Below are 144,179 nucleotides of genomic sequence, written 5' to 3' on the forward strand. Positions count from 1 at the left end.
CATTTCAGGCTCAAGGAACTATCTGCTGCTCTTGAGAAAAGGTGTGTTATACTTGAGAAGATTACAGTAACCAGAGACATTATGCAGCCAGTGAGTTAACTTACAAAAGAATGGAATGGAGGACAGATTCAAATTTATTTCACACACTTAAGAAAAATCAGTATTTAAAATGAATTTAAAAAACAAGCCCCAGAGGAATATTTTATGTCATTCAAGTAAGAGTAAGAGCAGAATTAATTTACTCCACTCTAGATTTCCAATTCTGTACATATATTACTCATGCCATGTTTCACTAGACATTTCTTTATAATAAAGCCTTAAAAAAATTTCCCCATATTCAACACTGCCACAAGTTAACTAATTAATAACTATCATAATACTCATGTAGAATTGCTATACAACTCAAGAAACTTCAGAATTAAAAAAAAATTTTTTATTTTTAATTGAAGTATAGTTGATTTACAATATTGTGTTAGTTTCAGGTGTACAGATTCATAAATTTTTAAAGAGACTTTAGACTTCTATCAGAATTCTAAATCTGCCAATTGCTTCAGAAGACACTGAATCAGGGAATCTTAACAAGAGTTAAGAGAAAACCTCAGGATCATAAGTTTAATTGTATCCTAAGATAAAACAGCAAGAGTCTACACCTTATATGCTTGACCAAATGAAATGGTTCATCTAGCTGCCACTAATAATTAACCATATTAATAATAATGCTTGTGCCTTAAACTGAACCAGTATGTCGTGTCTTTTAAACACTTTCATATATATAGCTCATGTGAGGCAGGAAGGGCAGCTCCTGTAATCCGTTTTATAGATGAGAAAACTGAACCTAATATAACGAAATTGACTAATTAAACCAGGATCACACAATAAGATGTGGAAGAAAATGGTCTTCTAAGTAAGCATTTGGTGTTTTTTTAATTACCTCATTAATCTTTTTCATATATTGAAAATTATTCCTCATATTTAGAATAATTAGGACTTTTAATAGTCAAGTACCATTATACCAACCTGTGGACTGGATTTTGAATTCAAAGTAGCTTTTGTTTTGATGTAAAGGTGCACTGGCTAAACAACCTCCTGTTCCACATATTCTTCTTCCATTTTTTACAATGACAACATCCGTTCCTAAACAAAAGAATATAGACACTGTGTAAAGTTTTATATTCTCTTAACCAACAATCAAGGTTAATTTGTTTCACTTTTAACTCTTGGTCTCCAAAAAATAGGGAGACTATATATACTTTGAAATATAAAAATACTGATAAATTATTTAAAATATTTAATTTACTTTTTTCCTGGGAGAACATTAATATTAATTTGTGGCTAGAAATCTTGTTTAATTAGGCAGTTTCAAATAAACAGTAATTCTGAATTATACTGAATATGTGAAACACTTTTAAGGTAGAAGTAGACTTTTTTTTTTTTTGGCTGCGCCACGTGGCTTGCGGGATCTCAGTTCCCCAAACCCCGGACCACGGCAGTGAAAGCCCAGAATCCTAACCACTAGGCCACCAGGGAACTCCCAGAAGCAGACTTTCTTAAATTTTAGCCAATGAATCAATTTGATGATTTCATAAATATCTTGATTTAAATAAAAACATAAACACTTAAAAGAAACTGGCAAATCAGTACCATTTTCAGTTCAATCTAAACAAATCAATCTGCTAAAAACTGACTGAATGTCTACTAGGTACAAGGTCCTATGCTAGTGCTTTGGTCAAGTAAGAATTGAAGATGAATGGAACACGGAAAGGAACATACATCTATGTTCTTGAAATAGCTGACACGGGGCTTCCCTGGTGGCGCAGTGGTTGAGAATCTGCCTGGCAATGCAGGGGACACGGGTTCGAGCCCTGGTCTGGGAAGATCCCACATGCTGAGGAGCGGCTAAGCCCATGAGCCACAACTACTGAGCCTGCGCTCTAGAATCCGCGAGCCACAGCTACTGAGCCTGCGTGCCTAGAGCCCGTGCTCCACAACAAGAGAAGCCACTGCAATGAGAAGCCCGCGCACCACAACGAAGAGTAGCCCCCGTTCACCACAACTAAAGAAAGCCCGGGCCCAGCAATGAAGACCCAACGCAGCCAAAAATAAATTAAAAAAAAAAAAAGAAATTGCTGTCATGGAAAAATGCTAATTTTAGGATTTTAAAAATGTTTGTAAGATAGCTGCTGTCAATCATATTGCAAATATGTAAACAAGATTTTAACATCATTAAATGCATTGTATTTTCATGGAAAATTTTAGTTCAAGTAACATTTGATAGATGAGAGTGAGAAAAAGTCTCTTGATAATGTGATTCCAATACCAATTCTTTTCCAAATATTGATTTAGGAAAGCTTATCAGAGAACATGAAGAAAGTTAACAAAATTCTAATACGTAAGAAATATCCCGTAACATCGAGGCATGTGATTCCCAAGATCCGTAACCAGTATGACTTTTCTGGTAGTAAGTGTACAAGCCAAGCAGATCTGGCTGTGAGAACTGTAGGGAACTCCTCCAGAGGGGGTTAAATAAAACTAGAACATAGTAACAAAAGGTATTAACAGGGAGGCAGGTCTCTCATTAACTCACTGTTGAATTCATACTTAAAAAATTATTTGGGACAAATACATAAGAGAAATACCAAATTTTCAGATTTTATCACAATTCTAAACTGGTTGATTTAAGAAAGACACTCTCTTATTTAAAGTAAAACTAAGATCCTATGATTATTAAAAACTTATTAGCATCCTTTTTTTTTTCTAATTACAAATGTTAAACCGCAAATTCTGGGAAAGTGTCTTTATACATAGTTTACATCTGGCTGCCCCATATACCTCAGCAGTTTCAACTGGAGAACATCCAGGGCCCAGCTCCTCCTTGATGGCAAAGACCATGGAGCGCTTGGCATCCAGCAGACGCTCGACAAATAACTGATACAGAATTGAATGAATATGCTCTGCTAAGTACTGTGAAGTGGATGGACATGTAGTATCTGTTTTCCCTTTCCCAACAGACTTTGCTCTGGAGATCAAAACAGTTCCAAGGAAGCTGACTCAATCTCTGGTTTCAGGGGTACAGCTTTGACCTAGGTTAAGTTAATCAGTGCATTCCACATTTCCTGGCCACACTGACTGAGTGAAAAACGGTTATATGACCTAAGCCACTACCATCAGAGATAGTCTCAGGACTTTTGCAGAGAGAATGAAGGGATAAAGATTCTCTCATTCTTGCTGGATCTGAATGAGGAAGCCTACAGCCCAGGGAGAGGCTGCAAGTTATCATGGATGCCAGCCTTCAGGAATAAGCAGCAGAAGACAGAGGAAAGAGATGAAAAGAAGCTCAGTCCTTAGCAGCACTGAGTCTTCCTGAAGATAGTGCTGCTTTTGTACTTTTTAAATTTACATGAACCAATAAATTTCCTTCATTGTTTCAACTGTTTTGAGTTGCAGGTTTTACAGCTTGTAACTGAAAGCATACTAAGTGAAAAACATTTCAAAGAACTATGCAAATAAATGTTTTTTTTTTTCATACCCAGCAATACTTTTTGGTTCTCATACATATCTCTGAGTTGGAACCACAGAACCAACTCTGAATATGCTATTATTCTCTTACTTCAATCTCATTTCTTATCTCCAAGGCATTCTGCTAGGTACTGAGATGTTTTATACAGAAAGATGGATATATTCACAGAACATTTTAGAGTGTTTGTGAATCACTGGGGAATTATCTTAAGCTTATTCCATTTCTCTTTTTTAAGTACAAAGATATCCTACATTTGGATCTATGTGATTTGTACAGTTTCATTAATTATCAAGATTGCTTAGAAAGCCAAGGCAAATTTGAGTATAGCCAGAACACATATAAACATAGCCAAAGTGTATTTTTTAAAAAACATTAGACATGTCCAAATTAATGGCATCCCTTTCAAAGTAGCTACCTTGGAAGACATTCATTTCTAAAAAGTCAATTCACAATTAAATATGGAGGTTGTGGCAAAAATGAAGATATTTATAAAAACTACTCCACAGAAAATCCCAAGAGGAATTCCAAATCGTTTTAAGTGATGCAGCATCACCAAAATAAGTGACAACTTTGAAAGAGACAACATTCATTTGCATATGACATGTATAGACTATTTTCTTAACAAAAAAAACGGCAATCACATTCTTTAGGTGACCTAATACAGCCTTTCACATATCCAAATACATGCAAACTCACTCAGTGTGCTTCTCATATTTCAACTTAAGATCAACTGATGCTTGAAACCTGTTCCTAACTTGATGAGCCTCTCCTCTTATATTATTTGCTTTCTAAAATCATGCTTCTTCTGTGATTGAAGAATTTGAATTTACTGGAAGACAGGTTAAGAAAAGTTTCCACGCAGATGGTAATGGGGGATGACATTACTCTACTGAAAGATGCTGGGCAGCTCTGGAAAAAGGAGAACATAGTGGAATGAGTCCAAGTGACCGGTTCTTCGTGGAAGAAGAGACTAGAGAAAAGGAATACTTTAAAGAGCAGATTGTAGTAATTCAGGAGTTTGGCAGTAGAGATAGAAAGAGCTAAAGCTGACCATCTGCTCCAGGATCTATGCGTGGTTTTCCTTTACTGTGTTCCTAGCATCTAAAACAATGCCTACCGTATAACATCAGCCAATAAATATCAGTTGGGTGAACGAATAAATGAAATGGAAACATTTTCTGAGGGAAATTATAGAATTTGAACATCTGTCTATAAATGATGATGAATAAGAAATAAAGAGATATACATACATATATATTTATGTATCAGGGGTCTATATTATACTTGGGATATCTAAGAATTAAAATACCCACATACAAAGTGGTAAACAATGATCACATCTGTGATTTTGTACATGCTACAGACATATAATGAGCAGAGTATTTCCAGAATTATAAAGAATCTGGGCGGGAGAGGGTTTTGCTATAAATATTAAGAATTCCCTTTGTTATTTCAATGCACTGTCCTTTAGCCAAAGAGAGATGTGGGGAAAACTGAAAGTGCAGATGTATACTTTGAAGAGAATAATTCGCAAAAAAAACAGTACTCTGAAGTAATTATAGTGGGAAATCTCTCCTTCCAGAACCATATTCCAGAAGCATGGAACTACATGGGACAAGTCTAAGAACAGAAATAATAAGGTGGTAAAAGAGGCTACAGAGGGGAGGAGAAGAACGTTAGGAGAGAAGCTGTAAGCTCATTTGACAGTAGAAGGAAAAAACATAGATGCGAAGAAGCAAAGCGCTGTTTTATTTCTGCAGTAGCCTGACCTGCTGGGAAGACGCCGGTCAGAAGAAATTACAACACCTCTAAGCGTGACGAACAGGGGTCGGACAGTGGGAGGTTTTCGTTGAAATGACAGGTTCTGACCTGAGCGGTGGCTTCAGGCTTCTGCAACTTGCCTTGTTTTGACTTTAGGAGGTGAGAGGAAAATCATTTCCAATAAAACAACCGATAAATGATGGGCTAAGAGAAAGCTGTCAGGTCAGAGGAAGGAGCCGAGGACAGCTGAAGCTTTCCGAAAATGTGTGGGACTGGACTGGAGCCAGGCAGTGGAGCACTGTAGGAGGAGAACAGAGTCCTCCCCACTCCCCTCGAAGGTGACGTCTTACACGAGTCCCAGGAGGCGGCAGCCGGGAGGACACTGCTGTGGAAACGGGTAGGTCCACACACCCATCTTCCCAAGACAGGAGCTCACAGGGCTGCGCAGCTCTGAACGCAGAGCCGGGCCGAGGTGGGGTCGGCCGGAGTCTGGAGGAGACCCGCGAGGCCAAACCGGGTCCAGGGCAGCGTCACAGGGTGAGGGACAGGGCGCGGAGCCCGGCGGGGCCCGGCAGCGTGCGGTCCTCGTAACTCCAGGCTGACCCCGACCAGCCGCGCCCGACTCGGGGTGGGCCGTTGGGTCTGGGGAAGGGAGAGCCCTTACCCATGTGCTGCGTGTCCAGCTGCACGGCCGGCATCTCCTTCAGAGGGATGTGGCCCGTCCCGCCATCTCTGCAGCACCGCAGGCAGCAGAACACCGAGGCGGCCATATCTCAGGGACCTCCGACGCCGCCGCCACCGCCTACCGCGCCTAGACCGCGGCGACACCCCCCCCCACCCCTCTGCTCCGCCTCCCGCCCCCTCCCGAGCGCCGGAGGGCGTCTGGGTGGAGCGCGGAGGCCGGTACCGCGACGCCGCAGGCCGGGAGGGCGTAGCGCAGGCTGAGGCGAAGCCACCTAGGGCGGAAGATACGGAGGACCGGCTGGAGGGGCGGGGCCGAGCCGGGGGGCGGGGCTAGTGGCGAGGCGAGGCGGAGCGCGTGCCGGACGGGCGGGGGACGGCGTGCGCCTGCGCGCGGGAGACTTTTCCTTTCGGGCCGCCCAGTCTGTGTGCTGATATTGACGGCCGCGCGAGCTTGTCTGGTCTCTACAGAAGCTCAGGGGTCTTCGGGTGCTGTATTTCCCCCACTTCGACGTTATCTTTAGGGATGAGTTGACAGAGGCAAATCTGGCTGGGGGAGTGGGAGCTGATTTACAAGAGCCCCACGGTTTCCCCCGCGCGCCCAGGAGTGAGAGAAATTTGCCTCCTGGGAGAGCCTCCGCCACACACCCCCATCACGCCCCCCGTACCGTGGCGGGTTTCTGAAGAGTTTTCTCAAGTCCTAAACAGACGCACAGGGCCCGGAAGTAATGGCTGTTAGTGACTGCACCGTGGATATGCACCCGGCGCTCTAAATTGTCGGTCCTGCTGCATTTTAGGTGCAGAGATGGGCGTTCCGTGACCTTTGGTGCCGCGCGGCCGCGGGAGCCCAGGAAGCCTCCCCGGGAGGGGACCTCTGGGGCGGGGCGGGGCGGGAGGGCGATTCTTGACCGGCGTCTAATAGGCTCACCCTGTTCGTGGACAGAGGATTCGGATTCTCATGAGTGTGATGGGAACTCGGAGGCAGTGGGAAGGCTGCGGGGCCTCCAAGGGAAGTACTCAGTTCCTACCGCGTGTTCTTTCTTGCGTCCACGTAGGATCCTCCCGTGGCGAGCGCCTGTCATCTCCGTGCTTACTTAGATCATCCGCCCCTGATCCATTTTTGCATCTTATGATATCATTTGGCGTCTGGAGATGGTCTGGGACAACCTCTAGAATTAACCTGACTCAAACCTCTGTTCCCAAATAAGGTTTCCATCCTGAAGTCTTCCCCAGGGTTCAAGTCTTGTGGAACTGGATGCGAAATGCCCCCTTAGTATGTAATGGGTTCCTCTACACAACTTTTTAGTGACTTGAGTACAAATATCCTTTATGGAGAATTTTTCTCCTCAGAATAGGAGAATTTTTTCTGGGTCCTGGGTCTCTGATGTTTATACAAATGGTGTTTTCATTACAATACTTATGAAAACCTCCAAGTTTTGTACTTTGAGATTTAGTTATCATAGGATTGGTAACCAAGATGATTACTGAACCCCTCACTGCCTATAAAGTACTTTCTTGGTAATCACTTTACACATGAAATTTTATTTTACTGAAAACCTTGACCAATATTCTGAGAAGTGTTAACGTTCTAGTTTTTTCCATTGAGAAGGAGTGGGGAGTTGAATAGAATGCTGCAGAAACAAAAATTTTCTGCCTGTGTGTGAGGTAGGCACTCTCACATCCATATCTAATTGAATTCTTGAAAGGTTTGAGAGTGAATATTGTCTCTACTTACAGATGAAGAAATAGGCTTGGAGGGATTAAATAATTTGTGTAGCCTCAGATGACTAGGAAATAAACAAGGTAGGATTCAAAACCCATCAGTCTGACTCCTAAGCCTGTATTTGCTCCACCAGATCATGCTGCCTCAAACTCTGAAGTTCTAACTCTTGCAATTTATGCTACAATCCTCTTAAATGTGCTCTCAGTTCAAAATGCAGATGTGCGCTTTATTTTTGTATGTTTCATTAATCTCTAAACTGGCCATAAACTTCCATAACTCATGTGTTTAGACAATAAAATAAAATCAGTTGTTATAAGGTAAAATATTCAGAAATATTATTAAAAGTAGTTAGTACATGTATTAAATATATAATAAACATTCAGGCCATTCAAGTTAGTCACATCTTCAATGAAAAGCCAGAGTCTTGGGCTTCCCTGGTGGCGCAGTGGTTGAGAGTCCGCCTGCCGATTCAGGGGACACGGGTTCGTGCCCCAGTCTGGGAGGATCCCACATGCCATGGAGCGGCTGGGCCTGTGAGCCATGGCCGCTGAGCCTGCATGTCCGGAGCCTGTGCTCCACAACGGGAGAGGCCACAACAGTGAGAGGCCCGTGTACCGCAAAAAAAAAAAAAAAAAAAAGAAAGAAATAAAAAAGCCAGAGTCTTAGATGGCTGTGAATTGGCCATTACTGTAGAGACAAAATTGCCCTAGTCTTTCCTGTCTAGAAAAGTAATTTGCTGGGGCACTGCCCAGTGAACTTTGCCCCCATTATAGCAACTCAAGTGTACTCAGCAGTATGAAGCAAGCAAAACTGGTTATAACTCCTGAGACAGACTTCCCTGTCTTGGCAGATGAATGCCATCCATGAGCTCGCAGACCTTATTCCTTCTTATATCTGAGATTCTATTATCCTTTCATTATTATTTTCAAAGAAATTAGCCTTTCTTTTTGAACAGCACGATGTTAGAGCTATTTTGACAGTCTTTCACAGCTATCACTTTAAATAACCATCACAAATACACCCTACAAAAAGTTTCCTAATAGTTAGTTAGAAGGTCGTTTATCTATGTCAAAAGCAATAACAGAGAATGACTACTTGAAAAAAAAGTCTATCTGCTTCAGCGACACTTGCCAGGAACTCAAGAACTGATAGGACAATAATGTAAAGCATGTGCTTCCGAGTTGACTTTAACATCGTGCTCAGGATTTTCTTTAATGATTTTTATGCCAGGCAGACATCTCCTGTTAGTCAACTCTACTCCCTGTACTGGGTCATACAAAATGGTTTCTTTCTTAAAAACTCATTTATCAGTGTATTAAGCCAAACTTTTTTTCTTGGAGTAATCCAAGCCACATTTGTGATCTTTTAAAAATCAGAGACATTACAAAAACTCAGACCCCTAAAAACTAACAATGTTACTAGAGCCTTGATCTATTCATTATTATAATTTTGAGTAATAGTAACTGACATTTATGTGGTGCTTACTGTTGCCAGTCACTGTTCTAAGTACTTTTTATAAACGAATTTAATCCTTGTAGCAACCCCATGAGGTCAAGCTGTCTTCCACTTTACAGATGCAGAAGCTGAGGCAAAGAAAAGATAAGAAATGTACCCAAAGTCACATAGGCAATAAGGGAAGTTGGACTCAAACCCAGGCAAGTCTGGCTCTAGAGTCTGTGTTATTAGCCACTATGAAAACTGCCTCCCTAGGGTGCTATATTTAAGAATAAATACCCAATTTTCTTTTTGTTTCCTTCTCTCCCTTACTTCAGAAGTTGATATTTGATATTTCAATTTACCAGGCAGGGACTTCCCTGGCAGTCCAGTGGTTAAGACTCCTCGCTCCCAATGTAGGGTTTGATCTCTGGTCAGGGAAGATCCTGCATCCCGCGTGGCACAGCCAATAAAATGAAATGAAATGAAATGAAATAAAATAAATTTACTTGGCATTAGTTGCACTCATTTAATCTGGGTTTGCTGAATTATAAGGTATATTACCGATATTCAACAACCAAAAATAAGGCAAATAGCATTGAGACACTTTTACTTACAACAGATTGACATTAGTCATGTTGCAGCTTTGCTGTCAGCAGCAGCGTAGAACATTTTCCAGCAGTGTCCTTCATCGGGTGTCTCTAGATGGCCCAAAGAAAAGGATATTTAGTACTTTCAATTGTTAAGACACTTAAGCCAGGTTGAGATGGAAAATACAGAGATCTAGCATTAGGAAAGAAAAAGAAGATGGGGTAAGATAAAGGAATTTGATAGAGGTACAGAAAAATAAGAATAATAGAGGATAAAGCAGAACAATTTTTTAATATTAAAAAGGAAGAAAAAGAAGCCAATAGTAAGTGCTCTATAAATAAGGGGCCAGGGAGTAAAAAATGTGATTTACCAAAAACTTTCAACCTGGAAGAAGTGTACCTTCATCTCCTTCCCTTCTGTGGATGATAAAGCAGGCTATCTTTATCATGAAGTGCCTGTTCAAGTCTTTGCCTTTTTAGAAAAACTGAACTGTTGTTCATTCATATTGATTTGTAGGAGTTTTTTTTAATGTATTCTGGATAAAAGTCTTCTGTCAAATTTTATGAACATCTTTGAAACCGACCAGGACCCTGTGGGGCCCTCCTGGGCACAAAAGTCTTTCTGTGTCCTCTGTTTTTATATTTGCAGGAAAAAGGCTTCTGTCTCCTAGACGGACCTTAGTGAATACCAAAGAGCAGATTCAAACAGTTGCTGATCAGGGAAGTAAGGGGATGCAGAAACAAAGGAGGAACAATCAAAAAACTATAGTGCAGGATCATGTTTCCTCCTCAAGGGATATACGTGTAACAATACCCTTGAGTTCTGCAGGAACTAAGGTCCCCACCCAGGTAGAGGATGATAACTTCAGGCTGAGCTGCAAGATTATTGGAGCACCGCCCTCTTACCTCACCACCAACAAATCAGAAGAAAGTCTCACACCCTGCAGCCCTCACCCCCAATTTTCCCTGTATAAGCTTTTCCCCCCAGACCAGGGGAGTTCGGGGTTTTGGAGCACGAGCCACCCATTCTCCTTGCATGGCCCTGCAATAAACCTTTCTCTGCTCCAAACTCCAATGTTTTTGTTTGTCTGGCCTCACTGTGCGTTGGGCACACCAACTTGTGAACTTGTGTTTGGTAACATTTTCTCCCAGTCTGTGGCTTGCCTTTTTGCTCTTTTAGTAGTGTCTTTGATGAAGCTCTTAATTATAATTAGATCCAATTTATCAATTTTTTTCCTTTATAGTGAGTGCCTTTTGCATCTGTTCAAGAAATCTTTCCCTACCTATGAGTTTACTCTTAATTTTTAAAAGTCAGCATTGATCACCACATTCATTGATTTATGGAATCTCTCACTAGGATTTTTGGCTAATAAGCTTTGTTGATAAACAGTGCGGGCTCAGTAGTTGTGGTTCACAGACTCTAGAGCACAGGCTCAGTAGCTGTGGTGCACGGGTTTAGTTGCTCTGTGGCATGTGGAATCTTCCTGGACCAGGGATCAAACCCCTGGTCCCCTGCATTGGCAGGTGGATTCTTAACCACTGCACCACCAGGGAAGTCCCTGGTGTTACATTTTAGGTTAGCTCCTAAATTTTGATTGCTGATCAAAGTAGCTTAGTATTTCATTTGTTGTGCACTCAATAACATTGGGAAAGAGTATACTTTTTCTATGAAATAATTTTTAAGGGTTCACTATTTGACAAACCTTATATGTCTATTGTCAATAAGTTTTAAAATAACATTTCTTTTTTTATACATAGGCAGTAAAACTTCATAGTCACATAGGTTATGTTTGTATACTTACATATTAACTATAATTCATCATACAGGTGATTTTTGACATCTTAATGATTTATTTCAAAGCTGTATCATTGCTTAATGGAATAGGAGAAATTATTTCATGTGAATTTCCTTTAATTATTGTACCAATAATTTATTTTCATATAAATTCTTCTCCAACATTATGTGGCTCTTCCCATTTTGTGATTGTGCCATTCTGTAAGGAACAAGACTTTTATCCTTTTAATTAAAAGATTGAAAAAAATTCCAATCAGAGTATGATGGTTTTCTAACATTTCCTTTAAATATCAGAAATATTATATATTTTGCCAACTTTATCAATATTTCTCTGTAAAATGTACACTTAATCTTGATGGTTTCATTGCTTCACTAGAAAGGCATATTGGCACAACGGGTACTTTATCTGTGAGCAAAGTTATGAAACACAACTTCAAATAGCTAACTGAATGTTACCATCTCTTTTTTTAATATTAGACATTTTGAAATAAGAGCCAAATAAGAATGTTCATATATGTATATATTTACCATATATATATATATATGCAGTTCTCACAACAATGAAAAAATGGAAACTATTCTGGCTAATGCAATTGGATGGGTGTTAATACTAATCACCAAGACACCAAGGTTTTCTCATTTGTTGTCTTATTAAACCTTCACAACGACACAGTCGAAATTATGATCCACATTTACAAGATGTGGAAATGGAGATTGAGAAAGATTAAGTATCTTAACCAGAGGCATAACTAATAAGTGCTAGAACCAGAAATCAGGACTACTTGCTTCTTAAACAGGTGTTCTTTCAGTGTTATCTTTCGGCATTTGAGGGTATATAGAGTAGAGCTTAGATTAGTCAGACTAAGGCCATGACTATACATTATGACTAAAATCTTAGATGGATTAGTTGTGGGGGAATTTCTTAGTTACATTAAATGGAGGTGATTATTAGACTTGGAAATTAAGTAACAAAATTTCTGCCCTTAGATTTAATTTAATAAACTCACACATGACGGAGATTAGCTTCCCAGGAGAAGTAAATCAAAAGACGATATATGACCAAAGAACACTCAGGTGAGATGTTCTTAATAAAATCCCACAGAGACCAAACTGGACTGAGTTGAGGAAGAACGGCAAAGGTGGGAATTCCCCGGTGGTCCAGTGGTTAGAACTCTCTGCTTTCACTGCCGAGGGCATGGGTTCAATCCCTGGTCAGGGAACTAAGATCCCACAAGCCGCGCAGTGTGGCCAATTAAAGTTGTTCTGTGTGTAGATCAGTAAATAAAGCTACAATTGAAAAAAAAAAAGAATAGCAAAGGTGCCTGAGAAGAGGCCAGTGAGATAGGATGAGAAGCAGGAGAGATTCTTGTGTCAAAAACCAAATGAAGAAAGGGTTTCAAGAAGGAGGGAGTGAACAATTGTGTCAAATGCCACTGAGAAGATGGATAAAATGAGGGCTGAGAATGGCTGCCTAGATTTAAGAACATGGAGGACATTGGTGGACTTGATGAGAGCTGTTACTGTAGGGTACAAAAGCCTGACTAGAGTGGGTTCAGTAGCAAATGGGAAGAGAGGAAGTGGACATAACAGGAATAAAGAACTTCTGAGTTTTTTGGGTTTTTTTTTTTTTTACTGTAAAAGAGAGCAGAGAAATGGCCTGGTAGCTGGATAGAGATGTGTGAGCCCAAAACATTGTGGGGTCTAGAAGTTTTGTTTTAAAGAAGGGAGACACTACTGTTTGTTTGAATGCTGCTGGGGAGGGATCCAATAGTGAAGGGAAGATTCCTGATTCAAGAGAAAGAATTGCAGGAACCATATCCTTGAGCAAGTGAAGGGGTGGGATCTAAAGCATAAGTGGTGGAGTTGACCTTCAGTAAGAGCACAGATCATTCATCCTTAGTAAGAAAAGGGAAGGCAGAGCATAGAGGTCTATACAGTTGAAGTAGCTTTTGATACAGCCATTTAATAACCTCCTTGTCAATCATTTGGTTTCTCAGGGATTCTGATACCAGGAAGAAGGTACCTAGCACAGCAGAAATGGGATATTTATGTTACTGGAAGGGAATATTACATGTTGTAAATTAATAAATCGACATTCTGGTTGGTTAGTGAGTGGCTTCGAGTCCTGACAAAGTACTGCAAAGCAATTTAGACAGCTGACATACTGAACACAATCTTGCAATGAATTTTCAAGGAGTTAATACTCTAATATTTAAAGAGCTCCTAAAAATTGAGAGGAAAGAGACTAACAATTCTTAGAAAAATAGGGAACAGACATGAACAGTCAGTCCATAGATACAGAAAAGCCAATGGTCTTAAACATGTGAAAAGATACTTAACCTTACTTATAACAAGAGAAATGCAAATTAAAGTTACTTGGAGGAAATACTATGTTTCATATTAATTATATTTTATACTTAAAACATTTTTCAGAATAGCTTACAAAAAAAGAAAAATAAATCAATATGCCATTTCTTAACAACTAGATTGTCAAAAGCCCAAAACTTCGATGATACACTCTGTTGGAGAAGCAGTTACTCTCATACACTGCTGATGTATTGATAAATGCAAAATGATATAATCACTATGGAAGAGAATTTGGCTAAATCTAGCAAACGTAAATATGCATCTACCCTTTAACTCAGCAATCCCACTTGTGGGAATCTAGCCCAAAGTTACACCAGCAAAAATGCAAATGATGTTTATATAAAACTCTTTGTTGTGACTTTTGGTTTTTTTTTTGGCCACTCTGCGTGGCATGCGGGATCTTAGTTCCCCAACCAGGGGAACCCATGCACCCTGCAGTGGAAGCGCTGGAGTCCTAACCACTGGGCAGCCAGGAAATTCCCTGTTGTGGCATTATTTGTAAGAGTAAAAAAGTAGAAACAACCCACATGTCCATCAATAAGGGAATTGATTGAGTAAACCATGATATGTTCACATAATGAAATGCTATGCAACTCTAAAAAGGAGTGAGAAACATTCCTATATATTGAAATGAAGTAAACTCCAGGATATATTGTTAAGAGAAAAAAATCAAGCTGAAGGATAATAAAGCATGCTGCCTTTGGTGTAAGAAATAGCAGATGAGAATAAGAATATATAAATGTATATGACTGCATTTTTTGAAGGAAATAATGAAAGGATAAACAAAAAAACAATAAAAATAATTACTTAGAGCAGGAGGGAAGAAACAGGGTGGAGGGGATGACATGGAAGAAAGTGAGGCTTCTGTGAATGTGCCTTAGTATACAGTTTTGACTTGGGGACCATGTAAATATTTTACATATTTAAAAACAAAATTAAAACAAAAGAAAAAAAGTAATCCCTAAACAAAACAAAACAAAAACTTGAAACTAATGAACCCAAGTTTATGACCAAACCATGTCCCATTCTGGGTTTGGGGCACCTCACCTGGTTGGCCCTGCTAACCCTGGCTGGTTCCAGGTACCAGAGAGAGACTTAGAAAAGTTGGAAGAAGGAACTCCAAAGTGTGAGGTTCCCTGAAACAAGGGGCCCAGAGAAGAGGCTTAAAGGGAAGGACTGATTTTAGGGCAACCAAATAGTCAATGATAGAAAGTTCTCCCTTACCGAAGAATCACAGAGGGTAAATGGAAGAAGAATGATACCATTTAAATGTTATCCTTAAAAAAAAACACAAATGGGGCTTCCCTGGTGGCGCAGTGGTTGAGAGTACGCCTGCTGATGCAGGGGACACGGGTTCGTACCCTGGTCCAGGAAGATCCCACATGCCGCGGAGCGCCTGGGCCCGTGAGCCGTGGCCGCTGAGCCTGCGCGTCCGGAGCCTATGCTCTGCATCGGGAGAGGCCACAACAGTGAGAGGCCCACATACCGCAAAAAAAACAAAACAAACAAAAAACCACAAATGAAATAAAGGATCAGGGCAATGATCATCAATATTCATTGATGATTGATGATTCGTCTAAAATTATTAGACGAAATGCTGATGGAGAATTATACCGTACTGAAAGCAACTGAATCCACTGGATAGGCTGAGCATCACTAAAACTGGAAAACCTGATGTTACGTCTCCTAATGTGGTGTAAGAAAAAGGACACATCACCAATGCAAAGTGTTTCTGCCTTAAAAGCTGAGCTTAAATCTGATGAAACGTCTAGATTTGGCTTCCAATTTATAGGCATAGAGAACAAGTTAAATGACTCCACTAGAGCACCATCAGCCAAATCCAAATATAGGACTGTCAGGATCTGTGCAAGGCCTTGGGTTGTACCCTGCTTACAAGCGGTCCTGTTTTGTGGATGCTGGCAGAAGACCCAAAATTCCTCAGTCACAGACAAAGGACTTTATTGCTCACAGCAAAAGTAGTATTCAGAGCTTTCTGTTGATTTGTGTTGGTTCTCCATGTCCCACAAGCCCCACAAAGGTGACACAAAGGGTCCATGATGGATGTCTGGGAATGCAGTGGGTTGTACTAGAGGAAAGAATCATGGAGCTGGGGAGATTCTCTGTATAGTAAGTGAAAGCCAGCCTGCTCTTTGTCTGGGAGAGACATTACCCCTTCTTCAAGGTTGCTTGCTACAAATACAACTCTAAAAAATGGCCCCAGGAAAGAAAGGTCAAAGGTTTGCATTCATGGCATACCCAGCATGAACATGCAGAGACACCCAGGGCCCATGGCAGATTCCTCTCCACCCCTCAGCCCGGAATAATGCAGTCTTGGCTGAACTTGAGTTTTTACTCAAAGTGTGCCACTCCACCAGCTACTCTGATTAATCTGACCACAGAGACTGGGAGCAAATTCATTTAATTTGTCTCATTCAACATTTAATCAAAACTACTATCAACAGGACTCCAAGCAGCAGGATGGGGCCATCTTGCAGTCTTTACCTCAGTCACACTCTTCCCCGCCAAGGGTACAGATTCAGCCAGCTATGAGTAAGTCCCATAGGGGATCAGTAGGTCTTATTTCAGATAGCCAGGATGAGGTCCAAGGTGAAGCTATAATCCATTATGATCCACACAAGGGGGTTTAGACTGACCTTCTGGTCTACAGTGTCATTGCAATAATTACAGAGTGCAATAGTTGGGCCAAAAAGCAATCCCATCCCCAACAGAGAGATTGTGGCCCACACTTTCCCACATACAAAAATATAACCTGAGCACTCCATTTTGAGATTTGTCGCTCAACGTGGTTTGTATTACCATTACTTTGGTTAAGCTACAAAACCAGTGTCACTAAGGAGTTATAGTCTTGATCACCATATATGACATAACCAAGGCCACTTGGGCATCAGGAGAAGCATATGATTTTCTTTTTTTTTTTTTTTTCGGTTTGCTGGCAGTTTAATCAATGGATTCCTCAAGTACAGTTGAGTAAAAATAGGTAACAAAGGATCATTTGATCTACATTTTTATTTGTCTTCTGATTACTTTAATGGTCTTTCATTATGAGAAAATGGAGAAACTCCCTGAAAAAACAAAAAAAGTGGAGTTATCTTGCTCCATTTTATTCATCATTCTGTTTTAGTGAAGAGAATAACTTATTCCAATTGAGTTTGGGAATGGGGTTCCTGATGCCTAATTAATGTAATTCTGGAATTCAGAAAGAAAACCTCCCTTTTCCCAGACAAGTCGGACCAAGCTATTCAAGTCATATGCAAGATTAAATGTGTTGAAAATGGGCTTCCCTGGTGGTGCAGTGGTTGAGAGTCCACCTGCCGATGCAGGGGACATGGGTTCGTGCCCCAGTCCGCGAAGATCCCACAGGCCGCGGAGTGGCTGGGCCCGTGAGCCATGACCGCTGAGCCTGCGTGTCCGGAGCCTGTGCTCCACAACGGGAGAGGCCACAACAGTGAGAGGCCCAAGTACCGGAAAAAAAAAAAAAAAAATGTGTTGAAAATGGCCTGGAGTCTGAAGGGGCGAATCACCATCACCATCATACTCAGTATTTTGAAGGACCTACTGTGTGCTAAGCACAGTGCCGAGTGCGCCACAGGCCTTCTCCCCAGTCCTCCCAACGATCCTGTAAGGGGAGGTACCAGTGTCCCCACTTACAAATAGATTTCAGAGAGATCAGTGGCTGTCCAAGGTCAGATTCTCTGGTCAGATTAATCAGAGTAGCTGGTGGAGTGGCACACTTTGAGTAAAAACTCAAGTTCGGCCAAGATTCTGGGCTGAGGGGTGGAGAGGAATCTGCCATGGGCCCTGGGTGTCTCTGCATGTTCATGCTGGGTATGCCATGAATGCAAACCTCTGACCTTTCTTTCCTGGGGCCATTTTTTAGAGTTGTATTTGTAGCAAGCAACCTTGAAGAAGGGGTAATGTCTCTCCCAGACAAAGAGCAGGCTGGCTTTCACTTACTATACAGAGAACCTCCCCAGCTCCATGATTCTTTCCTCTAGTACAACCCATTGCATTCCCAGACATCCATCATGGACCCTTTGTGTCACCTTTGTGGGGCTTGTGGGACATGGAGAGCCAACACAAATCAACAGAAAGCTCTGAATACTACTTTTGCTGTGAGCAATAAAGTCCTTTGTCTGTGACTGAGGAATTTTGGGTCTTCTGCCAGCATCCACAAAACAGGACCGCTTGTAAGCAGGGTACAGTCCAAGGCCTTGCACAGATCCTGACAGTCCTATATTTGGATTTGGCTGATGGTGCTCTAGTGGAGTCATTTAACTTGTTCTCTGGTGGGGAGGTCATATTTCCAATTTACAAAGAAGAAACTGCAAAATCTTCTATATTCCCTAGGCGCCAGAAACAATTCTTAGTACCCTTGATTCTCCTTTTTTCACAACTCTGGATCCCAAAGGACTGTCAGCCAGCATTTTTGGTCCCAGTGACAAATCCAGCTCTAATGTAGATACTGTAGGGGAATAAGATACTCCAACAGTAAGATGGGCTATCACAGCCTTATGCCACTGTAGCTTTATGCCTTGGACTCACTTGGGCTGATTCCTTGTTCACCAGGCTACCTTCTAATTCCCATGTAGGTCTGAAGAGAGAATGGAGTATTTCTTTGAGTATTTCTGGTCCTTGTGACAGTGATTTCTCAGGCAAACCAGAAAAGTAACTTTTGATTAAGAGCTGTCACATCATATGTGTAGAATTCAGGGAGAAAATGCACCAGTCATTCCTTCATCATCACCATCATCATCATTTTGGTTGCTTGTGGGCATAAATTCCTCCGTGTAAATTAACTTGGTAATATAGTGACTACAAAAGGGGGATGGGGAATATTCTGACCCACCTTGCCATCCAGAGCCTTACTTTTGAACTGTTCTGATTGATTCAATTCTCATAAAGCCTTGCTTTATCTTTTTCTCAACTTCCAGGTTCTAAGCACTACTGTTCTCCCACTGTTGACTTTACTTGCCCTCTGACCTCATGCAAGGCCCCTCTTATCAGCTGAGATCTTAGCTTCTGTTTCTCAACTTTTAGCTGTGTTATTTCAGGGTCCCTTGGGAAAGGCCCATCCTGTCCAGGCCCTTGGGCCACAAGGATGCTCCAGTGGCTGGTGCACACTGCACACCTAGAGCTGGGACCTGTCTGGGCAGCTTTTTGCACATAAAATTCCATGATTATAAAGATTTCCACCTAGTACATGTTGACAGATAAAGGATATTGGTTTTAAAGACTTTGTTTTAACCAAAGCACACAATAGAACAATGACTTATAAACCAATATCTAGTGAAAACTGAGAGTATATGGAATATTTTATTTTTATTGGTTGGTAATTATGCCTGAATGATTCACAAAATTATTACAACATTCTTGATTTTATGGTTTCCCCCAGGAAATCCTTCCCTATTTTAAATAAAGTGCATTTTATCTATTGAATGCATTTGATACCTCTATCCTGTTATACAATTACAACATTGTAAATAAATATAAAGAGCTATGTGGTTTGACTACTTCAACTATATAGAATTAGCTCCCTAGGAAGAGCAGTGTTTTTATCCTTTTCCCTTTAGAATCAAAAGGCATCCGATGACAGCTCTTTGAAAGGATGATGCTGAGACGACTGAATCTTCTCAAGCCTTCATGTCTCTATTCTGTTGTGTTAATTTGGATAACTATGAACAGACTGAAATCTATGTCTCTGCTAGGGACCCCAAAGAGCTCACTGCATAGGACCTACCCCAGCTTGGCTTTATATTTTCTGCATTTTTCTTCTGTCGCTGTTCAGAAAAGCTATGGGGTTAAAAGAAAAAAGTGTGTGTTTGTGTATGTGTGAGAAACCATTTCAGTTACCATGTGTTTTAGTATTTAGCATTATTCAAATATATTCATCTAACATTAGGACTGCTCTAACTGGCACACAATTTTTATATATACTTATATACAGCCTTATAGCATACAGTTGAAGACTACTTAGCACCTCTGATGTGAAAGGCACTGGGCAATCTTTTTTTTTTTTTTTTTTTTTGCGGTACGCGGGCCTGTGACTGCTGTGGCCTCTCCCGTTGCGGAGCACAGGCTCCGGACGCGCAGGCTCAGCGGCCATGGCTCACGGGCCCAGCTGCTCCGCAGCATGTGGGATCTTCCCGGACCGGGGTACGAACCCGTGTCCCCTGCATCGGCAGGTGGACTCTCAACCACTGCGCCACCAGGGAAGCCCGGCAATCTTAAATCTCTTGTGCAACAAAGTAGGGTATAAATCAACCAACTAACAAACTATACAGAGATACAATCTGGGCAATGCAATGAGAACTGTTCTAGTCCTAACCTTGCTAGAACATGGTAGATATTTTAGTTAAAGGCCAAACTCATACTTTAATAATTCATAAAGGATTATTATATAAGGGATTATTACTAAAATAACAACTAGAGCTCTTTTTATAACTGCATGAAGGAGAATCTATGTTTACTATAAATATCTATCATTCATCATTTCTTACATAAATAGTATTTATCATTGTTTCTATAATAGATAAAGTACTATATGTTACCCATTCTTCAGGATTAACTATTTTATGTTAAAGCTACATGAGACAATGCTATTTTAACCTCTCTACAGGATGTGTGAAATTCTAACATACCTGTGGAAATTCAACATTTTCATTTATCACCTGGCACACGACATTAGCCTAACACCTTCTCCTCTCCATCCTCATCCTCATTCCCACTGACACCTCCTGTGAATTAGGACAGAGGAGAGAGATACTGTATAAATACAACAAAACTGGGTGAATCTTCCGGTCTGCTTTTATTACCACGCACCAGCTGACCCAGGTCCAGAGAGTGACATTTGTATATTTGTTGTACACACTTTCACTCAGTTTACTTCACAAAGCTTAATGCGCTCTGTTCAAATTTGCTACAGGTACATTCTTAACATTTCAGGCATGCATAAAAATAGATGTTTTTTTTCTGTTTTTTGCCAATTAAATCAAATAGGGAGGTGGCTTTTGTTTTTGGCAATAGGTCTCACATTTGCTGAGAATTAGGTGAGGATTTTTAGGGGTGGGCAGCCTGTGCATGGGCTTCCTGTGAAGCCATTAGCTGAAAACCTTTGGTTTAAACCACAGTGTCCAGGGCTGGCCTCTAGCAGGTCAGCGTGCCGCCACTGTCTCAGGGGCACACGGCCTCCCACCTGTCCTCACCCCCAGCACCTCTCCCACCCCTATTAGTGGCTATGCACTGAGAGCGGGGAAGAGGCTTTCACTTCTACATTATGCTCTCTGCACTGTCCGCGTTTTCACGTATTTACTCTGTGTGTGTGTGTGTGTGTGTGTGTGTGTGTGACAACACTGAAGTTCTACTTTCTTTGCCTGCTTTTTTACAAAGCCATGCATTTCTTACATTGAATTACAAATGTGAGGCGCTCACCCTGGTGCAGCCCGCCACCCACACTTGCCCCTTCCTCTCCGCCTCCCACCTCCTTCTCTCTCCCTTCTCACCTTTTGCTTTTTCTCTGCTCTCATGAGCTTCCACTTTTGTCCTTCTTCTTTTGCATAGATTTTTCCGAACTGCACTCTTTGCAGGAACCGTTTTAGAGATTCTTCCAAGGCCCTTATTTGTAATTACATCCACCTTTTGTTGCCATGATGGCTGTCCTTCAGGACTAGATTCCAAGACGCTTGTCCAGAGTGACTCCTGAGTCGAGTGGCATATTTCTCTGCTTCTTATATTTTCCCCCCCTCATATATTTTGACAAGAATTTTGAAAAATGTGTTCTTCCTCTTCCTTTAAGTCCTTTTTCCTCCTGGCTTGTAGAGCAGGTTTTGTTACCGGCAGAACTTTCTCTAAAGTGAAAGGAGACAGAGAGTTAACTAAAAGACACATGAATTGCTGGGTGTGTCCAGAGTCTGATTAGGTTTGAGAAGAGGAACAGAAAGAATTTTTGTGTTTTAGAAATTGAGGAGGCCTCCTGGCCTAGCGTGAAAAACCCAAACAGATAAAATTCTATTTTAAAAAATCCAGGACTTCTCTGGTGGCGCAGTGGTTGAGAGTCCGCCTGCCGATGCAGGGGACACGGGTTCGTGCCCCGGTCCAGGAGGATCCCACGTGCCGTGGAGCGCCTGGGTCCGTGAGCCATGGCCGCTGAGCCTGCGCGTCCGGAGCCTGCGCTCTGCAACGGGAGAGGCCACAACAGTGAGAGGCCCGCATACCGCAAAAAAAAAAAAAAAAAAAAAAAATCCAACAAAGTCTAGTTGGGAAGTTAAGTTAGCATCTTGTTACTAAAAGCATCAGAGGTGTTGGTTATATATTTTTTAATGCACTTGTTACTTATTAATTTAATATCCAAATGCTTACATCTCCTCCTGGCCCTGTTCTTAACCTCTGTTCTTTCCCTGTTAAATCGTGACCTTTCCTTGCAGCCCCTCACTCTGAAGGGCGGCTTTCAGGACTACTCCCAGGTAGCCTGGGGCTTCAGGGGAGCACCGATTAGACTTGTCGCTCCCGTGCAGGCCGTAGTTTCTGCGCACAGACAAAATGCTGGGGTGAGTCATAGTTCTTTCCTAACAAAAGGGCATTGTACTGTGCTGTTTGGTTCAGGCTCTTCCGTGTCACTTGTAGTTGCAAACGTATGGGACAGGAGGCTTGTTCCAAAGACGCATCGCTCAAGTTGTATTCTAGTGCGCTGCTTTGGGCGTGCCCCGATTGACCGTGAGATCCTTTAAGGCTGCGACGCTTTGATTTATCTTCGATCCCCAGCCCTAAATGCACTTGTGCCTAGCTCAGGGAGTGCTAAGCAAGTGTGGCTTGGTGGGAACCCTGCAGGAGAAGGGGAAGGGAGAAAGTTTGCTCTGTGCCCCAGGAGCAGGAGTGGCGCCCTTAGGAAGCCAGCTCACCTGCACATAGCCGGCAGGGGGCGCAATTGCATCAGTACTAGATAGAACGTGTTTCATCGGCCCCACTTGTTAATTTAAGCCTTACCTGTTTGGTGAACCCAAAGGCCTGAGTCCCTAGAAATTTAAACTTAAACCTGTACATACGCATTAGAATATCACCTGTTGTACAGAACAAACCCGCATTATATTTAGTCCAAAAGGCACAGGAATAGTCCAGAGTTAGCTTACAGAACACGGAGTCAGGACATCTCACAGAGTCAGATGTAAAGAGGAAAAGTATCTGGTCAGACTTCCAGGAAATTTCAATAATTTTGAAGTTGGAGGCTCTTACACTCACTTGACCAACCCGTTCCTCTAATCTAGCCACCTCATTTCTCAGATGAGAAGCCAAGGTTTATGAAACAAGTTATCTAGGCTCCTCAAGAAGATGTAGCTACAGAAAAATTATACAGTACTTTTCTGGGCTTTAGGCATGTGTTGAAAACATGTGGAAAGGTGGCCATTTGGAAAAATTGCACCTACAATCCTCCTTTCTCTCTCTCTCTCATATTTACATATGTACATACATGTACATGTATAAAACATGTAACATTTATGCACAAAATATAGGTATATAATATGTATTTTATATATAATAAATATATATTAAAGATCTATCTATCTATATATTTTTTTCAGGCGCTTTAGAGAGGCAGCATAGCCTAGTGACCTCAGCATATGGCTGTGACCCACCCAGACTGTCTCAGTTTGAATTCTTGGTTCTGTCACTTAGCTCTGTGACCTTGGGCAAGTTACTTAACCTCTCTGTGACTTAATTTCCTTGTCTATAAATGAGGTTAATAACAGTATCCGTTTCATTAGGTTATTTTAAGGATTAAAAAAGTTAATCTTTGTAAATCTCTTAGAATGGTACTTGGTACATTAAAAAGTACTATAATACTTTTAAAATAGAATTTATATAATTTTGAAAAATACCATTTTAATAATGAATGTAGATAACACTGCAAGGGTACTTTTAAAAGGTTGGAAGTTGGCTTTTAATATATCTTTTTTAGGGAAAATCGATTGTGTCATAAATGATAGAGGTGTGAGAAAGAATGTGTAGCTAGTGAACCTGCCCACCAGATTGAGTCTGAAGCTTTACATTATGATTCCAGGCGAGGCTCTGGTTTCCAGGGTGCAGAAAAGTATCTGACATTTTTTTCCTCATTTTGGAAAGCTTAAAAAACAACCACCCCAAATTCAAATGCCCAAATCTTCAAAGAATTGTGTGCTTGGAGCATTTTAAATGTACCTGCCCCTTGCAGTCTACTGTTTCAGAGAAATCATGACTTTATTTTTGAAGCTGGCTCTTAATCAGCTTCCTCCCCTTTTCCTGAGTGTCTCCATCTGAGCCAGCCATTGCTGTATTCTGCTTGTCTGTTGGGGCCGCAGGGAGTGGCTGGCAAGAAAGATGAGCAAGGATAGTCTGTCCAGGCCACATGGGACATCTTGACTCCAGGGTCGGCCGTGGGAAAGGTGGGTCCCTGCCCTGCGATAGGCCACTAGGATCCAGCTGAGGACCAGGTCGGGGCAGTTGGGCCCAGCTCTAAGGGGCTGTCACTGGATAGGTCAAAGCAGCTCTAAGAGGGCAGAAGAGGCAGCTCTTGGATCGGAATTAGAGGCCCTATCTGGGGAAAAGCACAGCAGAAGAAATGCCCTAGGGTCTCACCTGAGGAGAGGAGTGGTGGGAGGTCTCCAGGAAGAGAAAAGAGTCCATAAAAGAGGTCCTTGCTGTGAGGGGGTAGGGCAGAGAAGGTGTCTGGGAAGAAGAATGGCTGGTCTTCAGTTGGGTGGGGGGCTCAGATCACCAATAATCAGGGAGATCTGGTGAGGCAGAAGAAGATGCTAGCAGGAAAGTCCCTGAAGGGCCAGAAGCAGGCCCTAAATTCCCCACAGGCAGCTCTTCACATGCTACCTGGAGGCCACCATTGGGAGGCTTTGAAAGAAGATACCGGGTTACCTATACAAGCACTCGCCAAGCCAGGTGACCCATTGAGAGAAGCTGCTAATTGTAACAGAGGCAAAATGTTATCTGTACTAAGTTTAAAAGAGTTTTCCAGGGGGAAATGAGGACAGGCCAATGCAGCCAAAAAGAGCTGGGTGTTGGTTTTGCAGAAAGCTAAGTTACACTGACAAAGAGGGTTGCCAGGTGTCCTGTATTGAACCAGACAGCATGGTATTTTAGTTTCTGGTGTATTAAAATGCAGCAAATACTTGTTTTTTAAAAAATCACTATTATTTCAGATATACTTTTTCTTACATTTTGATTGATTTTTAATCAGCAGAGGTTTGTAATTTCAGCTTTTATTTACTCCTTCTGCTAACTATTAAATGGACAAGCACTACTTAAAGGAGCCTTATGATCCTTTTGAAATGTGAGGAATTCTTTTAGGTATCTGTGTGCAAGTAAACCGTTCCAAGACTAATGTTAAGTATTCTGTTAAATAAAGTAAATGTCTGTCCCTTAGGAGGGGAGGGTACACTCTACAAAACAATTTTTTCCCTCAGTCTCTGTGGTGTGGATATTTTTGTAATCCTAGGAAATAGTTATCTTTAGGGCAATAAGAAGAGCTAACATTTATTGAGTGTTTAGCATGTGCCTGACACTGTGAGCAACGGTTGTCCTCTACCCTCTTTCTCACAAGAATCCCGAGAGAGATGCTCTAATTATCCTCATTTTACAGAAGAGGAAACAGGCTCAGAAAGATTAAGTATTGAGGCCAAAAACCTAGATGTTATTCTCTTTTTTTTTGTTTATTATTATTATTATTATTTTTTTTTTTTTGCGGTACGCGGGCCTCTCACTGTTGTGGCCTCTCCCGTTGCGAAGCACAGGCTCCGGACGCGCAGGCTCAGCAGCCATGGCTCACGGGCCCAGCCGCTCCGTGGCACGTGGGATCTTCCCGGACCGGGGCACGAACCCATGTCCCCTGCATTGGCAGGCGGACTCTCAACCACTGTGCCACCAGGGAAGCCCTGTTTATTATTTTTTAAAATTTATTTTTGGCTGCATTGGGTTTTCATTGCTGCTCGTGGGCTTTCTCTAGCAAGCGGGGGCCACTCTTTGTCATGGTGCGCGGGCTTCTCATCACAGTGGCTTCTCTTTTGGAGTACGGTCTCTAGGCACATGGGTTTCAGTAGCTGTGGCTCGCAGGCTCTAGGATGCAGGCTCAGTAGTTGTGGCTCGCGGGCTCTAGAGCGCAGGCTCAGTAGTTGTGGTGCACGGGCTTAGCTGCTCCACGGCATGTGGGATCTTCCCGGACCAGGGCTTGAACCTGTGTCCCCTGCATTGGCAGGCAGATTCCTAAGCACTGTGCCGCCAGGGAAGCCCTAGATGTTATTCTCAGTTCCTCTTTTTTTTCTCAGACGCCTCATTATTAACAAGTTCTGTCAGTTGTAACACCAAAATATATCTAAAAATCTGACCTTTCTTCACCCTAGCTGAAGTCCTCATTATCTTTCTTGATTAGATGTTGCATTAACCTCCGACTGCCCCCGAGGCCACTCTTACCCCCAGTACAATCTTCCATGCACACTACAGCCAGAGTGGTATTTTTAAACTGTAAGTCAGACCACGTACTCTCCAATGACTGTCCTTCACATATAAAATAAAGTGGGGGACTTACAAGGCCTTACATGAGCTGGTTCCTGGTTGCTGTGTGCAGTCTTCATTCATTTAACAAAAAATTATTGACGGCCTACTATGTCCCAGGCACTGTTCTAGATGTTGGGCATACTGTTCCTGTCCAGAGCTTACATTCTAGTGGGAGGAGACAATAATCAAAGAAGTATGTAGGATGATACCCATTATCTTGTAATAAGCTATAAGGGAGCATAATCTACAAAAATACTAAATCACGAGGCTTTACACCTGAAGCTAGCACAATATTGTAACTCAACTATACTTCAATTAAGAAGAAAAGAAATATGTAGGCTATCAGATGGTGGTGAGTGCTATGGACAAAAGTGAAGTGGGAAAGGAGAATAGGAAGTGTGAGTGGCAGTGAGGGGCCACTGGGTGGCTGAGCAGATGACCAGGAAGGCCTCCTGAGAAGATGACAAGGGAGCAGACACTGGAAGAAGAGGAAGGAGTGAGTCAAATGGATTCTGGGGGAACATTCCAGGCAGTGGGGATGGCAAGTGCAAAGGCCCCAAGGAAGAGGTGTGCTCGGCATGTTTGAGTAACGGCAAGGGGGCCGATGTGGCGAGAGCAGAGAGAGTAATGCAGCGGGTAAGCGGAGGGCAGAGAGGCCCTGGGCGTGGTCGGGGAAAGCACAGACCATGTAGGAACTTGTAGGTCCCTCTCCTGCTCCACTGTAGGCATGGGACTTTGAGTGGGTGGCTGGGCAGCCCCGGGAGGAATATGAGCAGTGCAGTGATGTGACTGGGTAGCAGGGCAGCAGTGGCTGCAGGGAGACTTGTTCAGAGTCAGAGGTGAGAGCGATAAGGGTGGCGTGGGCCAGGATGGTGGCAGTGGGGGAAAAGGGTTCAAATGTTGGTGATGCGCCTGTAAGTGAGAAGCGAGAATTAACCGTTGGATTTACCACGGTGAAAGATTTAGCAACGGAGGCAGTTTCAGTAGAATGGTGGCTAAAGCTGGGCTGCAGAGGGTTCAGAGGAAATGGGGGGAGAGGAAGTGAAGACAGTGAGTGAAAGTGGTTGTGCTGTAAAGAATGTCAGAAAATGGGTGGTGGCTAGAGGTGCAAGTTGGGTCAAGAGAAGCCTTTATTGAAATGGAAGAAATTACAGTGATTTCTTATGATGATGGGACTGATGGAAGAGGAGGAAAGAAACTTGCTAGAGCAGGAGAGGGGGTGAGTTTGTGTACCTTTGGAAGGCCTTCAGCCCCCATGATAGGAGGGGAGGTGGGGATATGGACACAAGCACGGGTGGGTGGGCAGGTATCGGGGTGGGAGCTTGTGGGCCTCCTTTATTGTTTGCTTCTATTTTCTCAGTGAAATAGGAAGCTCATCAGTGAAGAGTAAGGGTTGGGGAGGAAGTGTTGGAAGTTTGAGGAAAGAGAAAATGGTATGAAGCTAAAAGGAGTTGAATGTTTACGCAGGGGAGTGATTATAATAATGGACCTCATATCTAAGCTGGTTAAAGAGGGACGTGAGGACGTGAGGGAGGATGGAAGCAAGCAAAAGGTAGTGAAACAGTAGACTATAGGATCGAATGGAGTTGGGGAATTTTTGGAGTTGGGATTGGAAGACGGGAGGTGATGGTGAAAAGTGGGAGGCTTCATGTGCCACCATTCTCTCTCCTACACTCTGTGTCAGCTCACTAGCCTTCTTCGGTTCTTCCAACACTTCATGTTTGTTTCTGCCTCAGGGCCTTTGCACTTGCTCTTCCCTTCACATCTTTGCATGATTTGCTCCCTAACTATGCTCAGCTTTCTGCTCTGTCATCACGTCCTCAGGGAGGTTTTCTCTGCTCATCTAGGTAAAAGGCAGTCTCTGTCCCCTGACCCTGTTTCATTTTTCCTTGTGGCATTTCTTGCCACCTGAAGTTATGCTATATTCATTCATATGTTTACATTCTGTGTCTCCCACTAGAATGTAAGTTCCACAAGGGTAGGAACATTGTCTTGTATACCACTGTATCCCTGATACGTAAAAGGCACTCAGTAAATAAATAAATTTAAATGAATAGTGAATACATGAACTTCCCAAGGTCACTCAGCTAATAGGTGATGCAGGTAAGATTCCCACCCAGCACTCTGGCTCTAGAGCTTTTGCTCTTAAACACTCAACAGAGAGAAAGAGGAACTAGAAGGAGAGAGAAGCTGCTGTAGCCCTCTTGGAGCTTTCAATCTCTGAGATTTTAGGAGCTTCCCTATAGATGGAGTTTGAGGGGAAGAAGGAAAATACTCCTCTACTGGAAGCTTTATTGGAAAAGGCAGAAGGTAGAAAAATAATTTCCTGGATAGAAAAACAGAAGGACAAAAACAAACCAGTAACAATGTACAGGTCTGAGATTGGGGTATTGATCGAAGGCCACTTAAGACTTATTTATGATTTCTTTTTCCAAAGAAAATGCATTAAGGCAGTGCTTTTGGAATTAAAATTAAAATTATCCATTTTTTAAAAGAAAGAAAACTGCAGTCAATCTGGTGGTGAAAGCAAAGGGTGAAACTTTAAGTTCATCTTTCCTGGGAGAGCAGCTGGTTTAGAAGATAAAGCTATGCAGATGTAGGGCTTCCCTGGTGGTGTGGTGGTTGGGGGTCCGCCTGCCGATGCCGGGGACACGGGTTTGGGTCCTGGTCTGGGAGGATCCCGCGTGCCGCGGAGCAACTGAGCCCGTGCGCCACAACTACTGAGGTCCGCACTCTGGAGCCCACGAGCCACAACTGCTGGGGAGAGGCCCGCGCACTGCGGTGAGGGGTGGCCCCCGCTCGCCGTGACTGGGGAGGGCCCGTGTGCAGCGACGGGGACCCAGCGCAGCCAAAATAAATAAATAAAATTGAAAAAAAAAAGCTATGCAGATGTAAAGCAAAGATTTTGAACCATCGCTTTTCTGGGTTACACTTACATCTTTAGTTTCATGAAGGATGACTTGAAGCAGCCACACTTGTGATGCAAAACTTATTCCTCAGTGTTATTTTCCACTTGCAAATTGGTTGGATCTACTTGAGTCAAACTGTGCTTTTGTAGACTTCGTTGCTTCTTTTGGAAGTGTTCTTTCAAATTAGGTTACAGAAACAAGAGCTGAATTATATACACAGCTGCAGAAATAGACTCTACTTTCAAATGTAAGATGAAAAATATGAAAATTGAGAGAGTTCCTTTAGTGTTGAAACTGCCCAATGTTCTTGGTAAAGTTCTGTTTCTTAACGCAGTCAGAAATTGGTGGGTGGGGTGGCCACATGGCCTGAGGAGTCAGGCATGCCCCCTTTGGAGCAGAAGTTGCAGTCACTCAGCTGGATGTTTGAATCCAGCTCTGTTCCTCATAGTTGGATGACCTTGGTCAAGTCATTTAACCTGGTTACTTTCCTTACTTGCAAGAATCCATGTGCCCAGAGCTCCCTCATGGGGTGCTGTGAGAATTAATTGAAATGATGTATGCAGTGTCATGGAGTGATTTGCTTGATAACTGGAAGTCATTGTGTAAATTGCTGGCAGACTACTTCTTGCTTTTGTGCACTTGTGTTTTTGTTCTCACTCTGTTCATAGACAGCATGACGATATAATTTAACCTCCACACTGGGACTCTTTTGAGAATGAAAGGGGACACCAAACCAGAGAGAACTCTGGGCTTAAGTCAAGACTCTCCCCCAGGCAAACCAAGATGTTAGGGTCACCCTCCCGAAGACTGAGAAGCCTGTAGGAAGGAGGTGCCTGCCGGAGGGACAGAGAAGAAGGGGAGGAAGTGGGCAAAGACGGGTCTTGTCTGTATTGGCATGCTGGTTAGGAACTAGAAGTCAGTTTGAAACATGTTAAGAACAGAAGAAGCCCTCTTTCCCTTCTCTCCTGCCACCTTATAATTTGGCGACGGACCTTTCCCTATTGTGCCCAGATTGGGCTGGAGATTAAGCCAGCATGTGCCAAGATGGCATCAAATCACAGGGGTAGGCTGGGGACCCCAGCATGGTTATGAGTAGGCCGTTTCTTCTGAGCCAAACTACGGGGATTTATGCTACTGTGTTTATTTCTCTTTGTTACTTGCCAGCACAGTGATACCCAAACCTGCAAGAATTTAAGGATAACTGACATTACTTTAAAATACCCATTCCCAGGCCCCCACCAGAGAACTGAATCCAAATCTCCTGACATTCCGTGTATTTAAATGAGTGTCTGGGGCAGTCTCTGTGACCGGCAAGGTTAGGAAACATTGCCCTTGCCTTGAGAAAAGCTGTTTACCAGTGGTCCCCAACTTTTTTGGCAGCAGGGACCAGTTTTATGGAAGACAATTTTTCCACAGACCGGGTGGGGGGAGGGTGGCTCAGGCGGTAACGGGGAGCTGTGGGGAGCGGTGGGGAGCGATGGGGAGAGGCAGATGAAGCCTCGCTCGCTGGCCCGCTGCTCACCCCCTGCTGTGCAGCCTGGTTCCTAACAGGCCACAGACCGGTACTGGTCCGTGGACCCAGGGTTGGGGACCCTGGGTTAAACTTTCTGGCTTTGACTTGATTGTGCCACGGGATATTAAGAAATGTCTTTTGTCATCTCGCATGTGGGCCTCAAATATGAAAGGAAGAATCAATCCGAGGAGGCTCTGATGGAGCAAAGATGATGAGTGTCCCAAAGTACAGACAAACCTCCAGGACAGGGTGTAGGGTTCTGTGGTCTGTCTGCTTCTGGCCCTGCACTCACTGGGGCCTTTTTCAATGTCAGCTTTGGAGGAGCTGAGCCTTATATTTATTATAAAAGCAGTGATTCCATGTCCTCATACTTTATTTAGTTATTGCTCTTTCTCTTCTTTCCCCATCATGCTTCCGGAAAGAATTGTTCATACCTCCTGTCTCCATTTCCTTAATTCTCATTCACTCCTGACTATAGTGGAATGAAGCCTGGCCTGGGTGATCTGCCCTGTGTGATCCTGAGCAGGTTAATGAATCACTCCAGCCTTAGTTTCTCCACTTGACTTCTACACGAGGTAATGCATTTCACGCCCCCTACCCACCTCTGCCCCGCATAAGGAGATGAACTTTCTCTTCCTGAAAGCATTAGAGACCTAACTGTAAGATTCAATTATTCAGTTATTTTTCAGGGCTCAATTTACTTTTCTCATCAACAGCTAAGACCATACTCAGTTTTTGAAATTCTTATTTTTTTCTTACATTTATGTCATTTTTCCCAGTTTTTGCCTCCTGGTTCTTTTTCCATATACCTTATACTTAGGTGTATTAATGGAATTATGCGGCCATTAGAAAGTATCTGTATAAAGACTGTGGAAAGATGATTACTTGAGCGTCTTAAGTAGAAATAGTGCAATGCAAAATGCTACATGTTAAAAATAGGTAAGGTGCTGTTGGTCTTAAGAAGGCATTATGGCCACATGACCAAAGATAACAGAATCTTACCCTAGACTGTGGCCACACCCACACTCACACCTAAGATCCCTCAGGGATACAAAGGGAACGTAACAAATGAGAATTAAAGTATCATTTGCTATGTGTACTCTGGTAAGCTGGGCCTGAGCACTGCTTTGGGCTTCAGATCTGAAGACTTCCTCTATCTTCCAGGCGTAAATAAACTCTTACCTCGGCAGGAGCGCATCAGATATGTATGCCTGGTCCTCTGCCTGAGAGGGAACAGATCCTAGTTTCAGCAGTGAACAAAGAGGCAGCAAAAAAGATAAATTCTCGCTTGAGTGTGCTGGAGCAGGCTCACATGACTTGAGAGCTGATTCTGATAACTCTTCCCAACTCTGCAGTCAGCATTCAGTGAACTCAAGTTGACAGCTTGCAGTCAGCCATGGTGGGAGAATTTACAACATGGAAACTGGTAAACACTGCGAAGTGTGGCTCCCTATCCCCCACCCTTGCCCAAAGCTGCGTGTTAACTGTTGATTAGCACACCACTGGGAGAGGCAGAAAACATGTTGCTCCCCTACTCTGAGCTGGCTCTGGTTATGTGCACCACTCTTTCATTGCAGCAAGAGAGGGCAACGTCTAGATTCATTATCTGCAATAATAAAGATGATGATAATGACGATAAACACTTAGTGAGCACGTCTAGATGCTGTGCTTCACTGTACCAAGGGCTTCCCCTGCATAGCCTTAATTTATACTCAGATGACTTTATGAAATAGGGACTGTCATTACCTCTATTTTACATATGAGGAAATTGAAGACCAGAGTAAGTAATTTGTCAAATGTTCCACCGCTGATGAATAGAAGATTCTGGATTCCAGTCCAGGCAAGGCCTCTCTAGAGTCTCAGCTCTGATCTCCATGATAACCCCTTCCTGGGGAAAGCAGGAAGAGAGGTTGGAAAGTGTCATCCCCAACTAGCAGTTGACAGCATGTATTACTATGATAGAAACATTAGATGTTACGGAAAAACCTGAATGAACTTTCTGACCAACCCAATATTTAAAAGATGCATCCTTGTGTATTGTGATACAACTTTTATATAAGATTTTCAAACTTGCAAAATAATACAACATATTTTCATGGATATTTACATATGTGGTAAAAGTGTAAAAACATACATGGAGATAATGTGGGTACCTGGCTATTTTTTATGTTACCACTTTTTTGTATATTTAAACTATTTTGTAATAAAAATTTAATGTATTTCTATATAAGGTAATCCGATTGGTTTTAATGTGAGATTATAGGTAGTTCTACTCATTTATTTTATTTAAAAAAATTTTTTAAAGATGTTTACTTATTTATTTATTTGCCATGCTGCACAGCTTGCGGGATCTTAGTTCCCTGACCAGGGATTGAACCTGTGCCCCCTGCAATGGAAGCACGAAGTCCCAACCACTGGACCATCAGGGAATTCCCTCTAATCATTTATTTAAAATTTTTTAATATTGTTGTATTGTCCTTTCTTTTTTTTTTCCTAGGCTGCATGGCGTGGCATGTGGGCTCTTAGTTCCACCAACCAGGGATCGAACCCATGCCCCCTGCATTGGGAGTATGGAGTCTTAACTGCTAGGGACTGCCAGAGAAGTCCCAGTATTGCCCTTTCAATTACAAAAATTTTTTAAAGAGTGAGTGCATGCTAAAACTGGTAAAACCTGAATAGCCTGTAGTCTATTTAGTTGTCAATGTTAATTTCCTAGTTTTGGTACTGTACTATGGTTATATAAGATGTCATCATTGAGAGGAATGAGTAATGCAATGGATCATTATTATTTTAAATGGATTAATAAATAAAGGTTATTTTATTTATTATTCTCAAAAACTTCAAGAATCTCGGGGCTTCCCTGGTGGCACAGTGGTTGGGAGTCTGCCTGCCAATACAGGGGACACGGGTTCAAGCCCTGGTCCGGGAAGATCCCGCATGCCGCGGAGCAGCTGAGCCCATGTGCCATAACTACGGAGCCTGCGCTCTAGAGCCCGTGTGCCACAACTACTGAAGCCCGTGTGCCTAGAGCCTGTGCTCTGCAACAAGAGAAGCCACCACGGTGAGAAGCCTGTGCCCCGCAACGAAGGGTAGCCCCCGCTCGCTGCAACTAGAGAAAGCCCGCGTGCAGCAGCAAAGACCCAGTGCAGCCAAAAATTAAATAAATGAATAAATAAATAAATTTTTAAAAAAAGTTCAGGAATCTCTGTTTTAATGGAAACTTCCTCTAACCCCCAGGTACTGTTAGATGTTTTATTTTTTATGTTCCATCCCTCTATCATAGCGCTAACCATATTGTAGGTTGTTTATATATAAAGTACTCTATACGTTTAAGCGCTATTCTTTTTCTCCAGGAAACTTTGATGGGCCATAAACTTTTTTCCATATTTAAGAATTGAGATATAATTCATATACCATAAAATTCACCTTTTAAAAGTGTATAATTCAGTGGGTTTTAGTACATTCACAAGGTTGTGTGACCATTACCACTATTTAATTCCAGAATTTTTCATCACCCCAAAAAGAAACCTTGTAACCATTAGCAGTCACTTACCATTCTTCCCTCTCCCCAGTCCTGGAAATCACTAGCTAACTTTCTGTTTATATGGTTTTGCTTCTTCTGGACAATTCATCTGAATGGAGTCACACAATATGTGGCCTTTTTGTCAGTTTCCTTTCACTTAGCATGATGTATTCAAGGTTCATCCATGTTGTAGCATGAATCAGTATTTTTTCCTTTTTTATGGCTGAATAATATTCCATTGTATGTATATACCACATTCTGCTCATCCATTGATGGACATTTGAGTTGCTTCCTTTTTTTTTTTTTTTTTCTATCCTGAATAATGCTGTTATGAACATTCAGGTTAAAGTTATTGCGTGAACATATACTTTCAGTTCTCTTGGGTATACATCTAGGTGTAGATTTGCTGGATCATACAGTAACTCTATGTTTAATCTTTACAGGAACGGTCAAGCTTTTTTCCAAAGCATGGGCCAGCAACTTTAAAAGAACTTCTTTTTTATTACTATAAAAGTAACACATTATATAACCATTAGAGAAATGTTCAAAAATTCATTAAAGAATCAGGACAAAATAAAAATCATTCTCACTTTTTACTATTTATGGATAACAACTGTTAATCGTGTCATGGCTTTTTAATATGTGCATATGCATGCACACACATACACACAAATAATCAGTATCATGCTACATATAGTTTTGAAATTTGCTTTTCTTCACATAATAACAGAATTTTTCAAGTTGTTAAATAGCCTTCTAAAACATGATTTTTAAATGGCTACATATTATTATTTTGTTTGAATGTACCAGGATTCATATAACTCATGTCCTTTTGATGGATAATTAGGATATTTCTAATTTTCCCTTGAAAGTTCCATAACAATATCCTTGTTATATAAATTATGTTTTTGATTCTTTTCTTAGGATACATTTCTAGAAGTTGAATTAAGTATATATGTTTTGAGTGTTTTTGATACAGATTACCTAACTGTCCTCCAAAATGTTGTATCCATCTATGTTGGTTTCCAGCAGCAAACAGGATGGCCTGTACCACTCAATGCTGGCCTACTTGTCATTAAAAAAAGGCTGTATAAGTGTTTTGCTTGGTATTTCTTTATCAATGAGAGTGAAATTTTTTTCGCATGCTTATCAGTCATTTGTATTTCTTCTTTTTGTGTCCTGTTTTTCGTGTTCCTGGCTTGTTTTTCTACCTTTTGTTTGATTTGTTATTCATTTGGAAGAGAACATAGTCATATATATTGCATGTATTTGTTCTAACTGAGTTTGTGTTTTTTACAAATTTATCTTTTTTCTTTTTTATACAGTATAAAAGTAATAGACGCTCGATGTAAAAATACAAAAAAATTATAATAATATAAAACATAGATACTGAACATTTCCCATTTCCATCTTCTCACATTGATAACTTGGTGTATATTCCTCCAAATGTTTTTTCCTATCAATATATTATGAATTACATTTCCTTTCAAAATTGGAATCATAGTATATATACTGTTTTTAACTTGATTTTTCACTTATTATATCTTATACATATCTCATTGTTAATACGTACTGCTTTATAACTTCTTTTAATAGTTATATACTACTATCACTATATTGTATTTTTAACATGAAAGGTTTTTTTACATTTTTATTTAGTCATATCATTAAGTCTTTTTTTTTTTTATGGCGTATTGCTTAATTTTTATGCTTAAAAAGAAAGTTCCCGGGCTTCCCTGGTGGCGCAGTGGTTGAGAGTCCTCCTGCCGATGCAGGGGACACGTGTTCGTGCCCCAGTGCGGGAAGATCCCACATGCCACGGAGCGGCTGGGCCCGTGAGCCATGGCCACTCAGACTGCGCGTCCAGAGCCTGTGCTCCGCAATGGGAGAGGCCACAACAGTGAGAGGCCCGCGTACCGCAAACAAACAAACAAACAACAAAAAAAAAGGGCTTCCCTGTTGGCGCAGTGGTTGGGAGTCCGCCTGCCGATGCAGGGGACACGGGTTCGTGCCCCGGTCCGGGAAGATCCCACATGCCACGGAGCGGCTGGGCCCGTGAGCCATGGCCGCTGAGCCTGCGCGTCCGGAGCAAAATTCTCTGATGGACTATTCAAAAAATTATCCTTTTTTAAAAAAATTTTTCTTTCTTTATTTATTTTTGGCTGTGCTGCACGCTTGCAGGATCTCAGTTCCCTGACCGGGGATTGAACCCAGGCCACGGCAGTGAAAGCACTGAATTCTAACCAATAGACCACCAGGGAACTCCCAAGTTATCCTCATTTTTAAGAGACAAGCTCTACTGTAAAAGACTAAAGACTACTGACACATCTGTGTAAGCTATAGGAGGAGTATGGAAAACTTTGCTTTGCAGATAAAGAGGGAAAATATTGTTTTGATAAAATAAAATATATTAGAGTGCCTATTTTAAGTGAATAAAATTCAGAATACATTACCATTTCATCTGGTGTTAACAGGTAATTTTTAGAAGTTTGAAATATACCACTAATCTCTGAAAAAGAGAATTCTTACTTCCCTAAAACATTCATGAAAAAACAATTATTATCACTGGGTTAGGTGCTGGGGCTGCAATGATGAGAAAACACGGATAAACACACTCATACAAACGCACACAATCTCTGACTTTATGGACTTTACAGTCAAGTGGGGAGAGAAACATTATTAAATTATTACACAAATAAATATATAATAACAAACTTTAGCGTGTGCAATGGAAGAAGAGCATGGGATGATGGTATGAGATGATCATGAGGGATCTGACCTTGGCCTGGAACTTCTTGGAAAGCTTGACATACCTGGGATGTGTCAGTTGTGCTGTGCTTGGGGGATGAGGATGACGAAGAAGAATCTGGTGGCTGGTGAGGGGGTTCCTTCAGGAGAGAAGGGACTTCGGGAGCAGGAATCCTGAATCTGGAAGGAGCAGGGGCCTCGAGCAACAACACAGCGGCTAACACAAATGCCTGCAGAGAGGGAGGACTGTGGGAGAGGAGGAAGGGGCATGCCTCGCTAAAGTGTATTTAAATTTAAAAATGGTGTAACTATAGGCTAACAGTTTGTGATCCCTGCTTTACAGGGATTGTGAGAGTCATTAAATGTTAGCTGAAGTTCTGACAATGTCTTGAACCTGAGTGTTCAAAGAATTACAGAACTTAAATGCTGGGTACAACCCAGCAAGAGTCCCTGAAAGAGCTGGAAAAAGAAAAGCCCGGTGTGAGCATGATGTTACTAAACGCCAGGGAAAGAGGGCCTTTTAAGGAGGAGGCAGTGAGAGCTGCTAAGAGATCAAAGCAAATGAGAACTGAAAAAATGTACATTGAATTTCACAGCACAGAGGTCAATGACCTTCACAAAATGCCTAACCTGTGTTCATATTGTATAACGAGTCTCACACATCTTCTGGATTGTCTGTGTCTTTTGCCTGACTGGGAGGGGTGTGGGCTGCTTTAGATCCAGCGCAAGTTCCCAGACATCCGGCCACATTCTAGCAACAACTAGCACAGTGTTATAAACAACAAGACCATTATAAGTTAAATACATTTTTGACAAGGCATTTATTACCACATGCTTTGATATCAGAGAGACTCAATTGGACTCATGTTAAAAAACAGAAGCATGGATTTCTTGTGCAATGCTGTATAGGTAGGTATCTGATAAATTTAGACCTTCAGAACCAAAGTTCTATGAGATATACTACTGCCTTTACTTAAGATAAAGAAAGTACAGGAATCTACTAGCTATTGAAAACTATAATAGAAAACTGTTGTACCTTTATTTGTAGAAGAAATGTTCTAAAAATGTCTCATAGAGCAGGGTGAGAGTAGTTTTCTAAATTGAAATTATACAATTTATTATTATAACTGACATTTTTCAAGATAAAACTAGAGCACATAATGATTAGTGAACGCTACACAAAGATTCCAAAATAAACAGTTTCTACAAATCAAGTTCTCTTAAACAACTGCAAATATTTATACAACAGTAGTCTTTACCTGAATGAGTCATTTCGTAAGGCCCTCATAAAGTGACTTTCATCAAGAATAAAATTCTACATGTATGGAAATTAAGTTTAGAGAAAAAATTATTAACATAATTGAGTGTAATCATTGTTAAAAATATCAAAACAGAGCACCACATTTCAGAGTATATGTAATGATTTTTAAAGCTCTAGTGAGGCGTACTCTAAAATGTAGTTAATATTTAAGCAACATACTAACTTTAGTCATACAATATAGTTAAGATCATTATATTAAGATAATTTATATAGGATTGATATATATATATATATATATACACACACATAATTTCCTCTCATAGGACTTTAGGAGTATTTGTCATCGTTAATTCTTTCTACATTCATTACATTTTATTTACAAATTGAAAATTTTAGTAAACAATACACTTGAAATTAAATGGTCCAATGGAATTTAACCTAGGCCCATATGTTGTACTTTTATATACATTACTGCATTAAAAAAATCTATAATTTTCAATAACCTCAAAACTATTAAAATAAAGGAAATTTCTTCCCCCTCAAATCTTGGACCCTGTTATCAGATTAGTCTTCCCAAAATTCTGTTTTCATCTTGTTAGTGCCATATACGTAATTATTCAGTGGCTTCCCATTTCCTACAGAATGAAGTTCAACTCTTTATCCTGACATCAAAACATTCCACAATTTGGCCTCAAACTTTTTTTCCAAACTAGGCCATGCTCTTCCCTGACTCAGTATCAGTGAAGCTAATTCCCACCCTGAACTTGTGTTCCTCACCTCCACTGCTCTTCCTCTTACCTTCAAATCCTATGATCTTTAATTCTGTTTGACTCCCACCTCCCCTGTGAAATCTTCGTGATGCTTCCATGCCTTCCTCTGCTCTTGTCTTCACCACACCACTCACATTGACTCTTAAACAGCCACTATTACTGAACTAGTTCATGCTGTTAAGACTTTTCTCTTCAACCAAATGGGAAATTCCTCAGTTAGTGTCATTGGTGCCTAGCACAATCCTGAGTATATAATTATAAGCATATGTTAATATCATCTTAATTACCTCTGACATTTTATTCTTATAACTTATTTTTCCATCTAAACAAACGGCACAACTAAAGGCCAAGTTTACTGTTGCTTAAGAATCTCTCATTCTCTCCCAAAGCTAACTGATATTGCTGTTTGCTCCATCTAATGCACGATCTTCACTGTGCAATTGAAATATATGCAACCTGTAATTTTCTTCAAACCAAGGACTAATTCCTTTAATTTCATCAAGTCTTAGGTAAGTTTCTGTCTTTTGTGATAAATGTATTTTTACAGGTAGATTCTTTTCCTTTTAATGGAATGTTTTGGATGTTCCAACAATTTCACTGAAATTGTAAAGCTTTAAAAAACACTGCAGAGTCTTCCTTTCATTAAGTGAGATGTGTTTTCCTTTTCCTCTCCTTTCCCTAAGCACAAGGAAGGAGGTACAGCAGTGGAAAGATAAATGCTTTTAAAAGGCCACCCTGGGGACTTCCCTGGTGGTGCAGTGGTTAAGAATCTGCCTGCCAATGCAGGGGACACGGGTTCAAGCCCTGGTCCAGGATGCGGAGGAACTAAGCCCGTGCGCCACGACTACTGAGCCTGCGCGCCACAACTACTGAAGCCCATGTGCCTGGAGCCCATGCTCCTCAACAAGAGAAGCCACCGCGATGTAACAAAGAGTAGCCCCCAATCTCAGCAACTAGAGAAAGCACGCACGCAGCAATGAAGACACAACGCAGCCAAAAATAAATAAATAATACATAAATAAATATATAAAATAAAATAAAAGGCCACCCTGGACTGGGTGTAAAAAAAGCAGAAATTATGGTGCTAGCTTCCTCTACTACGTAGGCAGTTTAGCTCTGCTTAAGACTATTGTGCTTGAGCCTCACATTACAAATCCAAAACAACCGTTATTCAAAACCAGCATGGTTTTCTTCTCCCATATAGCAGTAGCAACCATTTATTAAGTACCTCCTATATGTCAGATACCATGTTGGTTGCTTTGTATGTTATCTGATTTTCAAAATCAAGTGAAACATTATCCCCATTTTACAGAAGAGAAAACTGAGGCTTAGAGATGCTTAGTAACTTGAACAACTTGTATATGGCAGAGCTAGAGTTTGGATGCAGAATTGATTCCAAAGTGTCTGCTCTTTTTGCTACACCTTGCAATGTCAGTGCCTTGTATTGCCAGGAATTGTCGTTGGGGAATGTTGGGGCTTGCATTCATGACTTTGGCAGGTATTGGGAAGGGAAGGACAGAATAGTAATGAAATGTTCCAGTATATCTAAGGAGGCTCACCAGCACCCCTCTCCTGCACATAACTGCTCCAGTCTTAATTATTAGATGTTCCCCATTCTGATAATTTACATTTCAGTGTACACCAAATTTGGCACTGTCCCTTTTGTTATGGAACATCTGATCACGTCTTGGTAGATGGAAGGAAAGCTGGCGGATTTCACCTTTGTCAAGGCTGAGGACAAAAACAACACCATGAAATAAATCACAAAAATAAGTATATGTGTGTATATATATATTTCAAATATATAACATTAGAAATTCTACCTGTAAAAATATATTTTTCACAAAAGACAAACTTACATAAGACTACATCTTATTGCTGTGGTGACATACGAGTTCCAGTCTTAAGCTTAGTCTGCTTATTTGAAGAACAGTCAATAAAAGGAAATTCCAGTGTGATAAGAATTTTGACAGTCCCTCGGTATGGGATCTAGTTATAGTGTGCTCTTCCAGGAAGGGGGTAGCTGTGTGGGTGGGTTTTAATCCATGTATGTAGGTTTTTTTAATTTTTTAATTTATTTTATTTTTGGTTGCGTTGGGTCTTTGTTGCTGCGTGCAGGCTTTTCTTTGGTTGCGGCAAGCAGGGGCTACACTTCGTTGCAGTGCGCTGGATTCTCATTGCCGCGGCTTCTCTTGTTGCGGAGCTCGGGCTCTAGGCATGCAGGCTTCAGTAGTCGTGGCACACGGGCTCAGTAGTTGTGGTGCACGGGCTTAGCTGCTCTGCGGCATGTGGGATCTTCCTGGACCAGGGCTTGAACCCGTGTCTCCTGCACTGGCAGGCGGATTCTTAACCACTGCACCACCAGGGAAGCCCCGTGCATGCAGGTTTTAATCTCTTTTTCTAGTCACACTATATGTGGTGATTCCCTGATTGGCTGTTTTATTAGGACCATGGGAGGGAAAATAGGTTATTCTTCCTTCCCTATTTTTCTACACGTAAGAGAGTTTAATATATGATGGTCTCTTAGTAGTTAATTTTTTTGTTAACAATCTAGGGATTTCTATGCAGATTTAACCAACGTTTTACATTTAGTTGGTTATAAGTTAATTAATTAGTATCTACCAACAACCAGGTACACATAAGACAATTTCTGATTTATGAGTTAATAACCTTTCACTCTTGTATCATTTTAATATTAGGGTATTCAAAATGTTTCTACAAATCAGGAGTTTGATTTTCTTTTAATAACACTTATTTAGTAGGAGACTGGGCTGCAGTTTTCGTTGGCACTGACAGTTACCGTGCTGTAGAAAGACCGTGTACCTGGAACCTGACTTTAGAGTCTCAGCGCTGCCTCTTGTTTTTTGCCTTGGAGAAATCACTTCATCCGTTTCCTCATCTATAGGATGAAGATCATAATTTCCATTCCACAGTGTTCTTATGCAGACAAAATGACATAAATATAGGAACTGTTCTTCAAAGGCAAAATTGGGTTTAAGGGAGACACGCACAAAACTGGATTTAAGGGACCCCGGGCATGGTGAGGAACTGGACATCTCAGAAGGGAGTGGGGAGGAGCTTTTTATGGGGTTTGAGCTAGTATTATTAGTCACCGGGTCCAAGTACTGTAAATAGACCTTTAATACCTTTCCCCCCAATTCTACTTCCAAATCCCAGACTTCCCCAAGTGGGGCGGGGGTGGGGGGCGAACTCAACCCCAGGGCATATTCTGTGATTTTTGTCCATGCTTCACATCCCCCAAGATGGCAAGTTTTGGAGAAGCAATTCTTTCATCTTTGCAATCTTCTTGCAACCGCTCCTTGGTAAGTGCTTAATGCGTTTGCTAATTAGAGAAGGTCCCTATACAGGGCGCCGGACGTCAGAAGAGTGAGTCAGGCTAGCGGCTGATAATTTAGAGCCATACTTGAGTTTTTCTTTCTCTCCAAAGAAAAGGGCAGTGGTGTTTTTCCTAAAAAGAAACCTTGAATTGGGTGGCTAGTGTTCGGCCTAAAGCCTGCAAAGAAATACATAGATGCAAGGTGTGGGTGGGTGCAGTAGTTAACTATTTTGATTGTGCTGCGGCTGGAGCAGCGCGGGCGCCCGCCCCACCCACCCCGGGTTGTGGGGTGCGGGGCGGACAGTCGTCTCCGTCCCCCCAAGCCGCTGTGGCCGGGCCTCTGGTCCTGAGAGATGCAGATGAAGCGGTGTGAAGGGTTGGGCTTTTTTTTTTGTTCCTAAAAATGCAACGAACAAAAAAAAAAGTACAACAATCCAAACCCAACCATCTTGTTGCGCGCCGGCTTTCTTCCCAGGCGGCTCCACCGGGGACAACGCCGCCTCCCGTCGCCCGCGCTCGGTCCAGGCCGAGCCCGCGGGTCTGCGCGATCCACGTCCCCTTCCCGGCGCCCGGGGCACGGCGCTTCGCGGGCGCGCGCAGCCCCTCTGGAAAGGAGAGAAGCCAGCAGCCAGGAGCCCTCCCCTCTCCCAGGCGCACCGCGGCCGGCGGCGGTCATCGGTGGCGGTTGGAGATACCGGAAGGACTCCCGCCTCCCCTCACCCACTCCCTCCCCGGAGGAAAGGCGAGGCCCAGCCTCGGAGGCGGACCGAGGTGCCGGGGGAGGAGGGCCTTGGGGCGGGGCCCGTCGGCGCCGCGAATCCATTTTGCAGCCGTTCCGACTCTTAGCGCGCGGTGCCCGCGGCTGGAGGACTGGCCGCGGCGCGGCTCCTGGTGGGTCCCCTCCAGCGGCCCCGGAGGTCCGAGATAAGTACCCGCCGCCCGGGTCCTTACGGGGAAGGGGGGTGGGGACTTGCCCTGGCCGGGCAGGCACCTGCGTGAGTCGGGGGTGCTGGCGGAGAGCTCCGTCGGCGCTCCAGTCCCGGCAGCACAGCGGAAAGCAGCCAGGCCCCGGAACGGGGGGATGGGGAGCAACGGCGTGCGGGTGGGCGGCGGGGGCAGCGTGTCCGGGCTGCTGAAAACCTGGTCCGCTACCCAACACGCCTGGGTTCACTTCCAGAGCCTCGGGATCACCTACAAAAGAAAAGGCGACCATGAACCGGAGTCAGAGCACGCGACCACCCCCTGGCACTGAACCTGGGGAGGCTGCCTGGCCCCGTGGGAGGGCGCCCTAACCGAGAAGCTCCTTAGCACAGAGATGGCCAGCCTCTCCCATGCTCCTGGCTTTTTCATCAGGTCCTAGCAGGCTGGCTTTATTTGTGGGGGATGATTGAAAAAATTGAGGGTGAAGACTAAGGACCCTTTGCACATAAATGCATAATACCCTCTCTTTCTTTGTTCTTTCTTTACAGTAGCCTCCAGTCACGACGTGAAAAAAAAAAAACAAAACCAAAACCTGATTGCTCTGCCCTGGGAAATTGTAACCCTGACCAATACACCTGCTTGCAGGGGACAGAGGTAAACTACAATACTTTTCCCTACGTTAAAAACAAATAAACAAACAAAAACCAACAAAAAAAGAAAGCACCCAATTTCGTCAGGCCCAGAACCTTTCAAAATTGAACTCTGTGTAGAATGTATGTGTTCCCACCCTCATGGATGGTCTTTGTTCTTTTCATATTTTGTCAAAACTCAGAAAAATTGATTCTATACTTGGAAATTCTTTATGTGACAATTATTTGAAACATACTATAATTCAGAGATTCACACTGCAAAGGAAAAGAGGCTACAGCAGCTTTTCTTTCTTTTTGATAATAGGTTTCTTTTTCCTTCTGTGTCACTGCTGCTAGGGCTTATACAACAGGGCTTCAGTTTTCTGACTCTACAGACCTTTATATAAAAGGTATTTTAAATGCAGAATTTCTTTTACATAGCCACTCCCTCTGGTAGCACTTGATGGAGCTATTGATTAATTGGTTATACTTCTGTCTTGCACAATAAGCACATATGTTTCTTCATGCTCTCCTATCTTTCCCTAAAAATACCATCTTTTTTGCACCAGCTGATGCACTAAACCTCTCTGGCAAGTCCTTCCATAACACCAGGTTATTTTCATTCTCTACATTTATTGGTTACCTGGCCCTGCTTCTGCCATAGCTGTTGTTCAGCTATGCCCATTTCCACGAACATGCTTTGTACCTGCTATGCTATGTAATACTTACTTTGTCCTCCCTTGAAATTACAGTTCAAGGGAGTCCAACTCTCCTTTAGGACCTTTCTTGGTTAATACACTCATGCTCTAACATAACACTGTAAATGAGTATTTACAGTTTTCACAGTATCTGTACACATATGTAATTAAACCACCTTACACTGATGTAGCTCAGTAGTTTACAAAATTGTCACACATTACTTAGTCTTTCCAAGAACATTATGAGGTAGGTACTGTAAAAATCCTCATTCCATGAAGGGTAAAACTAGTGCTTAAAGCTAGGTATTCAGATGCAGGTTCAGTGCTCTTTACCCTTCACTGGAGAACCTGTTACAACCTACTTTGTAAAAATTATAGACTTTTAGAAGGGATTTAGAGAGCTCATGATTAAGGTTTTCCATTTGATGAATGAGGATACTGAATTCCTGACCCACTTTCTGGATAGTGCTAAGGTCTGAGAATTGGGAAACTCAGGTCCTATGCCTTGCTTGCTGTGTACAATTTGGGGGAGCAGGGGAGGCTCAGTTTTTTCACTTGTAAAGTTAGGTGTTTAGCTAAATGATCTCTAAGATGTTTTTAAGCCCAGTACTTCTGTTTTATTCCTACTCCATAACTTTTAGCACCATATATTCTTATATATTGGTAATACGTAGACACATACTAATATTAACTGCCTTAAATTGTTTTATATTTTAAACTTAGGTATGGTAAAAAAGTGTATGGTAAAAAAGTATGCCTTTTTCTTATTTTTTACTAAGCTCTATAAAAGTATGATTCTGTTGTAAGGTTGGGAATTGCATGGAGAGGTGGAGTACTGTCATACGTCATTGGTCAGAGTTCAGAAAGTGGTATGCCCTTTCTAGAGGGAAACTTGGCAGTCTTTTCAAGAGCCTTAAGAATGTTCCTACTCTTTGACCCACCTAACAGTTGGACTAAGACTTTTCTACAGAGTGTTCATTAAAATGTTATAATCCACCCAAAACAAAGTCAATAAGAAACAGCATATCCATGAGATAGACGGTCATGTTCTAGAAGAATTTATAACAATAGGGGAAATGCATATGATAAAACAAGTGAAAAAAGTGGATACAAAGTTGTGTTATGCTTCCAGTTTTGTTAAAATATGTGTGTGTGTAAACACACAGTATTGGGAGGAATGTGCCAAAATAATGTTAGAAGAAATATACCAAAATAATAATAATGGTTATTCCTTGCCGATGTAACTGTGGGTACTTTTTTTCCTGTATTTTCTGAATTTTCTATAATCACAAATTACTTTTATAATTTTAGAAAAACAAAGTCCACTTGCATGGATAACCTCTCCAACTTCAGTATGGTGTCAGCTTTCTATGTCCTTTTGTAAGGCAGTTATCACACCTTTTATAGTAACAATACCTTTGTAAATGTGCTATATTTCTGAATTTAGGGCAGGAATTGACTTTTGGCTTATATTTCATCTTTTAAAATATCATTGGATTATCCATTTTTGTTATTTGTGAAAGACACTGCCATTGTCATTACCTTGCCTTGGGATTTTTAGATACTAGAATGGTGCTCGAGGAATAGTACTCATAACAGTTAACTAAAAACAGGTGTCCTTTGACATACAGAATAGTTACATTCCAGTTAAGCCTTCTGTAAATATAAAGCAAATTCCCATAATGTGAATGCTTTCTAATTCATTTGCATTATAGATGTAAATATATTTCTAAGGAAAAGTTGAACTGAAAACTTTTGCCAATAGTTTAAATTATTGTCTTTCCTGTGGCATAAGCACCACAAGTGTATCTCCTTGGCAGTAACCTGGCTCCCCATTTAAAACTCCCAGAGGAGCTCTTCCTTTCTTCCCCTGCATATGTGCAGTATTGAATATGAGTGAGGAGTGCCAACATAGTATTATAGAATATAGCCAACCTAAAAATTGCTTAAAGTTTAGCATAATTAGCTTTCTACTTGAAATATTTTCTAGATCAGTTTTACTTAGAATAAAATGCGTATGTAATTCTACACTGAGCAAAAGGAACTTTGTTCACACCAATTACATTTCCATCTCAGAAGTAAGTGCTTATTAGCAGGTAGGTAGTACTTATTAGTTATCCACTAAATACTTGTTTTCACTTGGCACAGTATTACATACTACGTAAATAATTTCACCTATCTACATAGATCCAGCTTGCTGTGTACTGAATGCTAGACTTTGACATTACTTTCTGAAAGCTGGAATTAACCTCAAATGCAGAGCTAGATGATGAAAACTTTTAATAGATACCAACCTGTTGGGGATAATAATTTAGGTTAATGATTGCCAAGTTTATTGTTGTGAAAGAAGACAATTTGTTCTAGGGGTAGAATTATGCTACCTTCATTTAAACCTGTTTACATTTATTTGGGAGAAAAGAAACCAGACATTTCTAGTTTGTAAAACCTTTGCAGAAGTCAGTAGTTCCAATTTAAGTTAATTTTAACTCTTAACAGGTAAAGATAATCTGGGTTTGGTTCCTACCAGACCAGGAGAATAATTTGGGCTATATGTATGTTTCCTTCAAATTCAGACCCTCATTATATTCAAATTGATTTCATCTGGATGGGAGAGAATGGGATTCACCACCATTCGGTGTCCTCATAGATTTCTCAGTAGTTGTACAAAAATGGGATAGGGATATCTGATCTAGCTGGTATCCTAAAACTATTGATTTAATGCTGCCGATTTACAGGATTACAGAATAATATCTTGGGTGATTATCAGGTGACACAGGGAAAAGAAAATAGGGAAAGAAACATAAGAAGTAAGGTAAAGAGGAGGTGTGAGATAAGGAAGGAATAAGAGGAAATCAAAAGATTGCATTCCTTGAAATAGAATGGGGAAGATGAGTTAAAAGAAGAATAAACAAAGGAAAAGTCGAGGCAAAATAGTGGCACAGAGAAGAGAATGAAGGAAAGGAAAAAACTCATTTTTTCCAAGTTTTTCTGGACTATGAAGGTAATGACCTAGTTTTTTGTTTTTGAGACTGTCACCTTAGTCCAAAAACTTGTGAATTTTCTGAGTAGGTAGGCCTTCCAAGCTGCTGGACCTTCTGTACTAGGTTTATTTTGCCCTACTTATCAGGAATTCTACTAGAAATACCTTGGAGGAAATTTTGACTACTACTTATTCTAGGATAATGCCAGAAAAGGTAAGTTACTTATATCTTATATGGACACAAAGGTAAATTATATTTTGTTTGCAAGGGCCACATAACAATTAGATGAGCTATTTTAGATGCTATATGTGGTATATTTATTTTATTTTTTTATGGCTCCTTAAGGTTTTATTTAAACATCTTTATTGGAGTATATGGTATATTAATTTTAATATTCCTTTTTTAAGTTATCAGAAATTTTGTCTTTTTCTTAATCTCACTTTATCCTTTTATGGATCATATAAGTTTGGGAACAGTCTCTAAAAGCCAGAATGAGGTGTTAATAACACATTGATATAGAGTATTAAAAAAAAACCCCAAAACTTGAGGGCTTCCCTTGGTGGCGCAGTGGTTGAGAGTCCGCCTGCCGATGCAGAGGACGCGGGTTTGTGCCCCTGTCCAGGAAGATCCCACATGCTGCGCAGCGGCTAGGCCCATGAGCCGTGGCCGCTGAGACTGTGCGTCCAGAGCCTGTGCTCCGCAATGGAGAGGCCACAACAGTGAAAGGCCCGCATAGCGCAAAAAAACAAACAAAAAAAACCAACAAAAAAACCCTTGGTAAATAATTTTCATATATTGTTAGATATCTTTCAAAACACTTATTCAATGAGGAGAAAAACTAATATGTATAAGTGGTTTGTCAAAGGTCATAGACTGAGAGCAAAACAAGTATGTCAGTCTCCTCACAGGCCTTGATCCAGAGATTCCAATAATATATTTTTTATTTTATAAAAGATAAAACAATATTACAGCAGATTAAACTCTCTGTGAAATTTATCATAGTTAGCTAATGTTTTTGAAGTTTTACTTTTTTAGCTCAATATTCTTTTCTTATTATTGGTCCCCTCTTTAGGTTTTTTTTTCCAACTTTTTAGTGTGAAAATTTTCAAATATACTGAAAATTAAAAATATATTACGGAGGGCTTCCCTGGTGGCGCAGTGGTTGAGGGTCCGCCTGCCGATGCAGGGGACACGGGTTCGTGCCCCGGTCCGGGAAGATCCCACATGCCGCAGAGCAGCTGGGGCCGTGAGCCATGGCCGCTGAGCCTGCGCGTCTGGAGCCTGTGCTCCGCAGCGGGAGAGGCCACAACAGTGACAGGCCCGCGTACCGCAAAAAAAAAAAAAAAAAAAAAATTACAATAGATATCCCTACATCCTCTACCTAGATTCAATAGTTGTTAATAGATTCTTAGTAAGTTTCAAGAAACGATTATTAGTGGATCTCATACTAAAATATCAGTATACTACTTGAAAATACAGTATACAACTTGAAAATAAGATTAACTAGTGGGATGAGGGGAAGTGGTTTTTTTTTAAAGGTGAGCTCTTTTATTCTAAGCTTTGTTCCAAGATAAGGTTGATTGGTGGCTGTCTGTGTAGTAGAGCTCACGTAATTTAGTTTTGTCTATGAAGTGAGTTTCAGAATTTGCTATCTAGTTACTTGTTAGGTATTTAGATACTGCTTTGAAATTCCTGAATTCAAAGATGCCTTAAAGCAGGATGGAAATTTGATTTAAATCTCTCAGATATAAGGTATAATATATTGGCTTTTCTTTTTTTTCTGTAATGGGATTTGGGAAAGAAATCATGGGTATTATTTTGAACTTTATATTGCTATCAACTAATGAAGTTCAAAGATTTAATAGGAAAGTTTCTTTTAATTAAAAGGTTTTATTTATTTTTTAAATAAATTTATTTACTTTTGGCTGCGTTGGGTCTTCATTGTTGCACACAGGCTTTCTCTAGTTGCGGCGGGCAGGGGCTACTCTTTGTTGCGGTGTGCGGGCTTCTCGTTGCGGTGGCTTCTCATTGCAGAGCATGGGCTCTAGGCGCGTGGGCTTCAGTAGTTGTGGCGCACGGGCTTAGTTGCTCCGCAGCATGTGGGATCTTCCCGGACCAGGGCTCAAACCCATGTCCTCTGCATTGGCAGGTGGATTACTTAACCACTGCACCACCAGGGGAGCCCAAAAGGTTTTATTAAAATTACCTTTTAAGAGTGAATAAAATGAGCACCTGTTCAATTGTAATCATTTTGGGTTGATCATATAAAAACAAAAGGGCTTCCAGGAGGGAGAAGTCATATATATTAGCTTTTACTTCTATTTTATGACTCCTTTATAAGTGTTGGCTTTTCCATTTTTAATATTCTGGTTGTTGTGTTACCGTTTTCATTTGCAGAGACTGTTGTTGCTATATACCTACTCAAGGTTGTATTGATCAAACAGTTTTCATAGTCTTCCTTAAGTGTGGATATCTTGAATGTTTGCTTAAAAATAAATCTGTGGTGGTGTTACACAACTGTGCCTTTGTCAAAACTCATAGAACGGCGTACTGAAAGGAGTGAGTTTTATTCTACATAAATTAAAAAGTATATTTTAAAGTATAAATATGGTAGGAAAATGAAGTGGAAAACCAGAGAGGTGGTAGATAACTAGGTATATATTTGGCTACTTTCTTTGTTGGTATAAAACTTGGGAAATTGTTGGGAATTCCCTGGTGGTGCAGTAGTTAGGACTCCACGCTTTCACTGCTGAGGGCATGGGTTCAATCCTTGGTTGGGGAACTAACATCCCAGAAGTCGCATGGCGTGGCCTAAATAAGTAAATACATAAATAAGTAAATAAATAAATCTTGGGAAATTTTTAATTCAAAAGAAGAAATGAATCTTGGAAAACTTATTTGCCTTTATATACTTAACTTGACATTGGTTAAGTTGAAATTTTATCACTGGTGAACAGTAATTTTGTTCACATAAAATTTCTTGATATCTATATTTGTCCCCCAGAAGGGGGGGATATGTACTTTGGTTTCATCAAAGGAGTAAGCTTAATTGATTTATTTAGATTTTTATGTGTTAGCCACACTTTAAGAAAAGGATCTATAAGTTCCTTTACTGTGAAAAGCATACCCTTCACTTAGTGAGACTAAAAACCTTATTATGTATTTTTCCTTTAAAACTTTTAAGGCAACAAACTTGCCATGGTTTCTGGGGTTGTTAGGCTGTATGTCTCAGTTTTCTCTAAAAGTCAGCTGTGGAAGTGGTCACATAGTTTTGTGATTAAAGTTTTGAGTATAAAGCTAAGAAAAGAAAATAGTGTTTAGTTTTAATGTGGATTAAAATGAGAATCTTTAAATTATAAACCAAAATTTGTAAGTTATATCACGAAAAGTGGAACAATAGGATCTACCATGATTTTGATGCAATTTTTTTTAAAAAAGGGACTTTCCAAATACCAACTTTTTTCCTCTGGTTCATTTTAAGAGCTGTAAATTGATTGTGGCTTTGGGATGACTGTTTATTATTTCTAAATTTTCCTGTGTGTGACATTTTCCTTTTGATCATACTTGATTGCCTTAAAATTCTTCTTGGTCCCTCAGTTTTCTCCAAAGTTTCTCTTTGTCTTGGGTGCCCTTTTTCTCCTTCTCATGACAAAGCTTGGTATCCTTTGTTTTTCCTTTTATTTATTTAATGTGCTTGGATAGGATTCTCTGGAAGTGTTAACCTTGCAAGGATGAGTAAATTAGGTTTACTTTATTGAATGCTGCTGCCACTACTTTCCTCTTCCTACAGTTTACTCCAAAATCTAGCCTTAGCATAGAATTCTTAGGTGAAAGATGACAGAGATCAATGGAGGTGATAAAGTGTAGAACCCCAGGACTAGTGATGGAAGATCATCAAAAGTTTTCCTTCTTTGCTTTAAAGAGTCAGAATGTTTTATAGCTGCTTGATAACTTCTTAGAGAGCACACTAACCTCAGTCTCTGTAGCCGTTCTCCTCAGTGCTTTTCAAAGGTTGTATGATTTGCCATGTCACAAAAGATTTTTCAGAAAAATAAGCTTCATCACCATTTTTGCTGTGTAACACTAAATTTGACAGAATACTCTTTGCTTTAATTCTACATATATATGTATTATATATTTGTTATACATGTATCTCTCACAACCTAATAGAAAACCATAAACTAATTAGTCTTGCAAGTTCAGCTTATCTTTTAAATACTATTTATCTTCTAGATTGTAGCTCCAATTGTGATTCTTAAAATTACTGTTAAAATTTATTCACTTCCTGGGACTTGCCTGGTGGTGCAGTGGTTAAGACTCCATCCTCCCAATGCAGGGGGCCCAGGTTCTATCCCTGGTCAGGGAAATAGGCCCCACATGCATGCTGCAACTAAGGAGCCCACATGCCGCAACTAAGCCGGCAAGCTGCAACTAAGGAGCCCACAAGACGCAACTAAGGATCCCGTGAGCCGCAACTAAGGAGCCCACCTGCCTCAACTAAGACCCGGCACAACCAAGTAAATAAATAAATAAATATTTTTTAAAAAAAAGTATTATATAATAAAAATTATTTACTTTTGGTTATAAGATGGCATAGAGATTAGTAGACCCTATTTTGTTACTTTGGTGGTAATGTGATATGTGTGTGTGTATATATCCCTCAGTAAACTGAATGAGGACATATTTAGCACTATTTTTGGTTCTAAAACTTCAGGGATAAAAGTTTTAAAGTGTACATTTTAAAAGAATAAACTTGAATTGAGAATTGGTATTCTCTATGGTATCCTCTAGGTCAGAGATCTCAAATATTTTGGTCGCAGGACCCCTTTACACTTAAAAACTAAGGCTCCCAAGAGCTTTTATTTACATGTGTATTATATATAGATATTTAACTGTATTAGAATGTATGATTTATAACATGCATTGGTGATTTGAACCAATTAGTTCACTGTGTAATATAGATCTCCAAATAGTGACATATTTCATTATACACGATCTCTCCTCTAAAAAAGCCAAAGCCCACATGTTAATATCACCACTTGTTTCATTACAAGCTCTTAAGTGACAAATATGTTTTCCAAAATCCAATTTTCACTCAAAAATTCAACTTTTTATCATTGGCGAGAAATACTGTCATTTGTTTCCCTTGAAGTGATGGGTTCATTTTGTTCATTTTCAAAAAAATATCTGTCAGATACCTAAGTCTGCACAGCCATAGTTCGTCATTTGTTGTTTCAAGTAAAAATGGTGTTCCACGAAAAAAGCAGCTGATTTAGCTTGTAGCTCAATCACCTAATTGCTTTCCCTCCAGACAGTATCTGCTGGCATGCAGTAGAAATGCTTTGTGGTTACTTCATATTTTGTCACACAAAATATTAAAAAGACATGTCCACAAGGATCAAGATTTAGTAAAATGAGTAATTTTTACTGCTTAATCTAGAACATTCTAAAATGAAACTGGCTGCCCTCACCCCTGCCCCCACCGTGGGTACGTGGTGGTGAAGAATACAATAACCAGGAATCCAGTTTGGTGCTACCTATTGCCTTGTTTGATTCCTGCTAAGGCTCCAGCAGTGTCTACTCACCATTGCTCTTTTTACAGTGCACTGTCAACATTGTTCCAAAAGTAAATAACATCTCAGTATTACTATGAAAATAGTATTGTCCTCACAGATGCCCTGGAAGAGTCTTAGGGATGCCCAGGTTTGTCCCCACTGGCTTTGATTACTGTTCCAGTGGTTTGAAAAAATATTCACTTAATTCTCTAGGGAAGAATGAATTGCAGCTGTCTCATTTTATGTTTTTACCTCTGATTTTAATAATTGTAATCTTGCCTTTGAAATAGAAAAATATGCCAGTTTTTAATAAAAGTCTACGTGACAGTGCATGCTTGGATTTATATTTCTGTGCTGCTTTCTTTAAATAGCATACCATTTTATAATTGTGGGCCCAGACTAAAGAGCTCATTCTCTTCAGACACTGAGTGGCTTTGTTTCTGACAGCTAGTAGTCAGCTCTGTTTTAAAACAAGCAGTTGGGTCCTGCTGGCTCAACTTGCAGTTGTCCTAGTCCTAACCCTGTCTCAGCCAAAGACTGTTGTTGGAAAGCCCACACAAAGGCCTTGTGTACAGGGAGCCCTACTAATAAGGAGCGTGTTCTAGTCCCAGCAGATTAAATCTGCTTTGGTGTGCATTCCCTTCACAAATTTCTCACTTATTTTCTTTGTTTGGTTATTTCAGTGAAAAATCATTTTTAATGGCTGTGAAGATAGTTTCTTCTAACTAGTCCGTAGTCCAAATGAAGGGGTTACTGGAGTAAAATAAAATGTTTCTTTCTCTCTGGTAGGAGATGTGATGGAGCTGCTTGAAGAAGATCTCACGTGCCCAATTTGCTGCAGTCTGTTTGACGATCCTCGAGTTTTGCCTTGCTCGCATAACTTTTGCAAAAAATGCTTAGAAGGGATCTTAGAGGGGAACGTGCGGAATTCATTGTGGAGATCATCTCCATTCAAGTGCCCCACATGCCGCAAGGAAACTTCAGCCACCGGGGTCAGTAGCCTGCAGGTTAATTACTCCCTGAAGGGTATTGTGGAAAAGTATAACAAGATCAAGATCTCTCCCAAAATGCCAGTGTGCAAAGGACACTTGGGGCAGCCTCTCAACATTTTCTGCCTGACTGATATGCAGCTGATTTGTGGGATCTGTGCTACTCGTGGTGACCACACCAAGCATGTCTTCTGTTCTATCGAAGATGCCTATGCTCAGGAAAGGGATGCCTTTGAGTCCCTCTTCCAGAGCTTTGAGACCTGGCGTCGGGGAGATGCTCTTTCTCGCTTGGATACCTTGGAAACTAGCAAAAGGAAATCTCTACAGTTGCTGACTAAAGATTCAGATAAAGTGAAGGAGTTTTTTGAGAAGTTACAACACACATTAGATCAAAAGAAGAATGAAATCCTTTCTGACTTTGAGACCATGAAACTTGCAGTTATGCAGGCCTATGACCCAGAGATCAACAAACTCAACACCATCTTGCAGGAACAACGAATGGCCTTTAACATTGCTGAGGCTTTCAAAGATGTGTCAGAACCCATCATATTTCTGCAACAAATGCAGGAGTTCAGGGAGAAAATAAAAGTCATCAAGGAAACTCCTTTGCCTCCCTCAAATTTGCCCTCAAGCCCTTTAATGAAGAACTTTGATACCAGTCAGTGGGAAGACATAAAACTAGTAGATGTGGATAAACTTTCTTTGCCTCAAGACACTGGCACATTCATTAGCAAGATTCCTTGGAACTTTTATCTGTTATTTGTGGTAATCATTCTGCTGGGCCTTCTCATTTTCTTCAGTCCTACCATATTCCTAGAATGGTCTTTATTTGATGAAATCACAACTTGGAAAGACAATCTTTCAAACTTTAGTTCCTACCTGACTAAATCAGCTGATTTTGTAGAACAATCAGTTTTCTACTGGGAACAGTTGGCAGATGGGTTTTTCATTTTCAGTGAAAGATTAAAGAATTTCACTTTGGTGGTGCTGAACAATGTGGCAGAATTTGTGTGCAAATATAAACTGTTATAAAATCTGTTTGAAGTACATAGTTCTGTGTCTTTTGTTAGAAATTTGTCAGAATACAGAGTGGTAGTTCAGATTTGGTCAAGATTCCAGTCAGATATTTTCCTCCACAAGTATTCCTTTCAAAAACAATGTCCTACACATGTTGTTGAAATTAGGTAGTATAAAGATAAAAGTGAAATTTAATAGTGTAGTCCTGAGCCCTCCTTCCTTTTTAAAGTGCTTTTGAAATAAGCATCCTACCCCTAATACTGGTTGTGTTTATGCTATGAAAAAAGGGGATGTGAGAGAGTACATGATTTAATATTGATGAGGTAGTGTAATAATGATTGTTCTTAAGCATGTAATAAAGACTACTCTTGTAAAGCAACTTTTTTTTTTGAGAGTGAACATTCTTTAAAAAGGAATAAGATATGGATTGAATTTCCAACTTTTTCTGCAGAGGGTTGATTTCTTTTTTTGGTACAATGTAAGTCTCATGTAAACAAAAACTGGCATTACCTTATGCGAAGTTTACATTTTAAGGAGGGTGGAGATTTATTTCAGCTTGCCTTTTATCTGCTTAGGTTTTGTAAATTTATCACCAGAGGAGTTTGGAGGTAAACTACAAAACTTAGGTGACTGCAAGCAAAGGCATGGGTAAAAACAAACAAACACATTGCAAGAGCAGGAAATGGAAAAGCTGCCTTTTTACTGGCAGCTAAGTGTTGTTCCAAAGTATCATGGCAACTGTACAACCAATCAATTCACTTATTTAAAGAATTTTTTAAGAGTAGTAAGACTAATTTAACGATAGATGAAACAATCTATCAGCTATTATAAAGTACAAAATAATCAGCTAAACACTAAGGCTGTCCTATCTGCTCACATGAGATAAAGATGCCCTGTCTCCCACAGAACAAAAATAATTTTTTCACCTTGTTTAGAATTCAGATGAAAACAAGAAGTGACTTTATCTTAGAACTGCTTTCAGTCAACATTATTTCTGTCATGGGACAAGACATTCCTTGACAGTCCAGAGGGTCTTTACCCCAGTCCATTAATTTGGTTGAGAGGAGGTAATACAAGCAGGGACAGGAAAAGAAGGTGGCAACTAAATTTCAAGTACAGAAGAATCATTCTAGTTATGAGAAGAGTAGTCAAAATAAGCTGCTAGTTGAGGTAATGACTGCCTTATCCCCAACTGACAATCCAAGATTAGCCACTAAATTGCTAAAGGGATATAAAAAATTAAGACAATGTTTATAAATATTACCTCTGCCATGAGGACTCATAGTAGATAAGAGGTTTGGAGAGGGGGAATGCTTTTCTGCTCCCAGTGTATTTTATAGATTTACAAGAGGTTTTTATGAAGGTTCTTTTTTTTTTTTAATGAGATATAGTAAAGGGATCTATTTGACACATGTCCTCAGACATATTGGCAGTTTTCCTTAAACTGTGGAGTTCCTCATCTGTTATTTTTTCATTCTGTATACTGTACGTTCCCAGGCAACTCTCAAATTTGTAAACACAGCTATGGACACACTATTTGCTTTAACAGTAGTTACCTGGAAATCGAGGTCTCTGTTTTTGTTACATTCCCCTCCCCTACATTTCTTAATCATATGTAACGTTTGTGGTCACAGGTTGATTTTCAAGTTCCTAAGTCTGTGCCTGATGGTGTGTAGCCTCTAGTGTGAAGCAAGAGGAAAATGAGTAGTCAGGAACTGGTCACTTTGAACGTGGGAGGGAAGATATTCACCACAAGGTCTTCAACCTTAAAGCAGTTTCCTGCCTCTCGGTTGACACGTATGTTAGATGGCAGAGACCAAGAATTCAAGATGGTTGGTGGCCAGATTTTTGTGGACAGAGATGGTGTTTTATTTAGTTTTGTCTTAGATTTTTTGAGAACTCACCAGCTTTTATTACCCACTGACTTTTCAGACTATCTCAGGCTTCAGAGGGAGGCTGTATTCTATGAACTTGATCCTCTGGTGGATCTCTTAAACCAAGAACACCTGCTACAGCCAAGACCTGCTCTTGTGGAGGTACATTTCCTAAGCCGAAACACTCAAGCTTTTTTTAGGGTGTTTGGCTCTTGCAGCAAAACAATCGAGATGTTAACTGGGAGAATTACAGTGTTTATAGAGCAACCTTCAGCACCGACCTGGAGTAGTAACTCCTTCCCTCCTCAGATGACCTTACTTCCACTGCCTCCACAAAGACCTTCTTACCATGACCTGGTTTTCCAGTGCGGCTCTGACAGCACGACTGATAACCAAACTGGAATCAGGTATTTTGTATTTTGAAGCCTCTATTCTACACCGGTTCCTGATGTTTCCCCTCAAAATTGAAATTTTCTCATTTCAGTTTTGGAAAAAAATGATTACTCAAAATGATTTTTTGGTGGGAGTAACCAGCAGAGTTGGGTGGAATGACCAGATAATTATTGTCCAAACTGGGATACTTTTCAGAGTGAAAGAAGTTGTTATTATGTGGGACAATAGGAATAAATCAAAGTTGTCCAGGGAAAACTGGGACTATGGTCATTCAAGTTGTAGGAGGAAACAATTTTATAGATTATGTTCCATTACTATGGAATGAGAAGCCTTTTTCTCCCCAAGGGTTTCTTTTCGTTGCTGGTATATAGTAAAGGCTCAACAGTTTGTCATGATTTCATTACACTTTGTAGAGTTGTTCTTTCAGTCCTTCTGATTTGGCTACTGATTTTTCTCCATTCCACTTTATTTTAAAACACCATTAAGGCAGATATATCTCACGGCAAATCTGGTCTCCTGTTACATTGTTGGCATTCTTTACACAACTCAAAATACTGGGATAGGCTGTCAGTATATTAAGGATAGTTGCTTCTGAGTCAGTCACTTTCTCCCCGTTATTCTTGGCTGGACCCTAAGGCGGATTTCCACTCTACTGTCACGGACACTTTTTTCGCCCCTTAGAAATGTCGTAATGCTGTCCCACTGTTATTTTACTGTGAAAGCTGGCTTTAATTTTCAGGAGGGGAAAAAAAATTCTACATATGTTCTTTACTGACAGTATTTAAATAAGATACACGTTTTTGGGGTCAAGGTAGACAGACATATTTGGGGATATTTTCTTAACTTTTGCAGTAAACATAAGAAATGACCAATGTTTACCCCTCCCACAACATACCCCTTGGTCCTGCATACCAGCTGAAGAACCCAGTAGGACAGTAGGACAATTCTTAAGTTTTTACGCTTTATAATTTCCTGCCTTTCCAAAGAGGCATGAAATGTCATTTTGGGGAAAGAGATCCAGCTAACAGGCTGATTGAGAAGAAAACCTAAGACCCTATCTCTACCTCAAAATGTTTTAAGATACCTCTGGGCACAGTTGGTGGGGTACTAACATAAATAGAAGGGAAATTACCAGTTGTTGTTTTTTTTTTAATTTGTGTGATTAAGATCTTTGGGGATCCCTTTCTAAAAAGTTAAAAAACTAAGGAAAAATGGTGTCATTGATTTCAAGAAGAAACATGCAAGATAAAAAGGTATCATGGAAATACTAAATGATCTTTAAAAGCTATGCATTTGGAGAAAATGACTATAATCTTGAAAAACATTAGAAACTCAAGTTGGGATATTCTTTGTGTGTACACAGTGACAGTAGTTTCCCCTTTGCTGTTAAGTGTTTGTATTTTACAAATAGTACAAAAATTTTTTTCATCTTAATGAGAGAATGACATTATATTTAAATTCCAAAACCAGAAGCTATTTTTTAAACTGACTTTTTCTTGCATCCCCAAAGAGTATTCTTTTCAGTTGTTTGAAGTTTAGAATTTTTTTCAGCCTATAAGTGGTCATGATTTTCTTCTATAGTTCCAATTTCAAAGTAGAGGTAGATAACCCAAATAAGGTGACATTATTGGGAGTTCAGGTGATCGGATGAAAGCTCTTGGTCTTAAGAGGCCCACCTTAGGTATATAATTATTTAGCTAGCAATCATTTTTATTTCTTGCTCACTCCTTGTGGTCTGAATCTGTCCATTCAGATGTTTTTCTTGATGGTGGAAAGTGGAGGAGTGAGCCTGAACGGCTGCTCAGAGCCTGATGTGTCATCCAGCTGTTCAGTATGTTCTACTAATATGATTTATCACTCTGAGGTCTTGGTAACCTAGCAAGTTGCTCAGTTATTATCTCTCAAGTTCACAGTACTGGAAATACTTGGCGTGCATCTTGCAGAGGGCCATACCACATTATCAAGTCAAGTTATGGTCACAGGATTCTAGAGTCTCTTTGGTAGCCATCTTCTATCTGACCGTTCCTGTATAAACTAGCTCAAATGGAAAAGTGTACTTGCCTTATAAGTTTTTAAAATAAGTTTTGATTTTCCAGTTCCCATTAGTTTCTTTTATCTTTTTCTTATGCCTTGAAATCTTCCATTTTTCATTTTGGCCTCTTAGGGAATCAAGTATTTAGGCCAAGTGATTTCTTGCAAGTACATTGCACTTTGTTATCACCTACTATATACTATTTGCATCTTAATTTTGTGAGACGTTCTGTAACATTTTTTCTCTGTGACAAAAGTTTCTAGGCTATAAAATCAAGATCTGGGGTTTGGGGGTAGATGAAATGATTTACTAATGTTAAAATTTTGCTGTATTAAACATAAATGTGCTTTTGATATGTACTTTTATAATTTTTACATTTTATTATTGAATTTTTTTCTTTGCCTAGAATGAGTTTCTAAATGTGAGCTACAATAACCACTCTATCAATCATAATTAAAAGGAGGCTAGGGATGACCCCAAGGCTCTTTTTATCCTATAAAACCATAGACAGTTTAGGTAGCTGCCTGGAACTAAAGCCTTTTTTTTTTTCACATCTCATAAACAAATGGTGGGAGGACACAAAGGATATAAAAATATCCTGATGGGGCTTCCCTGGTGGCGCAGTGGTTGAGAGTCCGCCTGCCGATGCAGGGGACACGGGTTCGTGCCCCGGTCCGGGAAGATCCCACATGCCGCGGAGCGGCTAGGCCCGTGAGCCATGGCCGCTGAGCCTGTGCATATGGACACTGTGCTCCGCAGTGGGAGAGGCCACAGCAGTGAGAGGCCCGCGTACCAAAAAAAAAAAAAAATCCTGATGGTAGATAAAGAAGGGGCAATATAGCTATATCTTTATGGACATGTTATGTTGACATTATTAAAGCAACATACAGTCAATCTGAAAAGTTCAGGTATATTTTTCTTGAATAATGTGTATCTATTGAGTTTTCCAGAAAGTTTTGTCGTTTTGATTCCAGAAGCCTTTTGACCCCATGTCTTGCTCTTCAACAATGGACAGTTATTGAGAAAAATTGACAATGAAGTCTTCTTGACATTTAACATCTGCAAAATTTCACCTGCAAAATGCATTTGATAGGAGAAAGTCACAAAAGAAAATTTGTAATGTCAGTGCTGGTAATGGGTAAAATTAGATCTAGGGGGAAACTGTAAGTGTATCAGATGTTCATTAAAAAGATTGAATCAATTAATTAAATCGATTAAAACAATATTTAGTAAGTTGAAAACAAAATTTGGAAATAGTTAAATTACATTATATGAAAATTAAGCTAATTTAATTGTTTGATCAAATTGTTTGCTCCAGAAAATAATTTCTCAATGAAAATTCATCAATGTTAGCTATATTCCTAAATGTGGAATTAAAATGACTTTGGAGATCACAGCAAAGTCTCTGTTTTCAGTAGACTGAAGGTACTGGCTTGGATTTATAAATGAAGTCTTTAAAAATATCTGATTAGAAAATGGTTTGATACCTTTATTTGAGGTTATAAATCAAATATTTCTGTTTAGTTTTGCTGGTTATTAAAGGGATGTTTTATAATTGAACATTTTTGTGTGTCCTAGGTATGTTTCTATAAAACCTGATAACCGAAAACTGGCCAACGGAACTAATGTCCTCGGCTTACTGATTGACACTTTATTAATGGAAGGCTTCCATCTGGTCAGCACCAGAACAGTATCCTCTGAAGACAAAACTGAATGCTATAGCTTTGAAAGGATAAAAAAGCCTGAAGCTCTTGCCATGAACAAAACACTGAAACCAGAGACTACCCTCATGCCAGAGCAATCTCAGAAAAAGAAATGAGGTTCTCTGTTCTCTTTTAGAGTAAAAAGAAATTGCCATTTTCTGGTTTGGAAATTCCATATTTAGGGCATATATGTTAGTCAAATATGTACTCACCCTAACTTTCTGGCCTTCTACCATGCCATCTTTGGGCAACCACAGCTTAACAGTGCTTAAGACACACTGACTACGTGCTGCTCTCTAAACAACACTGTGCACTTGGTGCTTTGGTGCACATTCCTTCTACCTTCAATGCCTCTTTCCCTTTCTCTTCTTCATGAACACTTACAAAGCGTTCAAGAATGGACTATGGAATCAGACTGCTTGATTTCTAATCCCAACTAAGTCACTTACTAGCTATATGGCTAGGGCAAGTCATTTAACCTCTCTCTGCCTCAACTTTTTCATCTATCAAATGAGGATAATAAATATATCTCCCTTATAGGATATATGAGGATTAAAGGAGATAATGTAAAGCATTCAACACACTGCCTGGCGCATGGTAGGCACTCAGTAACTATCAGTGATGATAATGATGAAGAAGATGGGTAACCCACTTTCAACTGTACCTCTTCTGTAAGGCCTTGTTTTCCTCCTTTCCTAGGCATAGTAATCAGCCCTTTCCTCTATCTAGACTTACATGCCATCATAAAAACAAATTTTTCTCACTTGAATGTGAGCTCGATCCACTCAACAGTTTTAACTCTACTATGTGTAAAGCACTGTGCTGAACACTTGTTGAGAAATACCTTTGTTACCAATTAGCACCTACTCTGGTAAAAAGCTTTTTGCATATAACTTCTACTAACATTTAAAATACACATATTACTTTTTTAAAAATATTTATTTATTTGGCTGCATCGGGTCTTAGTTGCAGCATGTGGGATCTTTTAGTTGTGGCATGAAGAATCTTTTAGTTGTGGCATGCAAACTCTTAGTTGCGGCATGTGGGATCTAGCTCCCTGACCAGGGATCGAACCTGCATTGGGAGTGCAGAGTCGTAGCCACTGGACCACCAGGGAAGTCCCCTACACATATTACTTTGACTTAGTGAGTCCTCTTGTAGGAATTTCTCTTATATTACATGTCTTTAAAATATTAGGATAAATATCTAGAAAGGGAATCATTAGACCAAAGAGTACAAAGTACTCTGCACATAGTAGGGTTAAAAAACATTGAGTGGAAGCAGTTGAGCAGCATTTTAAAAAGTACCATTCATTCATTCAAAAACATCTGTTAAATGTTTGTTGAATACTATACTAAGTTTTCAGAATTAAAACATTTACTCATGACAAAAATCCTTATTCTCAAGGAACTCACATTCAAGTGAGACAGTGTATCATCATAACAGCGAAAAACTGGAAGTAAACTCAAAGTTCATCAACAGGTAATGTGTATAAATTATGGTTCATACAGTGAAATACCGTGCAGCCTTTAAAAAGAATGAGACAGCAGTTTATAAACTAAGAAGGAAGGATTGTCAAATATATATAAGTTGAAAAAAAGCAAGGTGTAAGACAATGTATAAAGTGGAAAGATATATTTCCACTTTATATGCAGTATCTAGTTTCCATTTGCGGAAAGATATATAATACTCATATATCTATATTCATGGAATTTTCAGCAAAGATATGTGTCACCTGTAGAGAGGAAAGTGGGTGAGTGGGGTTTGGGTGTGGGAGGAAGATTTACTTTTCATCAGACCAGGGAGGTCTTTTTTAAAAAAGGAAGAAAAAGCCATACCTGAAAGATGGTGTGTGTGTTTGCCAGGGTTGGAGGCATGTTATGACATAGTATGGCCTATTATCTCATACTGACATAAATTTTACTCTTCCATCCTTTCTGTGAAACCCCTACACTTAGTAAAGAAATTACACTCCAGAAATTTCTAGTAATTACTTATAGATTTGTGTACTAAGTTGCAGGGAAGAAAGATTTTAAAAAAAAATTTTCCTAATAGTACGTCAAAAGATTATGTATAATGGAAAAGTGCAAAATACTTCAAGATTAGTAACGTTAAGGTTAGCAACGGAAAATAATGACCCAAATAAGAAAAAAGCCTTATGAATGAGTGTTTTGTTTTTGGTGGCACACATCCTCTCTTTACTGCAGAAAAAACCAACTTAGTTGTTTTAGTCTGTCATCTTAGTTTTGGGGATGATGTGTCTGGCCTGGTTCCCTTGCTAACATCATATTCGAGGGCACAATATTTCTAGTTTGCTAAGTTTTGGGCACGCGTGTGATTTAACTAGCTGGGTGTAGTTGGCATGGTTATATATGTTACACTGTTTAATTCCGTATATGGCTTTGCTGATAAGATGATTCAAAACTGATAACTGGTTAAAAGAATAGTGAAGCAAAAAATACTGTAACTACAGGTTGGCAAGGAATAAGACAGGAAATGTTTAAACTGCTATTATGTGTTCTTAGTCATTCACACTTGCCGGAAATTAGCTTGAGATGAGAAATAAAATGTTCTTTTTAATGTGCTAATAGAAACATTACCCTGTGGAAACATGTAGTATATATACGTTTAATTAATTCAGTCAGAAAATATTTATTGACATCTACTGTGTGCCAAATACTATTCTAGACACTGGGGAGCAAGGAGCTGCAAGGAGCAAAATAAGGTCGTCCCTTCTAGAGCTCACTACAACTACAGTTCATAACACTGACAATGGGTTTAAATTAAAATAACTTAAGCCTTTAATTAAACAGTTCCTCAAAAGTCATGGGTTCACAATCCAGAGGTTTTCAGAAGGAGATAGATAACCAAAATTTAAAAATGTATATTATTCATTAGGAAAAGTGTACTTTCAGAGTGGATTGAGTTTCTTATTTTAGTAAATATTTTAGAGATGATATTATCTGGAGACACATCTGTCAAGATTATCTAAGTAATAAGCCTCTTGTCTTCACTCCAACATAGAGTGGGGCACTGTAACTGGTATGTCAAGACGCGCAAAAGAGAGTCTTGTTTTAGAAAGGGAGGCAGGCATATGGCTGGAAGAAAACAGGCTTATGTTAGATGCACCACAGGCAAATTTAAACTCTTGCCTGCTTTAGAAAAAAAAAAAAAAAGACCTTAACATCTTCATATGAGCATCACTTAACTTCTTGACTGAATTGATTATAAGAAAATCATAAGAAATTATAAGAAAATAATGGCAGAAGCTTGTCTTGGCCAACCAAACTGAAAACTTTGGTCTATCAAATCATATACTCCTATCAATCCATCTCAGATATACAGGTATGATTCATCACAAAGCATGGTTTGTCAGTCTTAACAATACCAGTGATAGTTGGGTCTCCCCTATTCTCCCACTTATGTTTGTTTCAGCCTCTTTCCATCACCTACAGTTTCATTTCTGATAAGGCACTAAAGATTTTAGCTTATTCTTGAACCTCAACAATGTAACCTTATAAGTTGTTGGAAGTTCTCCCTACAAAGATTTTCTGAAAAGATGCTCTGGTGTTGAATTTTACTCTCGAATTTAATATACAAGTCATAATTACAAAGAATCTACAAGTCATAATTACAAAGAATCCTTAGGTTATGTTAAAGTCGAAATTAATTCGGGCTGCTTTCAAAATATATCTGAATTCAGAAGCCTGAAGTAATATAAAATGGTCAAGGGAAAGCAGCTTGAGAAATATATGATTTAGGGAATTGTAAGCTGTTTCTATTTGTCTTGTATTCTGTTTACATCTGACAAATGTCAGCTTAGTTTTATAAGTCTTTGTATTGGTTCTCTATCATAAATAACAGAAATGGTCACATTAACAGAGACCTTGCTGGAATAACAAAAGACTTGCTAAGACTTCTAACTATCCCGTATTCTACTTTTATTTTTCCTGTGTGCTGGGGAAGTTGACTCTGTAATAGCACACTTAGCAATGTAAAAGCCAGTAAGAGGAAATTTTTAAAAAGAAATTTGGGAAATTTTATTACATTCCTGGAGCCAGTGAACCCGTGGAAAACACCAATGTGACATCAAACTTATTGTTTTAAACAAAAGTTCAAGGAGTATAGAGATGAGATGAAAATATATTACTAAAAATACTTAGATTTCTGGAAAATCAACAACATCATAAAAACCATAATTACTCACCAGCTTGGTCCCAGAACAGCTTTGTCATGAATTGTTAGGCCTTCTATTGGATCTATCTGAGATGAAAAGTTATGTGCAAATTTTACCAAAAGACTCATCATCTCAATATTTCTGAGCTCAGAAAATGTCTTAATATATATCTAAGCTATGAGGTCGATCCAACTCCCAAAATACTTTAATAGATAAAAAGCTAACACCTTACATGGTGAAGGGGAAATGAGTATTAAGCATGGCACAGAATAAATAAGCAACAAAATACAGCAAAACAAATGGGAATTTGCTCCTAAAACTGAAATGTGCCTAAGACTTAGTTAATCATACAGAGCTTTCTGCACCTTCAGATTTCACACCAACACCTCAAATCCATAAATCATTGTTTTAAAGTGGTTTTTTATCAGTTGAGTAAAACACACCAACTACCAAGTGTTTCTATTTCATGTTACTTTTCTCATTTCACAATCTGGTAAGAATTTGAATGTCTTTGAGTTCCCAAGTTGGAAGCCAAACAGGAGAGGTTTATCTTACCCTTCTTGTAATAAGAGACCCCAAGAAAGTCTGGCTGCAATGTCTGAGGTTCCATGAGTTCTTTTAAGATGAGGACTGGGACTGTGCCTTATATTGGTCTTTATATTCCCCCGCAGGGCTGGACTAAGAGTCTTAACTGAACTGAACTGAAAAATTTGGAACACTATAGTCTCAGTAAATAGGCACTTGGAAAAACAAGAATTATAGTAGATTCAAAGATAGATGAGTATACTTTACATAAAGAGTCTGAAAGAGTTGATTCAAGTTAAAGACTACAGAAAAAAACCCATGGTATTTTCTACTAGAAGTTTATGTGGGTAATCACACAAAAAATGAGATGAAAGTCTAGATGTATATAGAAATACTAAGTAATTGAAAGTTATGCAAAACTGGACTTTCCTGGTGGGGCAGTGGTTAAGAATCCGCCTGCCAATGCAGGGGACACAGTTTCGAGCCCTGGTTCAGGAAGATCCCACATGCCGCAGAGCAACTAAGCACGTGCGGCACAACTACTGAGCCTGCGCTCTAGAGCTTGCAAGCCTCAACTACTGAGCCTGTGTGCCACAACTACTGGAGCCCACACACCTAGAGCCCGTGCTCCACAACAAGAGAAGCCACCACGAGAAGCCCGCGCACCACAACGAAGAGCAGCCCCCGCTCACTGCAACTAGAAAGCCCGCGTGCAGCAACGAAGACCCGACGCTGCCAAAAATAAATAAATTTTTTTTAAAAAAGTTATGCAAAATTATACATTTAATCAGAGTAAAACAGCTCAGCCAAAACTGGAATATACCATAATTTGCTAGTAAAAATGCAATGCTACGAGTGCTTAGTAATTAAATAAATATTACAGGAATACAAATTCCGAATGAATGTTACATGACTATAATCAATATTAAATCTTGACTTACCTCCATAATTTAGGAGTCATGAAAAGATAGTCGAAGTCATCAGACCAGGCACATAAGTCAGTTGCAACTAGGATGGAAATACAGAAACAAATGTTCCCAGTTCTGGATAACCTGCCTTGAAGACATAGGTTCGCTGAATTCGGATTAATCAAATGGTTCAAGGATTTAGGTAAAATGGTATAAAAGACTCTGGTATATTCAGAAGACATGTTACTGAGTTTTTTAAAGGCATTTTGGAGGCATAGATTAACATTTTAGGTTTCCTTACGTATCATTAAAGTAGAACATATTAGAAATTTAAAACGTAGGGTAATGTGGTATTTCTGTCCCATGATGGGCATGTAATTACTAGGTAAACAGATCAAGATACTTTGACTTTCTAAATAGGAATCCTATAAAACAAGGTTTAGCTCCTAGAAAATCAAAATACTTGCTTTCAATTAATTAAAAAAATTTTTTTTTGTTTTGATTTGGTCACTTTTTAAACTTCTGGCTACAATTTAAGCAGTACTGAATTCCTATTTGATTTTTTTTGGCTAACACTTTTCTTCAGAAGCAAACCCAATTTAGGGTGAAAAGGAGAAAATATTTTAGACCTCTTAGACAGAAGCTTCATTTCCTCTTAACTGTGTTTCTCCATCAAAAACAAGTATTCAAATAAGGAATCTCAATTATCTAAACCTATTTTTGGCCATCTTCCGGAATTTCTTGTTATATCTCTTTTGAAATGCCACAGTTGCACTCTTGGAAAACTTGTCTTCCTGGTTTTCAAATTTCTGTTTATTATTATAACTCTTCAGCCAGAATGCCAGGTCTTTGTGCTGTACTGTGTCTTGAAACTGGAGACCAGCACATTTCCCACAGTTCAATTACTTGCTTTTCCATTTGAGAAATTAAAGCCATGTCAATTTTACAGTTTTAACTGACTGAATTATTTGGACTTTAAGTTCTCAATTTCATTCTCTCAATGTAATACTGGGAAAGATATTTGTTTAATGAATAGAAGCAAAGGTAAGGTTCAAGAATAATTAGGGGCTTCCCTGGTGGCACGGTGGTTAAAAATCTGCCTGCTAATGCAGGGGACATGGGTTCGAGCCCTGGTCTGGGAAGATCCCACATGCTGTGGAGCAACTAAGCCCGTGCGCCATAGCTACTGAGCCTGTGCTCTAGAGACCACGAGCCACAACTACTGAGCCCATGCGCCACATCTACCGAAGCCCGCGTGCCCTAGAGCCCGTGCTCCACAATAAGCGAAGCTACTGCACTGAGAAGCCCATGCACCCGCAACGAAGAGTAGCCCCCGCTCACCACAACTAGAGAAAGCCAGCACGCAGCAATTAAGACCCAACGCAGCCAAAAATAAATAAATAAATTTATAAAAGAAAAGAATAATTAACACATTTTAGTCACTGACCTTCATAACTGATACCAGTGTAGGGTTTTCCTATAGGCACAAGCTTGAGATATGACACTCTAAGAAAAAAAGGAGAGTTTTAATTCCATTTTGGAAATGTTTATTTAAGACTACATACCTAATCAAATAATTTTTTAATGTAAATGTATGTGTTTATGTACTTCTTTTTAAAAGAAAGGGATATACTCTCTTTAATAAAGAACTTCAGTTAGCTTGTCTACCCTTATCAGTTTTGAGTGGATAACTGATGAATTTACCTCTCCAGCCAGACTTTTACATAGGATTCCAGTTCTGTATATTCAGCGACTTTTAATCCAAGCATTTCAAAAGGAATGCCTGGATATCATCTTAAATTCAATATTACAAAAATGGGACTCAAAATCTTTCCTTCTCAAACTATCTTAACTCTCTCCTTTCAGTGATACTATCATTGTCTTCCAGTAAAGAAAATGTGTAATTTTTGACACCCCCCCTTTATCCAACTCATCATGATGTTCTACAATTTTTTCTTTTGATATATCTTAAATTTATTCTCTTATCTCCATTCTTATTGCCACGATTCTGCTCAAGTTTTCTTCACTCCTAGATCACCACAGTAGTCACATGCCCAGTTTCTTTGCCAACAGACTTTCTTAGAATCCTTCTATATATAGTATAGCCACATTTAATTTCCAAAAATTCCATTATTTTGTAAGTTTTCATCATTTTGTTTCAAGAGGCCATAATACCTCCCTATTCCTTGCTATATCAAGACTAAAAGTCCTCTAATTGATTATCTAGGCAAAGGCCCAATAACTTAGTTCTAACCTGGTTATCTAAATTCATGTAACCTTTGTCTCAGGTCTTAAGGCAAAGGTCCCAAGTTACTTTTGGGGGAATACTGCATTCTATTTTGGCTGCATTCTATTTCTCACCCACAAACCAGAAAAGTCCACTACTTGACAATTCAGTGCATCTTATTTACAAGCATACAGGCCACAAATTACAAAAGGAAGATATTTTTTTATTGAGTCAGCAGAGACAACTGTCTAATCCCCCTGCAATTCCCTAAAGTTACTTACAGTTTTGAACTGAGGAGACCATCTCATGTGGCATTTATTGCCCTTTACTAGAGTGAGCTGTTGTCTGGCACTTTGCTCTGTACGGACAATGTGTTTTCTGCTTCCAGTCTCAGTCCTTTCTTCACATGGTCTAGGTACCCGTGATATAGTCAGTTCTCACATTTTTTTTTTTTTTTTTTTGGTGGGGGCAGTGGTGATGTCAAAATAAGTGCCTAGAAAACAGGTCATAAGGCAAATCAGTGTAGAGGGGAAACTGCTTCACCGTGGGAACCATTATTTAATTGCTGGTTGAATTCCTGACTTCTGGCTAAATGTTAAGTATAACAAATATGTCAACCTCCCTCAAAGCCAAACCCAACCCAACAGCAACATTAGACTTTTCAAAAAAATGTAATTTATATTTATATAGGTTCTGGAAATCAGACATAAATGTCCTATAGATTTTATATAAAAGCTCTTAAGGATACATAAAAATAAATCCTTATCACATTATAAATATGACTTAAATGTCCTAGCAGAAAACAAATGCTACATATTTGATCCACAATTTTCTCTGCCTTCTGAGATTTCTGAAAGCTTTTTCGTGTGACTTGGGTACTGTCTTACAAAATTGTCCAAGAAAGTTTATAAGAAAACCCAGTTCACTCAATAAGGTAGCTCTAGTAAGCGGAGGGATTCAGAAGCATACAATTAACTTTAGAGAGTCACTTTAAAGAACTGCAGCAGATGTTCAATACATTTATTTTTGTGATTATGGTAACGATGCTTCTTGAAAAAAATTTTTTGAAAAGTATTTTTTAATGTAAGGACTTTTCATTCTACTACCATCTCCCATCTCCTCAGAGAGACAACAAATAAAAGCCAATAGGAAACAGTTAAATTATACTTTGTTGGAAAGTTTTAGATGATCAATCAGATCATTTATAACCCTCAAAATTTCATAGGCTTTCCAGCTATTCATATCCCCACCCACAGGTTTCTGGCTTTGATTTTTTAAAAAAAACTTTAAGGTAGCTAAGACTTGAATGTTAATAGGTAGCATAGAATGAGAGGAGCCCTGAGCCCTGGTAAGTGAAACAGTAAAAGGTGGAGAACTTCTAAATTAACAGGCAAGAGCTTGGGCATTTCTATATTTATCTAGCTGGTATTCAGCCTTTCCAGAACATTAATTTATCACCAAATCACTACTGATTTTCAGCAACCAACTGCCATTTATCAAGCACCCACTATGTTAGACTTGCAGAGTATACAATACAAAATAAAATAGCCTCTGCCCATAAAGCAGGATGTATTAATTGTTCTAGGTCAGGTATAGGAGCACAAAAGAGAGAAATGGTATTTCTGGGTGAGGAAGGAAAGTGAACTGGGAAAATTTCTTGCAGGGGCTAGACAGCCTAAGAATATTTAGACAGCTGAAGATGAGGGAAAGGACATAACTTGAGCTAAGGTTTGTATGCAAATTAGAGGTTTGGAAAAGGAGTACAGTGTTTTTATTTGGCTTAACAACAGTACTGTGGTACTTGTGATCATTCCCATAGTGATAAGGTCAATCTCACCTGGGCAAAAAATATCCCTGATAGTAGACTTTTGGCTATGCAACCCCTGCCTCTCAAGATTTCTCACTTGATTTGCTCAGTTAAAGGCTATAGACCCCCTATATTTCAGGTAAACTCGTCTAATTTAAGCCTAGATTCCTTCCAACATTTCTTACAAATCGTGATTTTTTCTTCAAATCATCACACCTTGATTTTCGAAGGGCTGCAGGCAATCTGAATATACTCTCATTTTCTTCAATTAGAAATTAGGGCATTTTATGCAAAGGAAGGAAAACAATCTCAAACATGGTTACACTCACCTCCCTACCTACTCCCCAATACCAATCTGTTTTCAACCCAGTAATTCTACTTTACTCCTTCCTACTTGATCATCCTTTGGTTCATGTTTTCTGCACTTGTAAGTCTCCAATTCCTTCATTTCACTGAATTAGTCCTATCTATTCTTTAAGCCCAGCTCATTTTCAACCTCCTCTAAGAAGTCTTCTCTGTTGTCCAAATCCACATTTCCTTTGAGCTTCTATCGCCACTTCAGATCAGCAAGACAGATTACACTCCACTCTTCTCTAGTTGTTTCCTGTAAGTTAGTATAATATTACCATTTAGGCCAGAAGTTCTTTGCCGACAGTGACCATCTTTTTTAGACTATAGTGAAGTACTGGGCATAGAATAGGTCTTTAATAATAAAAGATTATCTCACTTGAAAAATGCCAACAGAAAACTTTCAAGGCATTTTAAGTATTATTATAATAACTATTCTTGATGAGATGAAATTATAATCACTCTCATTTACAGAATATGACACCTCAAATTATCACCTCAGATTTTTCACACTATTCAAAAATAGATTTGCATATGAATAAAACTGTCCTACTCTACTTAGGTAGAGTATATAACACACATTTATGTACATAACCATGATCAAAACCAGTAGCCATTCTTGGGATTCCCTGATGGTCCAGTGGTTGTGACTCTGTGTTTCCATGGCAGGTGGCACGGGTTTGATCCCTGGTCGGGGAAATAAGATCCCCCATGCCACAGAGCCAAAAACAAAACAAAACACCAGTAGCCATTCTTGATAATTTAGTCCCTTCTGATACAATTTCTGGCAGTAAGAGAAACTTACAAGTACATGGCCTTGCTTACAACCAACAGATTATAACTGAAAGGTTTGTAATTTGAATCCTTCAGAGTGTACACCTTTTGAGTGTGTTGTCAAATTATGAATACAACATAATTTTGTTCAGTTTGAAATAAAGTGAAATTTTGCTTAAAGGAAACTGGAATTCTTCAAATTGAATCCTTAGTTAACCTGAATTTGTCTCTTGCACTCTACTTCAAGAAAAAAGAAGTTAACTTTAAGAAAAATTATAATCAAACACCCTCTGGATGTTATGGCTTAAAACACATTAAACACTACTCTCGAAACTTCTATACTTATTATTACATAATACTTTATATGACTTGATCCTTACATAAAATTTAACAATATTCAGCATACTGTTTGATATACTGAAATATTGTAATTTTTATTAATGTTTTACAAAATATTCAAACAAGGTTTAAGATCATTGTAAACGTCAGTTAACTAAATCATCTGGTACTCCAGTGTCCCATTAATTCAATTAAACGCTTTCTTTATCTGATAAACATTAAAAGATTTCTTATTTTTCATTTACAGTGAGTGCCTCTCCTTCTTCAAGTTTCTATGGGGGTTGTTTTCCTTTTGTTAGCCATGTCTCATACAGTCAAGGTGACAATCTGACAAAAGGGTAGGAAAAACAAATCTAATTTTTTTTTCTAGAATGGAAAACTTAAATATATAATATCCAAAATTCTAAGGTGATAACTAAGGTTTCCACATAAATCTACAAGATTATTTAACTTTTTTTCCTTTGCTTTAATGAGTAATATGTCAGCGTACAGAATTATTCATAAAATAAATACATTGGAGGCTGACTCTGTTCTAGGATTATAAAACTTTGGGACAAAACAGATCCAAGTTCAACCTCTTACTTAAAATTTACAGCTGAGGCTTGGAGAGAGCAATTTGCTTAAGGTCACACAAATTCAAGCCAAGCCAATTTTTAAGTATTTGAATAGGACCACATTTAACTTCTCTAGGATAGGAACAGTTTAAGCTTCTGTTTACATTGTCATTCCCCTGGCAAAGTAACCAAGCTACCTGAACACTTCTTTAGGATAATATTCACAAATTTTATTATACTGAATTATAACTTTTTATTCTGCTTCATTTCATGGTCTTCTAAACCAGGGGGAAAGCTTAAGCTTTCCTACATGCTCAATTGTCATCTTAATAAAATGCATTTTGATGACATTGAAGATACTAGTATCAGAGGCAAATGCCTCTGAACAAAGTGACTTGTTGAATGAATAGCTGTATACACATTACTGAATGAGATTCAAGTGATGGAAGTTTCATTGTCTGAGACTTTAAAAATGAGGACAAAATGATAGAAAATAACTTACAGATTCTCATGTCTAGAATCATCAAATTAATCTAATGGACATTTTCACTTCTAATTTATATTACTTGATTTTCTACAGTGTTCTTAATTCTTGTATGAATTCTTGAAGGAATCCTAATCCTAAGTTATTTCTTTAGAAATGCCTATTTTATTGCAATTTCTTTTCCCTAGGAGCCAGTAACAGAACCAAAAACATAGTCTAAAGAGGATTATTTAATCTAAAAAAATTATTTTGTTTCTATGAGAAGCTTCATCTTTTCAACTGTGGGAAATTAAATACAAAAAAATTGAGTATTAAAAGTAAACACTTTGAAAACACAGAGAAGGTTGAAAAGTTATAAGGCTGTCGATAACAGAATTCTAAAAATTCTGACTTACCACCATGTTAAATAAATTTATTGATTCAATATTAATTTAAATGTTTATTGGATATCTACTCTGTGTCAGTTTAATTTTAATGTTGTTCTTATATGTGTAAGGAAATTATGTTACTTGAAATACATCAGGTATCACAAATTATAAAATTATACATTCTACACGTGAATAAATTAAAATTATGAAAATTTAAATAGCACAATTTCATATAAAAAGATTATCATACTAAGACAGGAAATGAAACAAGATGAAAGGTAAACTTAGCCAAAAAAAGGAATTTCCAACAATTTTAGCCTTCTCCGTGGCAAGCAATTAGGCAGGCCTGGATTGAAGATGAGGTTATAAGATGATTTCATCATTCTCATGCTTCCTTTCGTAGGTCTCTGGATAAATTCTATTGAGCAATTATCTATTTAAAGCTAACTAATTGTTGACACTGTGCCATGTGTTGTATTTAGAATATTGATGCCAAAATCCTATACTAATGCAACAGTATCTTAGGCTTTTTCCTTATCTAAAAATGAGGGTAATGAGTATTACTGGCAGTGAGCAATTAATTTTAGAAAACATCTTAAAGATAAAAACAATCTTAGAGTAGCAGACATATCAGGTATATTATCAATGCATACATTAATTATAAAACACCCAAATATTTTGTTGACAGGTAGGCCAAACCTAGTTTGGAAGGCATTAACTATGAAGAGCAACAGAGGCCACCATGTGAAATCGACCTGAGAGCAAGAGTATTAAGGCTAGAGCTTCAGTTAATTTGGGAATATACTTGGGTCCTCCAAACAAAAGTAGAGCCCGGAAGCCAGATGATTTCCCAATGTAGGACAAAGCATCTGAATGACATGGATTTAGGCAGGTAGGATTTAGAGGCTGGGTACTGTGGGTTCAGGAAGCTGGTAAAGTTCAGAGTCTGGGAGATAGCAAGAAAAGAACACAAATACAGTGCTAGGAAAAAAGGTCACACCGTATGACCTCAGTGCGAAAGATTAAAGTGAGAACTATTTCTTGATGAGGTAGAAACAGAGGCAGTCACAAATAGTTGTTCTGGTTGTATTCTTACATACAAGCTGGTATGAATTCATTGGCCTAAGCAAGGTTGACTTGGATTTTAAAAGCTGTCTTAAGCAATCAACTGTAGGGTCAGTCAGATGAATGATGAAGTGGGAAAAACAGCAATTAAATAATTTTAACCCTTTTAAAAGCACTTAATATTTTTTTAAAACCCTGAATCTTGAGATGGTAGCAAAGCTAACTGGAATTCCTGACCTCCATGGTGTTCTTGTGACACTTCAGGAAGAACATCTGGGAAACAATTTCAATCTGCTAGAGACAGTTTTCCTAAGACTTACATAAGGTATATTGTCAGTTTCTTTTGTCTGTTACCTAGGAGATAAAACATGCTCTGTGAAATTTTTTATTCCTTAACTAATGCATCATCTCAGTAAGAGATAAAGAGCCTTCACAAAGACTTATTTCACATATAAAACTTGCTACTACCTGGCAAGAACTATTTCATGTTTCTCATTTCTCTTTCCTTGGGATCCTTCAATGAAACTGATATTTGTGATCTGGAAATTTCACCTAATTGATCCTAGGAGGATTCCATTGAAAAGATCTATCTTCTGGCTATCTAACAAGTGAGTTGTTTTGAGTAGCCATACTAATATTGGTATCAATGTATTCCATGATAAGGAAGGGATGTAACATAATACTGAGTGCTATGTGCGATCATGGGCTCTATTTACTATATCAGTCACCAAGTGAGATAAGATAGTCTGGGCTCAAGCCTATTAAGCTTACAGGTTAATCAGAGAGAAATAAGAAAAATAATCACAATATGATGTAACATAAGCAATAATGAAACTACTATAGGGATGATAGAACAGAAAAGGGAGCTATTAATTTTCTGTGTATGTATGTGAAGGGGGTGGGAGGAGGTTGCCCTTCTGAGGCAATACCCGAGAGTATTTCTGAAGGCTCAGTAAGAACTTGCTACACTGCCTGCAATTGCTCTCTAAGACAGAATGAAGTTAAAGATTTTTAAGCCTGCCAGAAGTCCAATTCTTTAAATTAACATAAAATACAAAGAAAATGGTATGTCTCATAGCTTAGGAATAGGTAACCTGCAAAATAAGTTTACAATTTAAATGTATAATTTGTCTGCAGCTTTTTAGTTACAAAAGGTTTATTTTCTCTTAGGTTTTGATTAGCTTCCAAAGAGACATGTGAAGTGAGAGAACAATGCTGTTTGATGCTTTGACACCTTAAAAACAGTACAACAAAGTATGACCTATAGATTGTGTAGACTTACTCTGGACAATTAGGTGGGGCAATTTTCTCAGGGGAGGACAATGCTACTAAGGGCTGACTGAATTCATATAGCTGCATGTATGTTCATGGACTACACATACATACAGAAGGACATGGACACATAAACACCCACGTCCAGTGTTACCAAAACACACTTCTCAGAGCATGCCTCCTTGCAGTGGGATGGTAGCACCATCATGGAATATTTGAGAAGATAATTTGTGCTTAGTACTTCCACATACAAACCTATTTTAAAGTCTTAACATTCTTTGGAAGGTATCACTATCATTTTGAGCATTTTAGGGCTTAATATTTAATTTTCTCTCCCCTACCTTTTGTTAACTATAGGACAGAGGTTGTACATATAATTATTAAGAGCATGAGCTCTGCAATGAAACTACCTGAGCTTGAATCCTGACTCCCCCACTTACTAGTTACGTGACATCAGGCATGCTATTTCCCTGTGATTGTTTCCTTACCTTATAACATGGGAATAATGACGTATCTCCCCCATAAGGTGGTTATGAGAATTGAAAGGATTTTTAAATGTAAAAGTTTCTGGCAAAGGACAATGTGTCAGCAGTTATTTCTGTCACTAATAGCACCTAAAGCTTGAGTGGTTTCCATATGTACTTAAAAAAAAATTCATCCACAACCCAAGGGGTGGTATTTAAATGTTTTGATTTGATTGATTTGGGTCACTTTCACTAAAATAAGCACTCAAAATAAATAATAAAAACGTACAGGCCTATTTCCCAGAGGGGCAAATAAACATTAACAAATGTGCCAGGGCTGATGGTCCTTACTGTATTAATAATTCTCTCCTATCAAGAATCTCTATATAAATTTGAAAGAGAACCAGAGTAGTCTGAAAAGTACTTGAACTGTAAAAACTAAGAAGCCTGCATTAAAAGATGTCATAAAAGCTATCTTCTCAGCCAACGCGTAACACTTCTTAATCAAGTCTCAACTATGATTTAGGCTCAAAAGACTGGCAAAGAATATACAGAATGATTATTTCCTGTATATGTGATGACAGAATCAACTAGACCCAGTGCCAATTTCAGAGTGAGATTGATCTTCCTAGGAACACTCCACTTAATAAATAACTGAGCATCTACTATGTGTCTAGTAAGGTAAGAAAAGCTCCAATTGAAGCTGAATCCCCCCCCCATATTTAACTACAGAAAGGGAATTCCAAAAGTGGCAATTCTAAGCCCAAGCTATGGCGCAGCAGTCTTCTGAAATATCCAAGCACCCTGGAATATAAATATCAGAGAATGTCCCATTGACACTATGATTCAACTCTCTTCAAATCAAAACGGTATGATTAAGAATTTCTCTGGAATTGGTTCCTTCCTGTTAGTTTATCCAAATTCTTCAACTTTATTCTCCTCTGAAGTCTTAAGAGGAAAATGAAAACTTAATGATCCAGTTCTATACTGGATTTACCCAACAGCCTTGATAATCTTTCTTGAAAACAAATGCCAACTTATAAGTTTTAGTATTCAAAAACTATGTTCCAATTTCAGTAACTTATTAACATTTTTCATTATTTGTTTTCAGACAAGTGACACATACTTCTTGAAACCGTGATCTTGAACTTCTTAAAGGAGTACCTTCCTTAGATACTGTCAGTTCTGTTAAAATAATAGTTTTCAGTAAAAGCTGTGCTAAAACAAAAAATCTAGAAATATCCCTGTAGTTTCCTTTAGTCAAAAATTGTTAGCACAAGTGCGCTCATTTTAAAGGCAAGAATTTGTTCAAGCTGATGTATTGATTTTCTTCATCTCAAATGATGTCTTTAAATCTTATTCCCTCCCCCGCCCCCATTTCATCGCTCTGAGGTCCTTGGTAAAGCAGTCCATTTCCATAATGCACACACACATCCATAGTCAGTAGAAATCCCTTGCTTAAGAGTTTATATTTGCATCCCTGAAACTCAATCTCCCCAGTTTTGCCCTTCTATATTTTGCAATACAGAATAAAAGTCTCAATATTGTTCTTTTTCAAGCAAGCTTAATACCTCCACCCACCCCTGAGGACATTTGACATCTCATATTTTTTCAGTTCTCTGAATGCCCTCTGAAACTGGTTCACATCCATAGTCTGCATGTGTCCTGACATGAACCATACAAACCAAGACTTTCAATCAACAATGATTCGGGAGAACACGTGTTTATTAGCATATAGCAATAGTTTACCCTAAATAAATGAAGAATTTTCATGCTAGTTTTGAAATTTGTTGAATCTTTACCTAAATTCCAAACTAAATTATCCAATTTGACTACCCAAAAAACCATCCACAATTCTTTTTAAAAAAAGGAATTTAATGAATATAGAAGTATTGTAAACTCATCACAAATTTTTTTCCTGAAGAATATAACTATAAGGAACTTTTTAGAAAGAGTACGTAATCAGTTTTTAAAGATCCAAATTCCTTGGGTTTTAGGGGTAAATACATCTGAAGAGTTATATTCAAAAAACTGGTCTGATAGCTTAACTATTATGGACCTGAGGCTTTACTTTTGGGTGCTTTCCCTATTTTTTCAAAGGATGCAATGCCCACTAAAATGGTGACAAAAGTGGCATAGCAGAGGGTCTAACTTGACATCTGTACCATAGGTGAGTTCTGGTGACAAACACCCCTCTGAGTCAGATTTTTAGACTCCCAAATGTTTATTTGATTAGCCAAGTTGTCAGATTCTAAACCTGCCTGTCTAAAACTGTTAAAGAGGTTTAGTTAAATTATAAAATATTGAAATGTGAGAAATTGGTTGAGACATACTATTTTTACATTCTAAATGGGTCACTGTAACAGACAGGTCATACACTATGAATTTATATGTGTTGTGTTTACCTTTTGATAACCATAGCCATGTGTTTGAACTGAAATGTCTGTAATTAGTAAATGTTTTTTGAATATCAAATGTGAATTCCACAATTTTAGAACACCAGCTCAGCTTTTTGATAAATTTGATGTGATTATTGGGGTACAAAAGCAGCACATAATTTCTCTAATGGTCCTAGATTTCCTTCAGCAAATCTTGAGCGATACATTTTCAGTAATTATTTTTCTTTCTCTCCCAATGAAAACCCTTCAATGACATCCCTTGCCTCAGAAAGGCTCTCAAACTATGCAAAGGTACGCTTGGGGATGACGTGCAGGTGTGAAAGAGGAAGCCAGAGGGTAAACAAGATGCATCTTCTCATGTACTCAAATTTACTAAAATATTTTGAGAAAAAAGAAATTTTAAAATGTACGCATTTTTACAGTAAAACATTATGGAACAAATGATAAAATTAGTGGTATTTTTTGGGTATACAGTTGACCCCTGAACAAGGGGGTTAGGGGAACTGACCCACCTTGCAGCTGAAAATCCACGTGTAACTTTAGAGTTGGCCTCTGTACCCGCGGTTCCTCATCCTCAGATGGTGTAGTACTGTAGTACGTATTTATTGAAAAAAATTAAGTGGACTCTCACGGTTCAAACCCATGTTGTTTGGGGATCAACTGTATTGTAGATAAATGTAAAGAAAAACCTTTTGAGCCAGGAGCATATCTCATATCTCTTTTCCAGAGGGTGATGTTCTTTCCAGTTTCTGGCATAGTCATGAATTAAGAAATAAATTTGTTAATCCAACTACACAACTAGAAGGAAACAATATACTGCTAATAATAGTTGCCATTGGATGGTAAAAATGTAATTTTTAAATAGAATTTTTTGCTTTTTTCGAGGTTTCTATGCCTATACATTATTTTTATGCTGGGAAAAATTAAAACAAACTTCATTTTAAACAAAAATCCTTTTAAGATCTTAAAGTCAGTTTCACTGTGCTATTAAATATCTGTAACTATAAAATAAACCAGATTTGTTTTTCTTTACAGCTTATTAATATAGTTTCAAAATTAAAATAGATACCTACTCCTTTTCTTATACTTACCTTTTGAGGTTTTGGGGGCTGGAAGACTGGGGAAAAGACAGCAAAACCTCTCAACAGAGAATTCAAGAAGTGATTCTTGAATTCCTTTTCACCATTCCTTTGAGAACACAGAGTAGATTGCTCCCCTGAAGCTGACTTTAAAGTTATCTGATTTTTGAAATTACCTGTTCAGTCCTTCCCATGATAGTTAATTCTTCATTATCACTTCTAAATTTCCTGAACCCATAGGAACTTAGGGTTTCCATTTACAGATTTCTAAAGGAGGTGATTAAGTGGAGGTAAGGCTGCTGCAAGTAACTTTTTATTTTTCAAGGAGCTCTCTCTCCTTTTCAAAAAACAAACTCCCCCCCTCACTCACAAAAATCATACATGCTTATTTACCATCAAGAATAAGTAAGATTTATCTCACATCCAGTGAACCAGTAATAACATTTTAGCATATGTATTCTTTTAATGAGTCTGTTCACACTATTTGGTAACCTTTTTTCACTTAATCATGAAGTTTCTAGCTCATTAAAATACTGATTACATTATTTTAAACAGCTGCATAGTATTCCACTCAGCATGTTATTTAATCAGCTTTTTATTATTGGACACTTTAAAAACTTTCAATCTTTTCATATTATAAACAACACTATAATAAACACATGGATTACTTTTTAAATGAGAATATTTATTAATAGCTTTTACAGTATTAGAAAATTGAAATAGAGAATCCAGTATTCTTAAAAAAAATTTTTTTTTTTCTCAATCATTCAGCTCTTTATTGAATGCCTTTTTATGTGCTATGATGCTCTAGGTCACTCAACTTTGGCCAGATACAGATCAACTATAAAGCTTTAAAATCATGATGCCTGGGTCCTACTCACAAAGAATTTTTTTAATTTGTTAATTCTTTTAACGTGCTAAAATCCTAGAAATATATTATGACTGGTCCACACTCTACTGTATGTGATATATATTTTAATATAACTGAGGAAAAAATCAACTATATCACTTGTCAGCATAAAATTAATATTTGAACTTTGGGACCTAACATTTAGGCTGGTGTTTTGAAGTTCTGGATATCTTAGTCCACTTGCTTTTTGTTCTTAAATTTAAATTTTTTCTTCACATTGCCAATACATTTATAAAAGGTTAATATGCATGAATAAATGAGATACAATTAATGATTAATGATAACGAATGTACTTCTCTGTTAAGTGAGAGAAAAAGGTTAAGAGCTACAGGTATAAACCATTCATAACATGGGAAGGAGGGATAATGCCAGACTGCTAAAGTCAGGAAACACTCAGCACACACAAGAGGTTTGACCTGCTTTTAAAAAATGTACAGGAATTAGTCGGGGGAGAACTGGGGTAGTGAAATGGCATAAATAAGGGCACAGAGATAGAAAAACAGACGGAGCAGGACTAGTTTGCTTGAAGAAAAATGGAAAAACTTAAGGCTGGGGCAAGATCATGAGGTCTAAGTTAAGAAGTCTGAATTTTATCTTATTAGCAAAAGCATGATGAAACAATTACAGGCAAAGAACTCTTCAGCTAAAATGCTAATAGGAATGAGTGAGAAAAATGGCAGCAATTCCTAGAATGGAGGAGTTGAAGACAACTGTGATTCGTTTGAGTAAATGACAAATGCGAACAAGTTCAGAGTGTCTCTTGGAGCTATTAGCTTTGACTACCTAAACTGAGCAAGTAAAAAACAATTTCAGACCAATCAAATCACAATTCATAAAAACCTGATCATCACACATACACCTATTAACCATTTAAACATTTTGTTTATGTTCTAAATGGTCTCAGATGGAGGTTCTAACCTTGAGTGAGATCCAAAAAAATATTCTATCTACAAAGGTCACATAGGCTGATGCACATACAACTGTCAAGTTTCTCCTAAAGTAAGGAAAATTAAATCTGTACATTAAGCTAAGAACTTAAACAGCCCTAAGATCTGGCTCCTATAAACTTTTTGGGCTATGATTCTCCTTCTTGTATATTTGATCATAGCCATCGAGACCTTTTTGCTGCTCTTTTTGGTACACACCAAAAATATTTTAGCCTCAAGGTCTCTGTAGTTGTTATTTCACCTGCTTGAAAGGCTCTTCTCCCAGAAACCTAATGGTTTGCTCCGTTTTTTAGATCTTTGTTCAAATGTCATTTTTGTGAGGCATTTTTGGACACTATTTAAAAACACATCTGCCTGCCTTCCAAACACGTTTAACCCATCCCTCCCACTTCCCTTGCTTTATTTTTCTTCATAGAACTTATCACCATCTGACATACCACATATTAGTACTTATCAGTTTGTCTATTCTATTACCCATGCCTCACTCCCCAAATTGTAAGCTCATGAGGGCTGGAATTTACCTGTTTTGTTCAGTGCTGATCCTCAGTGCCAATATAGTAGAATAAATAAATTTGTAGTCCTCTATATATAAATGCTTCAAATCTACTTTTAATGCTCCTTGTTAAACATAAGCCAGAAAAGACATTTATGGAAAAACAAATTAACATAAAAATCTGCATAGACTATGTTAAAATGTACAAATTCTCTTAAGAAATGATGTACTTAAACTTTCTTTACTTCTATGGGACGACATTCTACTTTGTTGCTACATGCTAAAGTGGTATTTTTAACTGATCACATGAAAACTTAAAAAAAATTATCCTATAGTTTAGTATCGTATGCATTAAAGTCCAAACAGAAAAGAACTTTTAGTGGTTCTGTTAGAATTTATGTCCCTGAAAAATGTTACTTTCATAAATACAAGCATTCCCAAAGATTATAAAATAATGAGATGTGGAAATAAGCAAACTCTGGAGTGATTTTAAAGTTTCTACTACTTCCTAAAGATATTAATCCATGCTAAGTGCTTAAATTATAAAATGAAGATATACAGAATAACTTTAATAACAAGTTAATCAAATTGAGGACATTTAGTGTAAAGGTGGCTTAAAAATTTTTTTCTCAGCATAATTTCTCAAACAAAATCTAACCCTATAGCATAAGATAAATAGAAACAATAACAAGATTCTCTAGGCAGTTTACATTTTTTCAAAACACAAAAGTTCAATCACAAGAATATGATAAGTATCAGATTATTCAAAGTTCCACAGAATTAAGGGAGACCTGTACTCATACATATGCTAATCTAAATGTATTATTCACGAAGTTTTTGCATGAATCCCATGGATTAAAAATCAAGAAATAGACCCAAAGAGAAATGATAAATGTTGAATTTAATTTCAGTATAATAAAAACAAAAACCCAGCAACTAACTTGTTACCTTGCACAGTAATTTTAACATAGTTTAAACTTATTTATTTTGCCAACATTTTCTTCATTGCAAATAGCCTAAAAAAAAAAATCAGAAATCTGTGAGATTTATTTTATAAATAAACAAGGTAAGAACATAAACTCTTAAGTTCTGCTGGAGAAATTAGTTCTCCATTAAAGGGGCTCAAGCTATTAGTAATAAAACAGAAATTTTAGGAAATCCCTTGATAAGAGGTAAGAAAAAAAAAAAATTTTAGCTGGAAATGTACTGATGATGGTCTCTTACTTCTTCTCCCAGACATGTATGTATTGGGTTGGCCAAAAAATTCCTTTGGGTTTTAAGTAAAAATAAAAGACACATTTTTCATTTTCACCAACAATTTTATTGAACGTATTCACCCTTTTGTTCTACTACCTTCTGTCATTTTTCAGGCAACTTCATAATTTCTCCTTCCCCAAATTTTTTATCTTTTTGAGCAAAGAACTATTCTAGGTGCCTTTTATAGTCTTGCAGGGAATTTAAATTTTTTCCATTAAGAGAATTTTGTAAAGACTGAAATAAATGGAAACCCGAAGGTGCAATGTCTGGTGAATATGGTGGATGAATCAGAACTTCCTAGCCAAGCTGTAACACTTTTTGCCTAGTTATCAAAGAAACATGCAGTCTTGCGGTATCCTGATGAAAGATTATGCGTTTTCTTTTTGCTTCTTAAATTCATTTACTTTTGGCCGCGTTGCGTGGCATGTGGGATCTTAGTTCCCTGACCAGGAATCGGACCTGCACCCCCTGCGGTGCATGGAGTCTTAACCACTGGACAGCCAGGGAAGTCCTAGATTATGTGTTTTCTGTTGACTAATTCTGGATGCTTTTCATCGAGTGCTGATTTCAGTAGGTCTAACTGGGAGCAGTACTTCTTGGAATTAATTGTTTGGTTTTCTGGAAGGAGCTCATAAGAGGGGACTCCCCTCCAATTCCACCAAATACACAACGTCACCTTCTTTGGATGAAGACCGGACTTTGGTGTGGTTGGTGGTGGTTCATTTCACTTGCCCCACGATCTCTTCTGTTCCACATTATTGTACAGTATCCACTTTTCACTGCCCGTCACAATTTGTTTTAAAAACGGAATGTTTTCGTTACGTTTAAGTAGAGAATCACACGCGGAAATAAGGTCGGGAAGGTTTTTTTCGCTTAACTTATGTGGAACCCAAACATCAAAGCGATTAACATAACCAAGCTGCTGCAAATGATTTTCAAAGCTTGATTTGGATATTTTGAGTATGTCAGCTATCTCCCACGTGGTATAACGTTGGTTGTTCTCAATTAATGTCTTGATTTGATCCCTAACAACTTCAATTGGTCTACCCAACCGTGGAGCATCGTCCAGCAAGAAATCTCCAGCACAAAACTTCGCAAACCACTTTTGACACGTTCGGTCAGTCACAGCACCTTCTCCACACAATGCACAAATCTTTTTTTGCGTTTCAGTTGTGTTTTTACCTTTCTTGAAATAATAAAGCAATAATATGCCGAAAATACTGCTTTTTTCTTCCATCTTCAATACTAAAATGGCTACACAAAAATTCACCAATTTTGATAAGTTTTTTTTAAAATGCACTCTGATATGACAGCTGTCACAATACAACCTAACAAAACTGTTTCGAATGAAGTTAGAGACAACTAACCGCTCACTACTAGAGCCATCTTATGGAAAAAAACCGAACGAACTTTTTGGCCAACCCTATTAATAACAGCTCTAAATACTTACTAGAGCCAAATCTATCTCAAAAGTTTAGGACATTAATTTTTCTCCTTTTTGCTAATACTCAATGAGAAACAACACTTAGAATATAACTTTTTCCATGAATAAGGGATAGTAATATCCACCTGCAAAAGGAAAAAAAAATTGATTTAGAATGTCAACTTCTAAATAAATAAATACATTAACTTAGAAATCATAGTTTATTAAAGTATAATCTTGCTAATCCAGTTATGGCTAACCTGAACATATATGAGTAATGATACCTGGTGGCTTAAAAACACCTCTAATTCTATAACAATTAAAAGGTTACATAATTGATTGAAGAAAATCTTTACTGTTAAATATGGCATTTAGTCTATGATCAAATTGTCAATTCTACATTCACATATATGTGATCTTAAGAGACTTGAAGTTGAATATAGTATGCAAGCTGAATTGTTCAACTATTACGATATCCCTCTGACTACCTCCTGAATACTTGCCTGTAGTCCTCTGAGTTAGCTCCAAACTCAATCCATACTCCAAGTAACAGATTTAAGATGCTCAATATTGGAATTATTTGGCATCAACTTAAACCTGAATGAAAAAGATTAGGATTTTTTTCCAAAGAAGGTGGAAAAAATGAAAGCTTAATATACACCCGTATATAGTTATTTCTTCTTTGCAAAAAAAATAAATGGCCATATTAAGACTAACATGAAAGGGCATAACTTTTATTTTACTATTTGCTCTTTGTGTTTCAAAATTACACAAAGATGGAAATATATTAACTCTTACAAATAAAACTTTAAGTCCTGTTGAGTTACCTAAATGAGTGTTTCATTAGGTACTGACAGGCTATTTCACCTTCTCTAATAGGAGACTGGAAAGAAGTTGCATACTGTTATAATGAATTTCAATGCAACAGTTTTTCTATACTTTCTTACTCTCCCAATATTTCAATTTTTCTTTAATCTGTTCTCAGGATTGAATTAAAGTTTTTTTTTAGCCCCAAATGATCCTTTTTCACATCTTGAGCACCTAGATATAAAGATTTATTTAGTAAATATAAAATGCATTTAGAAGGCAAATTAGACTAAATATAATTTTCTAAAATCTGACTTCAAATACATTAAGGAAAACAAAAGAAAAAATAGAAATCTAATTCCTGGGTTGTTCCAGAAAATACTGGACAAACTTTGTAATTCATTCAATAAATATTTCCAAGTATCTATGTATTAGTTCCTGAAATATTCTCAGTGGAACCAAAAATTACCATATATTTGTTACGGTCTTTCATGAAATGGCTGAGATAAAATAAAGGGAACAGGCTAAAAGCTTGATGAATGACTTTTAAAAGCCCCAAGGCAATATTTCCATGTGAAAGCTGGCATTTGATTCTCGCCAATATGGTATACTACTTCTTTATTTTGGGAAAAAAATTTTGCTGGAAAAAAGTGAGATTGTTCTTAAAAATGAGAGCTTTGTCTTATGTATTTTCTTTATCTTGAAATAAGAATTTAAACAGAAGATGCTCAAATACAACTCCTTAAATTACATCTGAAATACTTTTAGGGTTTCCAACATAGACAATTATAATTGAAATGATTTGTTAAGAACTGCTTGTATTTATAGATTTCCTGCTTGGTTACAACTGAAAGGAGATATTCCTTGTAGGAAATAAGACCAGGAGTATAGTACACTACACAACCACACTCTTATCCTAAACATCAATTTTTAGTTTAATGACTTAATTAAACACCAACAAATAAGGAATAGAAGGTAAAGAAAACATTTTCCTTCAAACTTCAATTAAATTAAAAAATTTTGACTGGGTGCTTCCCTGGTGGCGCAGTGGTTGAGAGTCCGCCTGCCGATGCAGGGGACACGGGTTCATGCCCCGGTCTGGGAAGATCCCACATGCCGCGGAGCAGCTGGGTCCGTGAGCCATGGCCGCTGAGCCTGCGCGTCCGGAGCCTGTGCTCCGCAACGGGAGAGGCCACAACAGTGAGAGGCCCGCGTACGCAAAAAAAAAAAAAAAAATTTTGACTGTTTGCATCTATAAAATTAGTGATTATCATAATTATTTTTGGTCTTATGCTAAAGTTAAATATTAGATATAAAAAAAGCAAACAAGGCCTTCATATTTTCGACTTTACTTTCTAACAAAAATCTGTGGCTAAGGATTAAAAAAATTTTTTTAAATAAAAACAAGAAAAAACCAATATGATAGGATAAAGTCAGAAGACGTAAGGTTAAAGATCCTAATCTGCATGTGTAGCAGATTACTTAATTTGAGTTTCTGTTTCCTGAACTAACCAACAAATATACTGGTCATTTATAAGGTCTTTCCTACTTTTAAAGTTATGATTAAGTCTACTTTTGAGACACAGGATTTCAGGAATTTAATTCACATGTTTTGATACTTTCCCCTTTCCCTTATAAGAGAATATTTAGAAATATTACTAAAAATTATCCTCTAAGTTCTGTTCAAAATGTGTATTTTATAATGTACATTTATCTGTGAGATAAGCAAATGTCTTAATGTAATTTCATTTTACTAGAGAAATAAAGGGAAAACTAATATTTCCGCTCTACCTGAAGTAAAAATTGAATATTTAGACTGAATACAAATACGCATTAAAATAAATTTATTTGATGCTGTATGAGCTCTTTCAATAAACTTGATGGCATTCAACACAACTATTAAATTGCAATTATACTATTTTAATAAAAACATCTAAAAGTTAGTACTAACTTATTTTTATTGAATCATACTAAAAATAACAAGATTATCAGTAATACTGAAAATTAATTATCAATAAAGCTGAAAATACATTGGTAATATTAATATACATTAAAATATGACTGTAGAGTATGGCCAACCTTACTTCAGCAGCACAGTTAATACTGGAGATAATTTTAGAAGTTTAACGCCAATATTTACGTGCTGCTAAGGCACTGCTGACATTGCTATCATAAGAGCTATGAATAAAAAGAAATATATTTTCTTCAGAAGATCAGATCCTTGTATTTTTGAGGCAGCACAATATGGCCTGCACCTTTTCAAAATCCACAAACCATTATGTGCTGCTACTTTACTCCAAGGTTTTGTTTTTTTAAACACACATTAGCACCTAAAGATACAAAAAAAATTTTCTTTTAGGAAAAGAGAGGGTAAATACATTAAAAAACCCATGTTTAAAGATTCTAACATTAACATAGTATGCATAATTAGTTATTTCTTGGAAGCTTTTGAGTAACATAATAAAACTTATTCCTACATTGAAAATTTAAGGAAAGCCTATTATGTGCGAAGCACCTTGCTATAGGTTAGGAACACAAAGTTGTATAATATGAGAAAAATAAAAGCATTTTTTTCTGTGTCAACTTAATAAGTAAATACAATTAAATATTTAATCAAACTTTTGAATGTATTAAATATATGAAGTTATTTTTTCCTTTTATAAACAGTGAATTCATAAAATTTGGTCTTTACCTTGGTAAAGGCATAATTTACAAACGGCATTTAATTCCTTGCAGTACACCATTCAAATGACATCTTCATCAAGTAGGTAAGACTTCATGTCAAGGGAAAAATAAGAAATGACATACAAGAGCTAAGTTTCAATAAACTTAAGCTAGCAAAATGCAAATATACTTTTAAAGGAAAAAAATCAGAAGTCATGTGAAATATTTTAATACTAAATACAGTAAAAATATACAGAAGGCCTAAAACAAACCAATTTTCTCTTAATTTGTTAAAAAAATCCAAATATTATTTTACCCTCAACATTTATCTATTAGAATAGTTATTGTTAGACTTGGATATCACTTTATATAGGAAGTAATTCTAAAATATGAACCTTGGAAAAATGAGTTAATTTTGTACCCAGAGATGAGAAATAAAACAGGAACCCTGTGGCTCTTGATCTTCCTAGTCTCGTCCTGTCCCCACTCTTCACCAGGTAAGGAATTTTACTCCTAAACAGTTTCCACATACTCAGATGTTGGAATGAAATTTCTTCTCTCTCTAGAAGATACCAGAAAACTACCACCACTGTAGCTCAAGCTTTGACAACCTCTTTTATCGCAGTTTTCTTACCACTAAAATGGCTATGCTAAAGCTACACTACTTCTATTACAGAATAAGGAGATGTGCACTGAAATTTGCCCCTCCCTTCTAATATCTAATTGTTTATACAAAGCATAACTGTCCTATATCCCACATTAATTTCTTGTGAATATTTTCCCATTAAAAGTATATGTAGCTAATCTTTTCTTTTTTTTGGCCTGCCGCTAGGCTTGTGGGACCTTAGTTCCCTGACGAGGGGTTGAACCCGGCCCTTCGGCAGAGAGCGTGGAGTCCTAACCACTGGACTGCCAGGAAATTCCCATGTAGCTAATTTTCTATTTGAGCAACCAGTTTCATATCTTACTCTATTATTGTCTCAAGTTTCGGCACAGTTTTTAATATGTAACCAAAATAAATGTTTGTAATGACTTGAGAAACACATATCTGTATTTATCAATTATATTAAGGAACTGTCCTTTTAGGCTACCCTCCCTGCTCGAACCCACTTTCTAGACAAAACTGTGAACAGATTTTCAAATATACATAATTTATATATGCACATTTTTCATTTAAAAATATTTTATTGAACATCTACTATGTTCCAGGTACCGTCCCAGTTGTTATGTGAGTCGGTATACTGGTGTACCGAACAGACATAATCCCTTCTCAAGAAAGAATCTAAAATCATTTATAAGACACAAAAACATAAAGCAAATAATTGTTCAAGACTGCATATTTTTCTTTGCCCATGCAAAGTAGACATATACATTAAATGATTATTCCAAAATCAAATGGGTTATTTCAATTCGTACCTTTTTTTTTGCAAAATCTATATGTACCTCTCTATATACATATTCGGCAGTGAAAGTGCAGAGTCCTAACCACTGGACTGCCAGGGAGTTCCCCTAAATCTATATATTTTAAACTAAGCCAAGTGTGCCAAACTTGAAAGAAATAAGTGTGAATACTGCAAAATGCAAATAGTTTTATAAATCTTTAAAAAAACCTTCACAGTGAATGTCTTCACTTATTATTGTTTTATTTTTAAAAATTGTGGTTAAATATACGTAATATAAATTCTACCATTTTAAAGTGCATAGTTCTGTGGTACTAAGTCCATTTACTTTGTTGTGCAACCATCGCCACCACCCATTTCCAGAACCTTTTCATCTATATCAACTGAAATTGTACCCACTAAATACTAACTGCCCACTCCCCCAATCACCTCAGCCCCTGGAAACCACAATTCTACTTTTGAATTTGCCTATTCTAGGTACTTCATGTAAATGGAATCATACAGTATTTGTCATTTTGTGTCTGACTTTTTTTACTTAGCCTAACTTTTTCGAGGTTCATCCACATTGTTCCATATATCAGACTTTCCTTCTTGTGGCTGGGTAGTCATTCAGTTGTGTATATTACTACATTTTATTTGTCCACTAATCTATAGACATTTGTTTTGTTTGATCTTTTGGTTATTATGATAACTGCTGCTATGAATATTTTTTATAACTATCTGAGTCCTGATTTCAATTCTTTTGGGTATATACCCCATTAGGCATCACTGGATCATACAGTAATTCTAATTTTTTGAGGACCTGCCATACTGTTTTCCAGTGGTTGTACAATTTTACACCTCCATCAGCAGTGTACAAAACTTCCAATTTTTCTACATCCTTGTCAAGACATATCTCTTTTTTTGATAATGGCCATCTTAATGTGAGTGAAGTACTATCTCGCTGTGGTTTTGATATTCATTTTCCTAATGATTAGTGATGTTGAGCATCTTTTCTTGTATTTATTGGCCATGCGTATATCTTCTCTGGAGAAATGTCTATTCAAGTCTTTTGCTCACTTTTTAACTGAGGTTTTCCTTTTTTTTGTTACAGGAGTTCTTGATATATTCTGGATATTAATCCCTTATCGGATACATGACTTGCAAATATTTTCTAGGTTGCCTTTTCACTCTATTGATAGCATCCTTTGATACACAGAAGTTTTAAATTTTGATAAAGTCCAATTTATCTTTTGCATAGGCCTGTGCTTTTGGTGTCATATCCAAGAAATCATTGCCAAGTCCAATGTCATGAAGCTTTCCCCCTATGTTTTCTTCTAAGAGTTTTATTGTTTTAGTTCTAACATTTAGGTCTTTGATCCATTTTAAGTTAATTTTTGTATATGGTGTGAGGTAAGTGTCCAACTTTTCTTTTGGATATTCAGTTTTGCCAAGACCATTTGTTGAAAAGACTGCCCTTTTTGCATTTAATTGTCTTGGCACATTTGTTGAAAATCATTTGAACATATATATGCAAGGGGCCTGGGGCACCTAATTTATTTTCTGGGGCCTCTAGTTTATTCCAATTGGTCTATATGTCTGTCTTTATGGCAGTACCATACTGTTTGATTACTACAGGTTTATATTAAGTTTTGAAATCAGGAATTGTGAGAGCTTCAACATTGTTCTTCTTCTTCAAGATTGTTTTGGCTATCTGGTGTCCCTTGAGATTCCATATGAATTTTAGGATGTATTTTTCTCTTTCTGCAAAGAATGTCATTGAGATTTTGATACAGATGGCACTGAATCTGTAGACCACTTTGGGTAGTATTTCATCTTAATACTCCCAATATATGAACATGGGATGTCTTTCCATTTACTTGTGTCTTCTTTATTTCTTTTAGCAATGTTATATAGTTGGCAGTATACAAGTCTTTCACCATTGTGGTTAATATTATTCCTAGGCATTTTATTCTTTTTGATGCTATTGTAAATGGAACTGTTTTCTTAATTTCCTTTTTGGGTTATTCACTGTTAATGCACAGAAATCCAACTGATTTTTTGTTTTGTTTTGTTGTTTTTGAGGTACGCGGGCCTCTCACTGTTGTGGTCCCTCCCATTGCGGAGCACAGGTTCCGGACGCGCAGGCTCAGCGGCCATGGCTCACGGGCCCAGCTGCTCCGCGGCATGTGGGATCTTCCCAGACCGGGGCAGGAACCCGTGTCCCCTGCATCGGCAGGCGGACTCTCAACCACTGCGCCACCAGGGAAGCCCCTCCAACTGATTTTTGAATGCTGATTTTGCTTATTAGTTACAACAGGGTTGTGTGTGTGTGTGTGTGTGTGTGTGTGTGTGTGTGTAATCAAGGTTTTTCTACATGTAAGATCATGTCATCTGTGAACAGAAATAATTTTACTTTATAAATCTTTTATACCTAAAATCGGTTCATAGCTGTCTGGCAATCTTGGCCCATTCATTCATTCTTCTAGAAAAACATCAGACAGGTGTCTCTTCTCTCTTTAAACTTCCAATATCTCCCTTTCATCCTCACTTTCACTCAAAAAACAGAAGCTATGAGAAGAGAATTTCTGCCAGTTTCCACCACACCTATCTACATACATGTATCTGTCCCCATATAACTCTTTCTTTGAATTATGAACAATCACTGTTCATAAGACCAATCCCTTCCCTTTTATACTAGATTTTATCCTCTCTTGCTTACTTAAGGATATTCCTGTAACACTCTCCCCTACATCTTTAATTTTTCTCTCTATTGGATCATTCCTATCAGCAAACATGTTATAATTTCTCTCATCTTAATTTCATCCCTTACAGATTATTACTTTCTGTGATAATATTGCAATTTTATCACTGATATTTTAATAAACGCTCAGAGAAAAATTTTTTCCTATTTTTATTTCTATTTTTAACTGAGACAAAAATCATGGCTTTCGATATGAAAGCCTGATAAATTTAAAATATTAGAAAACATTTATTTCCACATGCCAGAAAAATATGGAAATTCTTTATTTAAATGTATAATAAAGTGAAAGATTCCAGTGGCGCAATTCCAGAAATAGGGAAGGTACATCTCTCTCTACCTGTGTTCAACAGCAACAATAATCTCTCGAGCTGGTAAGCTTTGATTTTTCCTTTCCATTTATAATAATCTTCTACTTTGGGGTGCCAAAATAGGTTTTATATTATGCCTTCAGGAAGGGGTTATTTTAAACTCAAAATTTCTTTAATCTATAGACAGTTTCCATTGTCACATGATATGAAAATATTTATGTTACTTTGTTGTTTACACATATCCTTTATGTGTTACTAAATTACTTTAGATTTTTCAAATACTTAATTTTACTTTTAATCTGGTATTAACACAATTTATAATAGTAATTACTTTCTTCAAGTATGCTTCAAATTATGCACATAAACCTCTTAAGGAGCTGGCTATATATAGCCCCTGGGCCACAGAGTGACTATCCTTGCTCAGGACAGTGGAATACTACACAAGTGGTATGATATATAGATATTATACCTGGAGAAAATAAAATTCACAGAAGACAGATTAAAACTTGCTTTTCTTTTACTTCTGATTTTTGGATACAAATGCTTAAAAACAAGGATTTTATTAACAAGATACATTTAAAATTCAATGTTGAGAACAGGCTTGAAATAATATTCAGATATAATCCAGAAAGCCTGTTTTATAATCCAAAAAAACCTAGTTTTTCAGTTTAAGTGAATATAAATTTGTATTGTTGCTACATTCCCTTGATTTTTTTCTGATGAAGAAATTAATGAATGATTATTTAAAAACTGTGTGAAGTGGATTTCAATCTATATAATTTACTCCAGAAAAGTCAGGGGATATATATATGTATTTACACAACATATATATATATATATATATATATATATATATATATATGGTACAATATATAGAGTTATCATTTTATTATTAGATATGTTATCATTTTATTAGATTTCCTAACAATAGTTTCCTTATATACAAAGTTAAACTACTTACAAGCTAAACATTTATATTGAGTTTTAAATTTTTGATGACTTTACTCCCTAGATATGAATAAATTATAAATATACCATAATGTCAGCCAAGAAATGCAATATAAAAAGTTTAATGAGAACATAAATAAATATGCTGTTTATCTTAACTTTTTTTCTTAGACACATTCTTCTTTTGCATTCAAATTATGGATACTTACCCATTGCTATTCTCTCTTTACAATTTTTATGCTGTGTCAATCATTCCTTGTATTCAGTTGGTCAGTAAAACCAACTGACTCTTTCTTTGAGATCGCAATTCATCAATTTCTTTGCCATTCTTAATGTCATACCTTAAAATCAGGTCTAAGTACCTGATAACTAAAATTGCATTTCAGCTTGACTTCCCATCTTTAGTCAATTAATAAACTTCCTGAAACTCATATATTCAAGAATATATCTGTGGTTTCCCAAGTGGAATGTGTACTTCTCTGCCTAGTATCAAGGTCTATATATAATCAGGACCTAACCAGTATTTTCTATTTCTCTCCAATGAAAACACTCTACAATTAAGTTAAAAGATATCTTTTAAATGCCTTATGTGGACCTTTTTGAAATAATCAGAAATTTTAACAGGAACTAGATATTATTATAGTAATGGATTATTATTAATTTTGTTAGTGTGTTCAAAGTATGGTGGCTATATATTTAGGGGAAAAGGGTCCCTATAAGTTAGAGAAGTACATGAACTATTTGTGAGTGGACAGAAGACTGATCAAGCCTGATGCTACTGTGGCCACCAGGTGAGTAGCAAGTGGAACAAACACAATTACTCATCATTTGAGTGTGACTATCCTCTCCCATTGAGTGATTTTTCAAGGCTCCCACAAGAACTGAGATGCTTATAATAAATTGTTTTTCAGTTCTTTCCTCCCCTAAGCTGTATATTCCTACCTCATCTTTGAATCTTCACTGAACCTACTGCTGGAGGCTAAAATATTCACTACCCCCTTTTCCACTTATCCCTACTTTTAAGGACAATTTAAGTCTATCTTCTCTGGTGGATTCTTACTTCAACCTTTCTGAAGGTTACTGATACTGAACTGTCCATTCACAGTATGGACAGTTTGAATACAGACTATTATTCCCAGGATTTAGTACTGTGCTGAGCAGATAACTGGTTTCATTATTTCATACCTATCCTCCTTTCAAACTGGACTATGTGGCAATGCTTCCAATGGTATGGACCATGCCATTTCTCCACTCCTACATCTCAGTCCACTGGAAACCTCATAGTGCCTACATCCTTTAATCTCTCCTTCCAAGTTTGCTGGCTAAAACAAGAGCCACCTTCAACAAGTAGATATGGAAAGAGCCCTGATGACTAGATGCAAAACCAAAAAAAAAAAGCTATTAAAAAAATCAGAAAATAAGAAGTTCTAGACATGTCTCCTAAGCTCTTAAATCATCCTGACTGCAGTGGAATTCACTGGTCAATTTCTGCATTTTTAACTTTATCAATGAAATGAATAGTAGAAGTAATTTATTGAGGCAGCAATTACATACAGCAGTGAATTTGAAGGCAGAAGACCCAAGATGGAATCCTGGCTCTGTCCCTTAGGAATCAAGATCTTGGATAAATTACTTCAGTACACAGAGCCTCAGTTTCCTCTTTGTAAAATGGGCCTATTAACGTCTACTTCACGAAACTGCAGTTAAGACAGCACAGTCTTAAACTTTTATGAGCACATATAGTAGTGAACAAGTATTCAACAAATACCTGCTGAATCTAAATTTATAGGATTTGAAACACACCTCAGACAAACTTAGGGTTTTGGCGGACTGTGATTCAACATGAACCAACAGTACTGATGACAAAGAGAAAGTGGAATCAGGATGCATTAATAGAAGTATCTTATTCATAAGAGACATACTGTATTTTGTACCTCAAAACACATTGAGTATACTGGGTTCAGTTCTATATACAATATTTTAAAAGGAATACTGACAAAATGTAGCAGATCCAAAGTGAAATACCCAGGATACTAATGGTCTAGAATTCATATTGTGAGAACCAGTGGAAGGACTTGGGTATGTTTAGCTTAGAGAAAAGATACAAAAACTATTTCTAGAAGATAAATCTAGGGCCAAAAATTAAGTTGTATGCTAAACTGAAACCTGCTCTCTTACAAGGATTTTATTTTCTATGAGTTATTAATGACATAAATACAATTTATAACACTAAGGAAAAAGTCTATTTATTATGGTTCTAATTCTAATATTCTGAGGGCTAAAATAAAATGAATACAGATCAGTTTAAATATTGACTTTTGGGCATCCCTGGTGGCGCAGTGGTTGAGAGTCCGCCTGCCGATGCAGGGGACACAGGTTCGTGCCCCGGTCCGGGAGAATCCCACATGCCACGGAGCGGCTAGGCCCGTGAGCCATGGCCGCTGGGCCTGCGCGTCCGGAGCCCGTGCTCCGCAACGGGAGAGGCCACAACAGTGAAAGGCCCGCGTACCGCAAAAAAAACAAAACAAAACAAAAAACAAAAATTGACTTTTAGGAAAATTCAATGTATTTTACTAAGCTGTCTTGTTAAGGATTTGGAGGACAAACTGCCAATTTTAAGTTCTGACTATAGGGCACCAAATTCCAGAGGCATAAGAAACAGCTTGTAGAGCCAAATTAAGGAAAACAAAACCGAAAAAAATTTTAATAAACTTACTGGATATAACAGGAAGAGTGAAACTGACAGTCTAGGCAAAAAGTCAGGTATGACTGCTGACAAGTGGATACATGTTTAAGTCAATCTGCATTCAATTTATTCCTGTTTTTACAGGGAGATAATTTTGAAGACTCAAATTTCAGACAAACAGGCAAAGGGCAAGACTGCAGACAGTAGCCTGGGATGTTACCTACCGTACTTATGCTTAGAACTTGAAATCCCTATCATACTAGAGTTCATTATATTTGTATATTCATTTCCTATTTAAATCAAGGCCTGTGCTATTAAATTCTGACTTGTTTTCATTTCCTAAAAAAATATCCGAAGTAAGTTCACAAATAATAAGTTTTCTATTATCCTTCTTTGAATCACCCATCTTGAACTGAGAAGTTGTTCAGGGTGGGAAAACAGCGAATTCATTCCCTTTCTATAGTTTTGGCATTAAAATTCATATTTTATAGCTATAATTCTTGTGAGATCAGAAACACAGCACTGCCGTAAACATTAAAGCTCAAATTTAACTCGTTCTCTTAAACATACATGTGTCAAATATATAAAATTTTGAGGACAGGAACACCTGGCATTTGATTAAGCATTGTCTACTTCTCAAAAATAGCTGTTATTTGAACAATGACTGAAAAATGGCTGTTGCATATTGTCAACTTTCTCTATGTTCACAAACTGTAAAACAATATACAGCTTTAAGAGCTTAGATATGATATGTTTACTAAATTAATATCAACTGATGATGTTATTAAGTTTGCAAATCCTTCCTTACCACCAAATGCTGACAGTACCTAGCATCCTTATAAAATTTTCTGCTTTGGATTATAACACTCTTTACTAATCCAAGTGCCAAAAAAGCAATTGGTTTTTTTCTCTTTTGGCACACGTCTTTCTCTCAGAAACATTCACATTATAAAATTATTCAAGATAATTAAAATTCCCCCATGAATGGCATAGGTAGACAGTAATTTACACCAGTAAATTTCCATCACAAATAAATTAAAAATAGGAGAAATTTCAGCTACATCTAGGGACTCATAAAAAAAGCATTACATTTTCATTGAAAACACAACAGATTTTATATCATTTGCCATATTGACTGCTTACTGCCCTACTGATTACAACATCCTGGTTCTATTTCCAGTACTTTTAGTCAATCCTACATTTACACTATTTATAATTCAAGAACTGACAATATTTTCTATAATGGTATAATTACATGCCATTGCTATTCTATGGCTAACTTGATAACTTGATTTCTAAAAACGATAACCAGTCCTATGTGAGAAATAGTTGTCATTTCTTTTCACTAGCTTATCTCTTGGACAGCAGGCAAATTTAATAAGTCTCCTGAATTACAAGGTAATTTATCTCCATCACTTTTGTTTACAGGACTACTAACATAGACAGCGTTGAATAGTGAATTTTCTGCTTTATCTTTTGTTTCCTATTTACAAAGTCAATCGCTTAAAATTTTTGTTGTTGTAGATTAAAGAGACAGAAGCAATGATATTAACTGCTGACAATGAACCTAAAGATGTTATTTTATTTAGCACCAAATGATACATTATTTTAAATTCACATAACAGAAATATATAAAAATCAAAAAACATAGCTCAAAAAAGTAGGAAGAAGTGTGACTACTTCTAAATGTTTTATGTTAAGCAACAAAAGTTTAAGAGCTTAAAATTGAAAATCAAATTTGAAAAATATTTCATCTCTACTCAATTTGTAAAAATGAATCAAAAACACTATCATTATTTAATTTTTACAGTATCAAACATATGGAACACTAATACTCCACAATTTCTGGAATATCCATATTCCACAAGTGAATAGTTCAAAAAAATCCCTCTCTTAAAAAAACAATGGGGACTTCCCTGGTGGTCCAGTGGTAAAAGAATCCATCGTCCAATGCAGGGGCCGCAGGTTCGATCCCTGGTCGGGGAACTAAGATCCCACATGCCGTGGGGCAACTAAGCCCGTGTGCCACAACTACTGAGCTTGCGGGTCTCAACTAGAGAGCCTGTGTGCCGCAAAACTACAGAGCCCACATACCCTGGAGCCTGAGTGCCACAACTAAAGAGAAAACCTGCACACCACAACTAGAGAGAAGCCCACGCGCCATAATGAAGAGCCCATGCATCGCAATGAAAGATCCCGCATGCCTCAACGAAGATCCTGTGTGCCGCAACTAAGACCCGACACAGCCAAATAAACAAACAAATAAATAAATATTAAAAAAAGAAAGAAACAATAGTGTAAAATAAACATAAAAGAGAGAAAGACGGAATACACACACAATCATGAAGAATCAATGACCACTGTCACTATGTGCCTATTCTTCTGGGTATTGTTTAATTGGAAATAACGCTATTCTAGTATCTAAGATTAAAAGTAACTCCAGGCATATTACATAGAAGAGACAAGAGTAAGCATTTCAACTATGAAATACCACAAATGACCTATTTTAAAAGATGCTGGAGAGTATCCAAGCAAGGCTGCTTGCTTAGAAATTTATAAAGGAGATGAAATGAGCTTAAGAATGTGATGTTATCTGTACTTATAAATCTGTTGGAAATTAATGATACCTATTTCTTTTTGAAAAGTGGACTGCCCTCCAGTCTACAGTAAGACTGCAATACCAACTGAAAAGATTTCTTTTTCTGAGATTTAAGTTGAAGAAAAGCTGAGCTGGCTTCCAAGGGACCAATTAAGAAAGCCAAGCCTGGATTATATAGGATTCTTTGGGGATTTGCAAATGTTTCCATTCTAGTTTTCCAGCAACAAAAATATAAAGGGAAAAAATTATAAAAAGAAGTGATCAGTGGCATTTGGTTACTATTCTTCAAACTGGCTCATTACTACAAATTTTCAATATTTAATTGATTCACACCCTGAAAACTACTTAATTGAGCTCAATGGCTGATCTATGATCATAAAGTCACTCCTTGACACATACACATTATTTAATAATAATACACATTATTACTGGGTCACTAATGCAATGGTATGAGGTAATGTAAGAGAAGCACCTGAAGCACTAGTTTTCATTTAAACAGGGCCATCCCTCAATATCAAGAACAGAAACAGTAGCAGTTGAGTTTCTTTTATTTAGAGATGTAAAATTAGCTGAAGGAATACATGGAAATGAATCTTTTTGGTAACTGATTTTAGGGTCTCAAATTTAGGGAAATAAGTATCTTGTGTATTTACCATAACCTTGTTTTTGACAGTTTTTCTAGGGGTATGATATTAATTTCAGCTAACCTATTAGAATTATTCCCTTAGCATTTACAAGTTTCTCAAAAGTAAAATGAATCAGGGTAAAAATGTTTCTTATTCTAAGAGGTGTGCATGTGTATATATAAAAGGAAGGAAAAGGGATTGCCTTCCTGTTTTTCCCACCTCTTGAAGTTTAACAGCTAAATTTTAAGCACGTCACAAAGAAGTCAGAAGTGTAATCTAGTAAAATGTAAAAACAGATAAATGAAAAAAACTATTTCTCCAGTGGAGAGGACACTTCCACTTTATAAAACCATAAAATAACTGTCAATAAACCTGAATAATGATGATAATAAAAAAGACCACTACTTATTTGTAAATTCCTTTGAAGGAAAAGGGTTTAAAATTATGATTCTCAGATTTAGAGATGATAGGGCCTGGCTGTAAAATCCTTTCCAAAACAGAAAACTTACCCAAGGCAATGACACTATTTTTGCTCTAAAATGGACTAAATTAACATCGAACTTCAATGTGTTGGGGGTCAGGGGAGGTTAGAAAGTTGTCATTCTAGGATGGTAGAAAAAAAATTCAGAAATAAAGCAAAATATGACACCAAACAGTAACTTTTTACAGCAATGGCAGGGGGACTGTGAGTTAATACTTACAAGGTAAGAATTGCAGGGCTAAGTAGGGGGCTTGTTTTATATGGTCTTCATTTTGTTGTTATTCACCTAGGAAAAAATAAGAGGGAAGACTTAAAAAATTTGATCACGTTATATAAGTTAGAAAATTTTCAACTGAGGTTGACAATCATTGTTTTTTGATCCTTATATAGCACTGAACAATCACAGATTAGAAATACCTAGCAGCAGCATTTATATATTTCAGTACAGAGTACTATCATTAATTTTTTAAATTCACTTTTCTATTACTATCACCCTCTTGAAGTTTAAAAGTCAAATATGTAAGTGTTACTAAAACTCACACTTCAATATCTAACTTGGAGCACACTGAGGCTTCTGGAAGACATCATATAATTGCAGATATTTTAAGATAAATTCAGTTTCATACCTCAACATTGACCAATCTCTTTCTCTTTGTCTCACACACAGACACATGAAATCTACAAATCCGTATACTGCCCAATTCCAAGAATTCTACTGTAATACAGTATAAATACAAAGCTTAGGTTGGAGCTTAAAATGCATGTAGAAATTTCTGAAAACAGTATGCTATGATCTATGGCCAAAATAAAAGAAAACACAGTCATGAAATTGCCTGAATTAAAGAGCAAACGAAAGAGTAGTGATAAAAAAAAGAGAAACTATTTCCATGGTTGTCCTTTACTTATAAGAGTAGGGAGGATTAAAAGCCAGTATGCAAAGGAAGGAAACAGTATGGCTCATCTTCAAAAATAAAAGAATTTATTTAAAATTTTAAAATATCCTAGCAACTTAAGTTGGTTAGAATGTTTGATTTCTGTGGGCCATGACTGTAAGTTGTAGTTTGTACACCAACTAACAGTTAAGCACTTACTACAAGACACAGAATAGAATAAATCCAATCCAGGCCTTAATGGGGTATTCCAAGTGTATATCTTATTGTAGAATATCTTCACCAAAAAGGACAGTACATTTTTAAAACTTATTTGAAAAATAAATATTTCAAATCCACAGAAAAATCAAGAGAATAGTAAAATGAATCCCCACATCCTACCCCTGGCCCTCCAATGCAGCTGTATTGAATTCTAATATTCTGTCATACTTACTTTGCTTTTATTTATTTACTTTTTTTTTTTTTTAAAGAATAAAAGACTACACATATAGTTGAGTTCCTTTTGTACCATACCTTGGATCCCATTCCCCTCTCTCCTAAGACATAATTACAATCCTGAATTTGGTATTTAATTCCTATGCATCTTTTTACACTATTATTACAAATTCAAGTATTCAAAACTATATATCATTGCTTTCAAGCTTCATATAATGTTATCATACTGTATCTAATCTTTTGCAACTTTTTCTGTTTGCTGAAGACATTCATCTGTGATGATACACATAGCTCTCATTTTAATAGCTATATAATAAAAATTTTTTATCACATGACTATGTCCCATATTTGCCATTCTCCTGTTACTTAACATTTACATTGCTTTCAATTTTTTCCCATTAAAAGTAAAAATAAATAAGACTTTACTACAAATGTGTTAGTTTATCTAAAACATCTAGGAATGGAATTGCTGAGTTAAAGCCTATGTATATCTTCAACTTTAGTAGGATGTTGCCACATGCTCTCACAAGCAGCATATGAAAAGTTCTCCTTTCTGTATTTTCTCCAATACATATTTAGAAGTACATTTAAGATAAATAGCTACTATCTAACTGAAAATTTAAAAAATTCTTAAGTGATCAACTCCCTCTGTTTTCATCAAGTACAGGTTAAATAGAGGTATACTAAATGTTCCAAACAAATACTTAAAATTTGGTCCAAGGTACTTGAACAAAAATAAGCTCTCATAGTATAGGTTTTCTTCATATGACTGAAGAAATAGCAAGACTTAATCTAGAGCTACTGTGTTAGAAATGATAAGATTCATAATTAGTTACTGAGCTCAGAGGAAAAAAAAAGCAGAAAATGTAAATGGTTTATTAGTGTGAAGAATTCTTCCCCAATTCATTTTGGGCAGTGTTCTCACATGTGGTGCTTCTAAAAAAAAAAACTCACTTAGTGTTTATAAAAAACACAAATTCCTAAGTCTAGCTCCAGAGATTCTGATTCAGCACATCTGGAAAAATGCTTTATTCTAGGTTATTCTGGTACAGGTGGTCCACAGATACTTTACACAGTAATTAGTAGTAAAAACAAGGTATTTTCAATATAAAGCATTATGTAACTCACATTTTTGGTTAACGGTAGGTAACAGTAATTAATATGTTATCTGTTAAATTACATCAACATATTAATGAAAACACACTGTAGTATTAGGGGACAAAAAACCCATACCAACCAACCAACCAACAAAACAGCCCATGGTTACCTTTTTAAAAGAATGCTATTGTAAATGTTGGACTTTAAGATGGGGCATTAGGCTTACACACTAAAAACACCATTTGTAGTTTTCCACCAAGAATGCTACAAATGAAATCAGAATTGTAACAGAAATCCAATATTCACTTCCCTTTAACTACAACCTATTGGAATTTGGATACAAAAGAGGAGAAAAATATACAGATAGTATTTAGGTTATGCACATCTGTGCAAATTCAAATCATTAAAAATCAAAAACACTCTTATACTATTTGAAATTACAGATTCCTATTTCCAAAAGATTTAGAATAATCTGAACTTTCCATATACAAAGTTCAGATATAAGACGTTATTTTAATAGTGAGAAAAAGTAGACTTATGCACTTTCACCTGCAGCCTGCTTTGTCTTTATACACAACACCAAGTAGTACAGGGTGTTGTTCTTTTTAGTTACAGTGAAATGAACAAAAATTTGGCCTTGTTTAGACTGGGCTATAAAATAAAGATAATATGGGGCTTAGCATATGGTCCCAAAGTGAAAGAAACACTCCTATGTGGCCACAGTCAACTTTTCTTTCCTCAAGTGTACTACCTAACTTGTGTTATCAGCAACTAACTATTAATAATTTATTCTAGGCTACCAAAGCATGAAACATACCATAAATACTTTCAGAATCAAGACAGTTTTCCATTCAAACAGATGGAATTAACCGAATAAAAATTAAATGAACTAAAACCAGAGTAAATAGTAAAAAACAGTAAAAGTCTAAGAACTATAAGCATCTACTGTTCTCTTTAAGCTGCTTTGGGAATAAAATACCTTTTTGTCAAAGAATGTATTCATTATACTATATATGGATTACACTGACAGTTTGGCCTCTCTCACTTGGTCTGTAAAAGCTGGTGGGTGCAGGCTCTGTTGGCCACCATTACTGCATATTGATGCTATTCTGTACAATAGCTGACAAGCAGCAGCAATCTCTCAGACCCTGCTCCCAACTGTAAAGAGCAAGAACAAGGGCTGTGGTGATACTTGTTTATTCACTGTTGCTTCCACTGAAGAAGCAAGCTGAGAAAAGCATATGCAACTAACACACAGAGGAAAAAACTGGCTCAGCTCAACCTACCTAGTAAGTCTGCTTTTCTCATTACATGATAAAATTAGTTAAGAAGGAATTTTTTCTTTAAAAAGTGGGATGGAGAGAGAAGAAAAGACAAAATTGATGTTTTGATTAGAAATGGAACCTGTAATGTATCTAAGGAAAAAAATTAATGACACATGTAATGACACTTCAGCTCCTAGTTTAGATTTAACTGCTCAATTATCAAAATTCTCAGAAGAGTTTTAACCAGGTTCAGGGTGAATTCATAAAGACTATCTTCCCTAGCCATTCTTCTGGAAAATAAGAAAGTATCTAAACTTTAATCAAGAAATGAAATTATATTATGCTTAATAAAGAGCTCCAGTCTCCCAGGTTCCACATATCTAATCACCAATATATGTTTGACATCAGACACTATTAGCAAATAAGTAAGATTTTAGCCCATAAAGTTTTTACAAAAATTCCAGCTATTAAAAAAAATTTCCACATGTAATTAAGCTACTATGAATGTGTAATACAAAGCTAAAAACTTAGTCAGTACATATCAATTGATGACTAACAGAAATAGAAATATTTGTTCTGTCAAATTATCTTTAAACTTAAATGATTCTATTTACGGACTTATAACTTTAAATTTAAAAGAAATTCTTATTCTTTAACATTTAAGTATTTTTGATTCTGAAAAATATTTAAAAAGTCAGAAAAATTAGGAAATCTGTAAATTATTTTTTAAATGCAAGAATAGGCTGATAAACTTAAATAGCTAGTCAAGAAGGCTAGGTTTGAGATAAATAAAAGTATAAAATATAGTAATATTTACAATTCAGATAATATTTTGTTAAAAACCCCCAATCTTTAATTTTTATCAAAATTGAAAAAGTCATTTTTCTGCTTAGCAGCAGCTTAATAACAAACAATGTTAATAATAAAAATTAAAAAAAAAAATCTGAGGATCACAGGATAACAAAATTATTAAATATATTTGCTTATTATGAAAGCTATCCAATAAAAAAGAGTTACAGCAAATATCAAAGAAAGATTTTTAAAAATTAAGACATTTACAAACAATAATAAATTAATAAACGAATAACCAGTCAATTAATCAGTCTCAGCAAACTACATTTGAATCAGGCTGCATGTTTCTCTTCCAAGTGACTCTAACCATGAAAATAGGAAAGTAAAACTAAGCCAAATCACATATGTTAATGAAATATCAAAAGTGTGGTTTGTGGTGCTGAGAACTGAAGTGCTACTTCAAAATGATATTAAATAAAAAAACTAAGTCCTGACATTAAATATTGCCTTTTGAAAATGCTTATCTGACAATACAATTCTGATACATTACGTCTTATCTGAAGAAAACTGAAACATTAAGGATCTATTTGCTAGTCAGAAAAAGAAAACATAAAATACACACATGTACAAAACTGCCTCAAATAAACATTTAAAATTTTTTCATTAAGAAATTGTATCTACTCTTTAATGAATCCTCAGTAACACCATAAAACCTCAAAGAAAATTTTTAGAGCTGACAAACTGCTTAAAATATAAGTTGTCCTTATATACTAGCATTATACATCAATGACAAATATGAATAATTTCAAGTCCCTTCATACATAGATATGTTAAATTACCTCTATTCTAGTTTATCCAAATATTCTTCTCTCCCTAAGGATAACTATTTCAATAAAACTAGAACACTGACAGTGTAACTGTATTTTGGGAACAATTAAGAATTTTCCTGAAAATAAACATTATTTAACCCTGAAAATGCACTTATCCAAAAATATAAATATTGCACAAATAAGATAGAAATCTATCACTGTAAAAAATATAACACAATAAATCCTTTCCCCCAAATTCTGTTATAATGAGCTACATGTTAAGGCTTAGTTAGATAGTCAGGTTTGTAAATTAAAAACAGCCAAAATCCTTACAAAATGTCCTTTAAGGGATAGCCAATCACATGCAGCAGTAAAAGCCCTTATTAACCTGTCTCCTAAAATAACACATACTACTAATTAGGTTAAAGTTTCTTACTCTGTAAGAACTGACCAAATAGAAGAAAACTTAATATCTACACCAACTCTTTTAGATGTTAAATTACTTACTAAGCTAAAAATTTGGAAGTTTATAAGCTATCTATGGGACAATTTCCTGATGCTAAATACTTGTGTCTAAACAATAAGTTTTGACAACTTCAGAGATCACAAATCATAAACTCTCTAAATCAGGAACAACTCTAATTTATATCTTTTCCACAATATAAATTCAAAAGCTGTCTCTCTTTCCCCATTTAACTCATTAAGGCTGTGTATAAAGATATCTGAATTGAAAGTGATAAACTGAACCTGGATTTTTTCCCTCCCCCAGATACCCAGAAATTGGATTTTTCACTTTTCATCTTAATGTTCTCTAACCTAGAAAACACTGGTTAAGTTAAAGGGCAAAAACTGTATTCATTTTCATCCTATCCAAACTAAGCTGCTTTTTTATAACATTCTCAAATCAAAGTTATGAAGACTTTCTATACCTTGTATTTATCTCAAAGAAGCACCTTACAGTATAATGACACCAATGTCTGAACTCCACCCTTACATCAAACTGATTTCTATTAAATTTTAACGTTTTACTTAACCATAACTGTCAACGGATTCACATTCCTGGATCACCTAATATCTAATAAAACAGAAATATCTGATTTTTAAAGTATTTTGATATGTATCTCAATGTTCAAACACATTCTTAAACACACATCTGAGAATTTACTTAAACATTTTTTTAACATTCTTTAAAGATAAAGGCAGTTCTATGTCCATGGTGATAAATACACTTCACTCTTAAAGACTAAGATTACACTCTTCTTATGAAAACAAACCTTTGTGATTTCCTATATCTTAAGTATATAAAGTAAATATTTTTAGGTGAAAAAAAATTTAAAGAAAAAATTATATTATTTTTTAGTAAACCTCACTTTATTTAGCAAATAGTGTTTTAAAAAACATATTATGGTTAGTGTTTCATGTAATTTATACTTTACTAATCAAAACTTAACCAATACTTAGTAATACTGTTCAATGAATTTTCACTATACCAGATTACAATTTAGAAAACAGCCAAAATTTTTATCAGCTAAGGATCTGAAAACTTCAACTAAAACTGTAAATTTTATTTCAAAGCAAATAAACATGCTGGAAAAGTGGTTCTGTGATAAAGTATTTTGGAGGTAAAGACCAAAGTCACTGGAAGTTCTGGAATTCTACAGTTTATTTTTAAAGAGTTTGCAACTTTTGATATGAACAATTTAAATATTTTACTCAGAGTACCTATGAGTAAGATGCTAGCTTCTGCTTAAGAAAATGGGTTTTTCAGTTTCAACCAAATTGCCACTTCTGGTTAGGACAGTCCTTGGAATACTTTAAATTCTCTTGAAATATTCTCATTAATCTTATCTGATTTTGTAGGGTCTATCTACCACTATACGTGTCAAAGAGTGAAACACCAAATTCCATTTGATTTAAACCTTCCATTTTATAATATGAAAAATCCACTATTTAAGACTTTTACATATAACACTGTAATAACAACCTTAAGAAAAAAAAGAAAGATCATTATATATACACTTATTTTTAGAATAAATAAATTCATTTGGAGTTGGACCTAATACAAGATGATAAGAACATCAATTAAACGGAAAAACCCTGAAGTTTTAATAAATCAAGAGAACTCAACTGTGGCCACTTCGCTGGATGATTTCTGTCTATTAGTAAATATTGATTTTAGCTCACCAAAATGTTCTGACTTTACCAATTGTCTAGCTCAATTATATTGCAAAGATATAAAATTGTATGCTTTTAAAATTCATTAGTATACCTTAACCTCCTATCATGTTCCAATGCATTATGTGAATGTTCAATCAAAGAAGTTAGGTTGTTCTCCAGAATTGGCTCTCTCCTAAAGGTCAAAACCTGCAATAAAAATGTCATGTATTATAGCATGAAGACACTCAACAGATTTCCGCCTCCTGCAGTTTCACAGTGGATCCCTGAACACAGAAGTAAGATCTTCAAAACGACCCCAATCTTGCCTATATTCAAAGAAACCCTATCTTGAAAATAATGTTTTAAAAATAGAAATATCTTGATTAGAAACACCTGTGATATGCTTTATCATCTGAAGCCTCTTCAAACAAATCAGATTAATATGTTTCTGCTTTCATTTCTCTTTAGAGCATTCATTTTGAAAGCAGTGTAGATGACTGTGTGTGTTTATGTAAGTAGTTATAAGAGGACTGGTAAAGGGGACTCCATAAGGAAAACAGAAATATAGTTTGTTTGTGCCTCTAAAACTCATAAAATCCACAGTTTAAGAAGTTACTCAAAGTGATAGAGACAAATTTTTAAATACCTTTCTCCCCAAATTATCATATGTTTTAATGGTGACAGAAATTACCATCATTTTCAACTTCAGTCTTTTGCCAAGCCTGAGTGAATAATAATACTGATATTTCCAAACGTTTTAAGACATTACAGTCTAACAGAACAAAACTTAGAAATTACTTTTAAAACAAATTAAAATATTTGTAAGTAATAAATGGATGAGTATCGGGCCACTGGCTTTTTTAATGTGTCCAAGTAGAGGTGGTGTAACTAAATGTATGTAAGGGTGTTTTCATTTGTTTCACCTGAATCTTAATAATTTAGTGGCAATCAACTATACAAAAATATTAAATTGTTAAATTACCACAGGTTTATAATGTACTATATGTGAACCACAATGCTCTGAGCTTTCCATTTTTATTTAAAATAAAATAACCCTTTATTCCTCTGCAGCCAAATATCTGATTAATAACAAAAAATACACATATATAACTCACAAACACTAACCCTGAAACCATGACATTTAAAAAAATTAGAATAATTGTACATAGTCTTCCTCAAAAGATACAGTTTTCTATATGTGAGCATACAGTAAAGGAAGATATCTTATTTTAAAAAAATCACAGGATAATAGAAGAAACCAATATGTACTCCATTGCAACTGTTGTTTTTAAATAGTAGGGAAATAAAAAATACTAGATAATAAGGAACAAAAGAGGTTCAGATAGAAGACAAATATTAAATCAAATGTGTATGATAAAAAAGATGTTAAGAAAACCTTGAAATATTAAAATTCAAATCTCAAATCTATTACAAAATACAGCTTTTTACACTCAGAACCCACGACAAGTCTTTCCAGTGCAAAGATTCTTCAGTGAAATATGACAGGATTAAACAAAAGTGTATTTAACTTCTCATAATTTGATAAAAAATATTAAGAATATAATTCATATATATTTAATACTTTTATATATTTCCAATACTTTAAACTTGTCTTTCTAAAAGAAAAATCCTTTAAAGTATCTTTAAGACAGGCAAAGGAAAAAAAAAGGCAAGAGAAAATCATTTCCCTACCAGAAAGCAATATTTCTAGGAAGGCTCTACAGTCATTTGTTCATGCAAATAATCAGAAAAATATATAAACACGTATTAGTAATGTGACATTCTACAACTGATGTTACTCCTATAATATTAAGACAATCGAGACTTTAAAGTTCTACTACTGTCACTTGTAAAAATTAAATGCAAAAGCGGCTTAATCTCATTTTCGACACTTATTTTAAAGAAAGTGGTAGTTTATTACTGATTTCCTTAAGAGATTTGGAGCTACCAAATTTCAGCAAGTCATAGTTTGAATTCTAATTACATGCCAAAATTAGTTGCCTGGCACACAATGTTTCTAAGTTTTCTGAATTAAAACAAAACAAAACATGTAGAGTAATACTCTGACAATTCTTTCTAAGATGTGTTTTCTAGATATAATCAGACCAGTAATCTGTTTCTTCTAAAAAAGGGTTAAAAAGAAATCAGTGAAGATTATTAAGCTTCATTAAACAAAAGGAAAAAAGACAAGAGCCAATTTTAGCCCAGTAATATTTTAAAATAAGAGAGACAAATTTTTATAGAATAAAAATTCAAAATCGTGTGTAAATTTATACTCTGATGTTTTTAATTGGAGAAAGCTTATGTATCCTGTAGAAGAAATCTCTAATACAGTCGCTGGGCATTTTTTTTTTCTTTTTGTAAACCAAATCAACCGACTAATATTTCTGGATTGAAGTTATTTAGTGACATTCTGAACAGTTACTACATACTAATAAGTAAGCAGAGATAAAAATATATGTCTCCACAAAACAAAAAATAAACAAAAATGTAGCACACAAAGCATGATGAAACAAGGGATCCAGAATATGAAAGGTATTTTGAAATTTTCATCCTTAGCTCTAGATAAACATGAAAAGTGATTATTAATCTGATTAGGAAAAAAGCAGTGTTACATACAAACACCTGAGGCTACATTTTGTAAATGTACAACTAAGACAACTTAACAGCATTAAAACAAAGTCTAAAACCGCACTTTTATAAAATAGTATGAAGGGCAAACAAATGAAAATCAATGCTATCAGGAAGACTGATACCTTACCTTCTCTAGTTCCCTCTCTCCCACAATATATAAACATAGCTTTGAAAAGAGCTGAGCTACGGTAGCAACACCTTTCTCCACCATTGTTTTCCTGTGGTAATACAAGACTTTTCTAGCCCTTACAATAGAAAATAAATTAGAATTATCCATTTCTGCAGAGAAATATGGATAATATACATAATATAATAATATACATCTGCTGGAACTCATACCTACACGCCCACAAGTCTAAAACCAAAATCTTCCTCTTATCTAGCACATAAAAGGGAAAATATTTTGAACGCTTGTGGATTTTATTTAGGTGCTAGTGTGTTCTCAAGCTTTAGTGTAGTATTTTAAATAAAGGAAGCCCTTCACTTCTTTTCAAAATGGCTTATTAAACAAAACAGTCCTTCACCTATCACCTCCCAAAACAAACGAAAAAAACCCATAAACCAAAACACTAAAAAAGTATGGTTAAATTTAACCAGCCTGGTGGAATTTAAAGCCTTTCCCCATCCTACCCTCAAAACTCTCCAAGTCACATAATAATTTGAATGAAAATTAAAACACAAAAACCGAAACAGTGAAAAAGCAAAACCCACTGGTTCTGGTATCTTAGGTAAAATTACATTTAAAATAAAAATAGGGTCTTCTACAGTTTCATTAAAGCAAATTTTATAAAGAGGATAATTAGCATCTCTTATGAAATTTTCATGAGATGACTCAAAATAAACAGCTTTGAAAAAAAGCAATGAACATAGGTTGTGTCATTCCAATTCTTGTTTTGAAGGCAATACAAAATAGTATCACTTATAAACTCAGCTATTCCCCTTATTAATATAAATTATATTTATAGCTCTACAGAGATTTATAAAAGTCGTAGGATCTTTTCATTTGAATATTTTCTCACAATGCACATCTGACCTAATGTGAGAATACAAACTCTAAGTTTCAAAATTTCAATTACTATTAATAAAAGGATATAAATTTCTATTAAAAAATCTTTAAAAAAACATCTATGGCTATCTTGTTTATCAGTGTTACCGATGTTCTTTGAAAACCACACCCGCCTTTTATGAAGATGCAACTAAACAGAATGACAAGCTTGGTAATAAAAAGAAATATATTGACGGCTGTCTCAAGCAACATTAAACAACTGAAAACTAACCAAATAAAACACAACACACCCACACTGTTCTATGCAATATATTTCTTCATAATGAATTTATAAATGAAATCATACACACGCACCTGTGCTACTTACCTGTTGTATTGTCTAAATTAAGCAACATAAATTTATTGCAAATAAGGTTTTAAGTCCATTGCAATGGCTGAATTAGCAAAACCTATATATTTTAAATTATATATGAAAAGTTTAAGAAATGTATCCAATTTTTGTGGAAAATGTGGAATGTGCTCATCCTTAACATTAAGAAAATTGAAGTTTCTTTTCATGGAAATAAAAGAAACAATTCTCCCATAATCTGCATCTAACAAATACATGTAGGTTAAGATGAAAAAATTCTGTCAGAGGAATAAAAAAATCCTAAACTCAGTTTTTAACCAATAGAGAACAGGGGCAAATATATAAAAGTCTTGTAATTTCAGCCAGCAGAATTACAATTTTGAGAAAATCGTCTTCTCTAGGTTTTTCTTTTGACATACATTTCAAAATCACTCGAAAATCCTTTATGGAAGAAAAAATACTAAACACCAGCTTTTTTTTTTTAAACTCCCCGTCTTAATGTTTCATAACGTGGTTTTCTAAATGTATAATTTTTTGGAAAGCCGAGAATTATAATCTAGTGTTCAACATTCAAACCCCCCAGTCCCGCTTCCTTCCAGCCAATCAGGGGGTAACAAGTTCGGTGTTTTGGGAGCTCCGTTAGACACAATTTGAAAAACATCACTTTGCGCTCTCCTACTCTCTTCGGGGAAAGATTCTAAGTGAGGGCGGGTGCCCCAATCTTTACAGAAATAAGAAATCAATCAATCGTTACATCAATTCCAGAGGGAAAAACTTTAGGCAGGCGGTCCTAAAAAGTGTGTGACTGAAAGCCTTATCCCTCTTTTCGAACAACTGAATAGCTGCTGCAAAAATCATCTCCTGCATATTCGCAACTCAGAGTCGCGCGCCCCATACGCAATACATCACACCAGCAAAGGGTTAATCTAGGGTGCCTTCAGCGCAGAAAGGGATTCATGATCCGGTACATCTTTAATGAGGAATTTTACAAAAGCCATTATCTAACTATAAAGTATTACTTAAAGTTAAAGGCGTCACTGGCTCAAATCATTCAAGAGCTGTCGAGTAAAAAGTGGTAGAAACTACGAGAAAAAAAAATCACTAAAGGGAAAGACAAATAGCCCTTTCCCCTCCGCGTCAAAGCCAAGAGAGCTCCCAAGAAAAGGTGGGGATTGCAAAATTACCGTTAAGTTCTTCGGGTAAAGACTTTTCGGGAGGAAAACATTACTACAGTTTCAAAGATTGCCTTTTTCCTTGCGACACGTTTCAAAGACTGGAGAAGGAAAAAGTCTTCTCAGAAAAGTGCGACTCTGAGAAGGAAATCGCAAGGTCGAAGCCCCATCTTTCATCTCACCCAAGAACACACCCCCGCCCCCCCCCCAAGAAAGGACGACACCGTGAGAGCAAATGACAAAAAATCCCGAGCAAAAAGCGAAAGTCCAGCATCTTTCCTAGGAGCCCGCTAAAACCTCAAAAGCCTGCCCCCGCCCCATCTTGTCCAAATTGGAAAAGCCAGACGCGGTCAGTGCTACCCCTGCCGAGACCCAGGCGCGCAGAGCCAGAGGGCGGCGTGGAGAAACTCACATTGCTAGGGCATCTCATGCTGTGGCATCAAAGACGACAAGATACACGACTGGGTCCCGCGAAGGGTACTATCCGCACGTCGGCCGGGAGGCACCCGCTACTCCGGGTCCTCAATTTTCCGCCGACCTTAAGTTTCTTGTCACGGGAAGACAGCCGCAGCGGGCCGGGAAAACTGCCATAAAAGACTGCTCGGTTCGGCAATGGGGGAGGGCACGCTCGTCCCCCTCCTCCTGTCAAGGAGCCTCTGCCTGCCGAGCCCCGCCGCGCCCCGTCTCCGGCCCCGGGCGGGGGGTCCTGCTGACAGATCCGCTGGGCGGCGGCCGCTCAGCCGCAGCGCGTCCGCGTCCCGCTCAAACTGCAACTCCCCTCCCCCCACACCCCCGACTCTCCGCGCTCCCGCCACATTCTGCCCGCCGCCGCCTACTCAGACACCCAATTACCCCCAACCCTACCTCCTCGCATTTTTGGCGATTAAAATGAAGGCGGACCCAGTTCCCACTCCCTGCACCCCCCCACCGCCTGCCGGTCCCACCACTGCCACCTCCCGAGTCCCGCTCTGCTACTTCTTCAGGCTCTTACCGGCTGCGCCAACCCTGGCGAAGCTCCGCCAAGTGCCCTTTGCTCGAAGTAATTTTTGGCGATTTTTTTAGTAATTTTTCGGCTGAGTCCTAGTGGCGATACGCTCTCCGACAGGTTATCCCGTCTCTCCCGCTAGATTGATGAGATCAGGCATCACTCGAAAATGGCGCCGAAAGCGCTGAGGCTCCTCATTCAAATTCGTTAGAGCCAACCCCGCCGCCCCGGGGCATGCCGGGAACGCGGGCTGCCTCCACAGCTGTCAATACCGCCTCCTAACCTCCGTACTCTAGCTTTCCCGACACTTCTGCTCATGCGCAAACTCCTGCCCCAACCCCCCACGCCTTGAACATGCGCAGAATCATCGCGTGTTCACCGTTCTGCCTTCGCTTCTTCAGTCGCAGCCCTTCTCTTTTCTTGCGCGTGCGTGCAGCTCCTATGCTCAGCCTAAGAGGTAGAGGGGCCGTGCGGAGTGTGGGCCCGAGGGTCCGTAGATGACGTATCAGTAGATAGGCATTTATTCTACTGTTCGAGGAAAACAAATAAGGGTGCAGCTTAGGCGAAAAGAAAAACATCTTATTGCCAGTGTCTAAACTCCAACGGAATGTGTCTGAGACCGTGTGTATGGATACACGTGTACTTGAATCAGCCCCGCATGTGTGTACAGTTCTTGCTGTAAGTCAACGCTTTACCGGAGCAATCGCACTTAAGCCTCAAGAACTTTATGAGGTAGGTACTATTATCATTCTCCGTTTGCAGACCAGGAAACCAAGGCTCAGAGACGTTGTAAGTAATTTCCCTAAGGTAGCACAGGTAGCAAGCACGTGGACGAGTCCGCATCTGTCAGATTCTGGAGCCCGGGCCGTTCTCTACCATGCTGTGCGACCCAACCTGTGTGCGTCTGCGTGTGTGTGTGTGTGTGCGCGCGCGTGTGCTGGAGCCCGGTTCTAGGTTCCCTGTTATGAAGGCACTTTCACTGAATCTAGTTTCTCTCACCGCGTTCTTGTTCTTAAACATTCTGCTCGATTTTGGAGAGGTAGATGGGTTATTGGGCAGTCTTTGGGATCGCTTAGGGTGATTTTTAAAAAAACGGTTGGTAAGGGAACTTAATCTTGCAAAGACGGGTTTCTGTTGTGTCACGCACTGGTAAAGTAATAATAGCTAGATACCATATATTGACTGTACTCTGGGCTGCCATGGTGCTAAAATAAACGCTTTACGGAATGATCATGTTTACTGCCCACATCGGCCCTATGAAGTAGGCATTATCTTTATTTTACACAAGAGGATACCTGAGACTCAGATTAAGAAACTTGCCCCAAAGTTTTATAACTAGTAAGTAGAAGCACAAGACATAGGCAGATCTGTCCAACGTCAAAAACTGGGCACTATGGTAAGACAGTAGATGATGATACATTTGTCAATACTGGAACACCTTCTTTAAAAATCTCTTTTAATCATTCATTTGCTTGAGAGAATTATCCTACCTGCCACAGGCTAGTTAAGATGGAAAAAAACCAAACTGCCATTGATTCTAAATGATTACATTTTAAGATTTTAAAACTGGTTGCTTTTTTTCCTGATCCCAAGTTACAATGAATTTTCTAAAGAATCCAACAGTTTAAAATCTGGGGCATTGCTACACTTATTTCTAGTTTTTGTTGTAAAACAACTTGTGATGAATCATAACTGAGTGTACAAAGACATACATCATTGTGAGGGTTAAATTAGACAACGCAGGTGAAAATGCCTGAAGTGCTAAGAAGTAAGGAAATGGGAGAAGGCTAGCATGGTTTGCATTATTGTGGTACAGTTGGAAGAGAAATGGATTTTAATAATTTGACATCATCAAGAAGTAACATGGTTGAGTAGTATGGGGCTTACGTCTCTATGGTACGTTTGTGCACTGGTTAAGTGAGTAGACTCTGGAACCAAACGGCTTGGGTTGGAGCTCAGCTCTGCTATTTACTAGCTTTGTGACCCTGCATGAGTTACTTTTTCTCAGTTTGATCTTTTGTAAAAGGATTAATGCTAGTACCTCAACCGGTTGTTGTAAGGATGTAAATGAGCTAATATATTAAAGGTATTTGAACAGTGCTTGGTATATTAGTGAATGTTAGCTATTGTTGTAAGTCAGTTATTAACACTGATCTTTTAAAATGGTTTCTTTAGAGGTATTTTAAAAAACTACAGTTAGGGCCGTTAGGAATTAGCATTTCTGTTCAAGAGCCCCTTAAAATGATAAATCAACCTGACGAATTATTTTTGCCAAATAGAGTAATGATTTCTGTCAGATGAATAAAGATGTTAAGAGTAACCTAAGAAGATGGAATCGTCTTACTGCTTTTTCTAATTATTAAAGTTAAAGGGAAAGGGGAAAAAAACCACTCTAAAATGTAAAGTAAAAACCATCCAAATTTCTGTCATCTAGAGATAAATACATATCCTTTGTAATTTAAAAATATACCTGTGGAGAGAATCAGCTAGGTGAAGTCTGGATAAGTGGTATATTTGGGGAATTTATTTGCAAGATTGTACTAGAACATCATGAATTGGTAAATTTTTAAATCCAGTCCCCTTTTAAGATTTATTCTGTCAAGAGAATTCCAAAGTGATGATGATATTAATAACTAATAACATTTATTGAGTACCTACAATGTGTCAGCTAAGCATGCATATCCATTTTCTCCTTGAATCCTCATAATAACTCATGAGGTGGGTGCAATTATTATCTCCCATTTTCCACATACTGAAGTTTATATAGAGGTCACTTTTAGAAGATTTAAGTCCTGTTTTAAGATCCTATTTAATAAACCAACAATCCTTCATTAAAGCTTCTTGATTCACTAATATGGGAGAAAACAAAATCAGGTAACTTGGTTCCTAAGCGTGAACCCAACTGGAAAAAAAAATGGTGTTTTGAAAATGAAGAATTTTATGTTTGACCACAAGGGGGTGCAAATTCCTGAGTTGAATTTTAAAGAAAAAAAGAGTACTTTTACTTCAGATCATCAGATTCACAGGTAAAAAGCTAGTAAGAATACCTTCCTTGAAGTTTAATACTCCACACAGTGATATACTTTATGAGAAGAAAGAACTCAATTATTTAGGGACTCAGCTGGGGTAGAAGTTGTCAACTTTCTTTCATTTTCAATACAGTGAAGAGTTAATCACCCTACCCCCACCCCTTTCCACCCACCCAGTTTTTCTGCATACTCTTCTTGACTTGTCATAAGAGTAAAACTGAAGTCATAATTTAAAATTTGAGGTTTTACTTGGAAACTGCAGTGCAATCACCAGCAAATGAATGGTAAATATGGGTAGTGTGGAGAGCAGAGGTCTTGTAATTTCAATGCTTTTTTTCCCTCCTGCTGTTTCTGATGAGTAAGCTGCGACTGATGGAATGTTGGCTTCAACATATTAGCTTATTTAGATAAAACTGTGAAAGCTATAGTTCTGTTCATCTTTTAAGGAAGAATGAAGCCTCTTAAACATTTTGAACAGTAACTCAGTATACACTGGTGAATGTTTTAAAAACAATTTGCATAGATGCAAATTGCATAGATGTAAAAGCTACATAAATAGCTTTTATTTTCTTGTTGGTCTTGTTTTTCTGAGGTGGACTTACTTTAAAAAAAACTCTTTTACTTGGAAATAATTTCAAATTTACAAAAAGTTGCAAAAATAAAAATAGTTCAGAGAACACCCATATCATTTACTTGCTCTTTTGCAAGGTCTCTGTCTCTCTCCAAATATATATATATATATATATATATATATATTTCTTTATATGCAGTTTTTTTTCTGAACCATTTGAGGTTAAGTTACATACATCCTGGCCCTTGATCCCTAAATACTTAAGTGTGTATTTCCTGTCAACTTCATAAATTTACATTGAGAAAATACTTCAGTCTACCATCCACATTCGCATTTTGTAGGTTGGTCCTTATAGCATTTCCCCCTCCTGTACAGGAGCCAGTCTGGGGTCAGGCACTACATTTAGTGGGTCTTGACTCTAGCTTCTTTTACTGAAACATTTCCACAGCCTTTCTTTATCTTTTATGACCTTGATATTTTTGAAGAATATAGTTTCTCCCTCCACCCTCCTTTTTGATAGAACATTCCTTATTTTGTTTTTGTCTGATGTTTCCTCATGATTAAATTGAGGTTTTGCATTTTTAACTGGACTACTACACAGGTGGTATTGTGTCCTTCTCAGGGTACCACTTCTGAAAGCACATGATATCCATATGTCCCTCACTGATGATGTTAATTTTGACCACCTGATCCATATATGGCCCGAATTTTCCAATGTATAGTGACTGTTTTTTTCCTTCCTGGCAAATAAGCAATTTGTGGGGAAATATTTGAAGATAAAGCTTGCTCTTCATCAAAGTTCCCATTTAAATATAGCATCCATTATTGCTGATATAATTTTACCATGATGGTTGCAAAATGATTCAACAAATCTAATACTCCTTTCACATTTACCAGTCAGCCCACAGCATTCTACTGCAAACAGAGCCCTTTCTTCTCCTCTATTTATCTATTTATTATCTGCATTAACTTATGAATTCCTATGTTTTTCCATTTCTGTATTTACCTTGTTTTCCTGTATTCTTTCTATATTTATATGTGTATGTATATATATATATTTTTGTGTGTGTGTGTGTGTGTGGTACACGGGCCTCTCACTGTTGTGGCCTCTCACTGTTGTGGCCTATATGTGTATATTTTGTACATGTTTTTCTGAACCATTTGAATGTAAGTTACACACATCATGAGCTTTCACCTCTAAATATTTAAGCCTGTATTTAATTATTTTGGTGTTCGAATTGTCCCAGATTTAGCTAGTGGAAGCACCTTTAGTTTGGGTCCTGTGTCTTTGTGGTATGCTTATATCATTTTTTGGGCGTACTTCCTTGCTTTCTGGTATAATAAGATGTTCCAAGTTTAGCTTGCGCTTACCCTGCCCTAGCCCTGGTGTTAGCTTTTTCTCCAGAGCCATTTCCTCTTAGTGGAGAATGTTATTAGAGATCAAGGTTAGGTATGCTCATTGCTGCTTCTTGGACCTTTCAGGAGACAGAGCTAGGAAATATATACATATATATGCACATTAAAATATGCATACACTAAGATGTACATATATGTTAATAAAATTAAGCTCATGTATATTATTATTTGTATTATAATTGAGAAGATATCATAGCAATATTTATAAAGTTCTGAATAAAGTCAGTGAAATCACAATCCACATTAACAACTCATACAATTTTCATGTTCCCTTAGTAAATATCTGTACGTATAATTTTATAGGGTCATAGTGTGAAATAGTTTTCTTTGTCTTTTTCCACTTAACATGTAAGAAGCATCTGAGTTACTATATCATTTTTACGATCTCATTCTAAATTTCTCTGCTATGTATCATTTAGCAGATTCTACCATTCTTTTATTGGTGGACATCTAGGTTGTTTTCAATTTTTTGTTATTATAAATAATTCTGGAGTGAACATTTTTATGTTTTCCTAATTAACTTTCTTATTTATTCATTTATTTATTAGACGATTTCTCAGAAGTGGGAATACCAGTTCCCAAAAGGTAGGTATGTTTTGATGGGTTTGATATGTACTGGCACACAGATTAGTCAAACATTTACCAGAATTGGATATATAGAGATGAGAAGTATGTAGTCCCTGTTAGCAAGGAGCTGAAAGTCTAATGGAAGAAAAATAAATTCTTTAAAAATTATAATTTGAAATGTACAGGAAGAACATTAACCCAGGTAAGGAATAGGTGGCTCAGGAAAGCTTTTTAGGAGGGAGGTGGTGGTTGAGCTGTGTCTTGAAGGATACCTTGGCAAAGCCTTCGAGGAACCAGTGTAAAAGAGAGAGCAGAAGTAGGCCATAGAGAGCATTTTAAGCAGAATCACTGGAGTGTAAGGAAACAGAGGAGTCAGAAAGAACCTGGCATGGTCAAGAATATTCAGGTAGTTGTGTGATTTGTTGCCTAGGTGCTTTGGACGAGTTGAGAAAGGTTAGCCTGATCAAGTGGATAGCGGTTAAACCATGAAGGGCCTTACCTATCACTTTTATATTGATGCAATTGAGAAATCTTAAACCAATGAGTAATACGATCAGATTTATATTTTAGAAATTCACTTTAACAAGGGTACTGGAGAACACATTAGAAAATGCAAGAGCGGTGATAGAAAGTCCTGCAGAGGCTATTGTAGTATCTAGGCAAGAAATAAAAAAGTATTTGAACCAAAGAATTAGAAATGAAGTATAAACAAGATTGGATTTACTTACTCAGTATTAACTATGTAACTATTCCCAGGTAACTATTTAGCACCTACTCTGTGTTATGTATTGTTCCAGGTACTGAGCATATAGGGATGAGCATAACAGCCACAGTTCCTCCCTTTATGGTGTAGTCTACTGAGAGAAACAAGGATTAAGTTAATAATCATACAAATTACAACTGTGATAAGTACTATAGCAGGAAAACACAGGATGCCCTAAAAGCGTACACCATGGGGACCTAACACTGAAGATTTAAGTAAGGCCTTTCTAAGGCGGGACAGTTAAACTGAGACTTAGGAAGGAAGACCACTCTAGGCAAAGGAGGAGTGTATGTTAATGTCCTGAGCAGAAAGGACCAGTAAATTCAATGCCTATGAGGCTAGAGCAGAGTTAGCTAGGATGGAAAAAGTTGGAAGGTAAGACTAAAGAGGCTTAGGAGCCTTTGTATAATACATGGAGAAGAGAGAGAGGAGGTGTGTAGCAGGACTCCTAGGTTTCTGGTATGGGCAACTGAGTGTCTCTTGGTACCATTTCCTGAGGGAAAATAGAACAGGTTTGGTGGATTATGATATGTGAAATTTTTTTTTTTTGTGGTACGCGGGCCTCTCACTGTTGTGGCCTCTCCCATTGCGGAGCACAGGCTCCGGGCATGCAGGCCCAGCGGCCATGGCTCACGGGCCCAGCCGCTCAGCGACATGTGGGATCTTCCCAGACCGGGGCACAAACCCGTGTCCCCTGCATCGGCAGGCGGACTCTCAACCACTGCACCACCAGGGAAGCCCAGAAATGTTGATTTTTATATGCCTTTGGGCCAAGTACATACTTCCATCCTCTGTAGAGGTAACTGGATATTAGGATTGGATTTTTGATTTGGAAGTCTGGAATTTTGGGGAAGGTCTGGTTTGCATGTTGTCTGTAGATTTACTAGTTGACCAATTGTAGATGGTAGTTTAAACTGTGGGATTGGATGAGATCACTGAGGGAGGTATGTAGACTGATAAAAAGGTTCAACACAGAATCTTGGAGAACACTGGTAGCTACACAAAAAAGGTATACACCGGAAAAAAAAATTGCTATAAATAGTAAAGACACATGACAAACTAAAAAATATTTTTAACATATAAAGTAGGTAAAGGGTTAATATCCTCAATATATAAAGAGATAGGTCTATAAGAAAAATAGAGTTAACCAATACACAGTTAGCAAAAGGAGAAAAACAAATACAAGTTTTTCTTGTTTTTCTTTTTCAAATAAGTTCTTGGAGAGGTTTTATTTATTAACCAAACTTCAAGTACTTAAGGAAAGCAGAAGTTATAGAAGTTATAAAATTCTAAATGCTAAATATTTAAGAGACCTCTTAAAAAGCATCCTTAAAAGTGATTGCTGTTAAAATTTACAAAGACTGGGCTTCCCTGGTGGCGCAGTGGTTGAAAGTCTGCCTGCCGATGCAGGGGAAACGGGTTCGTGCCCCGGTCCGGGAGGATCCCACATGCTGCGCAGCGGCTGGGCCCGTGAGCCATGGCCGCTGAGCCTGCGCGTCCGAGCCTGTGCTCCGCAACGGGACAGGCCACAACAGTGAGAGGCCCGCGTACCACACACACACAAAAATTTACAAAGACTAACCAGAGTTTCAAGTTGAATTTAAAAGTTAAGGAAGAACTAAGTTTTTTAGTTCATAACTTTGATAAGAATTTAAATGACCCCTGAATATTCTTTTCAATGCACGAAAGACATTTAAAAAACCTCCTCACATTGATGGTATGAGTGAGTAAAGGCTGGTGGCAATGTAAATTAAAGCAGACCTTTTGGAAAGTAATTTAGCAATAATAAAAAAGATTATAGAAATAGTCATGTTTTTCCTGCCAGAAATTCCAATTTTAGGAGTCTAGGTGAAATAAATCCAAACTATGGAAAAAGATCTATATAGGAAGATGCCCATTCCAGCATATTAAATAAAATAGCAAAAAGGGGGGGGGTTGGGTTGAAATGTCTAGTAGTAGTAAGATTGAGTAAACTGTGGAAAATTCACTGGATTTACTATTAGCATCATCACAAAATAATGCATACCAACTGGAAAAATGTTTGTAAGTGCAAGATGTAGAGGTATAATTAGGATGATTGGAACTACTTCTAAAACACACAGAGGAAAAGTACAAGAAAAAACTTTCAACGCATATCAAGGTTTTCTGATCAAAGCTAAAAAGATAAAAGCCAGTCTAAAATTTGGCATTGTTGACCCTGCCAAACTATCTTTCTAAGGAACATGGATAGTCTGTGAGCTAGTCCAGTGATTCTTAAACGTTGAGAATTTGTTGACAGTTACAGATTCTTTCTCTAGAATCATGTGCATATGTGAACTGTTTGCACGTAATTTTAGAGATGGATGATGGTCGATGGAGTTCCTGAAGAAAGGTAGAGGAAAATGATTCATTTATATGATAGGCATAATAATGGTTCTCCTAAAGATGTCCGTATCCTAATCCCTGGAATCTGTGAATATGTTATGTTACATGGCAGGGAGTATTCAGGTTGCAGATAGAATTAAGGTTGCTACTCAGATGACCTAAAAATAGATTTTCCTGAATTATCTGAGTAGGCTCAATATAATTCCACAATTTTTCTAAATGTGGAAGAGGGAAGCAGAATAGTCAGTGTCAGGGTGGTGAGATGTGAGAAAGACTCAACCAGCTATTGCTGGCTTTGAAGATAGAAGGGGGCCATGAGCCAAGGAAGGAGGGCAACCTGTAGAAGCTGGAAAAGGCAAGAAAACAGATTCTTTCTTAGATCCTCCAGAAAGGAATGTAGCTCTTGTGGGATCTTAGTTTCTCGAACAATGATTGAACACCCCCCCACACCCCCGCCACAGCAGTGAAAGTGCTGAGTCCTAACCACTGGACCACCAGGGAATTCCCCAATTCTGGTTTTGAGAGTTTCATAATGGCCTGGAATCTGTCTGTCCTTGTTCTGTGTCTTCAGCACAGTTACTGGCATTAATATTTAACGGGAATGAATGGAACTCAGCAAAGAGAGACAGGATCACCAATTGCTCTGCCACCTGAACAAATTTGAGAATTACTTGTTTTACTCTATTATGTTCTGTGTATTCTTATAATCTGTGAGTTAAAACTGCTCTAGATTGATTGTTAAGGCTGTTTTCTGAAATAAATTGATGTTTACTGAGTATCACTTATGAACAAGGTATTTTGCTTTAAGACTGTACTTGTTTATTATCATATATTTAAAACATTGTGCTATAAATAGCTATGCTTAGGATTTTCCCCCTCCAGGAATATTATAACTAGTAAACTAGAAGAATTATAATAAAAGGCAAAAAGAATAAGGTTTAACAATGGCTGGTTTGAAAATGTTTCTAATCTGTGTCATATATCCATAGCTATTTATTTTCTACTATGAGTTTTTAATTTTTCAAATTTAATATTTACCTGATAATTTCAAATTAAGCTTCTAATCAGGTTAGTGTATTGGTAAAAATATTGTATATATTGGTAAAATACTAAATCTAAGTATTTTTCTGTACTTTTTTTGTTTAACACATACATCAAAGTACTTTTTGTCTTTTTTAGGTCTGTGAAGTGTCAGACCTCAAGACAGACAACAACTGTTTCATTAGGTTCACAGTATCTAGTGCACTAATCATAAACCTGTACAACATTTACTGAAATCTGTTGGTAATGTGGTGAGTTTTTCCCACATATTCACCCATTTACATTCCCTTTTTAAAATGCAAGTGTGTCATTTATTTCAGATATTGACAGAATCTTTGTTCTGTGAAGTAACTTTGGTAGTTTCTTTTCCCTGTAGCTAATTGATACATCAAAAAAGCAATGATAAAATCCTCCTCAGAAGTAAGAGAATGGACTTAGGACATGGGGAGGGGGAAGGGTAAGCTGGGACGAAGTGAGAGAGTGGCATTGACATATATACACTACCAAATGTAAAATAGATAGCTAGTGGGAAGCAGTTGCATAGCACAGGGAGATCAGCTCGGTGCTTTGTGACCACCTAGAGGGGTGGGATAGGGAGGGTGGGAGGGAGACGCAAGAGGGAGGGGATATGGGGATATATGTATACGTATAACTGATTCACTTTGTTATACAGCAGAAACTAACACAACAATGTAAAGCAAATATACTTCAATAAAGATGTTAAAAAAATAATTTAAAAAGTTACTTAAATGGTTCATAACTATATGCTTTAATTAATTACGTATCAGTTTATAAGTACTTTATTATCCATAAATATTTTTGGATGACCCTTTAAAAATCACAAAAGGCAAAAAAAAGAAACTACTCTTAAAGTAGTTTCTTTTTAGAGTATATCCATATTAGTTATAGGGGAGAAAATTTACACATGGATCAGGAAATATACTTCTGTTTGGGGAAATTTAATTTGCATGGTTTAGAGCCCCAGTTTCTGAAAGTCATTTATAACAGATTCGTACATATTTTCAATTCTGATTCTGTTAGAATTATGGAGGTATAAGGGTTTTTTTCTCCTATATAAAGAATTGCTTTGCTTCCACATTCGTGGAACTAATATTATAGGTCTGAACTAACATTCATTTACAATTAATAATTATAATATTTAGTGAAGAAGTATGAACTACCCACCTCACAACCCATTACCAATAAGGATACCTGGAAACGGATAAACCCATTTGTTTGTTATTTACTTTCTAAAAAATTAGTGTGAAAATGCTGGCCTTAAATGATATATTAAATACAGCGTTTTGAAACATTGTTTTAAAATGATTTAAATTTCCTTAGTAAAGGAAATTTAGCCTATTCAGGTTTGGAATCGTAGAATATTAAAAGTTAAAACACACCTATTTGTAACTGCCCCCTGGAGCTGCTGAGAACAAACTCATTCCCACCTACATATGATAACCCCTTAAGTATGACTTCTAGTACTTTCATCCATGAGGACAACTGAATCTCCATTCTCCAAACATCTATGATTTTAAACCCTTCACAGTCTTGGTTTCCTTCTCTGGTTGTTCTCCAGTTTAACAGAGCCTGTCTCAAAAAGTGACACCCCAAATGGTAAATCATATACCATATATAGTCTAAAATACACAAGCATTGGTTAACTTTTTGTCTGGTCATTAAAAATGTGTGTATTTGGGGAGCAATTTAAGTAATAAAAAGGACTGGTAAATAATAGTCATGGATCTATTCTTGACCCTTTATCAAAGGAAAATTGAATAATAAACCTTACATTGAGTAAAAAACATTTAAAATGACAACTCATGGCTTTGTCAGAGACTTTATTGACTTGGGATTAGCCTTGTCCTGGAAGTTGAGTAGGACAGGAATCTATTAACATTTATTTCTTATTCATTTCTAGTAAACAGAAGTAAAATTGGGACTCTCTGGTCTCTAGGAGATATGACTGAGGATGTATGACCTGTTCTCTATGACAGTTGAGCCTCATGCTACATTTTCTATTCTTAATATGTAAAAAAATTATCGTGTAGAACAAACCTATAGGGAAATAAGGAGAATAAAATACAGCACATTCTCTTTTGGCAAAGAAATGCTTACGTGTTTTAAACAAATTAACTTTTTAAGGCAGCTCTGAAGAAGTAATTTATTTTAAATAGGTGAACAGTTTACAGCTCTTATGGGAACACTTTTTCCTTACTTTTCTTCGTCATAGGATTAGGCCCTATGTTTTTAATTTAACTCCTTTAATTTTTGCTGTTAACATTTAATTTACTTGATGACCCCATACTGTTAACTTTTGACCCAGTGAACTCAGGATGGTATATACAGACTATATACCTGATTTTAAAGAAACTCTTTAAAGAAAAATAATGTTTGAAGTGAACAGAAGATTAAATTCATTTCAATGTTCCATGTAGAGAAGTATCACACATACTTAACCAAAGAACATTTTTCCCCTTTGGAGGATGTATTTTTATAAACATGTGGTTTTTACAATTAGATGTTTATGCCATTGGCAAAACAACCCAAAGCTGATGTGACTGAACTGCAATATTTCTAATAAACTGTAAAATCACTAATACAGTATAGTAGATATGAAACCTTTTCCTGATAAGAAATTCTTATAGCATGTAGCTAAATCTAATGGTCCTTCCACCTACCTGTACTTATACCCAATTTCCTTTCCTGTCATAAAATTGAAATTCCTAAAGTTGAATCCTTTCTATGTAAAAAATGTTAGTACATATAGTTGTTAATTATGATAAAGTTCAAAGCTTCTTCTAAATTACTTGATGTAAAGATACTTTGTATATAACTTTAATTTGCCCTTAAAACTGAACCTGTGGACTTGCTTTTGAACATTTCCTCCCTAATTATAAAATAATATAAGAGTCCTATTATTTATTGAACTGTTTAAAATGCAGCTTAATGATTATTATGGATATCTTCAAATATGCCACATTTATTTTATTCAAAAATGAACAGATAGTTAAGCAATAACTGCTATATGCTAAACACCTTTATGTATAGGGGTATTAACAAGCCTTCTAATCTCTGGAAGTAGTGCAAGCTATATATGTTTCTGTATAAAACTTCATGGTTTGCTAATAAGGTATCATGGTTGTTGTTTCTTAATTTAAATACTAAGGGAATGTTATAAAAGGTGTTTTAATTTCATTTTGTTTTTTAAATAAATGGAAGTATTTTTGTGTGTTTTTATAGCCATGGAGGGAAATAATGAGATTTTGCACTAGGGAAGTAATGCTTGGAATAGAGGTTAAAATAAGGTAAGAAAGCAGGTCTTAAGTGAGTAAATGGAGTGAAAAAAGCTGGAGTGGTAAGCGGTTTGGTCAGAGATCAAGATATTGGAGTCTAAGGCCATGGAGTAATTTCTTGGTGTGTGGCTCTGGGTCTGGAAGGCTGAATGAAGTGGTTGTAAGATGGTGGAGTCAGAGTTCAAGGTTGTTGGATGGGTTGTCTGTATGGACATGGAAACGGCGCACAATAGCAGAAAATGCAGGGGAGGTGGATACTGGCAGCCAAGTGCCAAAGTCCTCGATGAGTAAGGGAGGGAGTGACTGGGCAATTAAGTAATGACAATGAAAGAGAGGAACAAGGACTAAAAAATTTCCAAGACTGTTAATCATGCCCACAAATGAAAAGTCATGAGGGCAAGGACTAGGTCTTATTTAATGCTGCAAATATTTGTTGAATTAATGAATAAACAAATGATGACTTTATCATTTTGAATAGTATTTATTCATGTTGAATAAGTATTTCTGAAAACTTTGTGTTTTTCTATTATAAGAAATTGGTATTAAAGAAGATACAAATGGGCAAGAGGTAGAAAAAGGTGAATAATCCCACACCCAGAAATAACCACTATTAACCCCCGTTATTAAATTTTCACAACTGTTTTTTGTTCATATATATTTCCTAGCAGTAAATATTCAAGTATAATGTACTTTAATTACTGAATAAGTATTCTACTATAGAATATAAGGATGTACCATAGCAGTTTCTTATTTGGGAGTATTTATATTGATGCCTACCAGTTTTTCTCTACTGGTAAAAGGAACAATGTATCAATAATCGTTAAATTTTTGCCTTATTTATTTCCTTAGGATTCAGTCTTAGAAGTGGATTTTCCGGTAGGGTCTTCATAATGAGCCTATTTATCTTTATTTTAGGTTTACTTCTAACAGGCTTGTTTATATGCATTCTTATTCTATCCTGGATTGGAATCAGAAAATTGGACAGTGTTGCAGGTTCTGACTGATGCAGGCACACTGACAGTGATGAAAGTGAGAACTGGTAAGTAAAAGTTCTTCTTCACAGGAATAATGATGGGTGTTTTAAAAACTTGGAATCAAGTAAACTTTTCATGATTACAATAAGAAATGATTCATGAGCTGAATAACAGGATATAGCGGTCAGTTCAGAAATACATATTCAAATTAAATAAAAACCTCTATGAACAACCTACATTTATTGACAGCATCCAATTTTAGGAGAGATTTTAAAAAATCGTGAATAGGGACTTCCATGGTGGTCCAGTGGTAAAGAATCCACCTTCCAGTGCAAGGGACGTGGGTTCGATCCCTGGTCAGGGAACTAAGATCCCACATGCTGCTGGACAACTAAACCTGTGCGCCACTACTGCTGATCCCGAGCGCCTCAACTAGAGAACCCACGTGCTGCAAACTACAGAGCCCGTGTGCTCTGGAGCCTGCGCACCACAACTAGAGAGAGGAAACCTGCATGCCACAACTAGAGAGAAGGCTGTGAGCCACAACGGAGATCCCGTGTGCAGCAACTAGGACCAGACGCAGCCAAAACAAAATTGTGAAGAGTCATCAAAGTCACTGCTCCTCAAGACTTTTTCACAAATGTGTGGTTTGGTCAATAGCAGAGAAGAGTGAATAATAGCCCTAGAAACTTGGTCTCAAGATAGAATTTTCTTTAGTTTCACATTTTATCTTAAAATTAAAATGAATGTGCATTATATACCGTAATAGTCCTATGGTTAGTATAAATACCACGCCACGTGGTATACCATTTATACCGCAGTTAGTATAAATGTTAGCACGCCACGACTACTGAGCTTGTGCGCTTCAACTGGAGAGCCCACGTGCTGCAAACTACAGAGCCCACGCACCACAACTACTGAGCCTGAGTGCCATAACTAGAGAGAAGCCCGCATGCAGCAACAAAGAGCCCGCGGGCTGCAACTAAAGCCCGACACAGCCATAAAAATAAATAAATAAATAAATATTTAAAAAAAGAAAATCGACTGTTTAAACAAAAATAATAACAATGTATAATGGGGGTTACAGCATGCATAAGTAAAATATATGATAACAATAGCATAAAGGGCAGGAGGGGAAAAACAGAAGTATGATATTTGCTATATGTGAAGTGATATAATATCACTTGAAAGTAGGCTGTGATAAGTTATATATGTAGACTATAAACCCTCAAGCAACCAGTAGAATAATAAAACATTATTAGGTAACAAGCCAACAAATGAGAAAAAATGGAACCATAAAAATTCAATCTGAAAAAAGACAGAAAAAGGAAGAAAGGAACAATAAACAAATGGAACATAGGACAAAAGGAACAAATAGAAAACAGTAAGATGATAGACTTAAATCTAATCATATCAAGAATCACATTAAATGTAAATGATCTAAAAATCCTTATTAAAAGGCAGAACTTATCAGATTGATAGAAAGAAAAACCCAACACACTTTACATATGAAAATGCAAAAACATTAAGAATGAAAGGATGGAAAAAGATATACCATGCTGTTGCTCACCCTAGTCAAAAGAAAACTGGTGTGGCTAGATTGACATATAGAAACAAAGTAAGATTTCGAAGTGAAGAATATTACCAGAGATAATGAAGGTCATTTCATGATAATAAAGGGGCCAGTTAATCAGGAGTACATAACGGTCCTAAATGTTTATGCCCCAAATAACAGTAGGTTCAAAATATGTGAAGCAAAAAATGATAGAACTGCAAGGAGAAACAGAAGAATCTACAATTATAGTCAGAGATTTCAGTACCCCTCTTTCAATAATTGCTAGAACAAGTTGAAACCTAGCAAGGATATAGTAAACTTAAACAACACTACCCACCAATATTACCTAATTGACTTGCCTAGAACATTCCACGTACAGTAGTAGAATACATATTCTCTTTAACATGAAACATTTACCCAGAGTGAGCATATTTTAGGCCAGGGGTCAGCAAACTATTGCCCTGGGGCCAAATCTAGCCTGGTTTTGTATTGGCCTATGAACTAAGAATGGTTTTCACATTTTGAAAGATTTCTAAAAAAAAAATTGAGATTGTATGTGGCCCACAAAACTTAAAGTATTTACTATCTGACCCTCTAAAGAAAAAGTTTGCTGACCTTTGTTTTAGGTCATAAAACGTGTCTCAGTATATTTTAAAGGATTCAAGTCATGCTGAAGTATGACCTGACCACAAAGGAATTAAATAAGAAATCAGTAACAGAAAGCTAACTGGAAAATCCCCAAATATTTTGAAACAAAATAACATGCTTTTATATAATCCATTGATTAAAGAAGGACTCAAAAGTGAAATTAGAAAGTATTTTGAACTGAAGGAAATAAAAATATAACATATCAAATTTTGAATAAATGAAATGCCTATATTAGAAAATACAAAAAAATCTCAAATCAATGACCTCAACTTGATGTTAAGATACTAGAAAAAAAGAGCAAGTTAAATACAAAGAAGCAAAAAATAAATCATGAAATAATAAAGATCAAAGTAGAAATCAATGAAATGAAAAACAAAAATCAATTGAGAATATCTGTGGAATCAAAGCCTGGTTCCTTGAGGTCAGTAAAGTTGATAAACTTTTAGCCAGACTAGTCAGGAAGAAAAAAAAAAAAAGACACATATCAGGAAGACAAGTAATCAGGAATGAGAGGAGGTGACATCATTACAAATTCTACAAATAAAAGATAATAAGGGGATATTATGAACAACTTTAGGCAAAAAAAAAAAAAGTCAACAACTTAGATGAAATGGCCGAAGTCATTGAAAGACATAAACTACCAAAGCTCATTCAAGAAGAAATAGATAACCTGAATGGTCATTTGTCTGTTGAATTATTAGTTTAAAATATTCCCACAAAGAAAACTTCTGGTCCATAGGGCTTCACTGACAAATCCTTCCAAACATTTAGGAAAAAAAAAATACGAGTTACACTCTTCCAGAAACGTGAAGAGGAGGGAATACTTCCCAACTTGTTCTTTGAGGCCAGCCTCACCCTGATACCCAAACCACACAAAGACATAACAAGAAAACTCAGGCCAATCCCCCTCATAAACATAAGTGTAAAAATTCTAAACAAAATTTTACCAAAATCCAACCATATATAAGAAGGATAGTATTATTGCGTGGGGTTTATCCCAAGAATACAGGATTGGTTTTAGCATTCAAAAATCAATGAGTATAATTCACCATATTAAACTAAAAAAGAAAAATTGATCATCTTAATATGTAGAAGAAAATTTGACAAAACCCAATTTTCATTTCTGATATTAAAAACTCTCAATAAACTAGGAATGCAAGGATACTTCTTCAACCAGATAAAGGGTATCTACACAAAACCTACAGATAACCTCATACCTACTGATGAAAGACTGCATGCTTTCTAAGATCAGGAACAATACAAGGATTTCTGCTCTTATCACTTTTATTCAGTATTGGAGGTTCTGACCAGTACAATCAGGAAAGAAAAGGAATAAAACAATTTCAGATTGGAAAAGAGAAAATAAAACTGACTTAATCGTCCATCTATTCCACTTGGTGGAATTGACAAAAAGCTGCCAGAATAAGTGAGTTTAGCAAGATTGTAGGATAGAAGATCAATATATAACAGTCATTTATATTTCTACATTCTAGCACCAAATATTAAAAATGGAAGTGCAAAAAATACAGAACATTTACAATAGCATAAAAAATATGAAGTCCTTAGGAATAAATCTGAAAAAGGCATGAAAGACCTGTACACTGAAAACTACAAATAACACTGAGAGGAATTAAATGATGACTTAAATAATTGGAGAGATTTACCTGGCTCATGGGTTCATATTGTTAAGATGTCAGTTCTCCCCAAATTGATCTAAAGGTTCAGTACAGTCCAAATAAAAATTCCAGTAGGCTTAAAAAAAAAAAAAAAAAAAGCTGAGAAGCTGATTCTAAAATTTGTATAGAAATGCAAAAGGTCTAGAATAGCCAAAACAATTAAGTTTTATTTATTTTTTTGTTTACTTATTTATTGCTTTTAGGTAACTTTTGGAGGCAAAGTAGGACTTAAGGAAGGTAGCATTGGTGACCACCCAGAGGGGTGGGATAGGGAGGGTGGGAGGGAGATGCAAGAGGGAGGAGATACGGGGGTATATGTATATGTATAGCTGATTCACTTTGTTATAAAGCAGAAACTAACACACCATTATAAAGCAATTATACTCCCATAAAGATGTTAAAAAAAAAAGTAGCATTGGAATCAGACAGATCTGGACTTAAATCCTAGCTCTGCCCACTTACTGTCTACATTATCTTGAAGATATAACTTTACTTGGGCCTCGGTTTTGCCCATCTGTGAAATGGGTTAATAATACCTCAAGAAGCTGTTGTGAATATTAAATGAAATAATAAATATTTGAGCACTTAACACAGTGTCCGACATACAGCATGTACTAAATAAATGTTCCATTGCTAGCTACTATGAAGATACTTCTACATAAATGTAGGAATCCAAAGCCATATTGGATTAGATAATGGTAAGATGCTGAATATATTTTATTATATAATCTTCTGTTTACAGAAATCGTACCACAAAAACCCTTAGTTCAGGGAGGGTCAAACTTGATCCTTTGCTATTTAAAGAAACATGTAGGGTAGCACATTCTAAAATTGAACCTTCTTTAAAAGTGCTTTTTTATTTAGTTCCATAGCCAAGATTTGCTTTGGGGATGGAAATTTATGTTGGTCTGACAGTTTTACATTAAAACAAGCCCCACATTTAAGGGCTAAATAGTTTGGATGACTTGCATTAATGTACCTTTTATACTTTTTGAAGCCATAGCCTTTATACGGGAGTGCCATAGCCTTTATATGGGAGTACCATAGTCAAAGAAAAGTTTTAGGTATTTATTTTGTGTGTTTTATCTTAAGGCACATAATTTGTTTAAGCTGGCTAGGAGGACATTCAATTAAAAATTCAGAACATTGAGTGAGATAATCCAGAGAAACAAAGTATTTTAATTTTATTCATTGAGCTTGTTATTCTCACCCACTAAGGGGTCAGCTAACATGAAGAGATAATGTTTAATAAATGACAGCTTTGTCTGACCTGAAGGAAAGACTTCCAAAGCTAGATTACCTCTTTTGAAATTGCTTTGAAATTGCTTTCCTCATCTTACAATCAAAGTTCATATGCAGCCATTTGATGTTGTTTATTGCATTCCCTTTTTAGCCCATAGGGTTTCAATCTATTTCTATATAATGATGACTTTCATATGTCATCAGTAGCTTATTGAGAAAGCTTGAGTCCTCTGTCTTCTAGTGATATCCCACTTAGATCTGACATTAAGTTCATTTTTTTCCTTCAAGCTATTTTTTCCAAATTTCGTGGCTATTATCGGTGACAACACAAATTTTGGGACCTTCAAACTTAAAAATCTTAGGCTCATTTCCTTCTTTCCCTCCCATAGGTAAACAGTTGCTAAACTTGTTACTTCTTATAGCTACTTCTCTACAGTGGTACTTGATATATCCCTTTTCATTTTTAAAATTGCCCATTTAATCCAAGCTCTTAAATGTCAAGTTTGTATTGTAGCCTCTTGTATTGTATAGAATTATATTGCAGCCTCTTGGTATTCTCCCTAGCCCCCATCCTATCTTATCCCTTTCCCCACTAGTCTACACAAAACATAAAATACTTTCCATCAAACACTCTGTAGAGAAGTATTGCTCGGTGAATACAGAAAACCTGATTAAGTAGAAAAAAGGAATTTAACTGGAATCTCCCTTCCTTTCAGTGATTCTACTTGAAAGGAATGGAGGAGAGCAGAACCTTCAGGTATTGAATCACGACTTTGACAAATACCACATGGGAGACGTGGCTGGCAAGAGACTGATAATATACAATAGAAACCATTGGAAAGATAAAAGGAGCCATAAAATTCAACTTCTGCTAGCCATTCTTTCCCTTTTTGCTCTCCATACACTTCAGCTGGGAATCTTTATATGTGCAGTATTTATTTGGCTTGTGTTATCCTGGTCATTATAAAGTTATCTAGGAGGCTAAGAGAGCTGACCAACTGAGAAGGGAAAGCAGTCTGTTCTGACAGTGATGACAAAAGGAGTTCAAGTCATACCAAACATCTTTCTCCCATTTAGAAACATCCTAGTATTTAAGACCTAGTATTTCATTTCTCTCTACTCCCGTATTTGTGTTCTCTGTTCTAATCGTGTCTGTGAGATGACCTGCCTATTCCTGCTCTGCAGTAGTTCTGTATATTGTTGCATCTCTAGTGCCTCGAACAGTGCCTAGCACATAGCACATAGGAAGCACTCAGTAAATATTTGATGAATGAATGAATGGTTATCTTTTCTCTCTGGCAATCCAAACCCATTGCCACTTTCAAAAAATCCACATGAGATTTTCCAATTCCACTAAACTTCTGTCCATATCAATCTAGTTTTAAATCACTTCATTTTGCACATCCCCTTAGCAATTATTTGTAGTTTGTACTTGATTAATATACTCTTATTATGTTACTTTTCACATATTCCTATATCTTTTCTATATATGTTGTATTTTCAACTAAAAGATAATGCCGCAAGTGTTAAATACTGTATGTGCTGTTCAACAATGCCTCATGTGCTGCAGAAAGATAGACCCTCAATAGATGGGCAGGCTACCTACCTCCTTTTGAAACATATTCTCTGGATCAGTGTGATCTGCCTTGAAAGGGAGTTTAGATACATAGGTTCTGTTTTTTTGTATTTCACTCATATATTGTGTGACTTTGAGCAAATTCATTCCTTCAGTGTTCAGTTTAAGAACAAATTAAGAAAAGAAACAGTTTCCTAAAGAAAAACATTTTAGAGTTCCAGGAGCATTTGTATGTTGGTAACATTTCTCCAGAAATATTTAATGTAATATACAAGTCTGGACTGGTCAATTTTAATCTTTCCTTGGAATTTCCATAGAAAAGTCCATGTAGCAGAGACACTGAAATAATGTTATATAGAAAATATTAACTATAGAAAGAACCATAGCTTCTTCATAGAGAAGAACCAGAGATAATATCCTGGATTTTTGCAGTACTTAAGCTACTCCTTAGTTGTCTCACAAAGGAATTTAGTGCAGAGGAACACATTCAAGGAATTACTGAGGTTCAGAATAAGACTGTACAAATTGTAAGAGTGTTTTCTATAATAGTTTCTATAATAGTTTTCAAATAGTTAAATTAAGAGTCATTCATTCTCTGGCCTCTTTCTCCATCTACACTGTCTTCTGGCAACAATAAAGTGCACCCTATACATGAAAGCAATTTCTAACAATGCCAAATCAACAGCAGTTTCTAGGTCATTTCCATTCCTTCCTCCATGAAAATGTACAACATTTAGGTTATTCCATGTATTTCCCCCATGCCCCAAAATTGTTAGGTTGCCAGAGAAAACTGATCAGGTAATGAACTACTGTTTGCCTTCAGGTAGTCATTCTAAGTACATACAAAATCAGACATTAACATGAAAATATGAGGGGAAGAAAAACATCAAACCACAGAATTCAGTTTTAGTTTTACTGACATTTATATACCACACTTCCTGTTTATGATTTCAAAAGTGCAGCCATGCAGTGCTTCTATTAAAAACTGAGTAATTGGGAACACTTTTGAGGATTAAAATGGCAACTTACTCAAAGGAAACCCCCCCCCCACTAAATTTACTGTTTGTGGAATTGTTATCTTTGTTGTGTAAAAAGTTGAATATTTTTCAAACATCATTTACTAATAGTGTAATTAAAAGGGAACTTGATGGCCTTGTGCCTTTAAAACAAGCAGCCCAGTCAAGAGTCTTAGTTCTGAATTTGACTAGTTGATGGGATAGGGAAACCAAGCCAACGCCCTTCTAATCTATATCTATCTATATCTATATATCTATAAAGGTAATTGTTGCAAACATTTGCTTCTTTCCCCTCATTTTGAGATTTCAGTTGACTGTTGTTATGCATTAACAATTAGTTCTGGCTGAAGGAGGGAAAGGGTAGAAGTGAATACAATTCTTAAATGAAAGGTCCTTTCTTCCACTACTAATTTATTCTATTTGAAGCATAATTGTATGAGTTAATTTAATTTTGGTGATCACTTCAGAATGTGTGTGTGTGTATATGTGTGTGTGTGTGTGTGTGTGTGTGTGTGTGTGTGTGTGTGTGGAGAGAGAGCACCCAAGTGAGCAGTGGCTGCTAGCTAGACATCAAAATCCATGTTCTCACTTCTTGGCCATACAGATAAGCTTATTCCCAGCCTCCCCTGCAGTTAGCTGTGGACATGTGACTTAAGTAGCTGTGGACATATGACTTAAGTTACAGCCAATGGAATGAAAATGGAAGTTATATGTACTACTTTGAGTCCCTCCTAAAAACTCCCCTTCCTACGGGCTGAAAGAGAAAAGACGCCCAGGGAGATATTGGAACTTTGGTACTGAAAGCTTAGGTACAGAAAGACCTTGAAAACTAAGTACTGAAGTACTTGTTTATTTTAGCAAGAAACAAACTTGAGCCATTATACATTTTGGGGTTGATCTGTTAATGACAATTAGCTTACCGTAATTAATTCAATGTACAAAACTTATATTTGCAGTGTCCTCTGATGTACAACTCCAGTGGGCAACATTTACATTGTAATGTATGTAAATGACATTTCCTGAAGCACAATTAAGAGGCTACAGGTATGTATACATATGGATATATATAAATGTTCCCCCCAGGGGTTGTGTAGCATTGTAGCTCTGCCAAACCGACTCCAACTTCTCTCTTGGGTTTTATTTTGTAGGAGCATCCATTTGTGTAAAGGTACTTTCCTTTCCTGTTTGTGGTTATAAGGTGGAATGGATCATCCAACAAGAATCTTAAGGGAAAAATGTATACTTATGAACCACATCAGACCTCTTTGTTAGATTTGTTCAACTGTGTTAGCTACAGACTCTTCTTATAACCTATTACCCTCTGGCATGCATTAGGCCAACAGAGAGTGTTAGCAGCGCCCTTCCCCTCTGCCCGCCAAGCTTACTGCTGTGAGTCATAAAAACTTTTCTGGGCTTCATTTTCCTTTTCTGCAAAATGAGAGCTGGATTATATGACCCCAAAGATCCCTTCACTAAAATTCTACTATCTATGACTGCAAAGTCCATAGCTATTCATAGAAATAATTGTTAATGTGAATGTTCCTTTAGATTCCAAATTGATACTGTATAGGTGCTTAAAAGTAACTTGAAGCTATAAAAAAGATGTTTAACTTGCACCAGTTCACAAAGAGGCACAAGAGAGGTTCTACTTTTTTCCCAAACAAAAACTATTAAATTGAAAAGATTTTTAACTCACTCAGGATAGTTTTTAGAGTAGTTATAAAGCACTATGTCACCTCTCTGATTTCTTTACTCAGTTGGTGAACTATCAAACCAATGCAGAATTTGACATTTATTAAAACAGTATACTTGGGCTTCCCTGATGGCGCAGTGGTTGAGGGTCCGCCTGCCGATGCAGGGGACACGGGTTCATGCCCCGGTCCGGGAAGATCCCACATGCCGCGGAGCGGCTGGACCCGTGAGCCATGGCCGCTGAGCCTGCGCGCCCGGAGCCTGTGCTCCGCAATGGGAGAGGCCACAACAGTGAGAGGCCCGCGTACCGCAAAAACAAAACAAAACAAAAAAAACAGGAATCAATCTTATTCTTACCAACATCTGTAGCCTTCCTCATGCCATTTTCTCCCCACCCCCGGTATAAATAAGAGCATAATGGAAGAAAGGTTTTAAGGAGAGATGCACAGACAGTGAATTTTAAAACTTGAAGGGATTTCAGAGATCATTTAGTCAAAATTCATCGTTTTGCAAAGGAAACTGACACTGGAAAATGAAATGTCTCACTTAAGGTCTCGATATCACCATTGCTACTTGCCAAACCTGGGTTTCCTTGATCCCCAAATCTGGCACATTTTACCTTCTACTGTAACATGCTTCATCTGAGGTTGGGTCAGACCAGAATAGAGAGAGTACTTTTGGGGAGGGTGGGTACAGGGCACAATGGTAATGGAATGGTAATGATCAGAGTCATAAAATATCTGTGGAGATCATCTATTTCCTAATAATTCTAAATCTTTAACTTTTTTCTTACTCAGTACTGCTTTAAAAATTCTTGGGGGAGAACTCAGATCACTTCTTTGTCTCACATAAATAACACTAAGTAATAAAAGTGACTAGATTACAACTTATGACTTTTACTTATTTGTTCATTTACTTTTGTCTGTCTCTTCCACTAGAATGTATCTTCCAGGAGGGCAGGCCTATATCTTTTTGCTTACTCCAGCTCCCTTCTAGCAAGTGTTTGACACATAAAAGATGTTCAGTAAGTACTGGTGAGTGAATTATTAAATCATAACTACTACAAAGCAGTAATCTTATTTGCTTTGGCTCTATTTCTTCTGGAGGTTTTCCCAAGTTTTGTGATTCCATCACCATTCTAAATTAATTTTAGAATTGGGTGAACGTGCTCTATTCTTCATATGCTCTGAAGTTCAGTCTAGCACAATTGAACTGTTCTATAATATTAATTTTGGTACTCTTAAACTCTTGTGCCAAATTTGCTAAATTTGGGAATGACCTTGATCTGTAATTTTATTTAGGCTTTTATCCACAGATGAATGTGTAATTCACCACCATGAATTAGTGGTGTGCATGTGAAATTAAACTGCTGATGAGTCAGGAGGCAACACTGTTGGGTGAGCAAATTTGGAAATAGGAAAAAAGAGATGGTAAACCTTGAAAAATAGCAATATTAGGCTGAAATAAGTATACATTTAAACTTCTATCTCAAATTAAATGTAAGTTTCAAGCCTGATAAAAAGAAGTAACTAATATTTTGAAGAGTGGATTTTTCCTTAAAGGTAAGATATTAAAATAAAAACAAAGCAAAACAAAAACACTGAGCCTAAATTTAAACATTAATCTCAATTTTAAAAGGTAGGCCTCATACCTTTTTCTCCTTAGGTTTATTTTCAGTATAAATATATGTAGAGAATTAAAAGAGATATATATTTTTTTAACAGCAAAATTTTTACCAGATGAAGAAGCTTAAAAATGTTGGCCTTGTAGTCTATTTCTAGGAATTCATCCTAATTTAGGAAATAATCTGAAATGCTAAAATAGATTTATGCATAAAAAGTTCATAGCAACATTATTTATAAGAAAGTAAGGAAAATAGCTTAAATGACCACTTAAGGAAACACTACTCCACACAAGGATCATTAATGCAGCCACTGAAAATGTTTTTAAAGAGTTTTAAATAACTTGAGGAAACATTTCTGATAAATTGTTATGAAAAACAGTGTGCTCAAGCAAACAGTTTAAACTTCATAAGCTTAAAAAACTGCGTGGAAATATGTCAACCAATAGTCAGTTAACTCTAAATAAAGGAATTATTGGTTGTTTTTTTCTTGCTGTCTCTTTAAAAAGTATTTTTTCTTTATTTTATTTAAACATATTTTCAAATTTTTCTTCACTTACATGTACTACTTTTATAATCAGAAAAAGAAACCCATTACTTGGCATAGATATGTGTTTATGTCCCAATGATGTGTTTTCAGTATCATCACGAGTATAAATATTGTTGCCCAAAAGAAAAGTTTGATATTGATTTAAATCCAAACAATGGAGTTTCCAAAACAAACACTGGTACATATCCTATAACTTGTAAAATTATAGTGGTTTAATATAATTTATTAATTATTTCGACATAGCAGGCTCTTAGTATGTTCGTTGATGATGAGATGGTTAGAGAAGGGATACTCAATTAATTTACCAAGTTCCCTGAATCTGTCAGTTAGCAACTCTCCCACCAAGAGATTAATGATATAGTCCTATGTTAAAAAGTTGTCCATAAAAATCTCCCTTAGTTTGTGTGGTGCACTTTTGCAAACTATTATTTTGTACTTCAAAAAGAACAGTGTCTTAAGTGCTAATTTTTTACAGACACAAAAGGGAGAAAAATTGATTCTTACCTTGTTTATGTTGGCCAGCTATGAGCTTCAAGTAAGATTCTGTGATCTGTAAACCACCAGTAAAAAAGGTTTCTTGTGGAAATAACTGGCAACAATACTTACCTTGTAAGGTTGTTATGTTTTAGAAATCATGTATGTAAAGTACCCAGCATAGTACATGGCACCTAGGCATTCAGTAAATGGTGGCTGTTATAATAATACAATATATAATATTACTATGACATTATCTGTTATATATATAGGTTGAGTTGAAAAAATATGAAGTGCAGTCTATTTAAAAACATTATTCTACACTTTCAGATAAAAATGGGGAGTGAAGGCTGATCACAAAATTTTCCTGCCCCAATACTTTACAAAATAGTTTGCGCGAAAAAAAGAACAGCAAAAACTCCTTTAAAAACCTTACCAGGGACTTCCCCGGTGGCGCAGTGGTTAGGAATCTGCCTGCCAATGCAGGGGACACAGGTTTCAGCCCTGGTCCGGGAAGATCCCACACTGCGGAACAACTAAGCCTGCGGAACTACTGAACCTGTGCTCTGGAGCCCGCGAGCCACAACTGCTGAGCCTGAGCCTGAGTGCCACACTACTGAGGCCCGTGCGCCTAGAGCCCGTGCTCCGCAACAAGAGAAGCCACCGCAATGAGAAGCTTGCGCACCGCAACAAAGAGTACCCCCCGCTCGCAGTAACGAGAGAAAGCCCGCGCACAGCAACAAAGACCCAAGGCAGCCAAAAATAAATAAATAAATTTATAAAAAAATTACCAGAAGCAGCGAGAAAAAAGAAAAGTCTGCAACCTAAGCCAATGAAGGCCAAAATAATACTATTATTCCAAAATAAATAAATAAATTTGGATCAGCAAGAAATGAAATAAGCATGGCTGGAAATCAAATTCTCACCAAAAGAAAAGACTGGCAATCCCAGCACATTCCCTAGTCAATTCATCAATCTGATTATGCCTTGTCTCCTCTCTCCTAAATCTCCCACATTTCCCTGCTCCTCACTTCGAACATTTTATTGATAAATAGAAGCTATCACAAGAGAAACTCCTTTTCCCCACGTTATACCTATCAACCTGACTTAATCTGTACTCTTCCTTTATAAAGGGTCAACTCTCCCTGCTCTTATCTAAGGCAAGCCCCTCTACTTGTACCCTGGATCCCATCTTGTATAGTCAAGGATTGTGCTCCTGTGATTACCCCCTCCATTTCCTGCATCCTCAGTTTCTCTCTCTTTACTGGATTATTCCAATCAGTAAACATACTGTAGTATTTCCTTCTAAAAATACCATCACCCTAGACCTCATATCCTCCTCCACTTACTTGGTGAGTAGGAGCCCATTTTTTCTGCTCCCTTTTATAACAAACTTTTTTTTGCGGTACGCGGGCCTCTCACTGTTGTGGCCTCTCCTGTTGCGGAGCGCAGGCTCCGGACGCGCAGGCTCAGCGGCCATGGCTCACGGGCCCAGCCGCTCCGCGGCATGTGGGATCTTCCTGGACCGGGGCACGAACCCATGTCCCCTGCATCGGCAGGCGGACTCTCAACCACTGCGCCACCAGGGAAGCCCCTATAACAAACTTTTAAAAGGTTGTCTGTACTTGGCAGTTTCTACTTCCTCACCATACATCATCTCTTTAGTCCATTCCAATTAGGATTATTGTCTCCATAGCTCCACCTAAACTGCTCTTGTTGAGATCATCAGTTACCTTCTTGCCAGATCATTTTCCTTTTCCCAAATGTTTGGGACTCCCAGGCATATTTCTCACCCTTTATTTTCTTCAGCATAATATTAATTTCCCCCTCAGTCATCTTATCCAATTTTTCTGATTTTAAATATTGTCTGTGTTCTTAGGACTCCTGAAATTTGTATTCTATCCCTAATACCTTTGTCGAGCTCCGAACCCATATCTACCAACTCCACTCACATGTCTAATAAGGACTGCAAAGTTAACTCATTCAAAACAAACATATTAGTTTTCTTCTCCCTCTCAATTTACTTCTCCCCATGTTTCCCCCATGTCAACAAGTGGCATTATTTTCATCCAGTTGCTCAAGACAAAAACCTAGAAGTCATCCTTAATTCCTCTTTGTGCCAGTTATTAGGCTGTTATCTCTTAGCAATAAACCATTCCATACTCTGTGATGCTGGGACTGGGACTCTGCAAGCTACATTTCTATACTTTGCCAGCTGAATCCTTGCTACAGTCAGTAAGCAACATTAGAAAAAAAAGACTAAAAGTCAGGAAGAGGGAAAAAGAACTTGCTCCTCCTTGTTGGCTTTCTGCACCTGCCAGCATTGCCCCAGTTATGGACCTTCACCCTCACAGCAGCAGTTAGCCCCAAATTTCAACTATTTTCCACTTTCCTAGAACCAGCCCCAGCATACCTCTCAGAGGCACCAGCAGCCAGTGGGCAGCACCCCCTGCCCCAGGTCAGGGTTCCAACTCTGCTGGGTCTCCCCTCCTAGCCCCGGGGTTCTAGTAACTTCAGGTCTTCCCAAGTTTATCCAGGACTAGGTTAGTTCCTGAAGTTATTATATTATCTCAGTGCTCCCCTTTTCCTTTTTCAGTTAGACAACACCTGTCTGACCAATTCTTTATACTCAATTTATTGCTGTTGAAATACTTAGCAGCAGCCAGAGTGACTCCTCTAAAGCATATGTCATCTCCTTGCTCCTCATCACAGTTGGAACAAAATTCAGCCTCCTCTTTCGGGCCTTCAGCCCCTTTTGTGACCCGGCCTATCCAACTTTCTAGTCTCACCTCTTACCAGTTTCTGATTACTCATTCAGCTCTAATCATTCTGTCTTGAACACACCACTTTTCCACTGCAGGGCCTTTGTGCTTGCTCTTCTCTACATCTGGATTGCCCAGGTCTTTGCCTGTCTCACAGCCTCGTTCCATTCACGTTTATTCTCAAATGTCATCTCGGAGAGGCCTACTCTCACTGCATTATTTAAAATGCACAATTCCCCCCCCACCTCCATTTCCTTACCTGGGTTTCTTATTCTCACTACCTGACTTTGTTATGGTATTTCTCCCTCCCCTATTCTCAAGTAAAAAGCTTCATAGCTTCACATAAAGGAAGGGATGTGATCTTATTTATCCCTGGTGCTGGCACTCAATAAATTCCAGTTGACAATTGAATTTAATAAGTGAATGCAGAAGAAAAGTGGACCAAAGTAATTGCAAACAAGGTAATATGCAAGTGAGACAAAGACAACATGATATAGCCTAATTCAACTCCCTGAGTACATAATGCAACAAATGAATCAGAAAAAGCACTTAAAGATGTAACAGAAGAGAATTTCCACAAAATCATGAAAGAACTGAATCTGCAGAATAAAATGTTCAAAGAAAAATGGACATATACTATTCATATCAAGGCATATACTGGTTAAGCTATTAGCCATGAAGAATGAAGGAAAAAATTCAGACCTCCAGGCCGAAAACTAACTTATCAGAGGGCGGAAATCATGCTGGCCTTAGACTTCCTCTAAGCAATATTCAAAGCCAGAAAACAAAGGAAAAATGTTTGCAGTCTTAAGGCAAAGCCAGCATGACCCCAAACTATGATATCTAAGTAAGTGACATTCAGAAATTGATGAAAAAGGCAAACATAACATCCACGAATCCATGTTAAAAAAAAAAAAAAAAACTACTTAGGAGCAGATAGCTAAGTGATGAATCAAAATTAATAAGTAGGAATTGAGAACTGAGGTGTGTTGCGACCACTGGATTTTAAAATAGAGATCAAGACCAAATGACCAAAGGAATTAAGGTTACAAAACAGGAACATTAAAACCTTCACTTTAAAAAATAATGACATAAATAACAATATATCTTTTTCATGGCAGAGTCAACTTGCATTTCTAAATTGGAAACATACAGATAAAAAAATCTCCAAACTCTTAATTTGTTAAACTTTGGATATTTTAGGACATAAGATCTCTTGTGGCAAAGAAACATTTTTCTAGAGTTCAGCAATTCCTTCAGCTTATCTTACTACTACCAAATTCAAATAATTTTAACACTTTAAAATTTTTTAAAGTATGCACATTCTCATCTTAAATAAGATTAACTTATTTGTATAAGTGCATAGAAATATGCCTACCACGATGGTCACTTAATATTG

The 144,179-nt window shown here is 37.3% G+C and overlaps 4 protein-coding genes and 3 long non-coding RNA genes across 11 annotated transcripts in view; 3 read left to right on the top strand and 4 right to left on the bottom strand.

Moving 5' to 3' along the window:
• SPRYD7 (SPRY domain containing 7) overlaps nt 1–6,258 on the bottom strand; it is a 21,819-nt gene extending 15,561 nt beyond the window's left edge. Inside the window, exons 1-2 of one of the 2 annotated variants that reach the window (XR_003791738.1) lie at nt 5,943–6,063; nt 1,018–1,134 (exon numbers count right to left, since the gene is read on the bottom strand). Coding sequence is in view for 1 of the 2 variants with exons in the window: in XM_029210229.1 (XP_029066062.1) it covers nt 1,018–1,134; nt 5,943–6,048 (223 nt within the window). In the remaining variant the exon portion in view is untranslated. Of the gene's footprint in view, nt 1–1,017; nt 1,135–5,942 lie in introns of both variants that reach the window. The other variant, XM_029210229.1, reaches the window with a different exon arrangement.
• A 33,851-nt stretch (nt 6,259–40,109) lies between these two features.
• Nucleotides 40,110–43,711, bottom strand: LOC114888011. Its single transcript, XM_029209864.1, has 2 exons — nt 43,473–43,711; nt 40,110–42,878 (listed from the first exon to the last, which is right to left on the bottom strand). Exons 1-2 carry the CDS (start codon nt 43,692–43,694, stop codon nt 42,537–42,539), a joined length of 564 nt encoding a protein of 187 aa, XP_029065697.1. The 5' UTR covers nt 43,695–43,711; the 3' UTR covers nt 40,110–42,536.
• Nucleotides 43,299–55,650, top strand: TRIM13 (tripartite motif containing 13). 3 transcript variants are annotated; one of them, XM_029209860.1, is made up of 3 exons: nt 43,299–43,398; nt 43,951–44,056; nt 54,055–55,648. In XM_029209860.1, exon 3 carries the CDS (start codon nt 54,063–54,065, stop codon nt 55,284–55,286), a length of 1,224 nt encoding a protein of 407 aa, XP_029065693.1. In that variant the 5' UTR covers nt 43,299–43,398; nt 43,951–44,056; nt 54,055–54,062; the 3' UTR covers nt 55,287–55,648. The 3 variants fall into 3 exon arrangements, with proteins under 3 accessions (XP_029065693.1, XP_029065692.1, XP_029065695.1); XM_029209859.1 differs by lacking the exon at nt 43,299–43,398 and adding an exon at nt 43,646–43,834 and having other exon boundaries at nt 54,055–55,650; XM_029209862.1 differs by lacking the exons at nt 43,299–43,398; nt 43,951–44,056 and adding an exon at nt 52,136–52,227 and having other exon boundaries at nt 54,055–55,650.
• On the bottom strand, nt 49,008–84,470 carry LOC114888012. Its single transcript, XR_003791682.1, has 8 exons — nt 83,362–84,470; nt 82,442–82,538; nt 79,497–79,644; nt 71,414–71,521; nt 69,392–69,603; nt 68,331–68,389; nt 66,917–66,983; nt 49,008–50,521 (listed from the first exon to the last, which is right to left on the bottom strand). It is a non-coding gene; the product is annotated as an uncharacterized LOC114888012 (long non-coding RNA).
• Nucleotides 56,168–61,696, top strand: KCNRG (potassium channel regulator). Its single transcript, XM_029209863.1, has 2 exons — nt 56,168–57,552; nt 61,149–61,696. Exons 1-2 carry the CDS (start codon nt 56,972–56,974, stop codon nt 61,387–61,389), a joined length of 822 nt encoding a protein of 273 aa, XP_029065696.1. The 5' UTR covers nt 56,168–56,971; the 3' UTR covers nt 61,390–61,696.
• An 883-nt stretch (nt 84,471–85,353) lies between the features above and the next one.
• Nucleotides 85,354–100,637, bottom strand: LOC114888014. The gene is made up of 3 exons (XR_003791685.1): nt 100,576–100,637; nt 88,593–88,674; nt 85,354–85,690 (listed from the first exon to the last, which is right to left on the bottom strand). It is a non-coding gene; the product is annotated as an uncharacterized LOC114888014 (long non-coding RNA).
• Nucleotides 100,638–113,928: 13,291 nt separating this feature from the next.
• LOC114888013 lies at nt 113,929–140,587 on the top strand. Of its 2 annotated transcripts, XR_003791684.1 has the most exons (5): nt 113,929–114,679; nt 127,910–133,846; nt 136,638–136,725; nt 138,312–138,407; nt 140,349–140,587. It is a non-coding gene; the product is annotated as an uncharacterized LOC114888013 (long non-coding RNA). The 2 variants fall into 2 exon arrangements; XR_003791683.1 differs by lacking the exon at nt 113,929–114,679 and having other exon boundaries at nt 127,755–133,846.
• Nucleotides 140,588–144,179: the final 3,592 nt, after the last annotated feature.

The sequence above is a fragment of the Monodon monoceros genome, unplaced genomic scaffold (assembly GCF_005190385.1).
Source record: "Monodon monoceros isolate NGI ecotype Baffin Bay Population unplaced genomic scaffold, NGI_Narwhal_1 Super_Scaffold_8, whole genome shotgun sequence".
NCBI classification, from domain to species: domain Eukaryota; kingdom Metazoa; phylum Chordata; class Mammalia; order Artiodactyla; family Monodontidae; genus Monodon; species Monodon monoceros.

Bases quoted from the DNA above. Each gene is read 5' to 3' on its own strand.
- LOC114888011 (XM_029209864.1), bottom strand. From the start codon at position 43,694: ATGGTCGCCTTTTCTTTTGTAGGTGATCCCGAGGCTCTGGAAGTGAAC. The intron at 42,879-43,472 runs GTGCCTGCCCGG...TTGCATTTTTAG, and splicing joins AGCACCCCCGACTCACGCAG to GAACAAAAAAAAAAGCCCAA.
- KCNRG (XM_029209863.1), top strand. From the start codon at position 56,972: ATGAGTAGTCAGGAACTGGTCACTTTGAACGTGGGAGGGAAGATATTC. The intron at 57,553-61,148 runs GTATTTTGTATT...TGTGTGTCCTAG, and splicing joins GATAACCAAACTGGAATCAG to GTATGTTTCTATAAAACCTG.
- TRIM13 (XM_029209860.1), top strand. From the start codon at position 54,063: ATGGAGCTGCTTGAAGAAGATCTCACGTGCCCAATTTGCTGCAGTCTG.